Here is a 144179-nt window from a genome sequence, read left to right as displayed (position 1 = left end):
ACGTACGATCGCCGCGGGGCCGGCCGCTAAGGCCTGGATGCAAGCAGAAGAAGATGAAGCCATCGCTCGGTCGGGATGTGGCAACCAACAAAACTCCTTCGAAAGACAAAAAAGGAAACTCCTCCGCTCGTTTACGCAAGTGTAAAAGGAGAAATATCCACTAGCGAGGATCCTCCTCTCCCCGTCACTTTTCTGCCCCTTTCGGAACGCTATGCCCCGGGCACATCACGGAGGAATTGGATGGAGGGATAGATGAAAGAGAGAGAGAGGACTTCAACGACAGGGATGCAAGGGGGACGGCTTTAGGAAGGGGGGAGGGAAGAGGGAGGGAAGGAGGCACCCGTTTCGCAAATCGCCTCTCCGCTTGGGCAGTGGTCTCTGCCGCCACGTCGATCTCTGTTCCCGCACCCACGCAGGTGATGGCGTCCCTCGGGGAGGACCGGGGGAGGGTGTGTCGGTGCTTGTTGGTGAGAAAGAGAGTGGATGAGGGGGGCGGCTTGCGTTGTAGGTGGCGGTGCGGGGCAGTCGTGCGTGGCGCGGGGAAAACTAATGTTGTCGCCGCCGGCTCCCGGAGCAACGCGGTCGGTCGCCAGCACCAAGGCCAAGGGCTCCGGTGACCGTGTGGGAGGGTCAAGAAAGGGAAGAGCAGGGATCGGGAGAAGGGGCGATATGTTGAGGGTTGGGGGACTGGTGTTGGTTGGGGGGGGAGGAAGTTGGGGCAGGGAAAGAGATAATTGTCAAGAATGAGGGGCGGGGAGTTACATACCAAAGAAAACGACTGTACGATCGGGTGTGGCGGGGGTGTTTTGAAGGGATCGACACTTATTTTGCGACGTTATAAGTGCGAGTCGAGGGGTTGGGATATGTATTGAGATTTTTGCAAAGCTTGCGTCACCTCGGTCGTAAATCGGCTCGGGTTGAGTAACGGATGCATAAAATTCTATGCTCGCTCCCATCCAATTCATTAGTTTTGCTGCGTTCATTGTTTCCATTTTAGGTGGACAGTAAATTATCAATTTTATACTTTTAGTACCCTAGCGTTACGCTGACTCTGTGCTGTGATTTTAAACGATTTGATCGTTAATTCAAAGATTCCACAGCCAGAACAAAGGAGAAATCGCTTCGAGACATGAGCATACTGCTGAAAAACCCATTTACAAATGTATGTGCTTGAGACGTACATATCCTAACGCTTCAAATATACACACATCACAGAGGTTGTATCCTGTTGGAATGCTAGGCTTTCCTCGTACAATATACGTGTTTCCCCCCACAGGTGACATTAACTCCCATATTGTATATTCTCTCCCACAGGAATAGAAGCTAGGAATGCAAGAACTGATAGAGGAAGTTTAACCTTGAAATTATACATTCAACTCATCACTACCAACAACATTGTCTGTATCATATTAATTAAAGTAATCAAAGGTGAACGCATTACTTGAGAAAATAAGAATGATTGATTAGAGTAATTTTGAAAAATATTTGTACAACTAGCGTTATTTAGGTCAGTCGATCAAATAATATCATTGATGGAAAAAGTTTCTATATTAATGATGTAATTCGGAGTGAAAATAATAGTCGGAGATAACACCATTCTTTCTAATCAATTGTTTCAAAATGGTTTAAAACAGCCAGTAGAAGAACAAAGAATATCACAACTAAACTTCACTGAAGTCCTCTTGTGTCCATTTTTCATTTTCACACGTAAAACGTGTGAAAATGAAATATTTAACCAATGGGTCAAAACCCATTCTGGGACATATCTGAGGGTATTTAAGTCAGCTGACAAAATGTGACGAACTGGAACGTCTGAAAAAGTAACTGATTAATAAAGTATGGTTTCCTAAGCTTCTAGCTATAAGCAAGAAGCAAAGGAAATGTTCACTGGTGCTAATTTACTATTGGTAAAACAATCATGAAATTGGGAATGATTAAAGAGATGCTAGAGTGATATATATCTTTTTCAGTACCCACACTAAATCAGAATTGAATTTTCAACTTTTAAAAGCCGGACTATACACGGATGCCATTGAAAAGTTGGCTCAGACGTCACATCCCTTTAAGCCCGCCTCGAGTAATTCGAGTTGGCGAGCCTCGTACGATTAAAGATACCAGAAAGATGAAATAAAGTCTATTTTTTCTTGTTTGTATAAGTTGGGTCAGTTAACATCCAGTTAATTCGTCCTTAAGGTCAAATAAGAGCCAATGAATTACTAACAGCAATATTAGAGAAATACAAAATATGGTGGAATTTAATAACGCGCTGAATTTTTAAGGCTACAGGGTACTAAATGGGTTACCTTCAGGGAAAAATTACAATTAAATAAGTAATTATCCACAGAGTTAGCATCCACAGAGTTAAAGAGGAAAATAAGAATAGGCGATCGCCATGTGGAAATAACTGAATGAAAATCAGCTTCCGTGTTGCTAGTCATACAGGGTTCGTTCCGAAAGTAACACGGTTGAATTTCCTGTGCCGCTTCTATTGGTCGGAGTGGAATTCAAATCACTTGGAGTAAGTGGCGGCGAAACGCTAAGCTTTGCCGCGAAATCGGTCTCAGTGCTCTCCAATTTGTGAAAGCGGAAGGACGTCAGTTATTGTAAACCTCAATGCGCCGACCGTGTCACGAAAAAAATGCAATCGACGATCGAGCAACGTTACGCGATTACTAAGTTTTGTGATAAACTGAAATAATCTCTTGGGAAGATTAACAAAATGATTCGTGAGGCATACGGGGACTATGGTCTGTTCTACTCACAAGTTTCGAGGTACTTAAATGACTTTAAAGAGGGCCACGAAGAGGTTCACGACTAACAACGATCTGGGCGGCCGTCAGCCAGCAAAACCGACAATAATGTGGCTCGCGTTGGACAATTGTTGGTCTCTGACTGTCAACTCAGTATCAAGATGGTTGCCAATGAACTGAACTTGTCGTCTAAGGTCGTGTTGCACATTGTTAGTGAAGATTTAGTGATGAGGAAAGTGTACGCCAAGCTCGTACCCAAGGTGTTGTCAGACGACCAAAATAACAACCGAGCGGAAATTTCAAGTGAACTTTTGCAACGAACTGAAAATGAACCTGATTATGTGGGCAACGTCATCACTGGTGATGAAACCTGGGTTTTTGAATACGATTTAGAAGCAAAACGCCAAAGCTCTGAGTGGCACACTGACCCGTCCCCCAAGCCCAAAACGGCAAGAATGAGCAAATGAAAAATGAAAACCTTGCTCATTGTCTTTTCGACAGAAAAGGAATGGTCCATAAGGCGTTTGTTCCTCCAGGACAGACAGTTAACGCTGCCTACTACGTGAATGTGCTGGAAAGACTCCGAAAAAGGGTCATCAGGACGAGAAAAGACATCTCCGCTACCTGGCAACTCCATCACGACAACGCGCCTTGCCACTACGCGCTACGAGTCCACGAGTTCCTTGCCAAACATCAGGGGCCTACGCTGCCCCACCCCCTTAATAGTCCTGAAGTCGCCCCAGCAGACTTCTTTTTGTCCCTCGGATTAAGGCAGCCCCGAAAGGAACCCGTTTTACGTCCATAGAAGAGATCCAATCAGCCGTGACGAAGACCTTGTAAGAGGTCCTCGAAGAGGCATTCCAGGGCGCGTACCGGTCATGGCAGAGTGGTTGGAAAAAATTGTAGAGGCCTAGGGACAGTACTTTGAAGAATTTCTAGTGTTTTTGCAAATCTGTTCAAAAAATTACTTCAGAAAAATGATTGCCACTCTTTCGGAACGCACTCTATACAATGTTAGGGGGCTACTCCAGTTTTCATCGAAGACTTAAACCTGAAGCCTTAAACGACGTTCAGGTAATGATTAGGTACAACTGTGAGTTTACTTCGGAACTCTGTTTCCACCATTACATAGAATACATCAATCATCCTAAGCAATAAATTTATCGAAATTAATGGGGCAACTAGCATTAAAGGTTTTACACAACTTTCAATGGAGCACATTCTGATTATATCCCCCTGAATAAGCTCCTTCAATTCTGGAGCATTGGAGAAAAATCAATTGTTTTAGAAAAATACCATTCTAAATTGTTAAATCCAACGGAAATCGCATACAATCAAAAATACAAATTCTTTCTCGCCTCTTTCCGAGGTACTAAATGAGAGAGATCAGTGAGAAATTTCAAAATTAGTTGTCTTTAAAAATAACCGACGTGCGTGTGTGACGTAATGGGATCATTATTTTCCAAACGATGCAAAATAAAAATAACCCTATTATACTTAGAAGCCCAATTCAATTCCGATCAAAGAATAATGACCAGTAATAAAAATGCATAAAAAATAAATATCAATATAATTTGCATGCCTGATACATTGGGAAATCGCTGAGGCATATGAAATTAATTGGGTGTAAAAATATAATTTTAATTGCTCTGCACCAAACGAATTTTAAGAATTCTACAGAATATAAAAAGTCTTCATCGCCTGCTATTAAAGTTCTTCCTCTATTAAGTAAGGATAAGTTGAGTGTGAGTGGAAACAATATGCAAGTGGAAAGACTGCACTAAATAGTTTTACTTTATAGATGACGTTGTCAAGAAAACATGTTCGCGGGAACTTTTCGCTAGGCATCAATTTCTTGTTGCTAGGAGGATTTATCTCCGGGGTGTTTTCCCCGCTTTGTATCGTTGCCTTTCTCCACGCCGTTTTTTTCCGAAACTCAGAAAATTTTCGGCGGGAAAAACCACGCCTTAAAATACGGTGGGATCTTTTATGTTTCTGCGATTTCCATCATTCGGTCTTTTCTAATTATCCGAACTCGTTACGGTTTAGTACATTTGTGAAACGCTCGCCATCCAATGGTTACGGATGAGTCACTATGGGAGCGGAAGATGGCGTTTTTGTCCCCATCCCCCCTTTCTAAACCCGTGTGCTGCCGTCCACAATCCGATCGAGTCATGCACGAAAAACGGCTCCAGAAAAAATATACATATATATACATATATATATATATATATATATATATATATATATATATATATATATATATATATATATATATTATATACATATATACACACACCTACATTTATACTCCTTCGTTTCACAGAAAGAAACAAAAAAATGATTGATTATCAACTAGACCTTGATTTTCCTCCTCTCACTATCTTCGTGAAAATTATAAAAAAATGGACTTAACATTCAAATATTAAAATAAGAAGAGTTATGCTCACTTCTGGAATTGCTCTGATCCATGACAACGCCCATCCTCACAACGTTGTTGCAACCTAATGGATTTAATGGGACATTTTCGATCAAAGCAATTTTCATGGGACATTTTTGATCATTCGCGTAACAGTCCCGACCTAGCGACGATTTACTTCCATCTTTTCCCTGAATTGAAGAAGCGTATTGGAGGGAAGCGCTTCCAAATCCACGAGGAGCTCCAAGATAATATCATTTAAATTCATTAGTGGCAACATTTTACTAGCATTGAGAGAGTATTGTAAAGCTTGTCCACATGTACGAAAAATGTCTCAATCGTCAAGGTGATTATGTCGAAAAGGTAACCATAATTTTACATAACCCTCGATTATCAAATAATTTTTTCATGTTCACTTGTCTTTTTTATAGCTCATCGGAGGTTGAAAAAAACGTCCTCTTATTTTGGACCATAAACTTCATATAAGATGTTCAACAACGAAAAGGTGCGGGAAATGATTCATAATGACTTGATATACCTCGGTTTTAAAACAATTTTTGCATATTTGGTAAATTGCATACACCCTAATTTGCTAAATCTTCATTACACCTAAGGGCATTTTAAAAAACTAGGTCAGGTGTTTGCCTGAATCGTAAAATACTATGCTACCGATACCCGTGTCTTACATGTATTGAATGTCTCTCTATAAACTCAGCTATTTTTAACTGTTTAATTTTCTCGATACCCGAATTGAACGGTAGGCGGAGAAAGAAATGAAACTGCATGCACCAAGAGCGCATAATTTCACGCGCCATTTGAGTTTGAGGCGATGCTAACCTTCAACTGTCAGATTGAAGCTCAAGTCGACGACTGGGATTAAAAGGTATGTAAATTAAATAAAAATATTATTGCTTTCGCCTTTCAAATATCAAAACCCTAATGAGTCTCGAGTAATTTAAATAAGTACCTCTGGTGATTCTTTACTTCCGTCTGCGCAATGAGACGATGCATTAATTTAAATAGCTTCTTTCAATATTGTGAAAAATGGAAAATTTATTTGTAGTCGAATAAGTAATGCAACGTAATATTGAAAGAAATTATCACTGAAAAATAAATCATTAAGATAGTGAGGGTCTCAAGGTCGTGATCTGGTAAAATTGTAAAATTTAGCAGTTTCCAAAACTCCTAATCTCAATAAAAGTTATTTTAAACAAAGTACTTTTAATTTATCTATTTGGAGAAATTATTTCAAACAAATAAGTTTAAGAAACGAGAATTCCCAGATGAAATTGAAGATTATGCATAAAACTATTGGAATAATTACGCTTATATTTATATAAAATACAAATGTCCCAGGAAGTTAATAATTACCTTATAACTAGCACAATAATTTTGAAAATATTTTACTTGCTTAAATAAATTTTAAAATGAAATTGCATAAGAACATTAGTTCTGGTTCGTGTGATGCAATATAGAGACTTGATGTGATGAATTCATAGGCACTATATAACCGGACTCACCGGTAATAATTTAGAAGATGTCATTATTGAAGTCAACTGAAAACCTTGAGTTTTAAGAAACTGTCGAGTGCGAAGGATTCTGCTTAAATTTGTGATCAAGGCAACTTTTCCAAGGTTTATGCGGGCAACTTTTAATTTACCCTTTTGCAGGAGCAGAAAGAAGGATTGGGCCGTAATTAAGGTAGTAAAAATGTATGGGCTGTCTTCAGTAGATGAACGCAACACTTTCACTATCATCGTCACCATTCACAACTCTAAAGACTGAGGGTGGGGCTTGGAGGACTTCGTCTATTATATGCCTTCATTCCAATCTTCTCTTTACCTTCTCCCTCCATCTTGTAACCCCGACGTAGTGCACCTTTCATGAATTTAAAAAAAGGAGAGATACTTATTTAGGGCAAATTCTTAGCCAGGTATTAAGCAAATTCAGAACTCATAATGAAGCTACCGTCGCATAAAGCGTTCATTTTGATCAATGGGCATTGAAATTGTTCATGAAGTCAAATACATTGTATAAAAACAGTATTTTAAAATCCTAGAATATGTTATCGGATGTAGAATTTTTTAAAGTATTAGATATTTTATAATAATGAATCAAATCATTATAGTAAGTAGAATTACAGGTATGAATAGTGTGTACCAGAACAAAATTTGCCGCACGTTCACCACTAACGTAATAGGTAGTCTAACTATTAATGTTAAATTGTGTACGGTTTCTGAGTGTTGCTAAATTTCTCTTATTGGAAATTTACCTGTTTACACCTTTTTACCTTAATCAACTCTTTGTAAATTCTACTTTCCTTGGTGTTCAAGAGTCTATCCCAATTCTTGCTCCTATAAATGTAACGCCGTACATTCGATAACAGACTTCCAGTGCTTTTCATTATCTCCACCATCGAGTGTTACGGCCTTCTATGATCCTCCATTAGGTTTTATGTTAAGATTTTACCTTCCTTTTTCACCTGTATTTTTATTTTACATGAATTTCTCGGTAATTATTACGTCGTTTCAATAGGGCCCTTTAAGCAGTGTTTGCTAGTGTTTTTGTAGCATATTGAGATTTAAAAATGTAACAAAGTGTCACAGAGAGCTCAAAACGTTTTTATAATTATTTTGACCTCATTATTTAGAAGTTTTTCGGACTTAAATAATCTGCATTTCAATCTTCGTGAATAAGGTTATCTTACGATTCACTAATTAGAATGTCTTAATGACATAAGGAAAGGAAACAGCAGTTCCACATTATTATGGAATCACTCTTGATCTGCCGGGAGTATGGTAAGAATGATGTTTTTTGCCCTCTATGATTACTCTAATAATAAGCATTTTTATAGATGGTATGATCTTTCACTCACTGTTTTACGCTAGCTTGATGAAATAAGATGAAGAAAAGATTCCAACGTACAAGGCTTTTCAGTATCTTCGTTTAGTAAATAGATACTTTACTCGGCAGAATTTCCAGGCAGTCAGAATGAAATTTCAGAACTTTAAGTTTAAATACCAATGCAACAATTTAAAAATTTGATAATCATTTGCCTTGACCGGAATTATGACCAAAATGATTTTTATACTTTGAAATTGTTACGTTTTAATGTGAATTAGTGGATGACGCCTTTAAAAGTTATTGTCGCGGCATATCCCACAGTCCTTTGAAGTAAGTCTCGATATTAATTTCATAATTAAAACTGAATGTGTAGGTTGTTGACTGCAATTCTGTGAGAAAAATTTATGAGAAAAATAAATCATAAACACAGTAATCAACTCGAAGGTCGGTTTATTAGGTGATGGTGGAGTTCACCCAGTGCTAAGCCCTATACGGCGTGTGGATATTCACACATCAGGGTAGGGGGGCCAGTTCCTTTCCCTGTACCAGTTATGGTTTCCTAGGAAGATCTGGTACCAGTAGGTGCCCAGAGTTTCCCGGGAATTGAACCCGGGCCCCTCCGCTCAGCAGTCCAACGCTTTACCCCCTGGAATACCGCGATCCACATGGTAAAAATACTCATGTTATTATTCTTAGGTAATTGTCACAAACGGATATATTTAAAATCCCGAGCATTTTGGCTAAAAAGCACAATAAGCAATCTGATGTGACCAACTGAATTAAATCCACTTTCAACTTTCATCGGGTCCATAATCTCATCAACGTATGACTGCATGGATTAAATATATGGATAAATCAGTGGCCAAAATATTTGCTCTAGTAAGTTTCTAATTCTCCATTCGGTACACTTCTTCATATAAATTAACTCTTGCTCGCAATATATTCAATGCGAGATTTTCCTTTTATTTAAGGATTTATTGGTGGAATTGATATAGGTATATTTAAATTTTTTATAAACCTAATTATTTATGATGGACCATAGCAAAATGTATGCGTCAAAACTCTTATTAGGTAAATAAATATCATTCAGTCAATCTGATTAATTCATTTGTAGGTGATGTCATCATAATGTTTAACAAAGTGAGCAAGAACGATCTTTTGTACAATGATGCTGCTATTTTAAGTTATTGTGAAATAGTGTTATTTTTGCAACATATTATACTGTTACCTTTGCCTGTTGTTGTTTACCCAATAATCACAGCTGGAAGATCTCTCACTTGCGTCGCAACAGAAAGAACATGCGATCATTCCATGGAAAATGAGCAAATCAACATCCAAACTCATTATCACAAGACATGAGAGGACAGGTCATGCATTATGCCATTGTTTCCGAGTTCATTTTTCAAGAATGATTTCCGTGAGGCAACGCATTGCAAAATTGACTGAAAATATACATAGCTGAGAAGCAAATGACAACGTTTCTGCTTCTGTCCAGGGTCACATTTCCCCTTCTTGGGATGGAGGGTAAGATTCTGAATAGACCAGCGGTGCAGCTTTTTTGATGGGGGATATACCTTTCCATTAAAAGTGGGGAAAAATGTTTTCCTTCTATGTTGGATGGACATTTTTATGGAATAAATGGGTTTTCCGTCAAAGAGAAGGAATTGCAATGGATTCACGTTTGCTTGAGAAAAGATCAGAAATAGTCCATTGTGCTTGCTTCTTTACTTCTCTTGCCTGGTTTTTCATTCGCATTACTTCCAACACTTAGCGTGTAGCCATAGAGTGCCATTTATGTATTAACAATCCAAATGAATCGCAAGAACCTTTGACCTCGCCACTCTTTTACAGAGTGCTCAAAAAATGAAAGTGAAAGGTGCCTACTCGGATGACACGTAGCGCGCACGATAAATCTCATCGCTCAGTACCCACGTCTATACTGGGGATCGTAAACGTGTATTGTCTATAGGTACGGTAGGATCAAAAAATATTCAAACAATTTTCTAGCATCTGCTCATATTTGACACTAAAATTCATCAATTTTGCCTTATGATTTCAAAAAAAGGATGAAAATATTTAGAAGAACTACTCAAAGTTGTCGGTCTCCCATTCCCTTTTCAACTCTTCTGGGTTTTATCAGCTGAACTTAAAAAACTATTCAAGTTCATGATTAAATTAGTTTCAATCCCAAATATAGGTCAGCAGTACATTAAAAAAGGAGAAAATACAGCCGCGCGGTTGGTACCAATATTTACCTGGTATTATTTTGAACTTTGAAAAATTACAAAAGGATTAGAGGGAAATTGCAATACTAACCATAATGACTGATATGCATATGTATGTATTTGTATATATATTACTATGAATGTGGTCATAATTGAATAAATAAGAAACATAGTAGTTATCTGACACACTTTATGATTTTATGTTGAAAATAAGGTTTAAATGTATATGATATTCGGTTTTAAACATAGGCTAATAATAACATAAGTAATGCAACAATTTCAGAGTGTAAAAATCATTCGCCTTAACTGGGACTCGAACCCAGATCTCTCAATATCCGGTCGAGTGCTTTAGCCACTTAAGCTACCGAGGCGTCCTCATAAACTGAAATTTTAGGGCTTTTTTAAAGGAACTAGATGTTGTGACGAAATACCGTACATACAATGTCACATGCATTCGTAGTCGTGCGCGAGGCGCCACTGTCCACGAGGTTAAAGCCAACTTAAACACTTATGGTGTTAATACTTTTGACAAATTCCAAAGAAACTCCCGGAGATGCCGCAACAGTAACTTTTAACGGAGTCATCCGCTAATGTGCATTTCAATGCAACAATTTCAGAGTGTAGTGATTTAGGAAAATAATCAGTAATGATTTAGGAAAAGAAGGGAAACATGTGACGTTTCGGAATCAATGACAGCAATAATCTAAAGGACATTTGAGGGTATTCAGGTTGTGTTTGTACGTTTCACGGAATAGAGGAAGGCAATTGGGATAATATAGTCGCCAAAGTTAATTAAGTTAAGAGCTAAAAAGAATATTGTAGAATACGGAATCTGGAGAAATCTTAGGGAGTGGTCGTATCAGAGGCACATACAGGTGACTGGCAAGGGTAGTGGAGGGAAAGTTGGGATGACCACTGACGGGCAAAAGAGTATAGTAGTCCTCTCCCTACCATTGAAATCCTACTTAAGCGCTGTAGAAATGGAAAGACAGGCATAGGAAGAGCAAAATGGATGAAAGGTGGTGAGCGGAGAACTGATAATACCAGATTTTACTGATGATTAATAATTAGGTAGTCATTTAACCAATGGATTGCATTCATTGCTGTGTACATTTAAAGAAAAATGCAGAGAGGTATGGAATGATGATAAGTAATTAGAGAAGGAAAGCAATGAGACTTCTGACAGATAGGAGAGATGCTACACTAATTTCGGTTTTGGGATTATGTGGTCATATCTAGTGAATATGCCGAGATGAGGCTCAAACCTGGTGAATTACGTGGTGACAGTTTGCAAATTACGAACTAAAATTAAGAATATCAAAGACGGAGCCCTTGCACTGCAAACTGAGAGTCACAAACCAAACTTGTTTGTGACTCTCAGTTACTGAACACAACACTCATATACTATACATGACATAAGACTCAGCTATCCTGACCTGCTCTGAACACAAGTACGTCTAATCAGTAGTGCAATGGAGACAAGGATAGCATAAAAACCAATTTTCTCAGCATTAATGAAGTAAAAATAGGATTTACTTGTAACTAGAGGATCTCAACATAGCTCGAAGGAATACAGTATAGGGAACATGATGAAATCTGGATTGCTATACAGAGCAACATTGGGCTATTAAAAAGCGCTACGTGAAAGAATGAATACTGCGAATATGATGACTGTATGGAGTTAAACTAAGTTGTTAACTAAAAAAGTAGGGAAACTAAAATGTTGACAGATTCAAGAGATAATAAAACATCGACATGTCAAATGGCGTTCGGTGCAATGTGTTATAAACAAAGAGGGAATATTGAAACTCTTAGGAAGATGAGGCAAAGTGAAACCCAGAAAAATTAAGATATTGCTTGAGAGTCATCCTTAAGGAGTGCAAAGTAGTCCAAAGGATGTCTTAGAAGCCAAAAGCTCCACATGTGTACCAGTAGTGTGATAATGCTATAGAAAAAGACTAAAAAGAAGAAAAAGTTCTGCATGAAATTTAAAGGGTAGGAAGAAGTGCATTCAGAACTGGTGGAGAACCACGTGTTTAGCAGTATTTTAGCCTGGAGCTAAGAGGAGGCTTGCGTTGGGGAAACTACCATTTTCCTAGAAGTGGAAATTAGGGCAAAGAGAATCTTGAGTAAAAGATTGATAAAATGTTTTATATGGAGCGTAGCGTGGTATGATTCATGAACTTGGTTTACGAAGACAGAGGATTATTGTATATTGGAGATTTTTGAGATACGGTTGTGGAAAAGATGTTGAAAATAAAATGTTGGTAGTTTTAGGAAGAGAGAATACTAATAAGTATTTTTAATGTGATTAATCGGATTAGGGCTTATGATGAGGTGTATCAGGTGAGGTACAAGGCGTAAATAATATAAAAAACGATTATTTAAAACGAAATAAACTTGTATAAGTTTTTTTAAGTGTATCGTTATGTAGGCTATGTTTATTCAAAACTTCGTCGACCGGGAGAATACCAAAGATAATATTATGATTATAAAGAGTCAACACGAAACAAAACCAACTTGTAAATAAACGAAGATAGGTTGAAAACTATCACATAACTCTTTCAGCCTTCCAATTTCCATGCCCCAAAAATGTTTATATCACCAAAAATAGTCCTTAAACGTCATTCAAATCAACAAAAACGATAATACCTTCAAAGTTATTTCTGTCTTATTCGCTCTCAGAAGACTTCACATAGTTTTGTGTTAATAATACGGTACTGACAAATATATTGCTTTATTTTATTAACTTTATAGTAGATAAAATGGATTTTTTTGGGCTGATTTACTTTGAGGTGGATAAAATATACTGATTCGAGGAATATAAACAACCTAATTTCAATCGGCGTGCAGCTAAGAAAGTGTATATGTAGGCCTTCGTGCCTGGGGCTACTTTTCCAAATTAGAATTTCTCTTTGTTATGTCCTATGATTTAGGGAGTCTCCATTGCATAATCGACTTACAACGACAAGGAGTGATTGAGGTGGAATTTAAGATATTGTTTGGTGTTTTAATCAATTCTAAATCAAGATTCGAAATGAAGGTATTAATATTTGAATACCAATATTGTTGAAATCTTCCTTATTGAGTTACTTTCAACACTAATTCAGCTCGCCATTGAGCAGGGAAGGAACCCACTAACTAACGGACATAGGTAGGAAATTTTACTACCAACTAAATATCATTTTTACGCATTTATACATCATGAAAGATAAATACGTAGCATTTCATCATGATTCAAAAGGTAAGTTTACTTACCTTTAAGATAATACTCGTAGTATTTTTCTAAGTATTCTTCAATGATTCCCACAGAAATGAACATCATCATTGGTTTTTAATACTATAAGTTGTGACACAACTGTTTCTGAAGTTTTTAAATTTAAAACTTAGCTAGCCATTAATAATTATAGCGAAACAGTGAGAATCTTATAAAATTTCGCGATCTTCCATTTCCCATTTTTTTATAATACGACCTCTTATCTAATACGATTACAATGCGCCAGTGGAGAAGAGTTAAAGATTTACCCCTCATTGTTTTCACGGAATGCGATATCCATACGTACTGGTAGTGACGCGGATATAACGGAGTCAGATTTATGGGAGATTATTAATCTCACGCTGAGTTAGTCCATGAGATTATAAAAGACACTTTTATTACGGCAACGGTGAAAATTCTATGCAATTATTTACCTCTCCTGCCCTTTAATAAAGCCGGGATTATTGAAGGTCTTAGCATAAAGGAGAGATTGCCGTCCGTGTAGAAACTGTAAAAGCTAATCGTAGAACTAAAAAAAAATACTAGAAAAAAACTTCCAAGTTCATGGAGAGACGGTGCGGAGCCGAGTGATCATTGAAAATTCTAACAAGACTTACTTTTGTTGTGGCTGGCAACCGCTCACGAGTGCCTTATTGATCAAAGTGCCCGATATGGTAGTCCTGCCCCGGAATAATGATTTTTGTAAATAAATTGATTCATTGAATTACGTCATGTTCCAATGAAAGGTTTTCTGCATTTTGAAGCGGCGGGTTTATACATATAATCCTGCATTTTTTTAATCTTAAAGTTCAGACTGTGGAATTTTTAGGATATTTTTAAATGCTCAAAAAATTGTTCTGAAAAACAAAGAAAGTCAATTTAATGCTCGATTTCCATGCTAAAAGACTCACGGTGATAACGAGAAATGCGGGCTCAATTTCTGGCTAGGCGATTGCTTTTTATTACTGTAAATGTCTGGCATGTGTTTCAACAGCGAAGTTTACTGTCCCTTTGTTTTCAGGAGCATGATAAATAGTGTTCTAACGATTTAAATAACTATAATATTTCACATAAATTATTATGTGTAATGAATAGAGATTTAGGTGAATTTTGATTTAAAAATTTTGAACAACTTCCTATAAAGTCAAGCAGGACGTAAAAGTGTGACATTAATTCTGCCCTGTACACATTTGAAGAAAAAATCCTTGATGGGCAAAGCGCGAGAAAGTACATGGAGGCAATTAAACCATAGAAGCTACTATGAACTCAAGAATTACCGCACGTCGAACATAAAAAGGAGGGAGGGAATAATTACCTTAATAAATCATATGTATAGCGATACATCTCGCCATTCACAAGGCGTATCTCCAGGGTGGAGACACCGTTTATAGGGTAGTGTTTTTGAATCCTGCCTTTGATATGTTTTACTGTTGATTTCACGACTGGAATCCATCCACTCACGCCCAATGTTGGCAGTCTTCCACACCTCAGAATTGATCGTGATGCTCATTCAAGGTTTCGCTCATCGTTGGCTCCCGTGCGCCCTTGAATGGTGAACATACTTTCGACTGTGATGATCAGTGTCGAATTTTTTAGCATTATTTCGAAGATATCGATAGAGAAATTCTTTTCATAATCATTTCACCAGCATTATTTGTCTAGTCATTCTAGAGTTATTCGGAAATGTCAGTTATGTCCATTGTCCATAACTGGGGAGTGGGAGTAGGCCGTGAAACAATTCCTTAAGACTGGGGAAGAATGGTTGTGGATACCAATTTCAAACTATTTCTCGACAAAGAAATCAAAAAAACTTTTCAGGAGATGGATCCACCGATTCCTAGACGAATATGTAAGCTCGCAGCGCAAACCTATGATTTTCATTAATTCGCACAGAAAAATTGGATTGAACCATTATTAGAATCACTCTACCGAGCAAATGAAAGAGAGATAAGTTGGAAACGATTAGGTTTGGAGAGGAAAGATAGATTGAGAAAGTTAATGGGTGAATATAGTTGATGAGACTCAAGATGAAGACCATTAGGAGTCTCAGGAATAGATATGATCATGTACGAATGGGATGGAGGCAAAATAATCGTGAAAGAATTGATTAGTGTGTCGAAATGTAGTCAAATGGAGGTCATTCCTGAAATTACCATAAATGAGGATTTACTGGCTGCGCCTACCCAGAATAGGACCCACTTCGAAGTCACGTACGTAAAAACAAATGTTTGTACGCGTAATTTTATTTCTCCATGAAATTATGGCAGTTAATGAATTCCGGCTGGTCGATGGCGAAATATCGGCATTGATTGGTCAAGGATTTCACTGCTAATTCATTAAACGTATGCATGGGGGTATCGTTTTTAATTAATTATTACTAAGAAATAACCGCAATTTGGCCACACATTTCTTACAGACGTGGAGGATTTCATCCTATTAGACTTTCATCAAATTGACCATGAATTAGACTGATCTTAGTTGCAGCAGTGAATGGAAAATTATTCCCAAAGAAGTGCACATGTCAAAAGTGTCAGCACGCTAGATTTAACGATTACTGATTTATTTTCAGAAGTGAACACGGCGCGGCCTGCCAAGTGAGGTGTTTAATACATAAGGAAGAATAGAAATAAATTTGCGTTTTCACAGGATAGAGTTTACGCCGCCAAATAGCTTCGCTACATTGTAGCATCATCTGGACTGTTGGGACTAAATGAGGGAAAACTACTATTTAAATAAATAAGCGCAATCTTCTGATATTTTTATGTCACCCAGGCGTTTTACTATACTGATAGGGCACTAATATCTCAATTATAGGCATAGTGTTAGCAGTGAAAATTCGAGTCTATAATGCCAAGCTAAAATGACCAAATACCTAGTCAAAGTACCTGCTGATCTGGAATTCTTTCTTTGAAACATTAAGGATTCTCGTCCTAGCTTTTTTTAATAATCCCATAAGAGTTATTTTCTTATCGTAAAAGATTTTTGAGGAATGAACCTTTTTTATTGTATCATTCGTCTCCTTGCTCAAATGGCGATGAGTCCTTGTCGCAGCCTAATTAATGCAGAATAATATCTCTCTCACAATTGTTCATCACATTCAACCATATTAATAGTTATTCACACCACTAAATCTATTTTTAAAAACCCACGTCTCCAAATTTCGTCGCTCGGATTCCATTTGGGTTCATATACATGCGTGTGCATCTGGAAACCATAATTAAAACTCCAAGCTGTTATTTCCTTGGTTCTAGATTTGACTGGGAATTTATCTGGGAGATCTGGACGGCACGGAGAAAGGAGCTGACCCCCCAACCATGAATGGGTGATTTCACGCGTCGGCGGGCCCGGTACAAGGTGATCTCAACCCTCGCCTATCGAAAATCAACCTCCCCGCTGGTGGACCTTGGGCCCGGTTGGCCCTTTGGTGCAAGAAAAGTGATTTCAGTTTTCAAATTGATACATTTTTCTCAAAAATGTCATGCAAAAATCAATAGGAATTCCCAATGGAGTGATGAAATAGGATTTTCCGGATATCAGTTTGTTAGATCATAAAATTGATTTTATATTATAGTAAAAAGAAAACGGAAACATCACCTACTTAGACATGAAGTTAATAAACGACCCCTCATATTACCTCGATGCCTATTAAAAATGCAACAGGAAACTAAAAACTTTTATTAAAATGATATTTTTGAACAAAAATATGACTAAAAACCATTAATACTTGTGCTCTAAAAAGTTTAGATTTTTAATGATAGATGATGTTTTTAATAATATTTTGTCATTTCCTTGGAGATCAATACAAATAAATATAAGTACTCAAGGAGACACAAGTTTCTGTATTAATGAAGCACAATATGCATAAAAATTTATCTTCTAAATATCATTTGGAGGTGAGCGAAATACTAGGGCATATCGTCGATATCTAGCCGAAGAGTCACGATAAGGAATTCATCGTTCACAACTATTTGTCAACAACAATTCATCTAGTAGGTGTATCAAGCTTAGACGCTGCTGGATTTTCCTACTGGAAACGTGCCACCCACGTCATTCATGAATTATTGTACTGTTGAACAGAATGCATATGTTTCAAATACCCTTGAAAGGTATACTAGGCTTTGAAAGGTAAATGCTAGTACTTTTTACCATACAAGTATTCATCTAAAATGACGACTGTTTGGCATATGATATAATATACATTGGTTATTGCTGCATAAAAATAGTTGTAGGTGGGTGCATACAAGTGGTGAACAACGCCGTTCTTCTTTGATTTGCTTCTTAATAAAATCTGTTAAATGTTCAATCTCGTTGTAGGTTGTACACCTGTAAACTTTGAATATTGATTTCTATCGTTGGAATGTATCAAAAAGGACCCTATGGTGATTGAAAACTTGTTAATTGCAAGAGCACTGATAATTATTTTACCATTGGGGGTCTATTTGTTGATCATTTCCACTCGTTGCAGCTATTTGAATTTGAAATTTGTTCACTTATCGGCACCCTCTAATAGATGCTGATGAACCGGCTGGATAAAAATAATTTTTTCTATGTCACACAAGAGGAACTTTCAGTCAAACATGCTTGATGATGCAGTTAACTACCGCAAGATCCATCTAACTCTTCGAGGAAATGTGGTTACTAAGAAACAAGGGAAAATTTCAGCGAGGAAGCTATAGGATTGAGGCTGTTTATTCGACGGGGGCATAGACAGTTATTAAATTAACTGCATGGTTTGGAATTGCGTTTATTAGGGTGAAGGAGGGTCGAAAAAGGTATCCAAGATGTGGGCAAGATAGTTGATTTATGCTATCTATAGGGGGGAGGTAGGTGGGAATGTGGTTCGGGAAGTGGATGATGCGATATCAATATTTTCCAAGAATAAGGAATAGAATTTCCGATTTTCCAAAGTGAAACAGTTATCACCAATATATTCGTTTTTTTGTCGATAAACCTTCAAAGAGAAAATCTCCGGCTAATTTTTTTGCTGAATTTATGATTCCCGTCAATTATCGTAAAGCTTATTCCACAATTGTTCGTAAAAATAATCTGACGAGCTCAGGACTTGAAACTCCTTTTAACCTTTCTATTGAAGAAGACAATGATAGAGCATTCTGAAACTGACCATGGAACCAGGGTTTGATTTTTGTTGACTTTAGACCCGCTTCACCAAAGCTGTGAGGTATTTATCGATCAATCTTTTCTGATGAGTGGGTCACAATAGTCCAGGGGTAGAGCGTTTGACTACTGACCTTAGGGTTGGGGCTCGATTCCCGGATAAGCTTTCTTGGACACCTGCAGCTCCACCCAAGCCTTGTAATTTTTCGGGTACCAGGTCTTCCTAGGAAACCGTAACCGGCACAGGGAAAAGGTACTTCCCCCCCTTCCCTTATGTATGAAATTCACAAGCTGTTAGATAGATAGATAGATAGAGGTCTTTATTTGGGCGAAATTGAGACCAAATGGTCCCTTCTTGCTGTTGGGGTTAATACTGAGTGAACTCTACCATCACCTACCAAACCGACCTTCGGGTTGATTACTGTGTTTATGATTTTTATGGTTTATGTGTGCGGGAATTAAAAGGTAACACAGGAAATACCTCCCATACCACGAACGTGTTATCTTTACACGCTGCGCCGTAATACATCTAGTTAAGGAATTTTAAGATCTGTAAACATGAATAAGCTGCTAAAATTAGAGCAAACAAATTGGAGAGTCCAATCTGACGGAAATAAAATTTAATAACTCTTCGTCCAGTTGCGTTGACAATAAAATTTTATTCAGTGAGTTCAGTGCTCCCTGCAAGAAAAGTAACAACAGTTTGCTCTTCAATTAAATTTAGGTCACACAGTAAGACTAACGCTGAGAAAATTCCCGAAAATATTAAATAAAAACCAATGCTGGATATTCGTAGGAAATTTAACTGGCACAACTGTCTTTGGCAAAAGTAGATTCCGAAAATGAGGTGGAGGGTCGTCAATTCGAGCAACAGCTCACCTTTTCACTGTCTAGCAATTCTTACGGACCACAAGATTTTCTTTCAGTAAAGCAATAGCTTGGAAAATTAAATTTGTGCTAGCACTTCCTCAAAATATTATACGTGGAATGCCTTTTGTTTGAGTTTAAAGCCTTGGATTATCACCTCCGGGCTGGCTTAATTTCCATATACGCTCATAATCTCGTCAATGCATATACTGGCAATAATACAATCGCCACTTACTTGATTTATTTGAAAAATTAGGGGATTACAACGGCATATAAGATTTACGTCCTCAGCTAGGCAGTATAATTATTACTAAATAGGTAATCTACCAGTTAAGGTAGTTTTTGGATGGACACAATTACCAAATAAATATTTTGAAACTCCTAACAAAACACATCCAGCAACCTTCTCAACATCAGGTCCCTCTTCATCTCTAAGTACTTTCTTCCTCCCTTCATCCCATCCAAAATCTCTATCCTCTTCCTTCCCTTTCCTCGTTTGCCTAACATTCTCCCCTCAATTACCGTCTTCAACATCCCACTACTGATCAATACGCTCTTCATCCACTTTTCCTGCCTCCATTGGATTTCTCCCAACAGACCCCTCTCTTCGCCCACCATACCAAGTACTTCCTCATTTGTTTTCTTCTCGGTCCATTTCACCTTCTCCATTCTTCTCCACACCAACATTTCAAAAGCCTCCAGTCTACGTCTATCCTCCTGCTACAATGACCACGTTCCCATAGCTACGCTCCATATCAAAGTTTTTACGAGTCTTTTCTTAATATCCTTACTCAACGCCCCTGTCATCAACTCCCTCCTCCTTGTGAAAGCCTCTTTGCCTAGCGCAATTCTTCTCCTTACGTCCCTACTACTTTGACCGTGTTGGTCCAAAACACTACCGAGATACGTAAACTGTTCTACCTGCTCTAGTTTTTGCCCTCCTATTTTAATGTTAAGCTTAGCCTTTTTCTTTCTGGAATATTGCATAACCTTTGTTTTATTAATATTGGTTCTCATCACATACCTGTCGCACTGAGTTTCTAATTCATCCAGCAATGCTTGCTACCCTTTGCCTGGCTGAAAAACTAAAGCTTGGTCATCAGCGAACCTAACTGATTTTACAAATTCCGCCACGACTTTCATTCCTACCTCCAGTTCTTCCAATGCCTCTTTAATCATTTCCTCCACATTCATGGTTGAACAGCAACAGTGATAAGGGGCAACCCTGCCTTACACCTCTTCCTAACACTGCCCATCCGGACTCCCCGTTTCCCACCCGCACCTGAGCAGTCTGAGACATGCACAGGTTACGGATAAGCCTCCTGTCCCTCCAACCTATTCCTATTTTCTGCAATATAATCATTAGTTATACCCAATTCACTTTATCAAACGCTTTTTCGAAATCTACGAAACAGGCAAGTACCTCCTGGTTGTATTCTATATTCCGCTGGATTAATAATGTTATTACTGAAATGGCATCACGCGTACCTATCCCCTTCCTAAATTCAAACTGGTCATCCCCTAAGTAATCATTTGCCCTACTCTCTATCCTTTTGTTGATGATTTCGAGGACAATTTAAGCTGCGTAGGATATCAAACTTATTGTCCTGTAGTTCTCACATGATGTAGCCTTTAACTTTTTCGGAATAGGAACTAAAGCTGATCTCAAAATGTCTTCCGGCCAGATTCCTTTCTCATAGATACTACGAATCAGCCCATACCTGTATAGCTTCTTCCTCCCGCATTAGCCTAAACATTTCAGTAGTTCCGCAAGAATGTTATCCACCCCCACGGCCTTATTTAGTTTCATCTCCCTTAATGCCCTTTCTATCTCATCGTCGAGTATGCCTGGACTAATAAGCTCTTATAAAAAGCCCTCGAAATGGTATAACAGAGCTGCGACAGGCTTAAAGCACGATATTCACAAAACAGCCGGGTCGTGTACGAATGTATGGATTGGCATATACTTTGAGAGCAACCATTTTTATTCATATCCAAGGGGATATATATATATATATATATATATATATATATATATATATATATATATATATATATATATATATAATTTGGACGGCACAATGAAGCACAATAATAAAAATAAAGAACATGTAAAATGATACAGTCGAGAAAGTTTAAGCTTTCGGGGTTCTCTGAGGCCCTCTTCAGGGTAAACTGCTTTGAAGAAGGCCTCCCATACAGGGTGAGATACCTGTAGAATGGACTCTCTAACTTGACGGGTGAATTTTAGAAAAGCGAAATAAGATAATTAAAAGAGGTTTTCATTTCGGAAAACTTTATTTAATGCCATTTCATTAGTTTTTGAAAATTCTTTCATCCAGGTGATGGTCGACTCACCTTGTTGAGTGATGCACATTTGAGTCGTTCAAAAAAGGTTTTAGAAAACTCTTCTCGGCATATCCTGCGTTATTCCAGCAATGACATCTGTAAATACCTCCATAAGAGCTTCCAAGGTCCTTGGTCGAACTTGGTAAACCTCAGCTTTCAGATATTCTCAAAGAAAACATCACATGGGCTCAAATCCGGGGAGCGAGAGGGCCATGGAACATCCCATTGTTTGGAGATCAGGCGGCCTGAAAATTGTTCTTGCAGGATTTGGCGTGGACGACGGGCGGTATGAACCACCCTGGTATGGGCGGTGGCACCATCCTGTTGAGACCAAAAGGCTTCTATGTCATATTCCTCACCATTCTCTTCCATTTTGGGGGGGGGAAAAAGTTCTCACAATCTCAATAGTTTCAGCCTCAACTTTGTGGAAGTTCATTTTAATAAATGAAAAAGAAAAACTTTGTTCCAATCCACCACTTTATTTCAGGTACGACTAGTTTGACGCCGTAGCGTCGAAACTAGTCGTACCTGAAATAAAGTGGTGGATTGGAACAAAGTTTTTCTTTTTCATTAATTAGTTCTCACAATAGCGCGCAGGGGTTACAGTAACAGTTGAACCTCGGGATTTAAAAAAAGGAAGGGCCAATAATGCATATTTAGGACACAGCGCACCAAAATGTCACTTTTGGGCTATGAAGGGTCTTTGATGATACCCACGAGAGCTATCAGTCACCCAGTAACGAAAATGCTGCTTATTTACTGAGCCGGAGAGGTGAAAATGTGCTTTTTCGCAAGACCCTCTGCGTCGCCGCCTCACTAGATTGTTCTTAAAGAACGTTTCCACGACAAAGCCTCGATTCTTACCAGACCATTCCATGGTAACTACTAAAAAAACGTTATTTCTCACAGCTAACGTTACTACTCTTACTCCGCTAACTTAACTACGCGCTCTTTAGTGATTGTTTGAAACTAGGGAATCCATTCTGCTTCACCTTGTATATATATGTCAACGAAAAAGAGAATCGAATACAAGATGTATTAGTAATGTCCTTTTTTTAGTTTGGGAACGTTGATTTTACTCATACAGAGAAGAGTCAGTTTGAGTTGGTGTTAGGATTGAGAAAATGAACCTTCAAATTTAACTGAATAATGTTTAACCAACCCTGTGCAAACATTTCCCCCTTTGTAGCATTTTATTCAAGACAACCCATGTAGGTGATAGGCATGATAGGCATAGATTTCTTTGCAAATTTATATTTAAAGGTAATTTATGTGTGTCATATTAAGCGAATAACTTTTATTTTACATCTGATTTATTCATTTGATTTATTACTAGCAATGCTAGTTATAATTCACACCTTGGGCAATTTTAATCGTTCCATGCCGTATCGTTTGATTACCTCAATATAGCGTTTTCCTTAGTTGAAACTCTTGTACTTTTTCATAAACAACAAGAACTGATACATTACCTTCTATGTTTAAACCACGTTGTGGATTATCAGCCACCCGATTGACGGGTGTGTGTATTCCGAGTGTGTGTAACACGTAGCTATCCAACAGTAAACAGAAAAAAGGTGGGCTAGAGATGAAGCTAAGCGAAGAAGTTTCATGTACGGTGTAAAAAGATAGGCAGTTGCTAGCGGACAAACCAAATAAATAGGAAAAGGGGGTGTTGAGAGAGGTAATGTATTACTGAAGACTGTAATTTAAGGGAGGATGCTAGGCAAGAATGAAGGAAGAAAAATAATAGGCAGTTGGATAGCTTGACTGGGGTCATAGGGTATGATGATGTTGAGAAGGAATTATTGAAGGGCATACGGTTCTTTAGGATGGGAGTTCTTGGAGTTGCGTAACAGTTGCGAAGTCTTCTAAAACCTACCTTCTATCGGTAAAATACGTATATGGACAAATTACACGATAACCGCAAATAAGTGACGTGAATTATTGTTACTATGAATCAAAAGTAACATTTACGTCAATTGTTGTAAATGCTGCAAAGGAGCATGATAAACTAAAGGACTAAAAGTAAAGATTAAGCTGTCAAATATGCAATGAATTGAAATAAATTCTAGAAAATGCGAATTAAATCACCTTGTTATTAATTATAAAATATTTTTCATGAAAAAAGCCAGTTATTTAGAGTATACATATTACCTAAACATGGAGTATATAGAACTAAAACGCCATTATGAATTCACCATCAACTTGAAATCTTGACGTTTTCATCAATCTGAATTTAAATTTAGAGAGCTGGAATGAATTTGGAAAAAATAAGGTCTTGCTCAAGGAAGATGGCCCTCGTTGCTTCTGTGGTGAAATCAAGATGAGCGTATCTGTCGAATCTAACGAATTAATTTATTTTCAAAATGGCGCTTGTAAACAACAAATAATGGCTTGTATAAAGGTTTAAACCTGATGATAAGTCATCGCTGGGAAAATATGGAGTTTCCTTGAAAGACGTCGTATGAGTAAACAGCCGGTATGATTCATCAAGAACGGTGCACCCGACTTAACAATCTAATGCCTACTGCCTTGCTTTGGGAAAAATGCAAGAAAAAAACCCAGATATAAAGCAATGTGAAGATCAATGAAGCAATGAGGTGCAATCCTATTCGATATGCTTCCGTATATTTTTTTACTTTAAATGATGCAATTTCCTGGCTCGTCTATCGATTTTTTAATGATTTAGGACTTCCCCACTCAGGGACAAACCAAAAATTGACATTCTTAAGACGAACCAGCATTCGTCCATCTAACACTAATCAGTTCTATCCGAATATTGAGCCGTATTAAATCAATATTTTGATCACCTGATGTTACCTTAGAATGAGGCATCAAACTTTTTTTAAACTTTACATATTAATTCTTAATCGATGGGCTTAAAATCTATTCACTTTTTAAGCTATTTCCAAATAGTGAAGTTAGGCCTATAAGTCAGCTTCCTATCACTTTAACCTTGTAACTAACGCAGTATTGCTTATATTTTTTAATCATTTGAAATACAATTCTATATTTTTCATTTATTTTTCTTCTGACCTAAAGTTTACACTGCAGTGTTGGCGGATGACAAATGAAAATCGTTGAAAACTCAAATAGCTTTAAGTTTATTACTTTCGTAGCAGTGAGCGCCATTAGTTGAAAGTAACATAATGCATTCTTTGTTGCCATAATTTTTAATAACCTCATAATCCTTGTGTATTATATCAAGATAAAATAGAGTAATTCTTCAGAAAAGAGGATTCTCTCTGACTGCGGGCGTGATCAAGGTTAATTAGCCCTTGAGATTAACCTTTCGAACAGTAATATATTTCCAACTCTCGTATAGAGTTAAAATTAAGTATTTAGGTGCTAAATATCGGTTGTAGCCCTATCGAAAAATGACAATCAGCCAATTAAGACTTAACTATTCCTTATATTAAAAATCCAAAGCGGGAGTCAAGATCCTTGGATAGACAACAAGGAAAATGATTGAAAACATATTTATCTGCCGGCTTAGCTAGGAGTAGGAATAAAAGTAATTTTTTTAATGAAGTTTTCTCGGGTCTTCCACCGAGTCAGGGGATCCATATGGGCTGGCGTTTCGATGCCCGGCTTGTACATCGTCCTCAGGGTAGAGGACGCCGGCCAATATGGATCCCCTGACTCGGTGGAAGACCCGAGAAAACTTCATGAATCAAATACGCTGGGAAAGCACCAGATCTCACTTCAACAGTAATTCTTGGCACGAAACCACTGGTGTCAACATTATTCAAAGCCAGTGGCTTTTGCGACATACAATTCTTATGAAAAGTGAATATTACGGATGCATCAAGTATTTAGGGTTGAATGAGTAATTTTAATTCCAAGTAATTGCTTGGATGGGAATAAAATCCTTTGTTCCGATTAAATCTAAGAAATAACCATCGCAGCTACATTTCTTCGTGAGTCACCAGATAACGTCTTTCTCTTTTTGAAGTTGCTGACACATCCCTAGAGTAAGACTTAATCACTGTAACAGTCTTTATTCCTAGATCATCACCACATAATCAAACCAAAAGCTGGCTTAGATAAGCGAGAGTAGGGCTAACCTCATGCCACGCTCTATGGCGTTTGACATTCACATCAATTTGGAGAATTGTCACTTTCCCTGAGCCACCTGTGGTTTCCCAGTTAACCTGCTGCCCAAAATATTGTATGAAGGTGCTCAATTTTACCAAATATCGAACCTCGGCCCTTCTATTGATATCCAAACGCTCTAATCACTAGGCTACCACGCCCCTGTTCTAAGATATGAAGGAGCGATTCAAATCCAACAGTTGCGTTTCTTTGGATTCCAGTGATGAGGGAATTCCCAACCGACCCACCCTCTTTTCCCTCCGATGAATGTTTTTCCGTCACTCTGCCCACTTAACTCATCAGATTTCTTTTTCTCTTCTCTCTATCTCGATCCCTCCTTTCCCCATGTCTCTTTCCCTCGCCATCCCTTCGTTCTTTCTGCCCTCTCTCTCTCTCTCTCCTCGCCCTATGAAGGTCCCCTCTCCGCCAAGGGGTGTGAAGTCGCCATTAGTGATTCATATTGTAATGCGCATTCGGGTGATAAACATATTTTCTCGGAGAAAGAAAGTGACAAAGCGAATCTTCGGACGGAAATCCATATCAAACCACGACAGACGCCTCCGCTCAAAAAAATAGCGACAATATTCACCTTTCTCCGATGGTCATGAAGGACCAAATTTGAGGTTGGCATTTAAAATCAAAACGTATAATGAAGTTTGATGGAGATATAGTGCAATAACAACGTACTGTATGTAGATGATCAAAATAAGTCATTTTATACGCAACACAAATAACCAATATTGAATCAACAACTTCAAATCAGATCTTTACTATCCGACAATTGTTTGCTCCCGCGATATTTTTTAGAGGAATTTGATTTTTTAACAGGTACCTTTTGAGTTTTATGGAACCATAAAATGTTATCTTAGAGTTCATATTTGACATTTCATTTGGTATGAATGCAAGCACTCGATGTTTTGACTTACAACTGAGTGCTTTGATTTTTCAAAGAGTAAATCACAGAAAAAGATACGAACAATACTCTAAAATAAAGTACTATCTCTTATAATTAAGTATTTACGGCCTCCGAAGGCTGCAGACCAACCGAAGTACACACCGAAAGCCTTCCGCAATGGTTACCTTGACCGACTCCGTTGATCAGCAAATGGCTCCCCTATCCGTTGTTTACCCTTTAGGCACCCGTTCCTAGCTACGACATGCTGTCTGATGGTAGGTTGGTGGGTGCTGCGCGCGTGGATTTTTTGCTAGGCCCTAAAGGGTTTAAGGGAACCAGGCACATCAGCACCCTTTTGTGTACTTTCTGTTTCTTTCGTTCACATTACGATACACGCATGAATGATTTTAAGCTTGATACTGGTACAACATATTGGTGAAGCCTATGAAACATTTTGAGCGTGTGCCTTTCTGTTCATGGCTCAAAAGGTTGTAGCAAAATGGAGACTTCTGGTTGCACAGAATTCACTCGGTAAACATTATCAGTGAAATATTGATTTTCTTAAACTTGATGCGATTGATTCACACTCGTTGAACATTCGTAAGGGACAAGGTCATGCACGGTAACGGATGACTGCACTAATTGCGTCGCGAGCGAGGAATAAAAACATGAAACATGGCCTATAAACTTGTTATATAAAAAAATACTACATTGTCTCGCTAGGAATATAGTATACCCTTGCACTTCGACCATGTTCTTCAAAGACGTCAACCAAGTTCCAAGGCTGGAAAATTTTTATTTCATAACTTTCTTTAGAGTTTATATTTCATAAGAATTGTTCATGCTTGATTCAGTTTCGGATTCTTGTTAAGCGATGCTTTACGTAAAGTCCAGCATTTTTAGTCACTTTCATTTATATCCCTTTCCCTTCCCCCTCTTATTCCCACCTCATTTCCACATTATCATAGCCTCAGAAACTCTATTAATATTATGATGACACTTTTTCAGAAGATAAAATTCCATATTGTTTCTCTTAGCGGAAAATAAATTTGCGGGATCGAGATGGTGCGGGGGCTAACGCACTGGCTTCCCACCCAGAGGGCGCGGGTTCAAATCCCGCATTAGTGTATTTGAAAGGTATGACCTACAGAGGATCTATGGACCAGTGAGAGAGGGGAAAAGATGGAGAATGAGAAAAAGTAGAGAAACATAAATATTTATTTGAGGAGAAGAGATAGACATGTTAAGTTCTGATGACTGACCTGGCTAGGCCACCACCGAGAGAATTAGTAAGGAAAGAATATTCACGAAGTTACTGCACGGGAGCATGGAGGGAAAGAACAAAAGAATGAGCTGATCAAGAAAGCAATTGATATATGACTTAGAAGAGAATTTGAAGATTATGTTAGTGACAAGATTGGTGGAGGATGCTCAGAACAGAGGAGAATGGATATACATCTAGACGAAGACCAAATCCCACACCGGACTGTAGCACCAAGGAAGAAGGAGAAGAAGAATTGGGGGAAAAGAATTTAGAACAGTTTGGGATGACTGCTTTTCCTAATAATTCAAAGAGTATAAGCATTAATACTGGGATCATTAGCATATTTAACCATCAGTCTGATCACCAGAATTCTGAGTGCTATTAAAATGAATATAATGATTCGAGGAATCATAGTCCAGTGGGAGGAGCGTTTGGCTACTGACTGAGTGACCCTAGTTTGATCCTGGTTGATGCCTCTAAATCCCCTCAACTTCAGCCAAGCTATGTGGTTTCTTGGATTTTAGGTATTCCTAGGAAACCACAGGTGGCTCAAGGAAATGCGCTGGCTCCAATACCCTGATGTTTGAATTTCAGATGACATTGGGTCAGGTGATATCAGGTGATCTCCACCCTCAACTATCAGACCAAACTACAAGTTAATTACTGTGGTCTAATAATGATTCAAGTACAGCGAGTGAAACTTGAGTTAAATGTGGCTCACTTGTACATGAATCTCTTTTATTCAGTTTTCCACTGATCACCAATAGAGCATTAGGGAGCTTATTGTACGTGGAATGCACTCATGTACTAAGTTTTAAATGTAATATATCCCTATGATATGTGACTGCAATGAACCCATGTGACTTGCACGTATAGACTGAATGAAGCTTGGATCCAGTATGGAATTATTATTATTATTGGTAATGCACTGGTTTAGGTAGGATTTGAATGGACTAAAGCTACCAAATTGTACAATGCCAGTTTCCTTGCCTCTTCTAACAAAACACAGGAAAACATCATTCTCTACAATAAGCCTATCTTCAACTCTGCATTCTTCCCTTCTCTATTCAATCTGTCCAACATCACTATTCTATTCCTGCCTTTTCTTTGTTTGCCTAACATTCTCCACTCTATTACAGTTTTCAACAACCCATTGCCAGTCAAAATATTTGGCATCCATCTTTCTAGCCTCCTTTGGGTTTTTCCCAAAAATCTCCTCTTCTCCCCCGCCATAGCATTTCCTTGTTTGTTTTTCCATTTTGTCTGCTTCACTTATCTCATCCATCCTTCTTCACACCCATACTTTAAAAGCCTACAATCTGCATCCATCACCCTTCTTCAATGACCAACCATGTTTCTATGCTGTATAAAACTATGCTCTCTACATCAAAGTTTTGATGAGCCTTTTCTTAAGCATCCTTATTCAAAGTTCCCATCATCAATCTCCTCCTAGGGTTAATTACTCTGCTAAATGCAAATCTGATTTCTTATGTATTCACTATTTTGACCATTTTCATCCAAAACACTTTCAAGATTCGTGAACTGTTCTACCTGCTCTAACTTTGGCCCTCGTATTTTAAAGTTTAGCTTAGCCATTTTCTTTCTGGAAAATCGCATTATCTTTGTTTTATTTTTTGCATGTGTTGATTCTCATCCCATATCTATGACACTGAATTTCTGACTCCCTCAGCACTACTTGCAACCCCTTGGCCGACTGACAAATTAGAGCTTAGTCATCAGCAAACATAACTGATTTTACAAATTCCCCTCCGTCTTTCATTCCTATTCTTTAATCATTTCCTCCACACGTTTGTTGAACAGTAAAGGTGTAATGGACATCCTTTTCTTACTCCTCTTCCTAACACTATCCAACTGGACTCTCCATCCTCCACTTGCACCTGAGCAGTCTGAAACATGAACAATTTGTGGATAAGTCTTCTATCCCTTTAATCTACTCTTGTTTTCTGCAATTTATTCATTAGTTTTTTTCCGATACACCCTATCAAACATTCTTGCAAAATCTATGAAACATACAAATACATCCTGATTGGATTCTATGTTCCTTTCTATTAGTGACCTCATTACTGCAACACCAACATGCCTCTCTCCTTCTTGATCCCAAGCTGATCAATGCCTAAATATTAATTTTCCCTCCCCTTCATACTCATGTTGATGATCCTGAGAACCGTTTTAGCTGCATGCAAAACTAAACTCATTGTTCTGTAGCCCAGTAGCCAGTCTGTAGCCCAAAGGCTACAATATTTTAATATTGTAGCCTTTCCCTTTTTTGGAATAGGAACTGGCACTGATCTGATAAAGTCTTCCGGACAATTCCCTCTCTCATAAATGCTACAAAATAGTCCAAAAACACTATTCATTCCACCTTTTTGTAAATATTCAAGTAGTTTTGCAGGAATATTGTCTATCCTGACTGCTTTATTTGATCTTTATTCCCTTGCACTTTTTATGCCACTATTAAGCAAGCCAAGGCTAAACCTATCCTTATCTTTAAAGTCATATTCTCTTTCTTTGCCTAACCTTACTGACCCCATTTCTTTACCATACAGTTCTTTATATTCCATCTCTCTCTTTCAAATGTTTTCTTGTTTAAGCCATATATTTCCTGACTTATCTCTGGTTGTCAATACATATTTTCTCTTCTTGCTTTCTGACAGTATTTTAACCTTCCTGCATAGTACATCAATTTGAACTTCCTCTGTAAAGTTTCCATATCCTTGCCCTGCATCTTCCACCATGCATATTTTGTTCTGTTAGCTTCCCTACCTCAGTTCATTATTTTTCTCTTTGCACCTTCTTTTTTCTAATTCCCTTTAAATTCTCCAATATCTTCTTCTTGTCTATCTTTCTAATCATCTTGTCCAATAATTCATAGTTGTCTAATCATCTTGCTGGTTCCTTATCTATTATTCCTATAATTTGTCTGGTGGCTTTCAATATTCCTTTTTTGATTAGCTCCCATTTTTCCTCTATAATACCCATATCCTTTCCCCACTCATGATTTTCTCCACCATCTGTTGATAATTCTTCTTTGTCAATCCAGTTAATGCTTCTATGTTTCATTTCCTGCTTTATCTTTCTGAATCTGATGCTAAACTTTATATTACTTAATTGTGATTCGAGTCTACCTCTGCTCCCAGGAAATTGTGTGAGCTGATCATGCTACTCCTAAATCTGTACCTAACCATAATATTGTCTAACTAATACCTTTCTGAGTCACCTAGTATTTTCCATCTATGCCTATGCATTTTTTGGTGTCTAAATTAAGTGTTGGTTATGATTAACACATACCTCCTGCTGAACTTCATTGCTTTTACCCTGTGGTCATTCCATGTTCCTAAAGCATAGTCCCCTACTACACCATCATTTCTTCCTTTGCCTCACATCCCAATCCTTACTGTCAGATATGTCACTTCAGGAACACCTGTGATTGTATCCTCTAACTGTTTGTAAACCCTATGATTGCTTGGTAGCATGTATACCTGAGTAATGACCAAGTTCATCAGTTCTAATTTTACTTCTCCCAGTAATATTCTATCTGTTACTTGCTCTACATTAACTAGTCAATATTATTACCATCACTTGCTGATTCTCTTCCACTCCTCTGTATATTTCTCTGTAATTATCACTATACTTCCATCTCACCTCGGAGAGCCCTCAAACATTATTTCTATCTCTTTCTTTACATTTTCTAATTTTCCTACCTTCAACATTATCCTAATACTTCAAGTTTCTATACTAACTCTTCTGGTCCTTTTCTGTTTCTTCTATGCTTCTGCTATCAGTTTTGCTTTGCAAGAATTTCATGAGATTATGACTGCAGAAGCCTTGTTTCTCCCACTGCTGGGCACGACACTTGGCCAATATGGCCAAGTCCTGTTGTTCTCAGGATTCATTTTCTCTATAGTACCCATCATGCAATTCTAGGGACAAGTACTTGAGATGAATTCCCATTACCTTCCTCAATAGTGTTTTTAACGTGACACCATCACTCAACGCCCATCCCATCAAGGTCATATTTCTCTGCAGCCACGTCATTGTGGAATGGGTGCTGCAAGAACCACCTTTCATCTAGCTCCTACCCTTTGATCTATCTGCCATTGGGGGCCCTACCAGGATACAAATATCATTTCTCCTGCCAGCACAGCTCTTGGGGCCATCAGAATGCACAAGCCTTTCACCACATCAAGTTTGTAGTCCATGGGGAGGGTGGTGTGAATGGCTTGGAAAATTTTCTCATGTTCATCTTAACTCTTGCCTATCAGTACAAAAATGAGCTGTAGCTACATGGCCAAGATTTCAATGATAGGAAAAAAATTTAATGCCCCAAAACTTTATGTTACAGTGTCACATTTCACCTATTTGTCCTTGCAATTGAAGTATCTTGAAAAACCAATGTTCTTGTACTTACCTTGGTCTACTAGGTACTAATGATTGCATACAACACTGAGTTACTAATATCTTTTTGTCTACAGCAGAACAAACAGTCAGATTTTGCTTTGAAAGAAAAATCTTATGTACAAATATACTGCAGTTGGTTATCAAGAATTTGATGCAATTTGAAAATTTGTTGAAGACATACCTTGGCCTATTTTGAACAAAATGGTCTCACATCATCCACAGGAAATGACCTTCCACCAACCAAGAGGTAAGAAGAGGAGGGATGCGGTGGGGAGGAACCACCATAGCCATCTTAATATGAAGTAATCTATTATGTTAGTAGAATAAACAATGATCCTGCAAAGCATAACACGGAACATACATGGGCAGTAATTGCAAGCACAACTTGTCACCTAAAATGACAATGAATGAATCATCGATCATTAAGGTAGAAATTTACAGTGACTTTACAAGACATTTGACAGGAATCAGTCACTTTTTTCACCATTAATTTAACTTCTACTATGCATGAATAAATATATACTACAAAAACAAAAGGAATGTGTAAGTAGGTACCTATCTATATTTATATGCCCTTGAGTATGACATTTTTGTTTAAGGAGATTCAAGATCACATTTTTTCTGTCAGTTACTGTCATATTTTGGGACTGTTCAGAAAAAGGAGCTATATTTAACCTATTACAGTCAGTAGTTGCTTAAACAGCAAGATTTGACTTCCTTGGCTGGTGAAACCAGACAATTTCTGTCACACTACTAAAATGAAACTAGCCCACACTGATGATTTGCATTTTTTAGACTCAATTATCTCCTGGCTGATTGTCATAGAAGCCCCTAATGATGGTAAGAAGCCCTTAATGGCTTCTATTTATCCAATTATCTTTACTAAGTGCCATGTTGATTTTGATTTCAGTTTCCCATTAAAATTTCTTTTAAAAAATTTTCCCATTTAGTATGAATTGCAAAAATCTCCTTCCCTTCCTCCAGGCTACAATATAGATAACTTTACATCACTGAGAAGAACAGGACTATAAGCACTAAAGGGAAAAATAAAGTGTCAAACATTGATGGATGGTAGTCTCTCCTTTGTTAACAGTCATTTTATTTGCTTATAATTTTATATTCATCCCATCAGATTCTAAAACATACATTCATATTACAGGGGCATTATGTCTTCTCTATGGAGTCAAAATACATGACTACCTCAAGGTGTTATGTCATATCCATTTATTATAGAAAACGTACAAACATAAATTTACAATATTTACACAGTTAAAACTGACATCCTTGGTATTTTAAGTTTTGGTTTGATATGATAATTTCATCTAAAATCTACCAATTCTACTGATATGCTACCCTATTAATACATTCCTTCATCAGTTAGAATTTATTATTGAAGACATAGTTAAATTGTGTGAATAGCTCCATAGCTCAAGGGCTTCACATGTTATTTTCTACAACTTTTTAATATACACATTAGATTAACAATGAATTTAACCAAAACCTCTAATCAGTTTACAAGGTATTTTGTGGTAGGTGTGTTAGTGAAATAGCATAACATTAAATAACACAAGTAATACCATCAATATAAAGGTGGCCCAAGGATAATAATACAAATAGAAAAACCAGAAAATGAAACTGGTGAAATATTTTATTCAGTCATTGATCATGCCATAATACTGGCACTGGAACGGTGGATAAAAACAATACTTCCCTATTCAAAAGATATTAGGTACTTCCAGGCTGAGACAGAAGATCCATTTCAAAAGAAAATAAATACAGACCCGTCGGAACCTGTGACATTCTAACCCATGGTGGCTCAACTGTAATGCATTATAGAGTGAGAAACATGACAAATATATGCTAATATTTCACAAGTATTTGATATTACCTGTTCCTGTACATTGGTTGTCATTTACATCCAGATTTAGAGGATATGTTTAGAATTCATTGGGGCAAAAGTAACTCTATTAGGATACCACTCTTTTGCAACCATTTTCCCACATTTGTCACATTTTTAGAAGTTTGTACACTTCCTGTTCTGTCTATACTCATATGAATTGACTCTCCCTTAAGTTCTCAATTATGCTTGATGACCATGTATCCATGAATATATGTGTGTGTGTGTGTGGCTTACATTGTTCTGGATGCCAATTAGGTTCTAGTAACCCTGAAATTGACATTAAAATTGGAATGTCATATTATGTAAACATTTTAGTGCATTATTTTTGGCTTCTCAACAAAACAAAAATACTTATAAATAATAAAACTCTAATGATAGAGCATTTCTTTCTGCTGCCACTTCTGAAGAGGATGAGATGTTTTTACAAGTAAAATAATTACAGATCTTCAACAATTATCCTTGCATTGAAAAATTATAATTAGCCTCATTATTACTTTATTGCTTTCCCAAAAATCAATCCTTCAGGAAAAAAGACTGATTTGATCCTACTCTTTCTTGGGTGATATAGTATATATTCTCAATTCTGTATTGCTGCTATCTGATATGGAGTCCCTTCTCTTTAATAGCATCTCTGTTTTACAGTAGGTACTTCTTCTTTCCTGTACTGCAGTATACCTTTTGCACATTTATTAGTGGTGATTAATCTGCTCCATTTTCCGTAGCTCATCATTTATGTCTCACGTCCTGCCCAAACTTCGTTGGGAATTAACCAGCCACAGGAAAAAAGGAGACATACAAGTCACCGCTGCAAACCTTTCCTCGATAGAAAAGATGAGAATTGTAGTTGAGAGCAAAATGAAATTTGCTTGCAATTTCCCATCTTGCTAAAATAATTTACTCCAACCAACTCAAGAACTGACCACGTAAATCAATTGGAAGAGAGTAAAGCATGCCAAGTCTTTCTCAAGAACACCATCTACAAGAGTACATAACAACAACTCCCCCTATCTCCCGTGGTGATCCACCATCGCGATCGACCTATCTCCCTCTTCCCCCGCCACCTCGTCCCCCACTCCGCCGCCATCCCGGTGCGAGACGATCGTCTTGTGGACGACCACCTTGCGCTTCACGTGCTGCCGCCCATCCGCATCGTGCCACGACACCCTCTCCTCCTCCCTCACCTCCTCATCCTCCTCCTCCGCGTCCTCTCCGGCGGCCCCGTCCCGACCCGCCGCCGGCCTCCTCCCCTCCCTTGCTCGGTGCACGTGGCCTCCCTCCAGGTGCCTCCGCGGGTGACGGATCTTTGTCACCTGGATGGCGCTCGGGGAATCTACCATGGGGCCATCCATCCCCGCCGCTGCCTCCCTCCGCTGACTCAGGGTATTGGTGCCCGTCGCGTCGTTGTCTTCGTCCCTCTCCGGGCCTTTCCTCCTGCCGGCGGCTCCCCCTCTGCCCCCTCCGCCCTCCTCCGCTCCCCCCTTGGCCGACTTCTCTTCTGGGCGACGGTGGGGCCGATGCCGGCTCCCACCGATTCCTCCACCCCCCCCTCCTGCTCCCCCCGTCCCGATGGGGTGAATCGCGGTGGGCAGGATCTGCCGCGGGCTCGGGGCCCCACCGCCCGCGCCACTTCCCCCACAGGCCACCATCATGACGGGGGGAGCGGGAGGCGGGGACAGGGGGGCGCGCCTCCCGAATGAGAAGCTGAAGGCACTTGGGGATGAGAGGGAGGGGAGCAGGTGGAGCGGCTCCTCCCCCTCTGGATACTGGATGGTGCAGAGGTCCATTAGTGGGAACAGGTTCGTGTCGAGACCAAGAGCTCGGCCGCCGCTTCCCATCCCGGCACCCACGTTCCCCCCACCACTTCCGCTGCTGGGCTCACTCCCAAGACCATTCCCGGCACCCCCTCGGCTCCCGGCCGCGACGCTGCCTGCCTCCCTTGCAGCATCAAAGAGGAAGCCAGGGAAAGGCCTTGTGGTGGCTGTAGAAGATAAGATATGCCATTAAATAACCTCTCAACGCCAGTACCATATCCAGAAAACCACTGCAGGGAGAGGGAGATGAAAGGGCAATCACTTTCATGTATTATATGAACAATAATAATTTTATAACTTTTTCTCTCACAAAGAGAGTTGAAAATCATGCAAAATGTGAAACTAATAGCACTAAGTTATAGGCCACAACACATATTTTCATGAATAATTTTATGATCCTGGGAGGAGGAGCTCTAAATTAGTTTTAAGTTGATGAGTAATATATTTTAAATTTTATTTAAGCAAAAAATATTCCCAAAAGCAGGGAACATGTACCCTCTCACTTTGATCAACCTGCCTTTCATTTTCATGAAAATGAACCGATCGAGAATTTGAATTCAGAATGAAGGTTGTTTAATCATCTCTCTTTTGAAATGTATCCACCCTGATATGTGTGGTATAAGCCAAAAAGTTTGGTCTATGTTGGAAAACATTTGGAGCATAGATACAATCAGAGAGACTTTCCTCGTCTTAAAGTTCATCACCCACTATTGCTGTCATCTTCTTGCATTTTGAGATTAATATTAATTTCAATGAATATCAATTCTCTTTGTCCCTGATTATTTAGTCCACAATATTTTGTTTTTATTGAGATTTTACTTTAACTATATTATGTATAGCTACAAAAAATTACTACTTATTCATGCCAAAGCTTATAAAAGAATTATGAAAGAACCAATAGACAAAAGGTTTAAATAGAAAATCATAGCAAACCTATTTTCAAATTTTAATAATATCAACTTGAACTATAATACATATTGGATACTAAAATAAATCCGATCTGATATAATGTAACAACTTCTTTATCATTTTAAAATTTGAACTACAATGTAACAAATTGTGTTGCCTTAGTGAAAACCTTAAAAAATTGTAGAAAATTATTAAATTAGTTTAAATAATGAGATTGATTAAATAGTATTTTCAACAAAATGCAGCAAGCATAGCTAACAACTAAAATCATCACCTCAATCTCTACTTCTAAAATAATAATATGTAATATGTATAATATTCTCTCTAATATCTAAAATTAAGTAAAAAATTTCAATTTGGCTTCAGTCTGATTGCTTTTTTTTTAACCTGCAAGCTTTAATTATAAAACCATCATGACAATATGATAAAGTAATTGATGGATTTGAACAGAAAACATTTTTCTAATTGGTATGTTAATGAAAGAGGAAAATAACCAATTAAAATGAAAATATATACATACATGTAAGAGCGGGAAGATTGAGTGCAATATATAACAACCGTTATGTTTAAGTCAATCAAAAAAGCCAATTATAAAAACAAATTAAAAATGTGAACAAATCAATATAGATGAATTCATGTATATCAATTCCATTGTTTTTTGACTCATCTCATGAGGTGAGGCCTAATCCAATGTTGCGGAAGTGGACGCCCTCTTGGGTTGGGACGTTGGATGGGGAAGCAAAAATTGGAAGAAAGAGGAGGGGATAGAAGGGGCCATAGAAGAGATGGAGGACAGTTTCATTGGCAAAACAGATGATTCACACTATTATGGGAAATCAGGAATAAGTAGAGGAAAGGAAACTGTAATGACCTCCTACGTATGCTACACTGCATTTCATGTGTGGAAAACCTTCCTGTTAATTATGAGAAAAAGATAATTATTTAAATGCTTATTGTAACATGAGAAATGTTACTCACACAATGGTCCATATGCAGTCTCACTCAAAAGTCACCATAGTGCTATGAATACTCTGTCAAAGCCTACAACTTAAATAATAGAACTTATTTTAAAGAAATTTTATGAGTTGGAACCAATATTTCCTGTGTCATGTTTGATTAAGTTCTACATAGTTAATGGGTGATAAGAAAGAATAAAACCTATACTAGATCCTGAGAAGTGTGTACAAAAATATAGTTAACAAAAGCCCAATACTGGCCATGAAGTTCCTGAACTTCAAATGAAATTATGGTAAAAATATTAAAAAATAAGATGAATATTAACTACAATTATTTCATTAATTGAATAGTAGTAGACAAATCTACCTAACCTCAGAATGATGGAATGATTTTTATTATTAATTATGTTAGAAAAGTTTAAATATATGTGAATATATCATAAGCTCATTTGCAAGTAATTTCTGCTTGTGTGACAAGGAGGAATAAAATACTGCAGGAGGAAAAAGTTTGAAAATCAACCTATAATATTGGTTGATAGTAACTTTATGAGTATAACTATAAAGTAGTATGTGGCATAAGTAAGAAGGTATGAGATATAAGTATAACTAATACTGCTAAGTACTCAAGTTTTTCTACCTCATTTAATTTTGAATTAGTGTTGTAAATCAAGAGAATGTTGCATATATATATATCTGTATAATACAAATATTAATTAAAGTTTTTCATATATTATTTTCATATTAACCCTTATATGTAGATACATAAGAAATATTCATTGCTAGATACCACAAAGAGAAAATTAAATAAGAAATAATTAGGGAGTGATCAGTTTGGTTTTGGGAAGGAGGTACTTGTAATGCCAATGCAGTAATGAGGTCTCTAATAGGAATATGGAGTACAACCAGAATGTATTTGTTGGTTTTGTAGATATTGAGGTGCTCATAATAGAGTCAATTGTTTAAAATTTATAAATGAAACTTTAGTTAGGTATATACTGGAAGGATAGGTTATTTGCTTACTTATTTGCAACCAGTGCATGTCCCAGACTGCTCAAGTATGTGTGGTCGGTGGAAAGCCAGGATGGGCAGTGTGGGATAGAGGAGTAAGAGATCGGTGTTCACTCCAGCTTTTCAATGTAAACATGGAAGAAATGATTCCGGAAGAATGGGATAAACTGAAGAGAGGAATGAAAGTCGGGGCAGAATTAATACAATCCATGAGGTTTGAGGATAATCAATCTTTAGTTAGTCAGTCAGCCAAGGGGTTAGAATCATTATTGGACACACCAAAAAGTCAAAGCAGTAGGCATGGGATGAGAATTGACATAAGAAGAACAAAGTTATGGGCATTTCGGGAAAAAGGAATGTTTAGTTAAATGTTCAAATATATGGCAAAAACTAGAGCTAATGTAACAGTTAACCTACCTAGGAAGTGTTTTGGACAATGATGGTCAAAGTAATAGGTACATAAAGAGAAATAAGTTTGGCAAAGAAGCTTTTGAAAAAGAAAGGGAAATTAATGGAAGGAACATTGAGTAAGGATGTTTAGAAAAGACTCATCAAAACTTTCACATGGAGTGCAATTTTGTACAGCATGGAAGCATGGTCATTGAAGCAAGACAATAGGTGTAGACTGGAGGTTTTCAGAGTGTTATTGTGTAGAAGGATGGGAAATTTAACATGAATGGAAAGGAAAACAGAGGTGGAATAAGAGGTGCTGGGATAAATCCAAAGGAAGTAGGAAAAGTGGTTGTACAGTTATTTGACTGGTTATGGATGTTGAGGGCTGTGATAGATGGGAGGCTGTTTGGTGGCCTTGGTATGGGGAGGAAAAATATAAACATGTTGAAGAGAATAAAGGTAGGGAAAAATGCTGAATTGAACAACAATTAAAAGTGTAATGTGCCAGAATGTACCTGTTAAATGAAGATATGTAGCAATGTTAAAACTGGGTCCATCCAAAACCTACACTAAATGGCAAACTACCCAAAATTATATCTTGTTTTATTCTTTCTTTGGAAACTTTTTGTAAGGTGTAACAATTGGTTGATCCTTGAGATATTTTCACTTATCAATTTAATGCATTTCATTTGGTGCCTTCTTCTGTAGTCCTTCCACTCACCATTTTTACCACAGTAAATGACCAGGAATTTGGTTTCATAGATAAGGGCAAAGTTAACCAAATACTAAGCCCAAGGGTATGTGAAGTTCACACATCCAGGTAGGTGGTGCAGCTCCTTTCCCTGTGCCATCTATTGTTTTCTAGAATGATCTGATACTCAAAATATCACACCGATTGTGCAAAGGTTAGAGCGCCCAGAAGCATACCCCGGAATTAGACTGGGACACTCCAGTCACTAGACCATCACTCTACCCACTTGATTACCCAACCTGATTAGAAATCCATAATGTCTCAAAATGTTCCTAATGGGCATATATTTCTTATTTGCAGTATTTCCCTATAGTTTACCCAATTTGTTCTGCCATTCTTCCAGAAATTCTTCTGAGCACACTCAATCCATTCAGTTGCACCTCATTGCATTTCTGAAACATCTTGTTTCATTGTGTTGATAAAGTTTCTTCTAATTTATTAAATTTTCAAGTTAAAATTTAGTTAATAAGTACAATTTTCTTCTTTGTAGTGGTAGAAGAAAATTTCATGTTTATGAGATTTGCATGATCATGGTTCAAGGTATCAGGCTCAGATGCAATATCTAACACTATGGGCCTGAAGAAATACTGAGATTGCATCTGGGCTTCAAGCAATGCAATACTGTATTGATTAAAATGAGTAATTAATAGGGCTCGGTGCAATCAATTACCAAAATTTTGACCTGATGGAAGCGACAGGTTTATCCAAAATGTTCTCATAATACAATGAGTGAGTTATCATGGCCCAGTGTGGCTCCCAACAAAATAAAGGCTAACGTGATGAGACTGCTATGGAAAAACCACAGCATATTATTTGATCCTTAATTAATGAAACTTTTTTAGAAATAAATTTAAAAGTTGACTGAAAAATTATCTCATTTTTTTCATTTGGATAGATGAATGCTGGTGAGGTCAGAAACCCAGAGCATCTAATGAGGGATGCCCCTTAATGCAGTGACTATGGACATTCCAAACAGTGAATATAGTAATCTTATTTCACTAAATGCTTTGAGATCTAAATTTTTTATTGTGCATGGAGCATATGAATATAAAATTTAACACTAATTTGAAGTCTCCTGGGAGAAACTTTGCATATTACATCTTTAAATTATAACTTTTATTTCATGTGATTTATTTTGATGTTTAAAATGCTTTTTCTACATCATAAAAAAATTTCAGGTTTAAGGATTGAATAATGAAATTAAAAACTGAAGCGCATGCATAACATTCAAGTATTGTTCTAGCATTTTGGTTGGATGCATTCAGCCTGTAATTATAGAAGCTCATGCAAACAAAATAAACACCATGCCTTAACTCTTGAAAGTGACTTATTATGACAAGTGAGTTATGGATGCGCAATTGGTCAGTTGAATTATGACAATTTTACATTCATCATATAGCCAAATATCACCTTAAAATGAGATATCATGCTCATATCTGCAGTTCCAATAATGAAACTGTCTGTCTGCTCACAATAGCTAACAACACAAAGAAAATTACCTCTATTTACCTCACCATTCTAAAAAATGGAGTAGACAATCAACCATGATAAAAACCAGGTTTGAGGCACTCAAAATTCACTGAAAGTTGTTATTCGGTCTCAGAAAACCATTCCATGAGATTAGAAGGCATAAGATATTAGAATGTGCTAAAAACAGAGTAGCACAGCAACAGGGAGTTCTTGGAAAGGGGCATAACCAACATTCCCACCCTACTCACATGCCTCTTTTGAGCAGTTCATTGCTGCAAAGTACCGCTCTGCTGGGAGGAGGGCGCCATCCTCATCTTCAACCTCAACGACAAGGCCAAAGTTGCGTCCAAGTTCCCTCCAGACTCTTGCAGCAAATCGAACATCGAATGCAACCCACTCTTTGGGACTACTGACAGAAACCATTTGAGAGTCAAGCAGCTTCCTCTTCACAGCTGTAAATATAAAGAGGACACAGCTGGTCTGCTGTCACAGTTTCTATAATGTACTTAATTGCTAAAAATTTAGTCCATAATACATATTCATCTAGAGTGATTTTACAAGGACAGTGTAATATGCATATCTTTCTGATGGACTATTGCTATAAGGATTAGCTAAATAGTGAATATTATAGGTACAAAAATACTCCAAGATTAGGCATGAAATATTAATATTTCACATTCGCATGAGCTCTTTTTTGATGATTCCAGAGGACCTACTACTCTGAGAAGATCTACTGCTTTGACAAATGCTATGGCACCTAAACATATATTACAATGTTTTTGGTTTTGGGCAACTTTCTGAATTTTTTGTTCTTTCTGGAAATATGAAGATAGATACACATCACAGGTGACAAATATCTCATCTTTCTCACATCCTAACTTTAAGCTCATTTTATGCGAAAAGATTTTAGAAATCCTGGGTACACAGTTACTTCAACATTTTTACTTGTATGGAATGACTTTCTAGGAGCTACTGTTTTAATGACATAATAAATGGATAATTCAATGCAATATACCTCAAATCCTCATGATCAGTTTAAATCGCTAAGCATGATTCAGTTTACATCCACATTCAAAATTATGCTGGAAAATTCCTTATAATCAAAATGCTCATTTGGGATTAGTTAGTTTGAGTTAACATTTTAGTACTATGGGGGCTAATATGTACCTATAGGTAAGCAAAAATATGGATAAATGTTAATTCCATGATACATATTTTTATCTTTGGCTATTATAAGTCATTTATGCAATTTCCTTCCTCTTACTTATTTTAAACACATCACATTATTATGGACTGTCACTTATTGCATGCTGCTTGCTGTAAAAAGTTTTACCTATAAAGTCTCACCGAAAATTCTTTGTCCAGTTGTAAGAGTTTGAGTTATGGACTGTATAGGAATTGGATTTGAAACCTATGCTTGCTTTCAAAGGATTTTTTTCAATTTTCAAGTCGCATGGTGCCATGGTGGAAGGCGGACTTCAAAAAAGATTCCATGTCTTGAACGGAAATCTAACAATTTCATTTAATCTCAAAAGTAACATTTTTAACCTTCAGTAGCCATGTTGTGAACTATTAATGATAGATTTATTTGACTCAGTTTGGTGATATGTAGAATTGAAACAGATGGATTACCTCTATGTTTCTTTAGTGCTCGAGTGTACCAATAAACAGATACTCGAATGCGATGGTCATCCTGCTGAAGGGCAGATGTGGGCATATGCAAAAGCCCAGAGACTGGGCTATGGTGACTGAGGAGGGGAGAGGCAGGGGGGCCCACGATTGGCTCATCTGCTGCTGGAAGGACTTCGGCTGCTATGCCATCAGTATGTTCTGGCTCTGGCAATGAAGATGATGGTGTGGAAGACAAAAGAGGGACCACACTTGGAGGGCATCCATCTGCAATACCTCCTGAGGTGCCATTTCCCTGTAAAAGAGTTTTTGTATTAATCTATTATATCTTTTGGATGCTTGGAAATGAAGTTTGGTAAAATGTAGAGTAAAAGTAATGAAACGTGATTTTTGCATACATGCAATCTAAAACTTAGAATTGAAACATGACTTAATTTCTGAAATAATTCAATTAAAGGACTCCAGTCACCTAATTGCTGTCTTCTTGATAAGATTGAATATCTTTCTACAAGTGGTATTCAAGAATCACATTTGATGTCAGAAAAATAAATTAATGAACTTGGGTGGTTGATATTGAGATAATATAAAATTCATGCCTTGGTAGCTTAAATGGCTAAAGCACTCGACCGGATATTGAGGGATCTGGGTTCGAGTCCCAGTCAAGGCGAATGATTTTTACACTCTGAAATTGTTGCATTAAAATTCATGACTTTATTTTTAGGCAAAATTGATTAATAAAATGGGAAAGAGCAATTAGGTATCATTTTGAATTACTTAAATATAATGAGAAATCTTACTTATTAAAAATTTTACTCTTTTTATTTACAATCTTTTAGGGAACAGTATGATCAGATCTACTCACTGGCAAATTACAAAGGGAATATTCATTAAAGATTACTATGGAGCAACCTTGTTATATTTTTTATCCAGCTCATGTAGAAATTGATTACTATTCATAGGAACTTAGATTATGTCACATGGAGTGCTATAAGCTATCAAATGCAACCTATTGTGTATATGTGGGCTTTACGCTGTCTATAACTGCTAATCCACATTATCATGTACATCTGAACACCTACAACTGATCTAAACTCATCTTTCGCCTATGATATTTATTTCACCTCTTCAACTTTCTACCACTTTCTTTCTTGAAAGAAGATGTGTGAGCTATTGGTAGTGAATGAAAAGTTTGGTAAATCCCTATAGCCAATAAAAAGTATTTGGAAGGCTCCCATAACATTATTTGATCGCCTGCTAACTGAAATAACATTAAAGGAGCCTTCCAACTGACTTTAATTGGTTATACCTGTATGAATTTATCTAACTTGGCAGCTTTCTTTATACTTCTAAAAACGCCTAGTCCTTCACCATCCAACAGGCCATCCATGCTCCTTCTAACTACTCATTTTTTCTGCCTTCTCTAAATTTCATCCAACAACTTCCCCTCTTCCCATAAAATAATGACCAAAGCTGGAAATTTGTGCCCAAAAAAGATTTTGCTTGTTCGCTTTGATCACTGACTTTTTCCAAGTTGCTGAATTTTAAATTAAAGGATCATGAATATTGGCTTTTTTTACAGATACCACCATTTGGGTTGTTCATTACTACCGTTACTTTAGTCAGAAAATTGAGTCACACAAACACTGTCCTTTTCATTGGCTAAATATTCCTTAATCTAACTCATGTGAAGTAATCTTTGCCAGGTTCGTTTCATGGTAAATACAATTATAACATGCATTGCAGTCACCTACACTATCTGCACCTGCCAAGTCTGTATGTAGGCTACCTCAGCGATGGAAAACGTATCACTGTCATTGCTTCAATGATATCAATGTAATATTGTATTAGGGTGCTTAAGTCGCTTTCTGCTTCATTTGTATTTACTATTTTTTTCTATCTAGGTGCATTTAAGGGGAATGACAGTTACATAATCCCCCTTTGGCATACCACTAACATTATGCAATATTCATTGATTCTTTATTTTACAATTGTGACTTTAGTCCAATGCCATTTAGGGAACAAAAGTGGAGACGAATATCTATAGAAACCAATAAAATATATCGAAGCAGACGTTTTGGCAGGATTTTAATGCGAGCAAGGCTAAATATTATGGCATGTTAAAAATTAGATGAAATCGTTTTATCTACGATGTTTTCATTGTCACTGACCTCTGATACAAAGGCAAATGAATTGTTTAATCCTTATACCCCAATACAAATAACACACAAATAATGCGTTACTGTTGATAAATAATTAACACATTATAGAAGGCGTCCATTCGATTAGCAGCCTCACGCCTGCAGATAAACTCCTGGCTGCATATTAAAAACAGCGTTGAATGGGAATGTCCTGTTTACTTCTACGGCTGAATGGCATAAATGGATGACAAACCTTACGCAACATATTCCAGGAAAATATTTGGGCAAGTTTAAAACGGAATGAATTGAATTTGGAATTAGCACAAAAACCAGGGTGAAAAATATTAAATATTCGCGTGAACTGAGTCGCTGGTATTACCCGACTTGGCTTGATTAACGCGCTTTTAGGATGTCGGACATGTAGCGACATTTCACGGCCGAATTGTGGACTACATCGGGCACGAGTTACGCCATTTCAAAGTTATTGAAACATTTTTACATCAGGATTGGCTCACATCGCTCCCTAGAAAATGTTTAAAATATTTACCAAAATATCGATGTAGCGATAGTATTCTAATTAATATAGCTCTCAGCCCCCCAAGATGACAAAAGTTGTCATAACTCCAGAGGGCGATTCGATGTTTCAAAGAAGCTCTTATCTAGAGGGTATCACAAAACGAAGACAGTGAAGTTATTAAAGCAGTATGCTATCGCAAATATTTCTGACAGTAATTCATTTACTGATAATATTGTGGAGTACATCTCTATGATTTGGACTGCGAAAACTACTGACAGTCGCAGGAACATATACAAACTAAGAAAATGCCCAAAAAAGCAAAACTTTAGTCAATCTTACGTTGAAAATGGGTGAAATAAAAAATTAAGAATATTATAGCGACCACATACGGAACGTATTACGGCGTGAAAGAATGTGACGCATCTACTGGGTTAGATATCTAACAGTTTTTCTCAAGAGGTTTAAAAAAAATTATAATTATTCATTCAAGGTATTCTTCAAATTTAAAAGTGGTTTTTGGATGGTCCATAACGACAATTTACACGTACTTATAAGTATCACGATGCGTTATAAACGTGTATTATTGAAACATTGTTTATATTTAAGAAATAATGAGGTAGCTGTTCTGAATGAAACTTCTACCTCCTAATACTCCATTACTGTGGATCCCGAGGTTGTATATTCATTTATAATATCAGTCTAAAAGAATTAAAATCGATAATTGTAAATATAGCACTGAATTTTATTTCGACGAAAAAATTGAATTATTATGATCTCTAAAATAAACTCATCCCTTGTATTGATCTTGCGCATTATATTACGAGCAAATCAATGAGCAGCACTCACTGAATTATTAAGCAGATCTTTAGACTTATGATGAGAATGCATTATTCTGCTACATACTAGTTACACTAACTAACGGAATCTCAATATCCGCGTTTGAACACTCGTAACAATTTGATGGAAATTTGTCATCGATGCATTTATTCGCCAATTTCATTTTTATATCATAGTCGAAATGTCGAATTTCACAGTCATTTTACAGCTATACTAAAAATAAACACATCTGGATTCATTTTCACAAAGGCACATTTCCATTGGCTATATTTATCGTCATCATCCCAAATTTAGGGGACGTGGTAGCCCAGGGGTAGAGCGATAGACTACTGACCAGGTTCAATTCCAGGGTATACCTCTTTGGGCACCGTCAGCTTCACCCCAGCAGTTAATTTTTCGGGTGCCAGAATTCATGGGAAACCATATACGGCACAGATTTGGCCAACCTACCCTGATGTGTGAATTATACAAGCCGTTGGGCTCAGTATTAGGTGTACTCTGGCAACACACACCAAAACGAACTTCGAGTTTATTACGGTTTTTGCGGTTTTTATCCTAAACTAATTAAAACTTTTATCGGACTCTTCAATAAAATTCTATTATAGAAATAATAGCGTTATAGAAATGGCCATTTTAATATCAATTTCTCTTCTTAATGGCATGAAGGCCATTTTGTGACGATGTCGTGCGAACTGAACTTTCGAATGTCATTCAGGGGAGGAGGCATTTTCCTCTTCGAATGGTTAAGTGGGTATAAAGAGATATATCGTATGTACTACGCGCAGGACCTAAATCTATTAGCCATCTGGATTTTTGTTGATTTAGTATCTGAGGCTCACAGTACTTCATGCCCATATCCAAAGTGGGATTCGAACTTCTCTCCCTTCGATTTCTGAGACTTTGAACTTGTTCATTACACATTGGCTCTGACGTTAACTCATCATTCAGTTAATAGAACAATAATTTATTCACTCAAGGACGTAGTACTTGAAAATGAAAACATGGAAACGTATATGCACTGTACATCAATAAGGTAGCAGATGCAATGACAGAATATACAAAAAGCGACAATTAGTGAAACCTGAAAATATAAAAATACCGATGCATGATGCTTAAGTCTGCCTCAGCTTTGTCCCTGGAGTGTCTATAATATAAGTAGGTTGCATTTGAAACTGTGAAAGGAATATAAATTTTCAAGTATCATTGTTTTCTGCAAGCAGCAACGTTTTGCTGGGGCGTGCTTAGTGGGTAACAAGTTTGACGACCTAATTTGATATCCTGGGTTTGATTCCAGGTGAGTGTCGGCATCTTCGGACTCAAGATATACGACTATTCGGATACCAGGTCTTTATTGTGACTGCCGGAGTCAGGGTTATATGAATTTCGCCATTACCCTAATTTTTTAATTTCACGCGCCTTAGGGGATTGTGTGATGACATTTAATTTGATGATTGACAACGAACACATTTAATTTTATCAACAAATTTCTGATATGTAACAAAAATATGAATTTACACTTCTTTAAATTGCTGGTGAATATTTGGGATCCAAATACTATCTATGCAAGGTGGAAAACTTAGAATATTGCAATTATTTTGTGGCTTCGACAAGAAGGGGATATCACCTTCGACAAGTTTTACTGTACAAAGATGTGTGCATAATTTTCTACGTGAATATTTTGATAAAAAAAGAAAAATATGAAAAAATAGGTGGGAAAATGTACTGGATTTACTGAAATTGTAAATAGAAGCTTTTACTCAATCTAATTATTTTGTCTTCTTCATCCATGCATTTCTGATTTCCGTATTACCTGACTTTCACTTGTTCACCCATCAGAAATCTCCCCCGACTCAGCTCTGGGCGGTGACTCAGAGCTCGCGGATAATACTCTGGTCAAACACTATGCTCCTGTTCCACGAAAAGTCCCCTGCGAATTCATTCCGTGACGTCGGGAAAAATAATTTGCGAATAAAAAGGCTGCACTAGGCATTGGGATACGGAGAATTCGACATTCTAGCATATCCGATTTTCCTTCCCCTTGCATTCACTTTGAAGGATAAAATCTGTAAGGACCCGTTTCATTTATGCAAGTACTAACCAGCACGTTAGATTTTAGCGCAACGGCCAGCTAAAATATCAATTAAAATTGAATTATCTGGCACAGTGAAATATTTAAACGAAAATGAACGAAATTGTTTACTGGATTGCAGCCTGAAAATTTTCGCGCTTTATTGTGACAATGTGCGCGGTGTGATCAAAATCCTTTTAATGCTCAACAAATCGCGGCATCATAAAAGTAGGGATAAGGGAACCCGCCTTACGCAACGTAATATTGCGAGAGTAGTCTCGTGATACCGGAGTAATGGCGTTAAGAATCACATTTTCAAAGGTTAAGTTCCCACTTGTTCCCGTTGCTCAACTCACCTGCGACAATTTAAAAAGACGTAGTTTGGCCGCGACGATGCTGATTGTTGATCCATCAATGGCAGCAGGTAAAGTGAGATTGAAGAGGAGATTCATCACGTTGGGTCCATGCCACACTTCTTCGTCCGTGTTGCGTGGAACCTCACCTGTAGGAGACAAAGGAACGTCCAATGATGTAATTATTTCATTTAAAAATACAGCAGCCGTCAGCATCAGTTATAAATCGGGATGCGAGTGATTTATAATCTACTCAATTCAAAGACAAAATCCGTTCGTCAATGATCAGGAAAAACAATTCTTTCGAGTGTGTGTTGCTTTGGGCACGAAGCTATCCGGACGGAACATACCATCTGAACGAATTCAATTTCCGAACGCGGTAACTATTTTTGTCATCCGAACCTCTTAAAGGAAACAGAGATCTCTCTAAAGTGAGCATTCTGAAGAATTGGAACACCGTGAGACTTAAAAATATATGTAGTTGCCACCAAGAAATATATATGAAAGGAAGCATTTTACGGTACATAAAATGTTTCCTTTCTTATATTTTTACCACAGAATTGGACTACCGATTCTTTTGGCAATTATAACAATTTGCTCACGTCTTCGGAGGAAATAACTGTGTTGCAGTTAATCTAATTGTTGATATCAGAAGACATGAAAATAAAGCCTTTGGCTGTTCCTCTAATTTCTAAAGAGAGTTCTGTCCTTACGTGTACACTCTGGGCCAGTCCTCCAGAGGTCTATTCATCTTTAACAAACGACAGTATGAAGTGAATTTAGATTCTTATGGAGGTAGAGACAGACATCAGGACAAATAACTTCAGGAAAATCATATCGATCGGAATAAACGTGGAAAGTACATCGTTGGTCCAAAGCGTGATTCAAAGGCCACCAAAGCCACCAATGTACACAACGTCGATTATAACAATGCAGACGTACGTAAAACCTTAATACATGTTTATTTAAATCAAACTATATATTTAGTTCATTAAATATTTTTTAATATTATAAATGACATGTATTTACAATTACTTTCCCTCTATAATGGTCTTTAAATGCCTTAAACAGATTCAAATAAGTTGAGAAAAATGTATTCATATACTGTTGCGGAAGTTTCGCTATTGTGGAAAAACTGCGAAGGTATTTCAAAATCTTGTACGCACAATCAGTGACGTAACTCAAAAGAATAACCTTGCCAAAGTTTTTCAGAGCATGTTTTTGAGCGTTATTGATTTATTCTTATCAATCAGGTACCATATTGTGTTTTATTTTCCGAATGGAAATAGTGATTGGCCTTAAAATATCTTCAGCATAATTTACTCACCGGATTCAGCACAATTCACTCCCTTTTTTGAAGACATTTTTAGACCAAAAGGGTAATTTTTAATGTGATTTTGATAGTTTTTCATGTAATTTCGTAACGAGGCGAATTTTTCAAAAATACATTTTAGAGTGGCGAAACAAAGATTTGCGGAACACCAAAATGCCTGCGGGCGAGTTGGGTTGGGGACGGGGGTCGTTCAATTTATTATTAACCTTGAAATAATCAATAAGGGAGTGTAGTGAGGGGGACAATCCAAAATGATTGCCATGGGTCGTGAATCTAGGGATCCAGGCGGATACAACACGGGGGAGTTTGAGGGGCGCAGGCAGGGAGTCGACTCTCTCGGGTGGGGGGGGGAGGGTTTTTGGACTGCGGGGGAGGGGTGTTGGGAAGGAGGAGGTTGGGAGGAGGGCTTTGAAGGCAGAAACCTCGACGGGCAATTTGGCCTGCTTCCTCAGACGGATCGCCAGACTCACCCCCAAGGAGCCAGCACCTGTGGCTGCACGTGCTTGAGTGAGCGGGGTCGCTGAATAGTTTTGTGTTCTGTGGTTGGGGGACTATTCTCCCCCACGATCACGGCAGGCGTACCACACAGCATCGGTCGCCTATTTCAAGGAAGGAATAACCATACGGCCGTGTTCGCTTAAATGGAAGAATTTCTGTCCCTCTGAGAATTGAATGGAATCGGAATTCACAGGAACTGTTTAAATCGGAAAGTTTCCCAAAACGGAACAAAAACATTTTTTCAAAAAATCCACTAATGCTTATGGATACTCTAATTCTTATATTATAATCATTCTGATATATATTTACGATCGATGGAATAAGGTGAGAAAAACGGATTGTATTATTTCGTAAGGAATATTCTTTATTTATTAATTGTGTTAGTTATATTTACTACCCAAATTATTTCTTATGCATTTTAATTGTTTGTAAAAGAGTTTATATTATTTCACCAACTATGGCGTCAGTGTGTCATTTATATTTTTAGAAATATCCATTAGGATCATCTTCTGGCAAGGAGAATGCATTTTAAAAGAGGCTACAATCACGCTTTGGTACGTGCTCGTAAAGAATTTTTCGACTTTATCGAAACATATGTGGATTCAATGGACATTATTTTTGCCTTCAAAGCGTTTTACGAATTTGGCCGAAAGAAATGGCTTCCAGAGTGACCTTATGACGGGGAATTTTATTCATCATGAAAGGAGATATTACTTAATGCTTCTACACACAAAATTTATTAGTTTTTTACGTACGACGAAAAATATTCTTTATAAAATGCGGAGTGGAATATCATTTGATACAAATTCAACATTACGAACTGAGCAATGGCAATTTGAGATATGTTTTTTAAATACGAGTAATTCCCAGACAAATAACCCGAATTCCAAAGACTGATTTTCCTTATTGTGGTTCTTAGAATTGCGCTCGAAATGTACAACTAAGAATTGCTGCTTCGTCTTCCCCCCCACCCCCAATTTTATTTAATTTTCATCGCGCAAAACATTGTAGAGATCCATTTTTCCTTCGGCGAGAAGTCTAGGGAACCCCTTTGTTCCCCCCCACCACTTCTCTCTCACTCATCCGCGGGTCTGCCGTGCGGTGTTGAGCACTCCCGGTTGAGGAGTTCCAAACAACTTCCGCCGGAGAGTAAAGTGCTGGGGGCAAGAGAGGAAACTCATGAGGGATCGAGAAGTGAACGGGGCGGGGGGCGAGGGGAAATAGGAGAGGGGTTAGAGGAGAACATGGGGGACGGATGAGCCGAGAGGAAAAAGATGAGAGGAGGACGGGGAGGGGGTGAGGAGGAAGAGAGATTGTTACTTTTTCTGAGACGAAGACGGAGAAGAGTATCTTGGGGAAGGACGCGAAGGGAGGGAGGGGAAAGGGGAGGGGGAGAGTAAGGGGAGGGTAGTAGGTTGAGGGGAAGTAATGGGAGGGGAGTAGGGGGAGGGGGAGCGGGGGTGTGAGGATTCGGGGGGAGGAGCTGGAAAGGGACGGGTTAGGCCGACTAACCCCTGAATCACTGGACCCAAAATAAAATGCAGACGCTCCCCAGGGGTGACCTCGTTGGTTGTCCTGGTGAAATGATGCGAAGAGTCCGCTAGTAGGAATGGCTTATCCGACCCGCTCCGTTCTGCCATGCGAATTGGCGAAGACGCTGTGCATTGAAGGGGAGAGCAGACCATTGAGAGTCGGAGGACATGACCGCCGTCTTCCGTCAAACATCCCCCTCTCCCTATTCCTTCGACCCACCCTTACACGAAGTTGAACCCTTGGCAGGGAATGAACCAAAACGCAGCCAACCACGTGAGGAGGCAACACTTGACAGTCACGTCGATTAGAATTATTGGAAGAACTATTTAACTCGAGGTACGGTTAAAATATAAGATTACGACGAAAATGGTGGCCAAAAATTTTAATTAAAATTTTATTTTTTTGTTTAATTTTAGTGAATGAAAATTTGGTTTATGTTCCATTTCCCAGTAAAAGGATTGAAAAAAAAACAATTTTCTGTGCTACGAGTTAAGATAGATACCTAAAGTCGCGCATTTCCACTGCATTAATTAATGTTCTTCATTTAACGTTTTTTGTCATCTATGCACTATTTTCAATTTAGAGTTTACTAGGTTTACATTGTCTCATATCTATGTGCCACATGATGAGCATGAATAAAATTCAAAAACTCAGGTCAATAATTATAATTTGGTGCACATGCAAGTTTAATACAATGAACTCTTGACTTCCAACTCCAAACCATGGGTTGACCTCATGTTTGATTAAAACAGCTCGCCTACATCACTTTTAGGCCTGACGGACGTATTAAAGATTAAGATTCAAAAAGTCGATTGATGCAATATTCGATACTCTACACTGCCATTCGAAGACAAATACAAGGCATAAGTGAACGGGGGTAATATTTATTATGGAACGACGCTGAAAGTCCTATAAAGACATTACTCCATGTGATAGGGAGTAATGATTGATCCCCTTGATAATAGCTCGAGGAGAAGGAAAGAGGAAAGTAAGGAGACCAGATCACTTAGACCAAAAGACGCATGCGAGCGCGAATTAGAGTGAAGAGTTATTTTCTTTACTTTTGTCGATGAACAGTAAAGAATCATTTGATTGGTATTATATTTCTAGCATTCAATTCAAACAATCAAACATGTTAATTGAATCCATTACTATTTTTCACGAGGCATTTGAATCTAATTTATAATGACATACGGGAGTACCCTGTAAACCTAAAACTCAATAGCTTAAATGAGGGAAAGAAATAATTTATCGAGTGCATTTAGTAATTTAAATCAAACACATCAGCGCTCAAAATACTCTAAAATTAAAAAAATCGAACTTCTGGCACTTGGAAATTTTACCCTGAAATTCGATAATTCTATTCATCAACCGCTCATTTTATTGGCAGAATGCATCATCCAAGTGAAATAGATAAATAGTTGGTTGGCATCCCTAAATCTAAATGCTACGAGATGGCTCTGTGATTCCCTGAATTTATAAATACGAACCTTGAAATTTTCGTTTATTTCAAACAATCAAAATAACAATTGAGATAATAAAGGGCAAACTTAATCGTTTAATGGCAAGCAAAACAATTTATTAAAATTAAAGTGAATTACTGGAAATAAATAATTACAATACTGCATATTTAAAAACAGATCCCGAAATTTTCATTCATCGGATTAAAAAAATCAAAAATCTATTGACTTTAGTTGTTAAGGAAGCCTTGACTGAAGCTAAGAGAAAATAATCAGATAAGGGTATGCGAATATCCTCATAGGTTTGATTCATTGATCAAGCACTCAATACGTGCGCGCGCCATTTTTGATGGGAATGCTTTGTTTTTATTTATTTTTATTTTCCTTTCACCGACACTTCATGAGGCAACCTTAAGTTGCGTAAGTAAAAATATGGAGTGTGCCAACAACTCCTGCCACACGCTTCTGTGGCGGCTCGTGGCGCATGACGTGATCGTGGATGACGAATTGGGGGCGGGAGAGGGACACAGGAGTGTAAGGGATGGGGCCAGACACATGGAGGATAGGTAGCGAAAAAATAGTTGACTTGTTCACATGGCGCTCAGAATTTTCACTCTAGAATGTGCTGGTTTATATGCGCCCGCATCGATTTACCGTCCCCCACCTCCCCGCCTCCCACCGTCTGCCTAGGAGAGATAGGGGAAAGGGGTAGGGAGAGTACATATGGACCATTCGGGTGATGATGTAACAACCCTCCGAAAGTGCGCATTATGCCCCGTGTTCATTTAAATGTGATTATTCACTTTGAGAATAGTTAATTGTGTCGTAGTAATTCACTGAGACTTTTACTTCGGCTCTCTTGGGAACGGACCGGGGAATTGTTTGCACATATTCGTTGGATGAAAACGCTCTTCGAAACGGTGTCCATTTTTCCAGATACATTCCCTTTTAAAGCCATAAACTGCGCAGCAAATTTTGAGAGATAGTCGTGGATTTTTTTCGAGCACCCCGTCACTTTGGGCGCCGCAAATTCAGGACGGGCGTGAAATTCTTCAAGCTGTTTTACCACATGGTTAACATAAATGCACGAATTGATTTTATTGCGCTCACTTAAACGTCGAAATTTATTCACTTGTGAGTTAATTAGAGGTTTGGATCCAGTTGTTACATAACACTCACCCATACCCCCGCATTGAGCATACCTAGTTAGCAAAAGCTGTGGTGCGGGGTTAAATTATGAATGCAGACGGTTTTAAAAACCTTAAGCAGAGTGGAAAAGCAAGCTATGTTTGCTTTAAGATGCTAAAAAACAACATGATAGATCAGAAATTATTGCAGCACTCTTTTAGAACTTTAAAAATCGCTATTTATCTTCACACGAGAAAAGTCAAGATTACAGGCAACGACCGCTTGAAGGTAATCTATAAAATATCACAGAACTGTGTAATTCAATAAAATCAAACCCCAATGCCCTGTATTTTAATTACACAATATTCACTCACTTCTGCATCGTGTGTGATTGTGTCTGCGTTGCAGCTGAATTTAGCATATGTCTACAGTGGGTTATGTAATGTTGAAATTCAATTGATTCGGTGAAAATAACATAATTTTTTGGAATAGTAAACCATTATTATGCGTTTGCTACCTCTTTCACGTGGATACAAATCAATATGCCACGTGTCTGATAGAGAACACAAATAAATTGGCTCAAATAAAGACACACACACGCACATAAGCACGCACAGCTGTATCTTTGCCCATCGCTTAATTTAATATACATTGGCACTATTCGCGTCGTAAACGTTCAATCTGAACTATTGTCTTCACTCAAAACAAGAAGTGGGAAATAAGTACGGTCACACGGTGTTTCAAAGACTAATTATTTGTTATCTCCAATGAATTTAACCATTAGGAGAAGTTTGAAAATAAATTAATAGTACCCTTAATGAGCAATTAAAATGATATGACGTGAAATATTATTTTATTTCTTTCCATAATTTATAAATTTATTTTCTCTTGATTAAAATAAATATAAAACCAATGCATTGCGTCTATAACGATGATTAATTAACTACTTTGTCTATGATAAAGATAAAACAGTAACTGTTATCAAGCCGTGGAGACACAACCATATGGTCGAGGAAAATAAATCACAAGGGTAGGAATAAGTCTTATTTTTAAAATTCAAAATCGAAATTTTATATTCAATCCGCCGATCAACATATTTGAGTTGATTCTCTTGTAAGTATCATGGGGAATAGAAGGAGGGGTAGAAGGTTTAGTTCTATTTTGTGAATTTAATCTACGGTTTATTACTCAAAGCTATAGAATAGGTATAGGTTTCCCTCCTAGATTCAGAATCACGTGTAATTTTCAAATCTTAACTAGTGGCTTACCAAAATGATCGGAAGGATTCCGAAAAAGTTCATAATTTCATTAAATTTAACGTACCGCCTAATTTTCACGGACCAGTTATCAAAATGATTTTTATAATGTATACAAGTGGCATTTATTGTAGTTCTCGCGTTTTCACTGACGCACGGCCAGGATGCCACATGAAAAGCTAAAGATGTTGGCATGGGTCCAGAAATATATTTAGGTGAAGCAACACCTCATGTGACCAGTTTGTTTCTGGCAAACTATCACTATCATTACCAAAATTAAGCTATTATTATCGCAATTGATATAAATATTAACGTCACTATTTTATACTTAGGAAATAAAATTTAAGTAAGTATAAAATTTTGCCTAGAAGCGATTCTCAGAATCCAAAAACTCTTAGGAATTACGACGCTGAAAAAGGTTCAAGCTGAAAATTCGTATTTTCTGGTACGCGGAATACTGTTATGCTCTATTTAATGAAACATACGAAGCATTAAATACAACCCACTGACTTAGGCACAAAATATATCTTTACTTGCAATATGTGGTGAAGTAGCAGAAGAAGTCACAGTAGTGTAAGACGTTTTAATAAGAAATTATGTAAAAAGCTGTACACGGTTCACCAAAAGCACTGAATAATGTATAGGAAAAGGAACGAAAAATTAAATAGTAGAATCGAGTTTCGAAACAGGTTTTAATTTTAAAATGAGGTAAGTATGTTCTGCAAACAATGACTACTCTTTCGCTCATCATTTTCTTACAAACATTAATAACTGAAAAAAATTACCCCTTACTACGTTACACGCTGACCTTACCCAACTTCTTCATTCAATAAATCTGCATAATTATTTGTTTTATGAATAATCAAATATATTGTATTTTTGGGATAATTTATTGCCTCTTAAAATTTTTATTGAATCATTTAAAAATTAACAGGAATAATAGTAACAGTTTTCCTACTAATACGAAAAATAATAATTTTTTATATATTAAGTTAATAAAATTCGATCTAGAATATTTCGTAACCAAAATGAGCTAGCATAAATGAATTAACACGTTAATCTTGTATTCTAAATCATGATAAATGGATTCGCTTGAGTCATTGTTTCCTTAAAAAGAGCATCCATCAGCTCTAGTTTTTATTCTTCAATAAAGTATAAGAATAATTCAATATGATAATGAATGCGTATCACCAAAGTTAAAAATAATTATAATAGATTTTTAAAAAGAGATTTTGCCAGAAAAACTCTTAGGCAAGTACAAACTGAAGTATGACACATTCGGCAACATGAAAAAAAGATTGTCTCATATTCGTAAAAATGAAGGCTAACACGTTTGTAGATACTACCTCCACTTATACAGTACATGTCACCTGGAATAACATAATTACAAATTGTGGGAGCGTAAAAACTATCAATTAAATTATTTAATATTTTTATATGCTATTTAACTCATTTAGAGTAAAATCAATAATAATATGATGAGAACAGCTCAACTTTCAATTAGGAAAATAACTTACTCGTATATTTCAAAGACTAGTTATAAGGACAATATGAACGGTCAGCAATGATCGTAGAACATCGAAACCAGTCTTGCTTAAAATAATTTTTATCAAAGGAATGGTGATAGCCTTAATTTATTTGTGTACGCTAAAATCAATTCAAAAAGGTATCAATCGTACGGTTATATATCATATGCAATATGTTATACATCAATTAAATTTAAAATACAGATTAATTAAGTGTTTTCTATTTATCTTAGAGAACTACTGGACAAATATAAATTTCAGGATAGGGATCTAATAACTCCTCCTGATAACTGATAGCAAAACAGCAGTCAGCAAAACATTTATAGTTTGGCAACATTCAAATACTTAAATGCCAACTAAGATACCATTTATTGGGTCTAGATTAATAGAACAAAACTTATAATGTTTTTATTGATTATTTGAACTCCGAATTTTAACGTTCGTCGTAATAGATACAAACAACTTGAATTGAGACACCGATAATTCGCAAAGAGACTCATCGCAAATTAATCAAATTCTAAATACCCACACTCGGCACAGATTCCATTTCAATCCATGGCTTATCTCAATTTTACGAAATGCCCCTGTGTCGATTTCGGCGGCGACGACGTTGGGTCGCGAAACGATTCGCTGCGATGTCCGTTTAGACGCCCATATGCCTGGGTGTTGATGATGGTGTCACTTAATTATCATTATAAAAAAACCATAAACATAAAAATCAACCCGAAGGTCGGTTTGGTAGGCGATGGAAGATTTCACCCACTACTAAGCCCAACGGGTGAAATTCACACACACACATCAGGGTTATGGTTTCCCAGGAAGACCTGGTAACCGAAAAATCACATAGCTTGGGTGAAGCTGCAGGTGCCCAGGGACTTGCCCGGGAATCGAACCCAGGACCCTCCGGTCAGTAGTCCAACGCTCTACGCCCTGGACTACCGCGGCCCACAATTGTCATTATATATTTAGATTAATTACATAATTCAAGATCTGTCAAAAATGGGAAATATAAGACCGCGCTAAGACCTCAAAATCGGCGTAAGATGTTTCGGCAAATCTTTAGGATCAAAAATATTTTCATTGCCAAGCTCATAATATGATTATTTTATTTGTCAGTGTAATAATATTAAAAAACATGAAAAAAAGGGAAAATTTTCTCTCGCTTTGGGACTACTTTCAATTCAATCGTTTTTATTTGGCAACGAAAAATAAAAAAATGCTAATCAAAACCAGATGGTTTAGCGACACGTCACAATAAGTTTATTTCGAGCTTTGCACTTGGATAGTAACAGTGCCAGACGAAAAAAGTCAGGCGGCAAAAATACTGTCTAATCGTAGGTTACAATGTTAGAAGTATGAGATTAACTCTCATAGCGCATAAACGTAAAGATCACTACGGTTGATAATAATAATGTTTTAATGCAACAGATAGTAAAAACCTCTGCGCACTCTTGAAAAGAGTACACTACTCGTATGCATGTAAAGAAATTATATGAATAATTTCGTTTCAGGGAGAAAAAATTCTTCTTCTACAATAATTCTGATGTAATCATACATATGTTCACGTTCATTAAATTCTCGCCCGGGGAGTGTCGAGAACTGTCTTCATCAAACACATTAATTTTTCTTACGATTGAAAAAAAACTGACTATAATTTACATTTCATTGCGTCATCATTTACTTACGAATATAACAGATGGGCGTTCCGAGATGAGGCAAACAACCTCCTCTGTGTCGCAGGTTATGCAATCATTCGCAAATATAAACACGCAGGGCGAGGAAGGGGCAAAGCATTAGAGCCCACACTGCCTACATAGCTTCCAGCTTACACTGTCCGACGACAAAAATTTTATCTTCCGCTCTTCACATCTCCTCGGGAATTCCTTTAAATCTCTCCCCGACCCTTGGCTTATGATTCCATGAAAACATTTTCGCTCGCAGGGTAGAACGAACGCCCTGGGTCGGCCGTAGATTGCTCACCCCCGCACTGAGGTACTTAACCGCTTCATTCCTCCGAATCCTTTCCCCCCTCTCTCTTAAAATTAGCATCATATTTTTACCGGACGTGAAATCTTTCATGACCACCTCCACACCCGTTTACGTAACGGCCCAGTGAGCACGCCGCCCCTCGCGGGAAGGCTCAACAAAAGCGCCGCGGTGAAATTCTTTGATCCGCGGGTTTCTCTTCCCACCCACTCCCTTCCCCATACCCGTCTTATCAACTCATCACATTTCCGCGATTCGCACGTGGGAGCGCTCAACCCCCACCACTCCCTCCTCACGGCAAGACCAGATTTCCCATCGATTTCTCGGAAATCCATCCTCACGTCACCATCCACGCATAACTCTCTCGATTCCTCCTCCTCAATTATCCACCCCTATTTCACTCTTCCCTTTTCTATTCCTCTATCCTCTGCTGTCTCATATTGCCCGAAAACATTGAGCTGCCTCTCGTCTGAATACTTGAATCTGAATAATTATTTTTCTTCACTTCCTAAGTACTAAAAATTACAGGCAAATAAGGGGTCAGTTTTATGTCTTAGTTTACATCTTTAATGCATATGAAAAGGTTAAATTGGTATCAAACCGAAGTGCATAATCACGTTGAATATTTATCACCATGGTATGAAATACGTAAGGGTATAGTATATACTGTTTATTTGAAAGAAATAGACATTACATAGTAATAAATCAACTGTAACATATATTATTTTTCAATGAATAAATATCATATCATTGAAAGTATATTTTGCATTATTTTATTTTAGATTTGATACCTTAAAAACTTCCATATGAAACAAGTACCCATTTTTATCTGCAGGCGAAATATTTTGCCTGGTGTTTCTAGTTTTAGTAGAAAATAGAAACATAAGAGCCCGTCATTTAAGTAACTCAAGGATCCCATTTTTATGTCATTGTAGTCGATAAAAAGTGCTCACATTATATATGAAATATTTAAATTTTTAAAAATATCTGAAATATGGACCCTGAGGTCAGGACCACCTTAACATGTGCTATGATGCCAAGCAAGAGTTGATTAGATGAAGTAGAGGGGGATAGGTTGGAGGCGCACCTGCTTAAGAGACGTCATGGACAGTGACTGATTTCAGCTCGGGCGAGTCCAAGATTGGATTACAGCCCATAGAGGGGGCATATCATTTTCGCATGTAAGCAGATGTAAACAAGCTCGTTTACTTACAGGAGGAAAGAATACTGGGTTCTTCATGCCCCGTTCTTCCCTTCCATTTACATATTTAAAACCTGCGGATTGTTGTTGTGTTTGTCGTATTTTTTGTACCCTGCAAGTCACCGCTAGAGTGTGGGGCATGGGGTGAATAAACAACAGACTAATTTTGCTGATCGAGATATTCGAATTAGCAAAGAGAATTTTTTGGAACGGCCCGATATTAAGGCGCACAAAGAACTGTGTGAAAAGAATTTTAAAATATTCTCAACTTCCATGATTAAAAATCTCAAGAAAACGATTATTTAAATAACTCATTTATTTATTTGTTCATTGTCTTCTCGATGTAATTCTCTCGAGAGCATTAAAGTATTAAACTGTGAGCTATCGAGTTAAAGGAAAGACAATACCTCACCTAAAACAGTTCTTAAATAATTTAATAACTAATATAGTAATTAGCGGTTAAGTAATGGTAACTACGCAATATGAAAAGTAATATTTAAAAGTATTTTACAGTGATTACACCTCATTATTTTATTTATATTATTTATTTATATACACCCAGCAAGCCACCGCCAGGGTTTGTGGCAGATGAATGCACACCAGAATAATTCTCCCGAATATGACCCTACCGCGGTCGAACAAAGTCATTATGACCCCCTATCGTTCGCGGAAAAAATGACAACTTATATCCATCTTTTCTACACTTAATATCTCTAAGTTCAATGACATGATCTCGCCTACTGCAGTATAATGGGGGAATAATACATTTTCAACATCACTGCTGAAGATACGTCCTTCAAATTCATATACAAGATCTGTGTAATTTAACCTTCGCTACATGAGTGATTCCCAGCTTAGATGCCCTAATATTTTGGATAGGCTACTAAGTTTATCATAACAAGGTTTTACAAATCTATCTCCTCTACGCTGCTCGCGATCCGATTCGGATATCAATCCAACATCGTGAGTATCCCATATACTTGCAGCACAATCTAAATGAGGCCTACCCTGCGAAAGATAACATTTCCCTTTGACCTTTACGTCACATTTATCCAGTTATCCTCCTTTTTTGATAGCTTGCCCACACATTTTCAGTGTGTTTCTCCCAGGAGAGGCCGTGAGTGAGGGTAACGTCTAAGTATCTAATGGAGTCTACATGTTCCACATCGGTGTTACAGATGCAGTAGGCGGTCAGGAGGGAATTACTATTTTATTAATTATCCATGGTGGATGGACCCACCTGCCTAGTAGGCTACTGAGTGTCGGTCAGCTTGTTGTGAACGGAATGTAAGTCACAAAACCATTCCGGTAGTCCTTAGAACCAACTGATCGCCCATCCCTTCCATTCCCCTCCTCCCTCAGCTATTCCTGCTCTTCTTCGTTCCTTCCGCCTTCATCCATGTCTCTCTCCCTACGCCCCCCCATCCCTTTCCACACCGATTTTCCTTCTCAACCTCTCCACTACCCCGCTCCCTCATCCACGCTTCCATCATCTCTTCCATAAAAACTCTCCTCACACTCCAATCCATCCACTCCCTATCCTCTCTCTATTCCTGGCCTGGAGCTCGAGACTAAATTCAGTCTGGCGGGATGGTTTTTCTCCGAAGTGAAATGCAAGATAGGGTGGGTGGTAGTGCGGAAATTTGCCACGAAAAGAAAAGAATTAGCCACACCGGACTGTGAGTGCTTATACATATAAATAATTTATATGCATAAATATATTATACATACATATTAATAATTTATAAAGATAAATATATATATATATATATATATAAATATATATATATAAATATATATAAATATATATATATAAATAAAGATATATATATATAAATATATATATATATATAAATAAATAAATATATATATTTCCCTCCCCGGACTACAACCTTGACGTGGTGGAAGGGCTTGTGCGTTCCGATGACCCCTAGAGCTGTGCTGGCGGGAGTAATAATTATTGCTCCTAGTAGGGTCACCCATGCCAGATAGGTCGAAGGTTAGGAGCCAGACGAAAGGTAGTCCACGCAGCGTCTGTTCCTCAGTGAGGCGGCTGCAATGGCGTCTGACCCCAGTGGGGCGGCCAGTAAGTGATGGTGTCACGTTTAAAACACTATTGAGGAAGGCAACGGGAAACCACCTCAATTATCATTCCCCAGAACAATATGATGGACAATAGAGATATTTTGAGTCCTGGCAACCACGGGGCTCGGCCTATGTGTGTCGTGCCCGGCAGCGGGGGAGGCAAGGCTTCCGCGGTCGTCATCCCACGAAACCCTTGCAAGGGAAAACCAGCAGCAGCTGGACAGAAGACGCAGGAGAAGAAGACCAAATTAGTTAGAATAGGAACGTGGAATGTTAGGACAATGATGAGGACAGGGAAATTGGAGATTGTTAAGCGAGAGATGGAAAGGGGAAATATAGATATTTTAGGTCTATGCGAGGTGAGATGGAAAGATAGCGGGGATTACTGGAGTGATAAGTATAGAATAATATACAGCGGTGGGGACGAGAGCCAACGAGGGGTTGCCATTGTATTAAATGAAGGGGTAGGAAGAAGCGTAGTCAACATAGAGCAGGTAACGGATAGAATACTACTAGTGGAGATAAAAGCAGAACCGACGAACTTAGTTATTATTCAGGTATACATGCCACCGAGCAACCATAAGGAAGAAGAGGTCGATAGGATATACGATCAGTTAGAGGACATGATCGCGTGTGTTCCTGCAGGGAAACATTTGATAGTGATGGGGGATTGGAATGCGACGGTAGGCGAAGGAAGAGATGGTGATGAGGTGGGGGACTACGGTTTAGGCACGAGGAATGACCGCGGGGAGAAAGCAGTTGAGTTCTGCAGGAGACAGGGGTTAGTCATCACCAACACTTGGTTTAGACACCACAAAAGACGCAGGTATACATGGAAAATGCCAGGTGACTCAGGAAGGTATCAGCTAGATTATATCCTGGTTAGACACAGGTTTAGGAACAGTGTGTTAAATTCCCAAGGCTTTCCCGGGAGCGGATGCGGACTCAGACCACAATTTAGTTGTTATGAAATGTAGCGTACGTTTCAAAAAGATAAGGCAGGGGCGGCGAGTTAGAAAATGGAATGTAGAAGCATTAAATGGGTTGAAAAGGAAGGAATACAAACAGGCGGTAGAGAAAATCATGGAGGATGGTAAAGGGCTTATAACTATCGAAGAAAAATGGGAAATGATCAAAAAAGGGTTGTCTAAAGCCGCAAAAGACAATATTGGAACCGTTAACGCTAAAAGGTCTAGGAAACCATGGATCACGGATGAGATGATTACAAAGATGGATGAGCGGCGAAAATGGAAGAATATAAATACAGAATTAGGCAAAATGAAGTACAAAGAATTGAACAATAAATTGAGGCGGGTAACAAATAAAGCAAAAGAAGCATGGTGGAAGACGCAGTGCGAGGATATGGAAAGTCTCCAGAGGAAGGGTGAAATCGGTGCGCTGTACAGCAAAGTTAAATCGTTATCGGGAAGTAAGAAAGGAAGAGCTATGCTAACAGTTAGAGATAAGGCGGGTAAGGTAATAGTTGACGCAGGAAAGATCCAAGAGAGATGGAAGGAGTATATAGAAGAACTGTATAGTAAAGAACTCAGACCAACAAAGTTAGACATTGAAAAAGAAAATGACGTAGAGGAAGACAGCTTAGGTCCAGGCATACTAGACAATGAGATAGAAAGGGCATTAAGGGAGATGAAACTAAATAAGGCCGTGGGGGTAGATAACATTCCCGTGGAACTTTTAAAATGCTTAGGAAAATGTGGGAGGAAGAGGCTATATGGGCTGATCCGTAGCATTTATGAGGAGGGAATCTGGCCGGAAGACTTTGTGAGAGCAGTTTTAGTTCTTATTCCGAAAAAGGTAAAGGCTACATCTTGTGAGGACTACAGAACGATAAGTTTGATATCCCACGCAGCGAAAATTGTTCTCCGGATAATAAACAAAAGGATAGAGAGTAGGGCAAATGATTACTTAGGGGATAACCAGTTTGGGTTTAGGAAGGGGATAGGTACGCGTGATGCCATTTCAGTAATAACATTACAGGTGTATTAATCCAGAGGAATATAGAATACAACCAGGAGGTATTTGCCTGTTTCGTAGATTTCGAAAAAGCGTTTGATAAAGTGAATTGGGAAACACTAATGAGTATATTGCAGAAAATAGGAATAGATTGGAGGGAAAGGAGGCTAATCCGCAACCTGTACATGTCTCAGACTGCTCAGGTGCGGGTGGGAAACGGGGAGTCAGGATGGGCAGTGTTAGGAAGGGGTGTAAGGCAGGGTTGCCCAATATCACCGTTGCTGTTCAACCTGTATGCAGAGGAAATGATCAAAGAAGCATGGGAAGAACTGGAGGTAGGAATGAAAGTGGGCGGGGAATTCATAAAATCAGTTAGGTTTCTGATGACCAAGCTTTAGTTTGTCAGTCAGCCAAGGGGTTGCAAGCATTGCTGAGTGAATTGGAAATTCAGTGCGACAGGTATGGGATGAGAATCAATATTAATAAAACAAAGGTTATGCGATTTTCTAGAAAGAAAAAGGCCAAGCTTAACATTATAATAGGAGGGCAAAAACTAGAGCAGGTAGAACAGTTTACGTATCTTGGTAGTGTTTTGGACCAACACGGTTAAAGTAGTAGGGACGTAAGGAGAAGAATTACGCTAGGCAAAGAGGCTTTCACAAGGAGGAGGGAGTTGATGACGGGGACGTTGAGTAAGGATATTAAGAAAAGACTCGTAAAAACTTTGATATGGAGCGTAGCTATGTACGGTGCGGACACGTGGTCATTGAAGCAGGAGGATAGACGTAGATTGGAGGCTTTTGAAATGTGGGTGTGGAGAAGAATGGAGAAGGTGAAATGGACAGAGAAGAAAACAAATGAGGAAGTACTTGGTATGGTGGGCGAAGAGAGGGGTTTGTTGGGAGCAATCCTATGGAGGCAGGAAAAGTGGATGAAGGGGGTGTTGACCGGCAGTGGGATGTTGAAGACTGTGATAGAGGGTAGAATGTTGGGCAAAAGAGGAAAGGGAAGGAACAGGATAGGGATGTTGGACGGGATGAAGGGAGGAAGAAAATACTCAGAGATGAAGACGGACCTGATATAGAGTAGGATGATGGATTTTGTGTTTTGTTAGGAGTAATAAAATATTTGTTTGGTAGTTGTGTCCATCCAAAAAAAAATCTACCTTAACCGGTAGATTACCTTAAAAAAAATATATATTTACATTTGTGTGGGTCGCGGTAGTCCAGGGGCTAGAGCGTTGGACGACTGACCCGAGGGTCCTGGGTTCGATTTCCGGGCAAGTGTCTGGGTACCTGCAGCTCCACCCTAGCTATGTGCTTTTCGGGCACCATATCTTCCCGGGAAACCATAACCGGCACGCGGTAAGGAACTGGCCCCCCTACCCTGATGTGTGAATTTCACACGCCGTCGGGCTTAGTACTGCGTGAACTCTACCATCACGGACCAAACCGACTTTCGGGTTGATTACCGTGTTCATGGTTATATATATATATATATATATATATATATATATATATATATATATATATATATATATATATATATATATATATATATACATGTATATATATATTTATCTATTTATCAATGTACAGGATGTGCTCCAAAATTAATACAATTATATTTTTAGTAATTTATCGAACAGCAGCCTCTACAAATTTTCTCTAGCGACTCTGCCAGGACTGGTACGCGCCCTGGAAGGCGTCTTCGGCGACCTCTCTCCAGGTCTCCGTCACGGTTGATTGCATCTCTTCTATGGACGAAAGTCAGGTTCCTCTCAGGGCTGCCTTAATGCGAGGGAATCAAAAGAAGACAATAATTGCCGAACACGATCCACATCGTTGTCGGTTTTGCTGGTTGGCGGCCGCCCAGAGTGTTGCTCGTCGTGAACCTCTTCGCGTCCTTCCTTAAAGGACTTTAACCAACTCAAAACATGTGGGTAAGACAAAGCAGAGTCCCGTTAAGCCTTATGACTCATTTTAACATGTCCTCAAGATATTTTTTCAGTTTAGCACACTACTCGATTCCATTTTTTCGTGACAGGGTCGGCGCGCAGACGTTTACAATAACTGATATCCTGCCACTTCCACAGCTTGGAGAGCCCTGAGACCAGTTTTGCCGCAAAGATCAGCGTTCTCCCCATCCAATCAAAGAAGTAGCTTGATTCGATTGCAACCAAAAGGAGCGGCGCGGGAAAATCAATTGCCTTACTCTCGGATATATATATACTATATATATATATATATATATATATATATATATATATATATATATATATATATATCTATATATATATATATATATATTATTAGGTAATCTACTGGTTAAGGTAGGTTTTTGGATGGACACAGCAACCAAATAAATATTTTATGACTCCTAATAAAACAAGAAATCCAGCATCTTACTCTATATCTGGTCCCTCTTCATCTCTGAGTACTCTCTTCCTCCCTTCATCCCGTCCAACATCCCTATCCTGTTCCTTCCCTTTCCTCGTTTGCCTTACGTTATCCCCTCTATTTCAGTCTTCAACATCCCACTACCGATCAATACGCCATTCATCCATTTTTTCTGCCTCCGTAGGATTTCTCCCAACAAACCCCTCTCTTCGCCCACCATACCAAGTACTTCCTCATTTGTTTTCTTCTCAGTCCATTTCACCGTCTCCATTCTCTATACCCACATTTCAAAAGCCTCCAGTCTACGTCTATCCTCCTGCTTCAATGACCACGTTTCCGCACCGCACATAGCTACGCTCCATATCAAAGTTTTTACGAGTCTTTTCTTAATATCCTTACTCAACGTCCCCGTCATCAACTCCCTCCTCCTTGTGAAAGCCTCTTTGCCTAGCGCAATTCTTCTCCTTACGTCCCTACTACTTTGACCGTGTTGGTCCAAAACACTTCGGAGACACGTAAACTGTTCTACCTGCTCTAGTTTTTGCTCTCCTATTTTAATGTTTAGCTTAGCCATTTTCTTTCTGGAAAATCGCATAACCTTTGTTTTATTAATATTAATTCTCATCCCATACCTGTCGCACTGAATTTCCAATTCACTAAGCAATTCCTGCAACCCCTTGGCTGACTGACAAACTAAAGCTTGGTCATCAGCCAACCTAACTGATTTTACGTGTTCCCCACCGACTTTCATTCCTACCTCCAATTCTTCCCATGCCTCTTTAATCATTTTCTCTACATAAATGTTGAACTGCAACGGTGATAATGGGCAACCCTGCCTTACACCTCTTCCTAACACTGCCCATCCGGACTCTTTGTTCCCCACTCGCACCTGAGCAGTCTGAAACATGTACAGGTTGCGGATTAGCCTCCTTTCCCTCCAATCTATTCCTATTTTCTGCAATATACTCATTAGTGTTTCCCAATTCACTTTATCAAACGCTTTTTCGAAATCTACGAAACAGGCAAATACCTCGTGGTTGTATTCTATATTCCTCTGGATTAATACACCTGTAATGTTATTACTGAAATGGCATCACGCGTACCTATCCCCTTCCTAAACCCAAACTGGTTATCCCCTAAGTAATCATTTGCCCTACTCTCTATCCTTTTGTTTATGATCCTTAGAACAACTTTAGTTGCGCGGGATATATATATATATATATATATATATATATATATATATATATATATATATATATATATATATATATATATTCGCACTCATTTATGTACCACATCGAAATCCTGCCCTCACACTAATCTACATATGACATTAATTATGAAATATATGAATAATGAGAAACCGACAGGTATCAGATTGTAAAAATAATGTTACTTCGGTAGAATATATTTTCCATTTAATGCCTATACTTTCCTAAAATATCGCCTCTTAAGAAAGTGGACTATGAATGATATCACCATCAAGGCGCACTTTTCGGAAATATTTCAATTACGTCACGGAAATGAAAACTGAAAACTTCAATTTTGCGAGATACATTTAAATTTTTACTAACGAAATTCAGTTTGGTGGCCATGGTATCAAGGTACTGAGAATTTGCGAATCGCTCTTCGGCATTCATGTGTCTTTAAATAATAATATACCTGTTTAATCGGATCAAAAAATATTTTTAACCTATCATATAAATAATGCCATAATAATAAATACGTAATTTCTATCGGCTGATTAAGTAGTGTTTTATGTAGCTTTTATTACTTGAGCGACAAATCGGGATCCGAAGAGTTTATATTTCCTAGACAGACTGTTTTACAGATAATTCCTTGATAATTGAAGGACTGCGCTTTCCTCTTCTACGAACATTGATGTTTTGCTCTCATGCGATGCTCCCTATTTATAAATGGCTCGAAATTAATAGTGCTGATGGTCATGGTTCAAAAGTTTATTAAGAAATGGCAGGAAAATTATTTGGACATTTTTTATAGAGTGGAAATTCTACACTCTCGTGACATTATAGAAGTAATTCATTTTGTGGAAGTTTACTTTGCAATTTCCCTTCTAAAGTTAAAATTTGTTTTTTAATTAACAAAAATTTCGTTAATGTATTTTTTATTGTTATTTATAATATATTTTTATGAATACATTTTTTAGAAATTAAAAAAAAAATTATTTATTTGCTGCAAACTGACGATTGATCAATGAAGCTGGAACGTGTAGTTGAATAAAGTTAATTATTAAAAGTGGAGAAATGTTGAGTTATTTGCACCATACAAGCATCAGTTTTAACTGTCTAAGCAAGTTCAACTAATGACCGATTGTACAGTGGTTAAATTGCACATTCCGCCAAATAGGATTTAATTTCTTCTGAACATAGTATCTTTTTAACACAAATATTGAATTGTATGGGCGATAGTGAGTGAAAGAGTGAGGTCGAATACCAATATTGCTTAGTAAATGAGGAGCTAAATCGTTTCACCGTTATATAGGTTGTGTCCATACAGCCTGTGGATTAAATAAGATGCGACGATAGTTGTCTGGAACAGTCTTCCTCAACTGGACACCTGATACGTGCTGCTCTTGAAATTCGCTGTAGCCCAAACTTTGAATTTTCCTTACACTCGCCAACAAAGTTTCACGAACCGGCAAAAATATTGCAATGAACCAGTACCTGCTGCCGATCGTAATTCGAGAAGCACTGGTCTATTTCACTGAGTCGTGACTGCAATAAATGTATTGAACAAATTCCGCCGACATATAGAGTAAGCAACTAAGAGGGGGATGGGAGGGAAGACACCGTCTGGTTACTCTAATGGATACGCGTCGCCGCCTCATCTTCCCCGGACTATATACAAAGGCAATCCCGCTCTCACTTTCGGTCGCACAAGACAAGTAGGCAGACGGTGGAGTGAGAGGAAGTGAGGGGCGGGAGAATGGGAGGAGGCGGAGGCAGTCGAGCGGTGGGGGTGAGTGGGTAAAAGTATATGGGGGAGTTGGGAGAAGCGATAGAGCGGGTGCGGAGGTGGGGAGGGAAGCGGGGGAGGAGGAGGGGCGTCGGGCGGAATGGAGGGGCGTAGACGGGGAGGGGAGAAGATGCTCAGCGCGGCAAGACCAGACGGTGAGGCGCGACTTCGAAGGTCACCGCCGACAACCTATCACCCTCCCTCTCAACCCCCTTCTCGCCGCCGTCCAACAAAGCAACCTCCTTTGCCCCCCTCCCCAACCTGCGTCCTCCACCCTCATCCCATTCCCCCGCAACACCCGTGTGTCAAACCATTCTCCCCTCCATCGACAATGATACGCGACGTGTACCACCACCACACACTTAAACATCTCCCCCCATCACCCCTTTCCGCCTCCATAAGCCGGGGCCGACACGCACCCCCCTCTCTGCTGCTACCCTTCCTCCCGGCCGAACGGCGGGAGGGGAAGCGGCGCGATGGTGTGTGTTCGTGTGGGGGGGTTTAGCGGCTGCGGCGTTGCGGAAGGAGGCAGGCTGGGGTAGGCAGGATAGGGGAAAGAAGGAGGTTGGGAGAGAGGGAAGAAAGGGTGGGTTATCGTTTTTTCAGTCACTCAAGCTTTTCCCCGTTGCTCCCTCCCTCTCTCTCCTTTGGGACACATTTTATGACCCCGTGGCCGGGAGTTATGAATGAAACGATGCGCCACGAAAGGCCGCCCCCGCCCGGGGATTTGAACCGAAGCACACGGGAGTGCGGACGGGACGCGTCGCGCTTCCACCACCGCCGCTCGCCTCTCCGGGCTAAAGACAATCACGAAAACGGGTAATGGATACAGACTTTTAAACAAAGCCACAAAGAAAGCGAAGCATTATTTCATGGGGAATTGAGATGTCGTTGGACATTCATTCGCTCGAAATCTGGTCGCGCGAAATGCCCGCATGGGCGAACGATGACCGTATCCTGAGCACCGAAATGTCATGAAAAATCATGGTCGATTCCTATCTGACGGAAAATTATGTTCACATAAATTTTTCATATTGTGAGAATAATAGCAATAATGATATAAGGTTATCGTTCGTGGCATAACTGGAATTTTATATTTATCTGTTCTACACTTCATCTGTCTGGTTTTCTTAAATGATCTCTCCCACCGCAGTAAGAAGGGGTGTATAATACTGTTTTAAAATCATCGCTAAAGAGACTTCCTCCCAATTCATGTGAAAAATTTTCTCTGTAATTTAACCTTCGATTCATGAGTGATTCCCAACATAGCTTCTGTAATAATTTTTATACGCTACTCAGTATAGGGTTGGAAAAGCATAAAATAAATCAGACACTTTTTTCCGTCTCCTCCTCCCCCCTGCCATACATCCTAGCGGTGGCTGGCAGGGTATATAAATAAATAAAATTAATATCACCTGCATGATAGATCCGAATGAGCGGAGAGTGGAGAATTCAAATGTCTTGACTTTTCGTTTTGGTCTTCCCTTCAGTTCTGTTCAGAATTACGACGGTGAAATTCTGAATTCTTTGTCATATCGGACATTTCTTTTACATATAGGAACTAGATCCACGATTATTTAAAAAAAATCTTTTCCATTGGTAGTTTCCTTAATATCCTGCCTGAATTTGACAAAACCTCGGGTCCAAGTAAGTTTAAACATTTTTATTTATTCATTTTTATTTACAAAGTACCCTGAAAGCCACCACTAGGGTATATTGCCAGGAGAAAGTATTATTCGATATTGGAAAAAAATATGAACATTTTTTTATATCAATTAGCTGCTTTTGTGCAAACATCGCGAATAGAGTTTGGAAAGAAGCTCTGGCTCGACATCATGAACAACTTTTGGTTTCCGTGCTTATGCATAAATCTATTAACCCACAATTTCAAACCAGTGGATATTTATTCTCCTGATTATTTTCTTTTAAAACAGAAAACATTTTTGACAACAAAGACACAAAATGTAAAACCTACAATAAATCATATTGCCGCTTGATTGATGACCTTTTACTTCGTACAGACTGTTACTTGGGGCTAGGCGAACCTTTTTGTCTCTATGCGCCAACATTGAAAGGACAGAGCGTTGCTTACGTGCCAAAGAATGCCAAAAATTTAGCGCTTCCCTTTCATGCAGCTGGGGATGGGTATGATGACTTGGATCGATCTTAGCTGTGTCTAAATATATATAGAGTATGTACCATCGCCTTTAATTTTAGTGCGAGCTGTAATGTTCTTAGCATATACCTACAAGGGACTCTTTCAGAATATCGTTTCGTTATTTATCGAGTGACCTCTTATGATGCTAAATGCGTACCGAAAATCTCTACCAGTGATATATTTTTTCTCTTTTATAGAAGTCACTACTCAGCCTATTATTTATATTTGATGTCTATTACTACAATTTCAGTATTTAATATGTAAAACTGGTCGTGGATATTTCGTTCAGAATCAACCTGTGTACTTTACCGATGTCTTATCGTGTAGTGTGTCAGTAAAAATTACATTGGAATAGATTCAGGTAGATTTTTTTATAATATGAAGATCAATTTAATATTCTTGTGCTATATGGTTATAAATTTATCAATCCAAAAGATGTGGACTCGATTTAAGTTGAAGGTCATTCCAAATGGACCGCTGGGTTATTCATATTCATAGCAAGGTTGCTTGCTTACTCTGTTTGAAATATTTTCCGTTATAATCGCAAGATTTTCAGCTACAATTAATTTCCCATAGATATTTTCTCCAACGTTATAAACACTGTGCCAAAAAATTAATTACGTATAGTCACATTATATCTGGGCATACAGTTCGGAACGACCTTGTATATTAATTCTTAAGCAGAATTGCAATACAGTTTTTCATTTAATTTGTTCTTCTTGTACTCAAATTTATTCCAACTATTCATTTGCTATTAATTAATTTAAATCGTCCCATTAATCAAATAATAATTGTGAAAAATTTAATAATAAATGTCAGGTATGATGATGATGCGGGGCTTTCTATATTTGGTATTTTTTAATACCCTGCAAGCCACCGGTAGGGTGTATGGCAGAGTACCAGCCTAATTATGGCAGAAATATTTTTACCCCTGCCGCGGTTGGACAGTTTTACTCTGATCCCTTATTGTTCATGGAAAAAATGACATCTGAAATCCATCCGTTCTATACTTAATTTATTTAATTTTATTGGCATTTCTCGCCTCACCGTTGAATTAATTCTTATAGCCAATAACTAGAAAATTATTATTACCTATAGGAATTAACTCAACTTCACATTCACAGCAAATATCTCACAGGCCCTCATGCATAACTACGGTTCACCTCAATTCAAGGCTGCAAATTTGCAATTTTACCGCGAGGGAATTTCTTGAGTCAACAAAGTACCTCTAAGTTAACTACTCAAAAAGCTAGAAGAATATCGTATGGATAAAAGTATCCGGGGTTGGATTAAATACTTTTTGAATGGTCGGGTACAAAGAGTAGTGATAGATAGATTTATCTCAAATGCAGTAGATGTTACTTCAGGTGTGCCCAAGGGAAGTGTCATCGGAACTCTTATATTCCGACTTTACTTTAACGACATTGACTCCGTAGTCAGTAATAAGATACGTTTATTTGTCAACGATGCAGTGGTTTACCGTGTTATTGGTGATCCTAAAGACACAGCAGCAGTATCAAATGACCGCAATACTATACAACGCTGGTGCAACACTTGGTAACTAGAATTGAACTTAAAAAAGTGCGTATTCATAAATATTTGGAAAAAAAGTGATATTCACCCGAACGCCTACTGCATCGGGGACAACGAACTGAAATGTGTAGATTCGATAAAAAACTTAGGCATTACCCTTACTCTTGAACTCTCCTGCGTGAAAGGCTTACTGGGAATATGTGGACAAACTAACAAAGAATTAGGATTTATTAGAAATACTTGATAAATGTGATGAAATAGAAATATGTTAGCTGTCGTAAGCTAGCCCTCATTTAGGATATGCTACAAGAATCATACATGGGATCCTCACGAAGTTGGATTAATTGCCTAATTGGATCGCGCGCAGCACAGAGGAGCTAGATTTGGAAAACCTTGTTATGATAAACTTAGTAGCTTATCCAAAATATGAGAGCAGTTAGGTTGGAATCACTCGCGGAGCGAAGGTTAAATTACAGATTGAAGCTCTGGCATAAATTGGGAGGTCTGTTTAGCAGTGATGTTGAGAATGTATTATTACCCCCATAGGTCTACGTTAGGAGAGATCATGTTAATAAATTAGAGATAGTACGTGTATAACGAATAAATTTAAGATGCCAATTTCCCAAGAACGATATCAGTTTTTTTATTTATATAGTATGTACCTTGCAAGCCACCGCCAGAGTGTGTGGCAGGGGGTGAATACACACCAGAATAATTTTACCCAAACATGTCCCAACCGCGGTCGAACAATTTTATTTTGATCCCTTATCGTTCGTGGAAATAATGGCATCTTAAGTTAATCTGTCTTATACTTAATCTCTCTAATTTTACTAGCATGATCTCCGAACGGTCGGGTACGGGTAAAATTCGTCTGGTGTTTATTCTCTTCCTGCCACATACCGTAGCGGTGGCTATCTGGTGGTTGATTTGCTCGAATTGGTAAGCTATCGGGGGTGTTCTGTGAGATATTAGTGAAGACGCTTTGAAAGAAGGAATTTATTAAGTTAGCCTTTTCTAAATTGCGAGTTGCTCTTTCGCCTTTATCATTTCTGAGTGAATTAGAAGTTGACTTATTTTCCTAAACTTTTCTGACGAATGAACAAAATGCTTGAGCATTCTCTTTCAAATTTTCCGCTAACCTTTTCCTTTTGATTTCCCTTAACACTCTCCGAAATTCCTTCTTAGCATTCACCCTAGATATCTTATAATCATAAGTGATCCCATTGTTTTTGTCGCTTGAGATATCATCCTTAATATTTTTCATCTTGGCGTGGCATAGCCTTTGACGTCGTATTAGCTTTCTAATATTCGCGTTGTACCATCTAGGTTCCGTGTTATCTTTTATAAATTTACTGGGAATGAACTTGTTGACAGCTATGTGCGTGATCTTAAGGAAGTGGTTCAACATATCCTCTGTATTTCGGTTGTAACTATCGTGCTTAAAACTAGCAAATTGACAATGGAACACGCACTTTGGCCCATTTTAGTCCCTTTCTTTAGACAAGCAAATTTTCCTTTTATGCTTCTTATTTCGGACCCCATGAAGCGAAACCTTAGCATTTACTGACTACTGGTCACTAATTCCTTTTGTAGTTTCTATAGCTAGGACTTTTTCGGGAATATTCGCTGCTAACAAATCAAGAATATTATCTTCCTTAGTTAGTGAATTGAAAATTTGATTCAATGAGTTTAGCGTAAAGGAATTCAAAGTGGTTCGAGGATACTTTTTTCTTTATTTGCCATTTTAAAACTAAATATATGTGCTCCAGTCAATAGATGGTACTTTGAAATCTCCACCGATTATTTTTAAGGTCCACAGTATCACCAAATATAATTTTTGTATGATTATGATTATATTTTATGATTTTTTTGATGTGATCCTGTACCCGAAGTTGATTTTAGTCGATCAGCATAATGAGAAATGAAATGCATCCAATCCTAAAAAACGTTTTTATTAAATTCCCATATTTTTGACTTAAAACATCCATTCCATTTGGTGAAAATTGTTATGTCCATCGTAGGAAATATCGTTTTAAAGCTGAGTCCATGTAAAGTAATGAAATAAGTCGTCAGCATTGCGTGTATTCCGGGATGAAAAAATGTCTTCCAATAATAGTCATTACTTAAAATTAATGTCAAGTGGATTCCATGAACATTTCAGTGAAAAAGGATTAAAATCATTTTAATGTCACCAAACTCACATTTCCAAAAACTCTAATTCAAATTTCATTAAAGAGCCACTCTTTTTCATGTGAGTTGAACAGAACTTATGTTCGCAATCACTGAGCAGTCATTCGTATCCAAAGTAATTTATACTGGGCCAGCGTAATTCATGGTTATTTTTGGCCGATTTCGGTAGGCCATACCCATCACGTCCTGCCGCTGTAAAATGGGCCGTAGCCACTATTGATTGCCCTACTTAGTAGTGTGAGGCTAGATAGTAAACAACCTCAAATTTGCAATTTTACAAGGAGAGAGAAAAACACAAGTAAGCGAGACGAAGCCTCTAATCAGAGTCGGAATTTAAAGCTGAGATATTCGAATTAGCGAAGATCATTTTTTGGAACGGCCCGATATTAAGGCGAACAGAGAACTCTATGAAAAGAATTTTAAAATATTCTCAACTTCCATGATTAAAAATCTCAAGAAAACGATTATTTAAATAACTCAATTATTTATTTGTTCATTACTTTCTCGATGTAATTCTCTCGAGAGCATTAAAGTATTAAACTGTGAGCTATCGAGTTAAAGGAAAGACAGTATCTTGCCTAAAACAGTCCTCAAATTAATTAATAACTGACAATAAATAGTGGTTAAATAATGGTAACAAGGCAATATGAAAAGTAATATTTAAAAATATTTTACAGTGAGTGAATTTAATTAGTGGGTCGCGGTGGTCCAGGGAGTAGAGCGTTGGACTGCCAATTGAAGGGGCCCAGGTTCGATTCCCGGGCAAGGCACTCCGGCCACCTGCAGCTCCACCCAAGCTATGGGATTTTTCGGGTACCTGATCTTTCTGGGAAACCATTACCGGCACAGGGAAAGGAACTGGCTCCCCTACCCTGATGTGTGAATTTCACATGCCGTCGGGCTTAGTACTGGGTGAACTCTAACATCAGCTACCAAACCGACCTTCGTATTGATTACTTTCTGTGTGGTTTTTACATTTAATTATTTTATTTATATTATTTATTTATATATACTCTGCAAGCCACCGCCAGGGAGTGTGGCGGAGGGTGAAAACACGCCAGAATAATTCTCCCGAACATGAACCTACCGCGATCGAACAATGTTATTATGATGCCCTATCGTTCGTGGAAAAAATGACATCTTAAATCTATCTGTTCTACTCTTAATCTCTCCAATTTTCCTAGCATGATCTCTCCTATCATAGTACAATGGGGGTAATAATACATTCTCAACATCATTGCTAAAGAGATCTCCATCCAATTTATGCCGGAGCTTCAATCTGTTATTTATCCTTCGTTCCGCGAGTGATACCCAACCTAATTGCTCTAATATTTTGGATAGGTTACTAAGTTTACCATTACAAGGTTTTACAAATCTAGCTCCCCTGTGCTGCACGCGATCCAATTTGGCAATTAATTCAAATTCGCGAGGATCGCATGTATGATTCTTGTAGCTCATTCTAAAGGAGGTCTAACCAACTGCAGATAACATTTCTCTTCGACCTTATAATTACATGTAGTGAATACGTTTCTAATAAATCCTAATGTTTTCTTAGCTTGTCCACATATTCCCCGTAGATATTTCCCCGAGATCATATGGGAGGGCTACTCCTAGGTGTTTAATTGGGTCTACACATTCCATTTCGGACTTCCTAATGGTGCATCCGTTTAGGAGGGAATTGCTCTTTTACCAAAAATTTATGACTAAGCGAATTTTTAAGTTAAGTTCGAATTGTTAAGTGTCGCCCCAGCTTTGCGTAGCATTAGGGTCATGTGGCAAAGCTGCTGTGCCCTCAAGATCAGGAATATCACGGTAAACCATGGCATCATCAGCAAATAAAAGTATCTTAATGGTAGCTACGGAGTCAGTGTCGTTTACGTAAAGTCGGAATAAAAGCGGTTCGATGAAACTTCCTTGGAGAACACAACTTCTACTGCATTTGAGCTAACTCCATCAGTCACTGCTCTTTGAATCTAACGATTCAAAAAGTCTTTAATCCAACCCCGGTTATTTTTATCAATGCCATATGCTTCTAGCTTTGCGAGTAGTTTACCATGAGGTACTTTGTCGAACGCTTTCTTAAAATCTAGAGAAATCATTGCTCTCTATCAAAAGAAGAATGTCATGAGCAAAAGTGCAAGTTGTGTCTCGCAGGGTCTACCTTTTCGGAATCCGTGCTGATTTCTCATTAACTCCTGACTATTTGGTTGTCTTACAATCTAACCACCAACTATATGTTCCATAACCTAGCACGAAATGGATGTGAGGGAAATAGGTCTGTAATTACTCGGTTCCTCCTCGTCTCCGTTTTTAAATATTGGTGTTACGTCAGCCATTTTCTAATCTCTGGGGACCTTGTGATCTACCAGTGTCTTCTTAAATATCATTTATAGATAAGACGCAATTTCCGAAGCTAGATCCTTGAATATACGAGCGGCTATTTTGAGCCTGGAGGATTTATCAGGCTTAGTATTTTTCAGGCAACGTTCTATTCCATTACATGAGATTTCAATTTTGGGTATCGGTTGACCGGCACGATTTGATAAGCTATTGGGAGTATTCGGTAAGATATTAGTGAAGACGCTTTGAAAGAAGGAATTGAATAAGTGAGCCTTTTCCAAACTGCTCGTTATTCTTTCGCCTCTGTAATTTTTGAGTGAATTAACAGTTGACTTATTTCCCTGAACTTCTCTGACGAATGGCCAAAATGCTTTTGCATTGTCATTCAACCTCATCTAACCTTTTCCTTTTGTATTCCCTTATCGCTTACCAAAATTTATTCTTGGCATTCACCCTAGATATCATATAATCATAAGTGATCCCATTGTTTTTGTCGACAGTGATATCATTCATACTATTTTTCATTTTGGCGTGACATAGCCTTTGACGTCATAATGCGCTTCTAACGCCCGCGTTGTACAATCTAGGTTCCTTGCTATCTTTATAAATTTACTGGCAATGGGCTTGTTGACAGCTGAGCGCCTGATCTCAAGAAAGTGATTCCACGTATCCTCAGTATTTTGGTTAATATTATCTTACTTTATACTAGGAAATTGATTCTGGAGCACGTAATTTAGGCCACTGTATTCCCCTTATTTAAACAAGTTATTTTTCCCTTTAGAATCATAATTTCGAACCCGATGTAGCAAAAACTTAGCATTTACTAACCTGTGGTCACTAATTACTTTTAGTTATTTTTATTTATTTATGTACACCGTGCCAGCCAACGCCAGGGTGTGTGGCATAGTTTCTAGAGTCAATAATTTTGTGGAATATTCGTTGCTAACAAATCAAGCCTCTGGTTGGTGAAGTGACGAGTTGATTCAATGAGTTCAGCGTAAAGGAATTCAAAGTGGTTCACAGATATCTCTGTCTTTACCTCCCATTTTAAAACTATATATGCTCTAGTCAATAGATGGAACATTGGAATCAACACCGATTATAACGTCGCGATCATTGTGTCATGATAAAAACCCTTTAATTTGCTTATTTAATTCTATTTTTCAAATGTCTCTGTTAACTGGTGGTCTGTAAAGTGCACATAAATTAATTATTCTAGATTGAGGACCTTTAATTGGGCACTAAACACTTTTCAAAGCATTACCCGGAATTCCTTTAGCCCTGTTGATGCAAATATTTTTGAACTGCAATAAAGACACCACCCTCGATTCTATTTGTTCTGTCATTATCTGTAAGTGAGAAAGGATTTTGGGCAAATTTTTCCGTCGACAATATCAGTGGATAACCAGCTTTCTGTCTTAACAATTGTATCTGCGCCTGTGCTTTGAATAAGGCGATGATATTCTGCGACTTTGTTGTTTTAACTTCATCTATTAACTACTAATGCAGATAATTTTCACTTGGCTTTAAGATTTTTTGAATTTCTAACGAGGATAGTCTTCTTATTTATACTGAATTCCTTTTAAATATTCCGTCCGAACCATCTGGATGGTGTTAAATGAACTATTGCTAGGACTAAACCTCACTTCATCAAAAGCTGAATTATGTGGAATAGAAGACTTTAGAGACCCAGTAATTGAGCTACACTCTGACCTACGCTTTCATCTAAAAAACCTTGCAGTGCTTGACTATCCTATATTAAGTAAATCATATTATTCTATTATAAATTAAACAATTTATTTAGCGAAAGATCCAACTAAGACATTCTTCAAATCTTGGTTGAGAATGAAATTTTGTTACCCGACATATCGATTAGGTCCTACTAATAAACTAATGTCAAACTTGGAACCTTTTACTTCTCCGGGTCAGAAACAATAGTTAAAACTTTTTTCTTGAATTCATAGCTGTACTTTTTTTCAACGATAATGGACCATTTAAAATATATTTACCTTTCGATCGAAATTTCATTTCCAACTGTTGTAATCCCACTTTAAACATAGCTTTTGAGTAACATAGCTGACGGAGAAACTATTTACGGAATAAAATTTGAGTAGTAAGCCACGTAGTCGATTCTGTCTGGGAATCTAGTCTGGGGTCACGAATGCTCTCGCTTCGCCACTCGACCGAGCACAAACTCCCACAACACGACCATCCAAACATTTTGACGCCAACACACTTCATTGTTTACGACCACTAAATGTTGAGACCTCGCCCTGCCCTCGCCTTGGAAAATTCTGAAACCCTGTAAAGAGAACCAATCGACTCTCCGGCCACGTCGACACTTTCGCGGAAGCTGAAAGGGCGGGTTAATGTAATGTTCAAGTAATTTGAGGAAAATAAAAATAAATGCTTGACCGAGACCACCTCTCCTCATATCCGTCTCGAGATATCATCATCATTTTTTTCCCGAGAGAAGTCAGGCGGAGCATTCCGGAGAGTTGGCGGGATTTTTGTTTTTGTTGGTAGGACGCCTCAGCATGGTGTGCCTGGCGAGCCAACGCCCGCCCGCCCTCATCACCCTCGAAACGCTTCGCGGGTTTATTTTTCCCCGACACACTGTGCTTACCGGGGCAAATAGGCAGTTGTGTCATAGCCCACAACGGGAGGGCGTAACGGGCGACTTGCCAGCTCGCCCGCTCCCTGACCCGATGCGAGGACGGAGGTGTAGGGACCAGACGAAACGAATGGAAGATGGAGGGGGAGTTGGGAGGAGGAGAGGAAAAAGTGCTCTGAGATGTAACGAAAAATCGAAACCATTTCGATATTTTTTTTAACAAACATATCGACCCCCTGTCGATATTTTCTTCGACTGAGTCGATATTGTGAAATAACCGGTAAATGAGGGTAAACAATTATCGTCGACATGATAAGATACCACTAACATGCAATATATAGTACTTTGGACATGGTCGATAAGAGTGATGTACTTAATACCACAATGAAATTATTTCAGTGGAGGAAATGATAATATGATCGATTTAGCCGATATCATTAAAATACAGATATTCCTTAATGTACCAAAATTTATTCGATATACCCGAAAATTATAGCCGTGTCGATGTATCGTCGGCCTTCAGTATTTATTTCACTACCGCGGACGATATGGGAAAATGAAAATCGAACAGTCCCGAGAGGGAGGAAAATTTAAGGGTATAAAAGAGTTAACAATTGAGGAGGGAGGAAAAGGACTCGGGTGACACAGAGCCTACCCGACTGCATCCCTCCTTTCTCCTTCACTCTCCCTCCCCTCACTCACCCACACCATCGAGACACTGACCGACATAAATAGGACCCGAGGACAATGACTATACGGCTAAGGCGAAGTTTTCATTCAAGTGCACGGCTAAATGGGAGGATAGGTGAGCAGACGGAGTGGCAGACGCACTCGTTAGCATTGTCGGCAGCGCGCAGTCTGGTGCTTGGAGCGAGCGAGGAGGAGGGGACGCGGCGGCGGCGGAGGAGAAGTAGGGGGCGAGTTGCAATGTTGGAGAGGGCTGGGACGAGAGGGGAGAAAGGGAGCGGTAGGGGAGGGATATCTGGAACGCTTGAAATACATGCTTGAGATACCGATGTGGAGAGCTGGTGGCGTGGAGGGGGAAAGTGCTCACGGGAGACGCGAGAGGGACAAGGAGTGGCGAGATGAATCTAGACTAATGAAGCGCGGGACTCGGATTAACCGAATTCCCGCAAACTTGTGGAATTAAAGTCTTCCCGCTCTTATCCCTTCAACTCACGTCAACCTATTGAATGCATCCGAGAACGCGGCGAACACTCATGGATTACGCAAGTAATATAGTATTCCTATAGCGAAGGAATGGGTCAACTCGGGAGACTTCATCAAAGATATGGGTCAATAAAATTAACTAATGCCAATAAAATTAATTAATAAAAAAAGAGATTAATTATGGAGCGGATAGATATGGAATTTCGTTTTCCCACGAACGATGAGGGATCAGGATAGCATTGTTCCACCGCCTTAGGGGCTACGTTCAGTTCAACATTAGTCTTGTGTGAATTCAGATTTATGATGCCATTCCTCCCACGAACAATAAGGGATCAGAATAACGCCGAACAGTGCTAATTGGGAAAAGTATTTTGTGTCGGAGGAAGTCTGGAGTTTGTAATCACCCCCTGCCACACACCTTGGCCGTGGGTTGCAAGGTACTATGTAATAATAATAAATATACAATAAAAAGTTCTACATCTAGAAGAGGAGAAACAGGAAAAACTGGGTGTACCGAAATACAGGTACGTGCGATAAGGTCGTGACAGATCATAATGTCTAAAAAAAAGAGGAAATTACTCCAAAAGGGAGAAGGCCAGTGCACAAGAAATTGCGAAAATATAAGATTTAAAGTGTCAAAATTGAAATATAACCGAGAAATTAGTGCATTATAACCAATTATTGACACTGCTATTACCTAAGGGTCGGAGAGATTGAAGCAATTTAAACTATTGATGATGGTTTCTTATTATTAATATTACTTATATATTATCAATTGAGAAGTAAATAAATTTTAGTAATCAATTACCCAGAGGCACCAATTATGAATTATGCATGCAGAACAAAATAAAATGTACATTATATGTTATCGTTCATAAAAATACCCATTTTCAGGTGGATTATTTATTTTATTTTTAAAAAGTTTTTTAGTACCTTGCAAACCACCCCTATCGTGTGTGGCAGGGGAGAATACACACCAGACTAATTTTGACCCAAATATTATTACCCCTACCGCGGTCGGGCAATCTTATTCAGATATCTAATCGTTCGTGGAAAAAATTAAATCTTACATCAATCTGTCTACGCTTAATCTTTATAATTTTATTGACGTGATATCTCCTACCGTAGTGCGATGCTTCTAATAACACATTTTCAACATCGTCACTAAAGAGACATCCTTCCGATTCATGCGAGAGATTTAATCTTTAATATTAACCTCCGCTCAGTGAGTGATTCCCAGCCTAGCTCTAATACTTTGGATATACTACTATGTTGATCATAACAACGTTTTACAAATCTAGCCCCTCCACGGTGCACGCGATCCAATTCGGCAATTAATCCAACTTCATGAGGGTCTCTCCTTCAATCAATCCTTCTTTAGAATTGTTTTCCAAGAAAGGCTCTTTTTAGACTTTTGTTTTTTATCCATTAGAAGAGGGCAACCATCCACGAGAAAAAAAAACCAATTTTATTCTCTGCTACCTCGCAGTAAGAGTTTAAAGTTTTTCTCGTCTCAGACTGAAGAATGACGTCAAAAAGCATGAAGCACGCCAGGAACTCAGTGACCGGCGGGTAGTAGTGCAAAATATTTGGTGTTCTTGCCATCAAGTATCAAAAAGAATGTCAAGAGAGAGCAATTATTCACTTTGGTGTCATAAATTAAAGAGATAAACTTTGGTTGGTATATCTAATGTAAGTGGGTTCTGTTTTGGGACTCGGGAGGTACAAAGATTAGTACACATTGAATTAAACTTTCTCTTAATCAATCGCTGCGGAATAGAACCCCTGGTTACGAATATGAATGATCGCTAAATCCAAAAAAAAAAAACACTCGTCATTTTTCAGATTCATGAAATCACGTTAAATGTATTTCTTTAGGACGGTAATGTATTTCATAATGAAAGAAAGGACAATTCATGAGAAACATAATGTAGTGTAGCACACTGCCCCAATTGAACTGTGTAAAATCAAAATACTATGCTGCCATATTTCCTGATGTTTGAGTTTATTTTTAAATACCGACGCCGAAGTCAGAGGAGGATGTGATAGTTTTTAAACCGGTTCGTCTTCTGAGTAGAGTTCAGGTAGTAATAATATCCGTTTTTATTTTAACAAATACATGTTGAAGATCCCGAATCCACATCTTAAAGAGATACTCACTTAGGAAAGATACACAATATTCGGTTTCATTTCAACTAAGGCATTTTACACATTTAAAGGTATGTTTCGAGCGGTCTCTTATGGTTATTCGCTTCTGTACAAGTACATTGCGAGAACTTCTTTTTTTGACCTACATTATTTTCTCTCATTTCTTCGTAACTTCTGTTTACCTTCATGCTGTTTAATAAGCCTTCTATTCTATGTATACTCCTCCTCCCTTACTATCTTTCTATAACGGTCTTTACTACCTCATCCACTTTCTCTGTCCTATTTCTCTCAGTAACTTCCTCTCTTCGCCGAGTCTATTTATATTATCGACGTTTGTCTTTCTTAATTCCAAAATTATATTCTCTATTCTTTACCACAGCCACATCTAAAAAGAGTCCAAGCTCATTCTCCTGCCTCAATACCAAGACTTGCATGCATAAAGTACTACGCTTCATATTAGAGTCTTTACTAATCTTTTCATCACATCTCAACTCGGAGTACCCAGCGTCATTAATTTTATTATTTTTGCAAATGACTCTTCCGTTAACGCTATCGTTAATAGTGGATAGATCACCATCGGCTAGAAGACTCGGGCTCGATTTCTAGATGATTTTGGACCAATCCATCTTTACCAATTTTTTAAAATAACAATTATTATCATATCTGTAAACTCTTCCTGCGTAGAAATAAAAGCATTCTCAAAAATCGATATGCGCGATGTACAAAATGCATTTAAATGAATTATTTGAAAAGCCCTAACCACTGGATCTTCGAAAATTGATTATTTAGTTTTCCTGCTTGGAAAAGAAGATCCGAATCAGCCAGAGGAATGAGCGTTGAATCGTTATGACAGTTGGTACAGAAAGATTGTATGGAATGGGGCATTACATGTAAGAAGAATTTTTTACCGAGTGTGCAGTTTCTTGTTCCCTGTGCAGACGGATATTTCTCCACGGTGTTTCATTCCTCGAAGTCCCGGGCAGGGACGTGGCGTGTACCTGCACCGCAGGCGAGACGGTGAGGATACTCTTATTTGCCTCTTTTACGGCCCCAGACTGTCAGTTCGTGAGACAAAGATGCGAGGTGTGGGGGAGGGGCGTAAAAATGAAGAAAGAAGGCATCCGCTGGAGATTTAAAAAGGGTACAGGGTGGAAGGTAGCCTTGCTGCAGGTCCCGTGTTTGGTTCCCGGAGGAGTCAGGTTTATGAAGAAAGGACAGGTCCAGTCCCCTATTTTTCTTGCCCCGAGGAAGAAGAACACACGTGCAACTGCCGGGCACCGTCTGCTAGAGCAGATGTTACGCAGTGTGACACCTTAGCTCGTCTTTGGGAGAACAGAGTAATTTATTTTGCGCTGAATTTTCGCCCACCGCTCTCTCCCCTACTTCGTATCCCAAGGTGGTCCGACGCGTCTAGCACTTTGCGAGTCGGTTCAGGCGCACTTGCCAGACTCTTGTTTCGGGAAATCGGAAAATAGCAACAAGTTTTTTGTTTAAATTTTGTTTGCTGGGAAAGGGGAATCAATCCACCAGAAACCTAAATAAGAGGACTTCTCCGCAAATAGGCGAATACCCTTGATAAAATGCATACTATAATTGCCGATAACGAATACTTTTCACTATAAATGTACCTACTATATGCGGCAATCATTAGTACATTTAGAATATCTCTCACTATAAACTTTAATGTAGCAATATGGAGGAAAATGATTTCGTATTCTGGAGGTAATCAATGAAAACAGTTAATATACAGTATTAAAAACGACGTGGAATCTGTATCGAATTCCGTTCACAAAATTAATTGCCATGACCCGGGATATAAAAAAGTTAAGCTACATGATCTTTAAGGGTCTAATTTATCTTCGGGAAATGAAGATGGCAAAACTTAGTCTAGCTAATAAATTCTACAGGCATGGTTCACAAGATTTATTTCTTTTTCTCGCTAAATAAAGGGTCGATTGTACGAAGAATAAATGAAATTTTTAAAAATATCGACGAAACTATCAATTTGTGTTAGAAGCTCATATGACGTCAGCGTTTCCGAGAGCTTTAATGGGAAAGTTAACCCTTTAAGTTCGAAGCACATGGCAGGAGTATTAATTTTATTACAGCATCACGCTCGACTCCAAAGGATGGGGGGACAGATTTCGCACCACCCTGTATCAAATCGCAGGACGTAAACTCCTCCTTTATAGTTCCCTCGAGCGATTAAAACGCGCGCACGGCGCGAATCGGGAGAAGGGGAGAAAGACGTAATGGTCATGACCATTCAACGCGCCAACGTCCCGAGAGGAGGGTATTAAAAGAGAAAGTCACGCCGGCGCGCAGTCCCAGTGTCCCTTTCTTAGGGGAAATGGAGAAGAGCCTCGGAGGAGGGAGGCCGGACTTATGGATAGAGGTTACTCTAGAAGTAAGTTTGGCTTTATTTTTAATCACCGTCGGCCCGGCCCCCCTCGTTCTTCCCCGCTCTTCCCAACTCCCCTAACTCTCTCCCCATCCCCATTTCGAGGAAAGCAGGGGGAGTGGCAGAGGGGGAGGGTGAAGGCGGCTGCTAACCCGCGATGCAGATGGTTGGTGCGTCGTGCCGCGTATTTTTACGCTGCCGTCCCAAACGCCCCGCGAGTATTTCTGGACCCGCGACGCGATACGCTCCTCCCTTTTGTTCCCCCCCCTCTCCTTCCACCCGAAAATTTCCTCTCATCGCTCCCCGTCCTCTTCTTCGCTCTCGGGAGGAGGCATTATTTTCTGTATTGCGGCCCAACTTGGCGCGGCTCGGGACATTGGAGGTGCCGCCCGCTGCCGCCGTCGAACCTGCGCACCCCGTCAGAATCCCCCAACACCATCGCCCGTGGACGGAACTCCCGCCACCCGAAGGATGGGTGGAGAGGGAGAGATACAGGCGACTGCCTTCCCTTTCACTCACCAATCAAGAACCACCGTGAGGAGACGGAGTGGATTGAGATGAGTGGACGGACCCCGGTACGAATTGACATCCTCCGCGAAAGCGAATGGAGGGTAATCAACGTGAATGAGAGAAACCGTCAACTTGAAAGTGAAATGAAGCGCGGTAAATTTAGACCTGACTCACGCCGCGTGACAAAGAATACGAATATAGTCGACCCGAGCACGAGATAAACTACAGTTTGATTAACGTCGTTCCGATTTCCACCCGTTTTTTCAATGTAACGCAGGGGACCACCTCAATAAAGGACAGCACATGACCAAATCCGATTGTCTTGCTTCCCATTCATTTTATTTTTTCTATTCCTTACAACCTGAAAATTCTCCCAACACTTCAGTTCTTAAACTACAAGTATTGGAGGAATCCAATGCTACATGACATATCAAAATCTTTACTTCTCTTTTCATTGAGTCTTTACTTAAGGTCTCTGACACCAATTTCCTCACTAAGGTAAATAACTTCTCTAGCAACGCAATTCTCCTCCTGATGACCGTGCTCCTGGGTTCGTGTCTAAAACAGTTCCAATATAACTATGGGGTACTTCATGATCTAATTTGTTTCCTCCTACTTTGATCTTTAAAGTAGCCTTCTTATAATATTAAAAGAATGTTAAAACTTTTTCATGAATCAAATCCATCTCTCTAAGCTGCCTCTATGAAAGATAGTACCTTAATATAACTCACTACCATCTTTAACTATAAAGCATTTGAAACATGGGTAGGTATCTTCCAAACATAGACTGTGGAGGTGAAATTTGAGAAGCGATACCTTTACTTTTACTCCATAGAACCTTGTTTGTATTCGTAACGAGTCCGTCTTCGCACTTGCGATCTATTGCATCTTTCCCTAGTCGGACACTTTACTCATATTTTAGTATCGGTAATCTATTGGTTAAGGTTGATTTTTGATGCATGTAAGCTACCGAATGGTACAGCGACAAATACCTGGTGTCTCTGAACAAAACATAAGCTAACATACAAAGTTGCAACGAGCTCATCTTCAATTCTATATACATCCTTCCTCTTTTCCTTCCGTCCGACATCCCTACCCTACTCCTGCCCCTTCCTCGCTTGCCAAACATTCTCCCCCATATCAAAGTTCTTAGCACCCCTTTGTCAAGCTCTTCGTGAACTGGTAAATCGCCCACTACCATGGAGTAAGACGGAAAAGTACGGTAATTCATACATTTCAAGACACTCTTCGTTTATTCCATGAAATTAAGAACCATACGCCTTCCATTATATATTTAAGATACACGGGCAAATCATGGGAATATATCTCTGGAGAAATTATTATTATAGCAATCAAATTTTCATTCAACAGTGTTTGATGAGATAATTATTTATTAATTTATTGCTATTTCCCCCGAGGAAATAGAAAAAAAATCCATCATTTCAGGCACAAAAAATTTGAGCTTAAACCACTGACGATTGGCAACTTCGGTTTACGAGATGCAGCTGTACCTAAATTAATGATGAATTTATTGGATTTTTCTCTGGGGATCCTGGAATGGGTGAAAATTAATACCTATGTTCCATTGAATGCTCATTGGTTACCTTTTTGTCTAAAATATTCCTTGGAGCTATGTACAATCGAGCCAAATGTTTAGGGATTTTATGAGCCTTAGGAAATTACCTAAGGCCATCTATACTGAATTTCCCGATTCGACGTAAAAAAGTTTAGAATTCGTCATATTTGATTACCTGTGAAACATTTTCGTAAGTATCATGAATTTAATTGAAAGTTTTCGAAAATATTTAGTTTAAAGATTCTGCAACTGGTTTTAAAATTGAAACACTAAAAAAATCTGGATTAAGTGAATCTATCTGTTTGTGTAGTACAGCTTTAGCACATGATATACTAAATTTCCTATCCTGGTACTGTATTTAAATGTAAATGAAAATAATATTGTCCAATTCATGTAATATTTTATTTAATTTAAACGATTTCACAAGAAAATTACATTTAGTCTAAACAACATGTAAATATCTCTCTTTAATCTCTGAACGGATGAAGAATAATCGTGCAAAACATGATGTTTCCTAAATAAAAATTATTATAAGTAAATTAAAATAAACTTTAAAGAAAATTGTCGTCAAATGAATACATAAATGTTGCATAGATATTTCCTACAGCAGCTTTTTTTCGAGGGGTAAATTATTGAACACAAGTGATTTTCACCAATCGCATTAAGAAAATAATGACGTTTTTCTTATAATTAGTGAGGGGTTCCACGTAGGAGAACCTTCAACTTTGATTTGTCGGCTCAGGATGAATATAAAATCTTTGAGACCATTTATAATTTGAAACGGTAAGAATTCGTCCCGGCGAACGATGCAATTTCCAAGTGGGGAATATACCAGGCGACGGATTGAAATTAAATGGACTCGAAGGGTCCTCGCTTGCGAAAGACACCACGAAAATAATCGACACTGGAAATACGATTAGCATCCCTTACGTCACGGAACACGGACGTCATGTCCCCTCGAGGGTAGGTTACATGTGATGCAATTACATGTAAGGATGAAGAGCATCACCTTGAAAACAGGGGCGAGGTTAAGAGGTGGAATATTCTCCCCTTAGGTTCTGTGCCGCACACTCCAAGGGAAGACGGCTGGAGAACGGAGACTTAAAATAGATAGTTAAGGGACTTACATGACGGATAGAAGCTCTGCACCTTCTCAGTGTAAAGATCCGACGGAGGCCACTGTGGGGTGTGTCTCATCCTCTCGTAGACCTCGGCGAAGTGCTGTTGAGTTGTGGCCGTGAGTGGGATGCTTCGGTTGGCTGTCACCAGACCAGGCTCCCTCCCGAGCAGACTTAATATGGTGTTCTTGATCGTGTTCAGACGTATTTCCTTGTTCCTAAGGGAAAAGTAAACAGCAATTCAATTGAATCGAAAAAGAATGGATGCAGTATACTTTGCTCTGCTCTGCACTGGATTTGAGGAAGATAAATCGCGCCAATCATCACTCCAATATGCAAATGCACGTCAATCGGAACAAGAGAATAGGTGAATTAAGATGCAAGCATATGTGCATGATGAGCTCCCAGATACTACATTTCTTTTTAAATTTTCAGCTTAATCTATGGAAATTGATGATTACGGCGAGTTCTCCAAACCATGAAGAGACATTTAAGAAAAAGATATCACTGAAACTGAAGTAACAATGACAGGCTTTCATGTTTCACAAATTGAATACATTGCGGTTATAATAACAGCACTGTAGTATATAGTTAGTACAATGGATGTACATTGTCGTAGTTTTATGAATATGATGAAAAAGATGCATTTTTCATTCAGTATTAGTTTTGCAGAGCTTTCAAATTTTTGCAAATGCTTCCAGTATCGCTTGGGAGGAAAGATTTCCTCTGAACTAAAATGGTTTCCGACACTACGTATGGAAGTAATATTCAAAATTTGACTTACATAAATGCAACTGTATCTCTTTCATGACTTTGGAATGAAAATTTACTAAATCTGAATAAGTAATTTCAAAGAAAATGTTATTTTTAATGCTATAAAGCCATTTATTCGCATTCTGGGATTCAAAAAACTGTATATTATATTGACATAGGAATCCAAAAACGATTACTGGGTTGCCATTAAAATTCCATGGGTTATAATAAAGTTCAATGGTGTCATGGGCGGTTTAGATGGAATTCTAAGTCTTGGTAAAGTAATTAAATTGTTAATTCGACGGAGAATTTGATAAAATCGTTCCGTTCAAAGTATTGTTGAGTCAAAGCGTCACAGACGTTAAGCCATGCACGACTAAGTCAAGCACAACACGCTTATTAGGGATAATAAGTCGGGATAGATGAAGGGCGACGGAATGGAAATGTCGAACGTCAGGATTAGCGACCATTTTTGGCAGTCCAATGGGATCTTCCCTTACTTGAAATAGACTTTTCTAATGCGTGAGATCTCCAGGATTAGAAATGCGCTCACTTGAGGGTCGGGAGAGGGTGGAGACGAGAGCGGGAGCGGTTAAATCACGAGGCATGACGTCCCGCCGAACCGGCTGAGAGAAAGAGAGAGAGGGAAGGGGAGGGAGGGGGAGAGATCGTGGGTGGGCCATCGGGGGATTGGATCCCGGGGGCGGGGAGGGGTAAGCGGAAGGGGCGGAGGGGTAGAGGAGAGGAACAAGGGATCGAAAAGAAGGAGCGAGAGAGGGAAAAAAATGACGTCGATCTGAAGGCGAGATCAGAGACGGAAAATCGCCAACCTTGCTAAACGCCGAATAGTTTTTATTCCTCCCCCGGAGAAAAAAAAACAAAGTGAAAAAATATAGCATGTATGACAAACAGACCGGTGGTGATGAAACGGGTGGGCGGGGACGTATCGAGTAGAATGGAGAGGTGGGATGAGGTAATTTATGCACGTATTCGGCTTGTGAAAAGAAGGGGAGTCGGGAGTTTTGGAAGGGAGCGAAATTTGCATAGCCTAATGGGCCGACGGCGCTTTCAGGTGTGGTACGGCGGGAGGCGGCACAGATGAAAGTCCCCCACCTTATGGGGGATGAGAAGGGGGAGGGCGAGGAGAGAAGGGGGCCAGCCCGACCGTGATTGGATGGCCGGCCGACGAAGGACCGACGGATCAGGCGGGAAGAGGCGGGCCGCACCGGCCACCGCGTATCTTGTTAGGCGATCGCTTATGACGGGGAGAGAAGGCGGGCGGACGGGCGGGGTGGGGACTCGGTGGGAAATCGTTTAGCCGCACGCCCATCTGAATAACTTTGATTTATTGAATCGTTGCGAAATGCACGCCTCGAAATGATTCCACGGGGAGGCTTTCGAGAGTCCGCGTGTCTGTGCCTTAAGGCGAGGAGAAGGACGAGGAAAAGCCCACGTGTGAGACGGCCCAAGGAGATTTCCCGGTGGAATTAACACATCAGGATATGCCCAATGGGGAGACAATCATTCGATGTACAGCTAAAATTATTTTACCTTTAAGGAACATAACGAGTAAATTATGCGCTTTTGCTGGTAACCAAATAACCCAATCCTCGAAATGCTCAATCCTCACGAAGCCACCAGGAAGAACAGTAAGTTTGGAAATGATTTAGACGCACCTAAGGACTTATTTCCCATTAAAATTACATTTTTTTCAAATTCCGTAACATATTTTTGTATTCAAGTAATACATTTACGACAGAAGTCGGCCGTTGTCAATATTTGAAATTTTCTGCGATGATAAAACCAAAATTACCGGCGTATCAAATGATTAGGCTTCAAAAATCGTTAAGTAGGTCAAACCTGCAACATAAATCAAATTCCAGCTTTTAAATGGATCCGAAGTTTTCCCCTACTATGCGGGAGACATGTTCGGGACAGAAGTAGCCATTTGAGTACACAAAAACAATACCTTAACGCTTCGATGACCCCCATTCTCCGCCACTTTTCGAATTACGCAGAAATATTGGCGGTCAAATAATTAACCTTAAAATCCTCCGCATGCAATATAGTATTTCAAGCGAAGGGCATAGCGGCATCTGAGCGGCGGACGTTTTTTGGAGGCCCGTTGAAATGAATCTGGAACGGAGAGAAATGAATAAAAAGCACCATACTCCGGAGGCGGCGGTGGCAGGCACGAATTATGAGCCTTTACGGAAGGAGTCTAGTTAGCCTAGGGTCATAATGTATAAAACGAAATAAAAGAGGCGTAATTAATGGACCACGATGAACGGATGGGGAAGGCGGAGGGTGGGGAGGGAGCACATAACGAGTTGGGAATCGAATACTGCGGGAGAGAGAGAGAGAGAGAGAGAGAGAGAGAGAGAGAGAGAGAGAGAGAGAGAGAGAGAGAGAGAGAGAGAGAGAGAGAGAGAGGAGGGAGGAGTGGCGGGGGGGTGAGGAGGCAGCCGGGGGTGTGATGGTGCGGGGGACACGGGGGGGAGGAAGCGTGGAAGGTGCGTGCGTGGAGGAGGGAGACGTGTGGGTGGCCTTGAACCAGCTCCGCGGCTAGACTCGATGGAAGAATGGGTCTTTGGGTGGGAAACGGTGTAGTAGATGAGTAAAAGAGATGGGGTGGGCTGCGTCGGTGAGAGGGCGGGAAGGGGGGGGGGAGTGGGACGGGATGAGGGAGATGGACGAGTGGGAAGGGCGGGAGGAAAGGGGCGATCCTATGGAGACGTAGGCCTCGACACATTGGCGCTCTCAGATTGCCCCGACGGTCATTCGAGCGAAGGGAACCGAACCAGAGTCTTTCACGGGAACCAAATTAAGTCCGGTTCGGTTGTAATGGAAGAATTTAAACGCTCGAGTTTCAGCTAAGCAGCGCAGCATAATTTGGGAGAACGGGTAAGGCCACCTCATTACTCGTTCAAAACTGTAACTACACCCATCAATGCACCGGTTTGGGATACTCACAGTCCTCCTAAGTCAGTCTGTTAAAATGGGTTGCAGATAAAGAGCGATTTGAAAGATTGCTCGTATTACTTTTCGAGGGAGGAACTAACGAGGATAATTAAACTAAAAATCCAACATGATCAAATTGTGAGTTAGTGCGCCCTTGTTGTGCTTGAACAAGGAAATGTAAAAACTATGAGTCAATGTCGTTTAATTTGCCCCATCACGAGTGGAAACTAGTGCTTCAGTACCTCATTCACGAACGAGCACGACTTGAACTCCAGAACCACGATTGATCAAAAATTAAAATACCTCCATAAAGATTTGCAAATGGAGTTCAAGTGTATGAGGGCTAAGTGATAATAATGAATTCCAAAATCTTTCTCGAGTATCGAAAGGGTACACAATGAGTTCAAATTTCAAAGCATCGATCGAACAATAGACGGGATATTTCTAACGGTTTACTATTGGTTAAACGTGAGTAATTATAGCTCACCCTGAACAATGCAAGAATGTGAACTTACGTTTGAGTTTTTTAAAAGTTCTTACGATTCGAAGTACGAGTAAACCCCCTTTAAGCCTCCTGACCAAGGCTCAATTTGATCGAGAAACACTTTAAACATTCAAAGAACTGGCGAGCAGTGGCGAAGCCAATGTGAGTAGAGGGGGACGACAAGAAATTGAAACATACACGACTCAATTGTTCTAATACTACAGAGGATTTTACTAATTATAGACTACTGGGGAGTTCATTTGGGAATAGCAAATATAGATGAAACTTTCATCTATTTGTTTCGTAAAATATTCGAGAAATTCTTTAAACTGATAGGTAGGATTTCACTCGGTGATGCTTTAGGAAGAACATTTATATTAGCGTTAACTTTTCAACTTTTATGCCTAAAAGGAAAGTTCCAAATGAATCTTTGGCCTTGGTTGTTCATTTTGAATTTCATGCATTCACATATATAGGATAGTCATCTTTAGAATATCTTTGATTGTCTTAGAATGCAATTCATGTTATTCCTGTAATTATAATTCCAAATACTATTGAATTGTCTATATAGTTATCCCAGAAAAGTTATTCTAATATTTGTTTTTGAAATTCAAAGTATTAAATATTGTCAAAAGTATTAAGCATTCAATGCGCTTTACCTCTAAAACTTTTCTAATGAGCCTAATTGGACCCACACGACAAGGGGAAAGTAACATAACATCTGACTAAGCATTCACTTAGGGTGGAAATATATACAATATTTTTAAAATGCTTTTGCAGTTTAAAACATCGTAATTTTTCTAGCAAATGAACTCTCAAAAAAATTCACATCCCTATATCATCTCCACAAGATGAAGATACCTACGACATGCTAAAGAGATATTCTAAGGAAGTATATGGTGATTCCATTGCTATAGAATAAATCCTGTATTAAGATTGCACTAATTACAAATCGCTTTGAGGGGTAACCATGGGAAACGAACGAGAAGAGCGAGTGAGAAGGAAAAAAGAAAGCCGCAAACAACAACGTTTCATTTCCATCCGTGGGAACCGCCACATAAATCCCAACTAATTCTATCGGTTTAGCAGTCAAAAAGCCCCGAATCTGTTACCTCAATCCGTCGCTTAAAGGTTTTGAAGCCCTGCAATTTCATTGAGGGAATTAATGGGTCGGAGACGGGAGTGAGGAGGCAGTGAGAGGCCATAAAGCTCGCCTCGACCCGCCCATCCTCCCCTCCCCACACCCTGCCCTTCCCAACACTTCATGCCTTTTCTCTCTCTCTCTCCTCCATTCTGTATGCTCTCCGCCTCCTCCTCCTCCCGTCCCTCCGCCTACCCACTCCCCTCATTCGCTCACGCTGCCGTTCATTCATCGCAGTCGGCCGGAGCCGCTTCTTGCCACCCCTCCCTTCCTCCCAACCCTGTCAGCTTCACCTTTTTCCGACCTACTCCCTGAGCCAGAGCGCGCCCCTGCTAACTCCTTTTATTATCTCCCAATCAAAATTCTCTCCTCGACAAAACCTTCCTTCTTTGCCCACCTCTTACCAGCTCCTCATCGTTTTGTCCCGCCGCCCTCACCCCCTCAGGGTCCGTCCCATCATCTTCGCCGCCCCAGACTCTCTCCCTCGCTCTATCTTTCTCTATCCTTGGCTCTATATCTTTTCGAGAAGATAACCGCATTCTTGTTCCACTCTTCCTCCTTTCTCCTCCACCGCTCTCATACTACGACCCCCTCCCTCCAATCCCTGTTCAATTTTCGCCGCCGTCTTCCCTCCCCACTCTCCGACCCCGCTTTTGGGAAGGTCCTGAATGTTTTTGGCTCGGCGGTGACCAGTGCAGTGCTGCGGGAATCGCGGCGAATTCGGGTGGGGAACCGGGATTGTCTTAAATGCGGAGTTGTGGAACTGAATTGAAGAATGCCAGAGTGCGATAGCGTTCTATAATTAATTTCGATAAGTAGAAATATCTTCCGTCATCAACCGCCATTACTTGATTCAAAAGGAAACTTGACGGTTTTGTATGATGTAATTTTCTCATTGAAAAACTTATACTCACGGCTTTATTTAAACCGTATTTATTTGGAATTTGGGAAAAGAAATATATTAAATTGTAAATTGTATTTCTCCACAATGAATCAGCTACTATGCGTATGCATTATTTCCTTCAAAATGGTTCAGGGCGAAATTTTTCAACGAGCGATCCTCAGATGATCGTATTTATTTTGATTTCTCTGGGAAATTTGAGCACTTACCTGCCGAATAATGGGATCGAGGACACATGACCAAGTGTCAAGAAGATGGGTCCTAGAAAAACGGGCAATTAATTATGGTTGGGATAGATTTATCATCTTCCTCAACCGTAGCCAAACTCAGAGTAGGTCCAGAAGTTTTATAATCCGGGTTTGCCATAAAACTGAAAGCTTCAAAATCATGAATTGCACAGCAACTTATTAACCGTCCAAACATGAAAAGTTATTGCTAAAAATAATTAATTCTATTATTTGTATTTAAATTAATTACACCAAACTGACTCATCATTGATTCTTCATTAAAGATTTAGGATTCTAATGTGAAAATTAGTTTTGGAAAAAAAGACTGCAAAGAAACTATGTTTTACTAGTAAAGTTACAACTAACGTACACTTTTTTGTTCATCAAATTTCCTTATCTTAGGAATTTAGACAGAAATGTTGAAAAAATTCTTTGTTTGTAGGTCGCCTTTTGCTTTAAACAGCTAAATATATGTTATCCGTATTTAGAACTATGGGAGTATGAAATGCTACTTATAACATTTATAAATGTTATATGTTGAAGAGAGGAGCAGTCATTGGTTACATTGAATTCTTCGACATCCGTCGTTGTTTCGAGGGTGAAGATAATTTTTATCAAAAAATTATTTAATATTAGTCATACAGGGTTCGTCCGGAAAATAAGTGTACTGACTCCTGGGCTGGGCGCGCCGCTCCAGGCGCGCCCAGCACCGCTCTGACGGGCTGCGATTGGAGGGGGGTATGTTGGCAAGCGACGCTGAAAAAGGCAGTCGGCTCTGAGCTGTGGTGTAGTGAGGAGCTCTGTTAACGCGAACCTCCACGCTCGACCCACGTCACGGAACGCGATGCCGAAGTTTTTGGAGCAGCGTTATTCCATCAAATTTGCGGTAAAGCTTGGGAAATCGTCTACCGAAACTGTCGGTATGATTAACCAGGCTTACGGGGAGTCAGCCATGTCCAGAAACATGATCTTTCGGTGGCACAAGATGTTCGTGGAGGGCAGAGAAGAGGTCGACGACGAGTCTTCGAGAGGTTCCCGATGATGCCTTCGCGGGAGCGTTCCAGGAATGGGAACGCCGCTGGAACAAGTGTATCGACTCACAAGGGTCCTATTTTGAGGAATATTAGCTTAAGATATGTAAAAGTGTAATAAATTTTTTTCCTGAGCTCAGTACACTTATTTTCCGGACGAACCCTGTAGATTTCCGTGCAAAAATATTAGAGTGAATAACAATAATACTATACTAACGACTAACAATAATACTATATAACACAAAATTGGCTGGTTGCATATTGCTATCGATTAATTTTAAGTAAAAAGTGGTTTCCGAGTAGTTCCAGTATCAGAATATCCCAGAGTTTCCACTCAGCGGAGATGAATGTACAATGCATCACTTGGATTTGAACCCTCCGATTTGTAAACGAAAGACCTGCTCACAGCCACACCTCCCTAATTTAAATCTCATTTACGCCCACACAATAACTGCCCCACGAACCTCTGTAAGAACGTTTGGTGGGAGCATACATTTTCAGAACCTAAGCCGAAAACATTTGGCAAAAAAAGGAGCATAAAAGAGAAGTTCTCCTCGACTACGTTCACCCATGATTTTCTTGGTCCACTCCAAAATTCCCATTACTCTTCTGTCATTGACATCGTTGCTGATTCGACTATCATTCATTCTCTCAGCAGGACCAAAAAAGCGAAGCATACTCTTTGATTCATGTTCATTACCGTGGAATTCAATCCACATACTAATGTGAACCATTCATTCTTCACCCTGTATCACGTTGATATTAGGTATATCTCTATAATTTTGTGATTTTCGGTCAATATGCCATGTAATGCGGGACTTGGATCATTTTCTTAATGTTACAAGTGAAATCACAGTGTTGACGCTTACGCATTGTTTTCAATCTAGCGTTAAGAATGAAGAGTCTAACAGAGCTCTCATCGCAATTTACGCGGTAACTGTGTGACAATTTTTAGCAATTCAGGGTATTTGGTCACGAACCTAGCACTGCTAGGAAGCTTCATTGCCTACTATCTGCAATATATTTGCCTCTAACATTTCATTCCATAACTCAACGCCTTCTCATTTGTGGTGTCATAAAGGATTTATTTGTTTTTAATTAAATGTGAGACTTTTAATCAAATTCAATATTGGAATGTATATTGGAAATGAGTGTTCCCTCTGCGATAAGCACTTGAAGGTATGATCGGCAATAATTTTGATGGAAATCGACTTTCATGTACATTTGATACTCCAAATTATTAATTAATTCATAAAAAACTCAACGTTATTATAGCCGGGAAAGAAAGTTTGAATTCAGTGCACACGCATTTAGTCAGTCCCAGTAAATGGAAAAATCGTTATAATTTCCTCAAAGTTTGCCCTATTATATATCTCGGCAGAGAATTGTATTGATGTCTTGCTCCATCATTAGTCCGAAAGTTTAAGTGCGTTTGAAATGAATTTGTTCGACGGACCAGCCAGAATATAAAAGAAAAATTGCCAGTGTTACGTCTCAAATCCGCACCGAAGAATGTAAAAGAAGAGTTGATGACGGAAAACACAAATGATCATCAAATATAGGGTTCCCCTTCAGGAAAAATTTATCAATTTATTTTAAATAAAAACTCTCCCAGCCATAGCTCGGAGCAAGATGAGAAATCAGATTTGGTGACGTTTTGTGTCTTTGGCGTGGCCTCATGTGTGTGAGTGCGTCCCTGGGATTTCTCCTTAAACTTCACGGTCGACGGGATACAAATCGCTTCTCCCCTCTCCTTCGCGGTACCCACACCCTTAAAATCCACCGACCTCTCTCTCTCCCCCCCCCTCACTCACCTCCAGTTCCTTCCCCCTCTGCCAACTCTCCTCCCCCCGTCAACCCTTTCTTCTCACTCCTCCGGGTCTCTCTCTCTCTCCCTCCCCCTCTCCCTCTCACTCACTCCGAGTTGCAGGCTTTAATTCTTGCTTTTAATGGGCCAGGGTCACCTTTTCGGATGGGATCGATAAAAGATGCCGGGAAAAAAAGAGTTGAACAGGTCCGAAAGATTTATCGTCCCGAAAGAGTTATGCTCATTCTGCTGCTGCCCTCAACTTCCCTTTCCACCTAATTTCCCGTCCCAAAGGACTTAAATCAGTTATGCGAAAAAAAACTATTTTCTCAGATGAATCACGTCACGCACGATGGAGGAAGTTCAAACCTTTGAAGTAAATTTTTGCAGTTCGTATACAAGAAATTAAATAGGTTTTTGGTGTCCTTTTTGCTATTTATTTTTGCCGACTAGTCTACATGAGCTATGCTGAGAAAATTTTGCAGACTTTTATGGGCTGAAATAGTTGTAGATCCTTGATTAACCTTTGGTCGCTTCATTGAAGTTGCCCAGTCGGCAATAGGCTCGTTTGAGAATTAAAATTGAAATTGCTGAAATGATAACATGAGGTCTCATATAACGCTGTACACATTTTTTATTATTTATTTAAGACTTCCATTTTTTGATCAATTAGTTAAAAGAGTTAAAATTTAAAATATAGTATAGGATACCTTGAAACCTTGATAGGGACGTCTGTGCCTATAATATTGGTACATTACTACCTGTAAGCAGGAGTTAGACTGCACTCAACCTAGTCAAATATAAATCCAAGTGTTGATTAATAATCAGCTAGTAGAGATGATTCTTGTTTCAAAGAAATATTTCATAATTTTACTTCTTCTCATCCACATTCATTCAATTTTGAATTCTTAACCTATGGACGTAGGCCTGGTATCGAAATTTGCCATACATTTCCGTATACAAATAAATTGAGTCAAAATTTTGAGATGAACTGGTTATTAATTTTCGTTTTAAATGTTTAATCCGTGCAATTAAAACAAAAAAATGGCAAAATCACGGTGAGTATCCATATTTTAATTTTTTGGCCTTAATACTACATGTATTTACGAAATGAGTGGCATACGGTAACTACGACTGGATTACACTATTTATGATTCTAAATTTTTTTCTTTCCGGTCGTGCGTAATATGACCATCTTTTCCAAGCCCAAATCCGCGTGATATTTCTACACTTAAAATAGTTTTGCATGTGAAGGAATGGGAGAAGTTGGAATTGAAACTTTGAACCCAGGACTTGAAAGTTGGCTCTCATTGTGGTGCGGATGCATGGCATACATGCCTTAATTCCTTCAATGCTTAGTTTACCTATATATGAGATATTTTGACTTGCAATAAAATTCTCCTACATAATTTCATATAATCGTCACAAACGCTGGTAATAATGCAAAAGATAGTTCGTTAAAATTAGCCATCAAACCGAGACATCCGGAGCTAATGTTGTATTTTATTTCGGGGCTTCTCGACTCGTAGGGTCACACAGTCCCCAAAAAATTCGTTTCGGCCGCGTGAATCCTCCATAGATGGATGCATGTGAACCTCCACTACCCTTCTAATGTTTGTATATCCTCTTTCTAATTTATCGATGCCCATCTCTATCCTTTTCCTCTTCTTCTCTCAAGACTTTCGCTTTGCCCTACCTTTCTGTGCAGCTCTTATTTCAGGCATTCCCACCTCCATGACCATTCCCAACCCAGTTTTTTTTCCGTTTCTGCATGGCATATACCGGTTGTATTTTATTCACTAGCCCTTCTTAAAACCTTGTCTCTAACTTCATACTGCTGTTTGATACCGATATATCCTTAACTTCATATCTCAAAATTTCCTATACCCCTTTATCTCCTCTCCTCAATCCAAACCTCCGTGCAGAAAATGACTCCGAACTTTGCCTTCCTCTTTTCTAGTTACAACCTACTTTCCTATAAAATATTCCTACGATTGAAATTAAATTTAAAATACTTCGCCTTTCCACATAAACCACTTTTATTACTAATAATAAAAGTAATAAAAGTAATATAAGAATAATATATATATAAAAATAATAAGTAATAAAAGTGGTTTATGTGGAAAGGCGGAGGATTTTAAATTTAATTTCAATATGAAGAATTTCCACCAAGTGATGCCAGAAACTGTTTCATTTATTCCTTCGATTTTGAAATTCTCAATCCCCATTTCCGTATACCAAATATTTTGTTACTTCTACATTTTACATATACTTACATTTAAAAAATCTCTGGTTTTAAAATAAGGGGAAGCTCATATCCATTAAAGCTAATCGTTTTCGTCCTATTTGAAGTAATTACTTCAATGATGATGATTAATGGATAGAATTTAATGTCCTTCGAAAGTTCATTCGTGATAATAATTGATAGCGGTAGGAATCTCTCTTAATTAGTCCTTAGGAACCTTTCAGAAAAACATGGTAAACAGCAGTTATGAAGAGATTAATTACATAAAATACACCCAATAGAACTATAGCATTTGTTACCCAAAGTATGGGCATAACTAAAGTGACAATTAAAAAATGCACGGAAGATGACCAAAAGTCAAGTCAAAATTCTACTGATAAAAAGACACCTGCCCCTTTTTGAAATATTTTATCAAAAACAGTTCAAAATATGAACGGCATTGTTCATTAAACGTCATAGAAGAGTTCCCTATGTAAATAATCATAATGATAATTGGTAGCCAGGTTAAACTGTTTTTTAAAAAGAAATGGGGTGATGTGTATGACCACCGCTCGAATACAGTATGAACAAGTACTGCTCAATTCTCCATTTCATGGTTCATTCTCTTGGCGGAAACCTAATTGCGGTGCAAATTGGCGTGGAAAATATGGTGGTAGATGCAACCTGAGCACCACAGTTAACTTTTGGTGATACGCTACACATGAAAAATTGAAATTAGTTCTAAGAATAAAGTCTCTCATTAATACTCTTTCAATTCCTAATAGAGGGAAAATCAATAGTTTTAAAGTTCCATCTCGTAACTCCCTCGTAATTAAATTATTGATTGAGTGATTCCTTAATATAGATGGATATTAATTAAACTTCGGCAGCATTACAATCTTTAAACTCAATTGCGATATAAATAACGTCAATTTATGTAATATTTGATTTACATTACATTGATTTGGACTTAAATGAATATTTATAACCTCACGTATCTGAACGTAATGAGCTTTTGAATAAACTTGATTCTGTAATGGCGTTATTTAATTAATTTATTCCGGAATGAAATACTTAGTAATATATATATTTAAGGTGCCTGATCAATAATGACCTCTAGCCAAATAATTAATAAGAAAAATGAACATATCTTCAATGTACCCGATACCTTTATTAACTGGTACGCAGTAGCCTATGTACTCGTACTAATTAACTTCTTATGAACCCACCGCCGAACAGAGTAATCAACCTGAAGGTTGGTTGGATTTCTGAAGGTATTTGTACTTGTTTGTTAAAAGCCGTTCCTTGTCGGCTTTTCTTTCTTGTTTGGTTAAGATTTCATACTTTATTCCTAGTTTTAAGTTTCTTCTTCTCGCAAGCCACACTTTCACTTCAGCCATGTCTATTTCTTTCAATACCATGCGTTGTTCATGTACAATGACCGGTACAAGTGAGACTTCACTCACCGGTTTATACTTGCCCGTGCGGACAGCCAATGAATATTTAGGTAATGTTTACCTCCTCCTAAGTAAGGCATGCGAAAGTTACTCATCACGATCGTGGGGCCAATTATTTGCCCTGCACCTCCTTCAGCCTTCCATAAAGATTTGGTATTTAGAGATTAGCCGAGTCTGAGTTTTGCTCAAAGAGCTCAAAGATATCACTCGCAAATGAACCTCTACCCTTTGAACCATCTACCCACTCGACTAGTACATTCTACTTAGCTACCATACCATTCCAAGCCCACTTCGCTCATTAATAAAGCTCATAATGGTCTAATACTCCAAATTGCTCTTATGAATTTTCTAGGGTGCTTGATGTACTCTTTAAATGCCTGTGATTCGAAAGAGTTTCGTCATGCTCGCTCAGCAATGATATGTACCTATATCTTAAAGTGATGTCATGAGATCGGGTGACGGAAGTATATTAAAAATGTTACGATTGCTCAGCCGCGGTGGGGGGAGGACCCACAGAAATGTTATGGCAACAATGAAGTTGCGCTTCCAAATAAATAGAAACTGATTCCTTTCTCGCGTAAGCAAAAGCATCCTCTTCCTCCAATACAATTAAAATGCTCTCCTGCCTCCCCATAACCACTCCAAGACTACCCACACCACCACCCATCACACTCCGCCACTTTCCCCCCCCCCCCACTTTTCTCCCCTCCACCACCACCCACCTTTTAGGCCCTGTCTCCCCCTCTCCCCGCGCCCCATCCCACAGCGTCAATGCCTCGGCTACCCGTCCCCTCGCCGTCTGTGCCTCCGCCCCTTCTTCCCCCGTGCCCCTTGCCGGCCCATTACGAGGCCGGGCACCGCCGAGACGTCTGGCCGGGCAGCACCTTTGCTCCCCCTTCTCCCTCATGTGTCTGCCACCCCTCTCCCCTCCCCACTCCCTCCCGTCCTCCAGATCCCACACCCCACTCCACGTCACATCCCCGCCTCTCCCCAACACCCTTTCCCTACACCTTTTTCTCTTACTTCTCGTCCAAGTCTGCCTAGAAAACCGCAAGGCCAGTGTTGCCAACCTGGTGAATTCGCGGCAGGTGGATAATAGGCTCTTAGATGGGCCTCAAGTACTAGCACGGTTTTGGAAAGTTTGGCCCATGGCCATTCCTTGAGTCCGCCCCCAGGTAAATGAAACTCGGCGACGATTGGATTCACCTCTCGGGATACTATATTTGAAAAGTCAGCAGCTTTTAGAGTAGAAAAAACAAGGAAATGGTTGGTATTTAATGAAAACATTATTAGTGTCAGCTGCAGTGAATAGTTAGAAGCAATTCAATAAGAAAAAAAATCAATGGCTATGTATCAACGGAAATAAATACGGTGACACATTACCAATTCTTTGAACTCTCTGTGAATCTCTAGTCCCATAGGTTGATAATCTAATGCAAAAGGTTTAATACCAATAAATATATAACTACCAATATAGCCCCTCTTTCAATACTGTCTGGATCATCCTGCATTGAAAAATTATTCTCACAGAGGCTTAGGGAGTTTTAAATTCGACTGATATCAATGAATATTTTTGAAAGATGTTTAGCGTCAATTGCAGAAAAAGAAGTCGGACCGATGCGCGAAGCTCCTCTACCCAGAGTGAACGGATCCTGATACATTAATTCGTTGTTACTCAACACGAACTTAAAAATGCGTCCATTTACATCAAGACCATATGATGAACTCACCATCCCTCATCTTTTATATCCTTTAGCTAATCACCGCGAGGACAATATTGTGGATTGATGCTCCATTTCTTCATTTCTCATCAAATCTCACTTTTCAGCTCTTCCTTTGACTTGACCTGCCTCAATGAGAAAAACATAGTTTCGTCAAATCTGCACAATGCATGACTAAAAAAGATGGAATTACTCTCGAAGATACCCATTTCGAGACCGTTCACCCCCAAGAGTGCCGTGTCTCACTCAAGGTATTCATTATTGTAAGCCGGGAACACTCGTAAAGCGTAACGTGGTTGCGACTATTTCCCTATCAGATTCCACTTTGATTTATACATATATACCAGGACCAGTGCGAGAGTAGAGAGGTAAGGTCCTCAGCTAACTCCCTCCTCATGTATAATACACATAAAAGAGTAGTCGTTTACCGAAGATTCCGTAAAGCGCTACCTCCGAACTTCTTCTTGAAAGAGAGGACGCATTCATTCAATGTAAAATTCAACTCCAGGGTTTTGAAAAATATAATGCAGTTTTCCAGATATCGTGATAAATCCTCAAATAGCATGCAATGTTGAGAAATACGGATGGAATTACATCCCAAATTGAAGGCCAGAAACAAAAATTGAGGGACAAGATGATCCTAAAAATTCTACAGGCAACAAGGGTGAACTTTTATTACGAGAAATTTTTCAAAGATTCAAATTTCACCACACTTGGAATCAACTTGAGTTTCGAACCACTTAAAGGAACTTTGACACATTGAAGTAATTAGGATGACTTACAATGTTTGATGTTTCTGACGGGGTGTGCATCGAAGAAGACCACAAAAATGCATAAAATACCCTTGGCTATTTTTTGATCTTTTATTCATCCGCAATTAAACTAAATAATCGGGGGCATTAGAAAAATTTTAGGGTAAGAATTTACCGTTTTCAATTGGAATGATACCCGTTCTCTGGCTGTGGAACGATAGCGTTCCATAGTTTTAGCATTAAAGAATTACAGTTAAATTAACCGAAAACAAAAGAGAGGAATTTCACGTTGCAAAAATCATTCGCTTGGGCGGGATACGAATCCAAATCTCAACATTTCCGACTACAGAACGAAGCCCGCAGAGCCACCGTGGAAACGTCGGTAGCCTAACCACGGTTTGACTCTTTTTTAAGGAGAATTATTCACTCGATGAAATTACTGCATTTTGGTACATATCAGCGGACGTCTCCAAAGTAACTGTCGAGGCATTTCCCGTAGAGCTTCACACCAGTCTTCGTGAAGACAATCCTCGTAAAAATAATGACCGAATTATGTCAATAGAACTAGCATCTTTGGCATTTAGACACATTGTTTAGAAAGCGTGAAAACTATTGATTGGATATTTCAATTAGATTTAACTTAATTGCCGGTCATCCGTCCTAATATTGGCTCGACGCAACACTCGCCTAAATTTTACTATCAACAGGCCGCTTCTCGTTCATAATTCTTTTTTACCTTTTACTTCTACCATTATTTGTTTGATTTGAACCAACTTGAATCATCTGAATTATTCTAGCTGTTTCTATGTAAATATTATCGATAAAAAATAAGATACGTTTTCAAGGGAGATGCGCTCGCCAGTAAGTAATAAATTCATAAAAGCGTTCGTGTACGGCAAGGAACTCAACGAATAAGAGGCGACCGAAGATTGGAAAAGCAGGACAAAGGAAAAGAGATGCCCTCGAATCCTGCTGCTGGGGCACGCTGTTAAAATAAAGTGGAAAAACAATGTGAGTATCGAGGAACTTTGCAGAATTGATGTAAACAAAATATAAGTGAAAATAGAAGAGAAGCTCAGTGGGCCAGTCAATGAGAGATCTATCAATCTTACATGGCATTTTGCGATAGAAAGGAAAAGGATCGGAGGCCGCTGTCAACCAATCTACGGTCTGATTTTTATAATAACGATGGATATTATCATTTAGGCGTGAAATTTTCCTATCAGATTGCAAGCCTAATAACCACACTTAAACTTTTATTGTTTTACCAGACAGTATTTGCTTGAATATTTCCTCCGCCATAAACTGTTGCAAGTCACACCCGTGTATGTACAATGAGAATAAAATAACGGCAAAAATGATACCAAATATTACCTTTTAACATAATTAAAGAGTAAAATATTTGGATTAGGGCGAGAAAGAGAGAGAGGAAAGTCCTATTACTAAGTTTCATTTATCTTCTCACGTGAATACAGCGATCGAAAACATCACCTTACATTTTTTTCACTTCAATTAGTTTCTTTGAGAGCATTGTAGGAATTACTATTCGAAGACAGATTTCTTGACCAGTTCTTCACTCTAAAATTTATTTAGGAGAAAAAAAACCAAGTGCGTTAGGGTGTACATTTTAAAGCATTCCACACACTGGTAATTTCAACGTTGAAAAGAAATTCAATGGATGTAGGAATTGTTAATCAGGATGGACGGTTTTTTTTCAGGCAGTCATTTGCGAGCATTGCAACGCGAAAGTCAGACAACGCGGAGAAGCATTCCGGTAGGAAAAGGCAGAATGATGCAAGGTGTAACATGCAAGGTGCTCAGAAAAAAAAGCCAAAACGAGCGTGGTGTGCGGATTGTCTCACACAAGGCGGTCATTCCGTCTTACCTCTCGACGTTTGGCGCTTCTTGGCTGCTTCCGGCGCAGGGTTGAGAGGAAAGAAGAAAGGAGAAGCCCATGAATTGAAATAAAATTGATACGCATATATAGATGGCATAAAACAAAGATGAAAACAACAAAGAACATCATGCTAAATAACGACTTAGTTTAAAATTATCAGAATAAAATAATAATATTTAAAAGTGAAAGTGGGACCGAAGGAAGCAGAAATCATATTTTTTTACTACGTCGAGTGGCTTGCGAGTTAAGTAGGAGAGTTGGGGAACGGTATTTGAAAATGTGAACATATAAGAGAAGAGACATCAAAGATTTAAATAAATATTTACAAATGATAGTGCGATTTAATTAAAGAAAAATATGTTTTTTAGGAATTCTTAAAAACTACAGCATGATAACAAACTACAAGTACTAATACATTATTTCATACATATATAAATGAAATGTAAATACTTCAGTTGAAAAATGCCGAAATTTTTACTTACTACTTACCAAGGAAATGCATAAACTAAAGCTGTGAAATAAAACTGTCAATCTTAACGGAAGAAAAATAATACATTTTTCATAACTTAGATCAGAATTAAAATTTACGATCACACTTGCGTGCATGCATCGGTAGCAAAAATAATAAAATACACTCATCCACTTCAGCCACAGCAACAAAATATCCGAAGGCATGTAGCGCTTGCCAGTGAGAAAAAATATTTAATTCTTCAAAGAACATCATAAGTTACGCTACTACATATGCTCAATAGCTTCTAACGTTGTTTTCAAATTTTACATTGTGTACAATTAAGTACAAGACCCAAATGTATGATAAATATTTCCCTGTAGATTATATATATATATATATATATATATATATATATATATATATATATATATATATATATATATATATATATATATATATATATATATATATGTATATATATGTCTATATATATAATAAATGTATATATATACATATATATATTTATACACAAACATATATATATATATATATAATTACATATATATACGCACACATGCATATAAATACTTGTACCTTCAAAATAGAACGCTTTTCGGCAACGCAAAAATATATAAAAACACAGAAAAGGAGTTTTAAAACATATTGTGGGTATGTATACATATTATTGGATCGCGGTAGCCCAGGGGTAGAGCGTTGGCCGACTTACCGGAGGGTTCGATTCCCTGGCAAGCCTCTCTGGGAACATACATATATATACACACATATGGAACGAGGGGCAACATGAAATTTTTCTCTGTATACTACCTTGATCAAAAAGTTCCCGGAATAACCACCGTGTGGCGCTCCCATCGTTCCGATTTGAGTTCTGTTTTTTTTTGTTAAATTGGTACATCTGTTGTTGATATTCCCTTTAAATCTTAGTGTCATAACTTGACATTTGCAAAAGTTACGTAGCCAAGAGTACATCTATCTCTGTGTGTGTTGGCGATTTTTTACAATTTCAGAAATGGATTTAAATTTGCAACAACGAACTTGTATTAAATTTCGCGTAAAAAACGGATTTAGTGGCGCACGGACGTTGGAAATGTTGGAAAAGTGTTTCGGCAACGATTCTCTAAAAAAAACGGTCGTTTACCAGTGGCACGAGCGGTTCAGAAGTGGTCGTGAGTCAATCGAAGATGATGAACGCAGTGGCAGACCATCGACATCGAAAGTCGGTGAAAAAATTGATAAAGTAAAAGAAATGTTGGTCAATAACCGCAAATTAACCATCAGAGAAATAGCGGAGGACTTGAACATTGCCTATGGATCCGCCCAAGACATTGTGGTTAATGATTTGGGTTTCCGTCGTGTAGCAGCAAAGTTGGTGCCAAAAGACCTCAATTTCATGCAAAAAAGAGACCGTGTTGACGTCGCAAAAGACATGATTTGCGAGGCTGAATCCGATCCCACATTCATCAAAAGGATCATTACTGGAGGCGAGACGTGGGTTTATGTGTACGACACGCAATCCAGACATCAGGCAAGTGAATGGCGTTCACCAAATGAGCCGAGACCAAAAAAACCACGTCGTTTTCAGTCAAAAAAGAAGGCAATGCTGACGGTTTTCATGGATTACAACGGTGTAGTGCATCATGAATTTTTGCCAGACAGTAAACAAAGAGTATTATTTGGGCGTTATGAGACGTTTGCGTGAAGCAATTCGCCGAAAGAGACCAGAAATGTGGGCAGAAAACTCGTGGATTTTGCACCATGATAACGCACCGTCGCACAGTGCTATCATTATTCGTAATTTTTTGACGAAAAATGCAACAAATACCATCCAACAGCCACCGAATTCACCTGATTTGGCTCCCTGTGACTTCTTTCTGTTCAATCGAGTTAATTAATTTTTTGAAATTAGAGGGGAAATAGAAAATGACAGAAATTTTTATTTGCGAAGACAAAATCCATTCACCTACACAGGCGTTGAATACTTTAATGCCGGCACTTAATATATTTCCAAGAGGTAATGACTATAAATTTTTAGGGTTTAAAAGAAAGGAAAGTTATTAAGACTTGCAAACTGGTAGCATTCCATTTACTGAAAAGGCACGTTTACCTGATTTAAACAGAACTTTGAGGAGAGGCTTTTTCAGCTTTCTATTGAAAAGATCTTGAATCGGATTTCTTGAAAATATTAATTTTTTTGCCTCGAGTAAAAAAAATTGAAATCGTCTATTACAAGTGTATAAATGATTCATCAACTAAGCATATAAAAAATAATAGATTCCTGATAGAAAAAACACTCCATGAAAATAGGAATAGCATTATTTAACAGCGTAAAATCGAAAATAATCTGGTTGGTAAATATATATATATATATATATATATATATATATATATATATAATGAACAGCTGCAGCGAAATGAAATACTTCCTACTAGTAAGTTATGAGTAATAGATTTGAAAATATTCAAGTGATCCTCCATATATGAAACATTAATAACACATTACATTATTTGTTTCATGAAGTGATTTACCCGGAGAAAAAACAATAAATATTACTAAGGAAACAAAAATACCGCATTTTCATATGAATAGCAGCTCGATTTTTAATGTTTCCAAAGAGTCAAGGACGTTTAAACTTCTATCAAAATTAGAGTGGAAAATCTTAATAAACATGTACAAATGTGCATTAACTATAGAACTACTGGGCCATAGGGAATCACTTAGATGTTTCCCAAGAAAATTCAAGTTTCTTAAATGTTTTGTACCTATCCTTAAAAGTAGGTCAATACTGACGCTGTTTATCTCCACCCTAACCCTACTCTCTGAATATCGGACAACCTACCAAATTGCCCACCTATTCCTAATAGGGCACATGAGCTAAATTGTCGGTCACCTCCCCTTATAACTTCAACTGCTAACAGTTAACGGAGGAATTTTGCAAACTGATAGCTAGTGAATTATTTAAAATACCATACATTTTAGTGCTAACGGATTTATTTCAATTGAACAAGGAAATTTGAACACATTTCGCTTGGGAGGATTCCCATTTTCGTTACATTTCTCGTAAAAATGAATGTCAGTATGGAACTATGATAAAGCAGATTACCGAAGAAGGTTAATAAAAGTGACACTGTTCTAAGGACGTCGTAAGTTCTGACAAAGGCAGGCATTTCTATTTAAAAGACGGAGAAGCGTTAAAAGAGCTATCAAAGGAAAAAAAGACTCAAATGCGCAGTGAGATAAATATGGTTTACTGCAGCAAAAAATATGAATACTCCAGTGTATCATAAATGCTGACTCAAGATGCGAAATATTATGGTAGCAAGGTATTCGTAAGCATTATAGTGTTCTACTAGGTCGAAAGCGTCCTCACGCAATTTAAGTTTATTATTTTATATAATTTAATGACGGTTTTGAAGATTCTAAAGTGAAATTATTTCTTGAATGTCCTACAGAGAAAACTGAAGTGTCCCATGTGACTTATTTCCTGTCCCCTAATGTGAAGAAATACCTTTGTGAAAAGGGTTTTTCATTATCAGCCGTACGCGCAGCTGAACTGAACATGTATCAACTTGCAACTACCGCCACTGATGTAATAGGAGGGTCAAATCCATGAAACTCGGGAGTATATAAAACGTGATAGGCTAACGGTATAACCTAAATTCAAATTTTTCTGAATTAATTATGCAAACAAAATATTATGAACGCACTTTCAACAGCCTTTGTGCAATGAGATGTAGCGGGTTAATTGACCTGCATGGGTCTGTAAGTGATTCTGATATCAATTTATTTGCTTTTTCTAGATTGTTTTAAACAATTGGAATGTATGTTCATTTCTGATTAGTATTCGCTCTCCATTTAAGTAGATACTTTTATCAACAGAGGGTGTGTAATGTAAAAAGAAAACTAAAATACGAATATAAACGTAATGATTCACAGACTTTTGATATCTAAACATGTAAATATGATTAGGTACTTGACGATAAATGAGAATGAAGGTAGGTTAAAAATGTGACAACAATTATTCAAAAACCTACCCACCTCCACCAAAAAATCGTAAACGAAAAGAAATTAGTCTCCAAATGTCTTTCTCCTACGATCCCTACACTTTCGCTAGCTTTTCCCACATACCTCATTCTTTGCTTAGACTTTCCTTATTTTATTGTTCTCTATCTTCACTGCCATTTACTTTGAGTATGTGGGTATGTGTAGGTGTATCCTTTATTTATATGTGTATGTATGGGTGTATATGTACGTAATTATGTATGTATATATGTATGTGCATATGCATATGTGTATTTATGTGTATATATATGTACATATATTCATGTGTTTGTATATATACTATATATACATACATATAATATATATATATTATATGTATTATATATATATTATATATATGTATATTATATATATAATATACATATATTATTTATATATATATATATATATATATATATATATATATATATATATATATATATGTATATATATACTTTTTCCTTTTAGATGAGCAAATCTGTGCTAAATAAATTTATGTCTATGTACATGTACATATGTATACATATGAATGTAACTATATGTTTAATGCCTAATATAATATGTATACGACGATGGGTTAAATTGAAGCAGAGACCATTAGGTCTCAATTTCGCCCAAATGAAGACCTCTATCTATCTATCTACACTTTGGTTGTAGATATTTGCTCACTTCAATACCAGTAAATCGCATTCTAAATATGAATTTTCAAATAGCCTACTGGCTCAAGGATCAGAGGTATTATTTTACGTAACATGATAACATAATACTTAAACGTTGTTTTCATACTAAATATGTACGCGATGCAACCGTAATTTTTTACAGGCGGCGACTTTTCCATGACTTGGCTCCCTGGCTCCCTGGTAGGCGGATTATAGGTCTTTTAGAGTACGCGTACAAGCTTCTTTGACGGCACTTAGGGTTTCATGGTGGTGTCTTTTGAGGTAGGCATTACACTTTTTAAATAGCAAATTGTCTGCTGGTGTCAAGTCGGGACTGTAAAGGGGTCGGGGAATCGTCGTGATCAAAGTGTCTTAACAAGCAGATACTCGACTCTGCTCTTTATCGTCCGTCAAGACCTTCGGGAGGAGTTTGCCAATACGATCTGATATCATGCGCAAACTTAACCGACGGTATGAATTCACCATTTCTGGCACACGTCAGGAAAACACTGTTTTCGAATCTTTTTACAAAGTTTGCAGCTATATCATTTTTTGTAAGGGTTTTGCGTTTGAAAAAAGGAAGCTAATATTACCGCACCCTGCTCAAACCATGTATGCATGGAAATTGTATATACGTAAATTTACTTGCGAACCAATCCGTCTTCGCCGGACCAATTTATCCGTACAGCTGTGACTGGATTTAATTAGGTCTATTTAAATACGTGGACTGTTTCTTCGTAGTGGTCATGCGATTTTGCACATGCTTTGGACAGAGGCAATTTGATTGCGGAGAGATCTGAATTCCTCTTACCTGCCTCTTTTGGATGTGTTCAAACAATCCTCTTTCCTCCCCAACATTCCTAGTACTTGTTTCCTTTCCTATCGGCCCACTTAACCTTTTCCATCCTTCTGCAAACCCACGATTCAAATTCCTCAAATCCGCGCATATTATCTTGCTTCAATGTTTCCGCGCCGTACAAAAAACAGACATTTTACAGAAATGTATTTTTAACTAAAAAATAGCGAAGACTTAATTTATGAAGTCGCATGTAAATGTGTGTGTATAATCATCCCTACCAATAACCCTAGCGGTGGCGGGTAGTTACCATGTACTCGAAGTTAGATAGAAGCTGAAGCTGTCCAGTGGCGTCACTCGGATCCAAACCTAGGAATTCCGACCAGTAGCTCAGATGTCTATCAAGAGGACTATTGAACCCCGGAATGCAAAAATTATTTCTAAAGTAATCATTGCTTATGAGTCTTAACAAAACTAAAAATTTTATCCAGCAATTTTCTCTCCAGAACATGGAATTGTAGCCACCAACATTGAAAATTTGAACTAAATGGATTAATGCTGTAAATGAGTTATCAGAAATGAAAAACAAACTCGGATACAAGGGGAAAATTTTGACAGTCTTTAAGATAAAAAAGGGAAAAACACCAATGGTATAATTATTCATCAAAGCTTTGGAAATTCTTCAAAACCATTCAGACAATCTTAAACTTAACTATTTGTTCTGGATCTGCTCTTGCATTTGCCTAAATAGTAAAAAAAACGTAGTATATGTTCCTGTAGTCAACAGGATCTCCTTATGATCAACGGTTTTAATTATTCTTGTCGATCATTTCACGCATATGAATTAATTCAATTGCACTTTTGCGAGCGATTTCCAGCAGTTCCTCGACATCTTAGGTCGTATTTTGACACTAAAACTTCTAATTCTAGTTCTCCCTTAGTCTTTCTATCTCTTTCGGAGATAAGCTCTTGTGAAATTCAGACCTTTATCGCGGTTATTAGTGCTTAGTACTGATTCAATATTCTCTCTCGTCTCAAAAAGAATCTCAGCATGAATTTAAATATAAAAATGATTTCATTGAATAAATATTTAAATGGAAATTACAGCCGTGTCGGAATAGTTTTATCATTAGTATAACGCTATTCTCTGACTTAGATCCTGAAATAGAACTTGATAAATTAAAATAAAGGTTTTGCATGAATTATAAAATATGTATCTAGAATCTAGTCTACTGATTATATTGTATTTATTTTCAATTGTACCTAACATTTTTCTTAGAGTTAATCTCACAAAAACACAAAACATGCATAGTAGTTTTCCGAAGGAATAAAGGCGTATTAATTACCATGTATCTCATCAATGAATTTTAAAGGATATTCTGGTACAAGGGTTGGTTGCTATTAATATACTGAGCCTTGACAGTACTGGGTGCTTTAGGCACCATCTGACATTTCCAGTTGAATGTTTGGCCCTTTTAATAGTCTCTTTCTCCAGAAAATTTTGTCGTTTGATCATAAATCGTGACTCGTAAATTTTGTCTCAGCGAAAAAATGAAGTTAACTCGTGAACTCTTCCGTGCGATGATTTTTTACGACTTTCAACGTGGATTATCAAGACAGGAGTGCATCAATCAACTTACTTCCACTTTTGGCGATGAAACCCCATCCTTTGCCACTATGAAACGCTGATCAAACGATTTCCACCATGGCCGCCGTGCACTCAGCGACGAAAGTCGTCCAAAATCAGTTGTTTTGCCAAAAAATATTCATGCTGTGCAAGAACTAGTAAAGGAAGATCGTCATGTGACTTATCGTGAGATTGAGGCATCCTAGGGGATCAGTATGGTGAGCATCAATAAGATATTGCATGAACATTTAGCTGTGAAAGAAATTGGTCCGCGTTATTCGTGCACGAGGTACATCGAAGCAAATGATCGCCTGTTTCTTCGGAATAATAGGACATGAGGCAACCATGAACCGTGAATTCTAAATGGTACACGAGCATTTGTTTGACGCAAGTGCTTGGTGAAATACGGAAAAAGAAGCGGCAACGAAGGATCATTCTTCATCATGACAACGCAAGCTCTCACAGATTAGCTGAAACAACTACCATTTGACTGGCCAAAGCGTTGAATTGATGGGTCATCCTCCGCATAGCCCTGATTTAGCACCAATTGACTTCTTTTCATACCTGTTCGTCAAGAAGAAATTGCGTGGCCAACGTTTTTCGGCGCCTGAAGAAGCCATTGATGCATTCATGTTTTGAGGTATATCACTTGGAGTGAAAAGTGTTACGAAAGTTTGTTCGAGCGCATGCAAAAATATAGTGATTATCATGGAGAAAACCGCAAAAAACGATAAAACTATTTTCAACAATAAATTACTATCCTTGTCATTATTAGGCTGAAAATAAAAATAGCAACCCTCGAAATAGATGGATTGACGGCATTCAAGAAAAAGCGGTCCAAGCAGTGCAGCGAACTGTCCGTAGTTATGTGATCCAACAGAATCCTTAAGATAATCCTAATAATCTGGTACCTCATCAAACTCTCAATCGTATGAAATTCCTCTATTATCTCATCCATAGTGAAGGGAAAACATAAAATGCTTATAGAATCAAGTGTTAAAATGAACTTTTAATCATATTGTATTTATAAGTGTTATTTGATATGAAATTCATGCTTTCCTTATGATAGAAGAAATAAACATATTTTTTTAATATTTAGTATTTTTATTATATTATATAATATTTTTTATTATTTATTTTAATATTTTTATTATATAATATTTAATAATTTTTTAAACGGTTTTTAAATTTAGGAACTGGATCTTAAAATACATACATACTCCAAGTAATGGCCTTTTCAAAGCGTAATTACGGTCCGTGCACCTTCAAGTATGCGGAAACGGGTTGAAAATATACGCTACGAAGTGATGCCTGGAATGTACATTAAGAGCTCATTCCCTGTGTTTTACTGAAAAAAGGAAAATTTAGGAACCTGCTGTTCTGAAGAATTTTCGTGCCTTTTGTGAGGTCTGACAATTCGATTTTAGGGTTTCCGGTCGACCGAAATTCTTCCCAATCCAGAGGAATATCTCAAATTCCCATCCCGTAGCACCAAGCTGAAATTTATTTCAAAAAATGTCTGTATTGAAGAGTTGCGCTCCGGATATTCATGGCTGGAGCATTAAAAATAGTCTTTCGCAAAAGATGTCCTTCCGGATCGCAACAAAAAACACCGTTAAGTAATGAAAATGCTACGAATTTGAACAGGAACATAATGCTTCTTTCCATTAGACATAATTTAAGATTATGCAATACTTGGCTGGCTGTACTTTTGAAATTCTGACTAATGGGAAATTAAATTTCTCCAATTGCAATCAATCATATCCATTTTATTTATTTTTTAATATATTTAATTTAAAAACATACATTTTCGAAGCAAGGTATGTTAAAAAAACGCCTTTATTACTTGTATTATTATCATTTATATTTCATAAAAATTGATTTGAATGGATAAAGAAATAATATGGATAATGGGAGACAGACAATTTGACACTGCTGTTGAACACTTCGAGGATCTATGACAGATATATATTAATTTCACTAGGTTTCTATGAATTTTAGGATACCTTCGCGGAGGTCAAGTGTTCGGGGCCAGACAGCCCTTCCGCATTTACCGTGAACTCAACCCACCTCTATCTCAGACGTGTTCCTCGACAGTGACAAAAGGGAAGAGGACACAATTGTAAGTGGACGCAATGGTTTCCTGCCCCTACTCCTCTCCTAATCGACCACTTAAATCGCATTCCCGCTGGTAAATATAGCCACGCGAACTGTAAACAAAAACACTCGCTCGTGCTCCGAGACCCGAAGGCAGGACTCCCGAGCATCCGAGCCCGGCAAGTCAGCCTCCACCTGGCCCCAGAGGCGGCGGGCCCCCCCACACCTCTCCCCGACCCCGAGAATGTGCGCGCTTCGCGGAGTTTTTTGGTGGAATACTCTTTCCGTAGACAGACTAAGGGGGAGGAGATGAGGTGGAGCGCTTATGTGTGTGTGTGTGTGTGTCGAGTTCGTAGAGAGCGGCAAGGAACACAAGGAAAGAAGGCGAGAGGTTGAATCACGCCGTCTCTCCACTAAATCCTCTTCTTGCACTTAAAAAGACCACCGTGTGGAGTCTTCGGCTAGGATGCCATTCCTGCGTGGAAGGTGTGTGGATGAGAGGAGGAGGAGAAGGAAGAGGTGGGGGAGGGGAAGGGCGCCTACGAAAGCAAAAGGGCCGTCAGTCCGCAGGGCCTCATATTTAGGTGGGAGAGGAGGCCCTTTTATCCCTCCTCGTCCTCCCGACTTCCACCCCGCTCACCCATCCCCGAAACGTGTGGTGGCGGCATCCCATTTCGCGGGTTTTTCTATGGCCCGCCCCGGACATCCATTTTTCATGGGGGCCGCCCGTCCGGGGGCCCCCCCGAATCATCAATAATGCGAGCGCCGTCGCCGCCTCGATAGGCGAAGGTGTGCGCTCCCCACCATCGGCTCCCCCCCGCACACCATTCCGAGAGTGGCATCCGCTCCCGCCCTTCTCCGCCGTTCCATTCCCACCGTCGCCCCATCCCATCCCACTGACGGATATCGGGGTTGTGTGTCGGGGGGCACTTTCTTTCCTTCCTTTCTTTCTTTTTTTCCAGGAAAACACGGATTTCGAACAAAAGCCGACTCGCTCTCCGAATGGGAATGCCAAGATCAAATCGGCCAATGCCGGTTGACGTGTTCCACGCTCGCCTATTTCCTCCTCATACACCTCCTCAGGCGCTCGGCGAAGACACCCAATTTATTAAAAATTTAAATTGGCGGCTTCTGATATCGCCGAATTATATCCACACGAAGGAAGAAAACTTGGGTTGTTTTCACACGCAGGAATTCATAAACACCTGGAGAGTTCGTCCCGTTCGTTCATTCTTCCTCGGGATTCGTAATTTTTGTTCTTAGGATTGTAAAGTCCACTGGCATATATTCAATTTCACCGTTTCCATATATAAGCCACGCGCAGACCATGCTTCTGCAAATAAATATCTCCCCCGACCAACACCCTCGCATTCACACATAACAGCAATAAAACTGAATGTATGTTTTCATGGGTGAGGTTAGAGTGCACCCCTAAACGCCACGGCGCGTGAAATACCCCATTAAGGGTTTCTTTCTATTTGAGGCTGCCAAATCCCTAGAGTCCTGTCATTCAGCCGATCAATTTAATTTCATTTGACGGGGAGTTCCAGGGTTATCACGCGTATTTGAAACCGAAACCTAAGTGGTACATTCGGTCTAACACTCTTGTCTCTCGGGGATATCTCGTCGCCAGATACACGAGAAAGAAGTCAAAGGATCGCTGATTCAGGAAGGCCAGATCATAGTTTTGGATAGGAAAATGCGCTAACTGCAACGAATAGCGTTCTCCACATTGGGCAATGATGCCCTGGCGTTCAACAATTACTCCTGCTCAGGTGTAGGGCGATACGCTAACTCAGGTGTTCCACGAAAATACGTTTACTGCTGCTCACGCATTAGATTTGTATTGCCAATTCGTAGTTAACAGCCATCCGTAGCCAGTGTATTCCAGTAAAGATAAATATTAGGTAATTTAAAAAAAATTCGCATTAAAATAACATGTGTTTTTTCAAATTCACTATAAGCATTGCCTTTTTATTATCGAACCTTAGAAATGAGGTCTCCCTCCAGCACAGCAAATTTTTCAGATTTTCCAGATTAGTGCATCGATTTTAATTCTAGCGCGAGTTTCTGAGTTGTAAAAAATAATTTGCTTTGTACAATCATTAGTATTCTATTCATGGACTCATTCAAAGTATTTGATGCAAAATGGGACTTAACGAGATTTTCGAAGATTCTCAATTATGCATCGGTTATGACACTTACTACTCAGAAATATACAACACACTGACCAAAAAGTTCTCCCTTCGCTTAAATATGGTTTTACACATGGCCATGCGAAATTTAATTCGCGAATGATTCGAGAGGGATCCTGAAAAAATACTTTGTTACATGCATGACGAAATAATTTCCCTTCTTTTCTGCACGAAAAGCAGGCGCAATTTGTATGCTTTTTATGGAAACAGTCAATTTGCTTGATCTCTTCTACTGGTGATTTTCGATCAGATTTGCTATTTTTCCCTGAGGTTAGTGACGTTTATGTGCAAATTTATCACTTCTGCGAGTCTGCTAGCCGAGTTACGGCCATACATATAAATGGATATTCCTTTGAAAAAAACCCTATTCACTTTCCATCAAAACACAATAATCGAAGGTTGATTTGATTGATCATTGTATCAATAGCCCCAAACTTCACTCTTACGTCGTGGGATATTCAACAATTTTAATGTGGATCGAGCAGGTCAATTCATTGTGATGCCAGCGCTTTCGGGAGGAAAATCTGGCAATGGAAGAGTCACACAATATGTGTGAAACTGAAGGTGTTTAGAGACTATCCGTGGATTTGAGCCCTGGCGTTTCGGTCGGTAGCAGAACGCCCTGCTAAATTTCACTGGGCTACCACACTTGTACTCTTAAATAACGAGAAGGAAAATTTGAGTTAAAAAAATAACTGACAAACTAACTACTAAATAAAATTTAATCGCGATTAATTTTCTCTCTGTAAAAATATCCTCTAAAGTTTAAATAAGTCAAGAAATTCCCCAAGTCACTTACTTTTAATTGCGATATTCCGTTTTCGTAGATATTTGAAAATGTAGTAATTAATATTAGAAACTCATCACATCGCCATTCATATCAATGATGAAAATCAAACTGGTGATCAGTAAAAAGGCATCGGCCAATTGAGTGGTTTAAATACATGTATTAACAGATGGAAGGATGAGCTAGTTGATATCAACAGCATTAAATATCAGCTAAAGAAAACCTTGAGAGAAAATTATCAATTAATAAGTGCAAGATAAATCGATAAAATATAATTTTTTTATGTCTAACAGAAAACACGATAAATGCATAATTTATATTTTATACAAATCATTCAATCATATTTCCGGTCTCCTGGACCAATATTTTTTAGGCACATAGAAACCAAAGGATCAAATAAATTTAAAAAGTACGCATTTATTTTAACAGAATGAAACGAGAATATGAAGGCACCCAAAAAAGAAAGAAACTACATATATTGACGATAATTGAGGACGCAAACTTCAATAATATGAAAATGTATTACATATTTTACTATAAATGCACAGAATTATCAATTATCCTTTCAGCAAGTAGAAGGTCGCAAAAAGAAGTCTACATCTCCTGGGGCACCTTTAAAAATTACGGACTAAAACAGAGGGCATTATCTCCGTTGAGATCTGAATGAACGGGGACATATGTTGTATAGGTAACAAATCTTCACAGATCCATTTTCTTACGAGGACGATACATTGCTTTTGGCTTTGCTGAAATATTTTTTCAATATTCTTTCTTTTTTAATTTCCGGTTAAAATGTACTTATATATGTGAACGCTATATTATTGGAAAGGTGTTAGTCGTGGAGGCTCAATAAAAAAAATAATCATTCTATTTACATTAGTTCGGTATCCAACTGATCACATTTACCGATTTCACACCGGGGAACATGACCTGTAAATATTGAAACGAATCGATTCCACAATCTAGGAAGCTAAAACTGCGCATGATCATGCAGAAGATTATGTGAAAATGGCCTTGAGGCCCGGGACACTGAAATGCGAACCTTGGGCAATATAACCTGCCTTAGGCCCGAGAAAAATTAATCTTAATACGATATTCGAAAATCCACGACAGCTACGATAGCGGAGACCGCGGAGACGTGGAGGAAGTTTAGCGACAGACCGCGTGATTGGGGTAACGGGTGTAATAAACCCATGAATAAGCTGATTCATCCGCAAAGAGACGCGGCCATTAATTCTAGGAAGGGATTTTGAGGTGTGGCCTGCAAGGAATGCTGCGGGGTGGCAGAGGAGATTCCCTCGAGAGGAAAAGAGATGAGGGGTGGGTGGGGAGAGGTGGGGGTAGAGAGGAGAGAAAGGCGAAAGGGGAAGAGATGAGAATGAGATGATGGTATGGGAGGAAGTTGAGAGTGAAAGGACGGGTGGAGCGGAGAGGGTGGAGGGTCAGGCGACGACCGACGGGGGGAGAGGAGTGGAGAAGAGGTGGAGGGGAGAGGAGGAGGCGGCGGGGACTCGGGGGGGGGGCGTGAGTTGGGGGGATGGGGAAAGGGATGTTTGCTGGAATGGGCGAAGGGCTGTGGTGTGAATGTCCGACTTGCGGAAGAAGCTTAGACACTGTGTTGAGTCGCATTCCCAAACGATAGAATAATCGAGGCGCGCTGGGATGGAGGGAGGGGGATCGAAGGGGAGAGGGAAAAGGGAGCGGAAGGTAGTTGAAACGCTCGTCACTAATTTTGATGCCACCTGAACTCCCGTGAAATGATGAGAGGCCGTCGGGGGGGTGGGGGGGGGCGAAAACGCGGCCCAATGGTCGTGGAGAATGTGCGAGTAAATACCTGTCGCCTGTCTCTCCGATTCCATTCCCGCGTGGATCGGGCACAGATGTAGGGGCACGTTTCCGAAAAAGACCACGCCCGTTTCAACATGATTTCACTGTTTGATGAACTCTGCTGATTTTTTTGTTTAAGACTTCATTTTGTGTTGGTTTAAAATATTCAATTATTATTTTTCATGGAGAAGTTCACGGACAAGGCGGATTGCAATATTGTCAATTTGCGCGGTTGTCGATTCTGAACTAGCCTTTGCGTGAAATTTTTCAATTTTTCAAATATTCACTTTTGATACAAAAATAACAAATATGAACATTAAAATATTAATATAAATAAACATTAAAAATATTTCATAAAGGGAAGCCTGAAGCAGTCAAAGTTAGATTCTTTGGTGGATATTTTATGACAAATTAAAATTGAAAATAATATACGGAAATGACATAAATATTAATGAAGGAGAGATAACGTGTACAAGACGTTAATTTTAGGCTTGACTACAGCATCTATGAGCTTCAATCTATTCATAGTCTGGTTTGAAAAGAGAGGGTAAACCTTGCATCGTACTAATTCCAAAGATGAGGAATTCACACATTAGGGTAAGGTTGGGAAGGTTCCTTACCCTGTGCCACTTACGTTTTTTCAAGATCTGGTGCCCGAGAAAAAAATCACACTTCATGGGTGAAGCTGATGATGCCCAGAGGAGCTACCGTGAATCGAACCTGAACCCTGCGGTCAGTAGCCAACGCTCAACTCATCGAACTTCGACACCACATAGTATTTGTAGCAAGACTAAATTAAATACATTTGAAAACACTTACAGGTTTTAAATAATTTATTCATATTGCTTTCAGTAGCAATGTTAACTTAAAGAAATAACCTTTTATAGCTATAGGCATACGTAAATATATTTATTCATGAGCTTATGTGCAAATAAATGAATGCATATAATTGTGCGGAGCAGGTTATACCAGAAAAATTGATGGTGCAGATAGATTTATGGTGTCATTTTTTCCACGAACGATATGGGATCATAGCGTTGCCCGACCGCGGTAGGGTCACGTTCTGGTAAAAATTAGTTTGGTGTGTATTCACCACATGTGCGTCCCTGCCACATACCATAGCCGTGTTTTTCAGGGTATATAAAAATAAATAAATTACTATCGGTTCATCAGCCATTCCACATACGTCTACCTTCTCTACAATTGTATATCAGTCCCTGCTTTCGGTTTCAAGAGACAATTTGTCTGAAACAATGGAAAATGTCTCAAAACATATCTTACGTTGTGGGTCAAATAAACTTTAAGATGTCTTTAGACTTTGATGGATTTTCTATGGGCATTATCGTTGATCCCAACGGATAACGCCCTCCGTAAGAAGTCATAAAATTTATCAAGAGAGTAGTTCTTGTAATCTTTGACTTCGTTAACATAATTGTAAGTGAGTTTTAAGATGGTTTCCAATCAAGAAAGAGTGCATCTCCTTAATAAACAAAAATAATGAAATGATGAACCCATTACATCACATAAGTTGCCCAAAAGTTGAGAAAATTAGCGTTATCATTCTTGGCTGCTTCGTGGACGCGGACGGAGACATTTTAATAAAAAATATCAGGGTGATACACCGAAGAAAATTCTGCAAAGAAAGCTTTGCCAGCAATTTAATATCCACGCTCAATTAGTTCTTTGAAAGTGATGGGGTTCGCACCCGGAAGGATTCATTTTATTGTGTTCTTGCCAAACATGTTATGCCTTAATTCACTGGACTTTTTTGGCTTTGACATCAAAGTGAAAGTTGGGCAAAAGTAGTTTGAAATAAACCCGAGGTTTCACTGAGCGCAACGACTAATTCTACACCGGAGAATAAAATGACACAAAATTTAAATAAATCTTAACCAGTACATTAAACATAATTCTTAAGCACAAGACATTAAAAATATATTTATTTGCCTCAAAGTTCTAAAACATTTAGCATGCTTTCGAGATACAAAACGAGCGGTGGTTCATGACTTTCCCAATCCTTTCACTTGTCAGTATTACTTTAGTTACTATGCATTAAAACACCAGACTTGGTTTTAGCATGGGTACTTCGTATGCTCTCAGATTCTTTTTTTTCTGTCATTAGTGTTTTAGCTCGTCAGTCCTGTCTACGGCATGATACAGTTTTCTTCAATAATTGTTAGAAAAGTGACACTTTGCCTATAAAAAGAACCATAAAATACGATTTTTACAAGGGTTTATATCGTTATTGAAGAAAATATCTTTTAAAAACGTTTGCTTCTGGCAGGGAAGGAAACAGAGGGCTCGAAAATTATTTTTTCAAAGAAGTGACATTTTCGACAAAAGCGACAAGAAGCCTCTTTTCTATTTTATTCCAAGCGAAAGGATTTTGTTCCACAAAACGTTATCTTCTAGAACAAAGTATTGACCGCCTAGTTTTTACACAAGATTTACACGCTGTATTTTGAAACGAAGAATATGCCGCGAAAATTTTCTGACTTGAAAATTTCACTGCCTTTAAAGCATCAAATTAGAACCAAAAACATAAAAATAAGGAGATTTGGCAGTGCTTCGTAAATTTTAAAATATAACTACAACGTAAACTACAAAAAATTTCACGATTGAAGGCTTAGTTTAATCAAAATATACTAATACTTTGATGCAAAAATTAACTCGACCGCTGGTGTGAGGAATAAACAGGTGTTTTCCGAGTAAGATTGGAGGGTTTGTTTCGCTGTTTTTCCTGCAATTTCTTTTCTCATGTTTGTACAAGGAACAATAAATCAATACACGCCATTATTTACTGTGCTTTTGGTTTGGTTCAAATTCCAAACTATAATATTTTCTCAGCGGATTTAAGACCAACATTCGAAAATAAACTATATTTAACATTTTTAAAACGATTGCTAATATCATGATGCATTTTGGAGATTTAAAGGTTATAATAATAATATTTCGATTTCGCAAAAATTGCAAATTCTTTTGCTTGGAGAATAGCGTCAATGTAGTTGTTGCTCTTTATTAATATTTCAGTATAGTTAAAAAATAAAATATTTTTCACTAAAGGTGTTACGCCTTAGTTTTCAATTGAAAGTTGCCTCACTAAAGAATAATGGAAGATATTTTCGATATTTAAATCCGACTAAAATATGGTTGCACTATATCGTGACCAGTAATATTATTCTTTATAGCAATATAAGTGGATTTTATGGGATAAATTAAATTCTGAAAACACTGAAATTTCGGCGAACACGGAAAATTTTCTATTGAAACTATCTGCTGGATCATTTGATAAATTTTGTGGACGATAAAATATATAAGAATATATATGTATATATAAATAAATATATATATATATATATATATATATATATATATATATTTATATATATATATATATATTGAACACATTATGGAATAGGTAAACTATCATTACACCATTGACATGAATAACATTTTAACACATATAGTATATCACCAAAAGTGATTTTTTGGTCCCTTCGATAAATTTGGGATTTGTTATTTTATGCCATCTAGAAGGATTACTACCGTTTAATGTTCAGAAACTTATTTTCTTCAATCTCTTCTTCGATCTTACCTTTTTCCTGATTGATATTCTTTTCATCCCTAAGTTCTAATGCTGCAAAGGGGATGGAAACAGAATTTTATTGACTTAACCGATTTAATTCCCTTCCTACCACCCGAAACAGTATTCGTGGAAATAAAATAACACTTTAGCATTTTTTCATTAAAAATTTTGTTTTTGAGTTTTTTCTCAAAAAGAGTTCGTAGTGTTTACATAAAGATATTTATTTCAACCTACTTGTACCATTACTTCGTTACTCTCGTTCCGTTAATGCATTTTTGCTTCCGCTTCGTATACATTATTTCAAACAAAGAGCGTCACAAAAGCTAACCCTGAAATAAATTCGATTTCATTTTACAATCATAATTGATAGAGGAAATTAGGCAGTCAGGTATATGGATGATGGTATTTAGATCCGTATCTCTTATTTGAATTTAAAAAGACCCTCAAGTTTAATTGAGGAATTGAATAGGGTCGATAAAATTTGCGTATGCGCATTTCTCGTGTACTTGAAACGACTTTCAACTTATTAATCTTGATATTATGACGACAGGAACAAACCATATTTTTGTTTGGAATCGAAACAAATATGAGTGCCGGAAACAAAACTACTTAGAAGTATGGCCGTGTCATTCTCATTGCTGTGGAAGGTGGTTGGAAAGCTCATGGAGATATTTTGCATATTCCATACATCCATAGCTGTCAAAGTGTTTTACGCTTTAATCTCCCGTCCCATGACTTCGAACTTCTTTTCCCCCTCTTCCGTGAGGCAGGCAGAGAGCCGGTGACATTCGGTTCTTCCCCACGACGCCGGACTTGATCGATCTCCTTGCACTCCCGCTGCACACGAAGGGCATCAAACATCCACGGAGACCGATGAAAGCGAAAGACGACTCTTTAGCCCTCCCTCCTCGGGGCCCGAATCATTTTGGCGTGGATTTCTCGACCCCGACCATTCCAGTCGGCATGGCTCACCCCTCCTCACACTCTCCCTCCATCTCCGCTTCCCTCCCAGCCCCACACCCCCGACGCACCTCATCCTCCAACTCCCTTCCCGCTTTCCCGCCCAAACTGCAATCGCCACTCGAGTGAGAGAGTGCTTGAGAGGGTGCTGTTGTCCGCCCGTCTTCCTTCCTTCCTTCGCTTGCTAGCTCTGCGTTTGACGACCGCTCACGCGCGCGCCGGCGGGTGGCCGTGGAGGAGAGCAGGCGGAGGGGGTATTCCGCTTACTCGGGGCGTCCGGTCCACTGTACATGGGTACATATTTGTAGCACACCGCGTCTGCGAAGTTTCATGAAACGACTCGTCTCGAGTTTGCGACGAGGGACGGGGGAGGGGAAGTGTAAGGCGGCAGGGAGGGTGGGCGCAGAGGAAGACGGACGCATGAAGAGAGGAGTGCTGCTCCGATGGGGGAGGGTGTGTGGTTATGTCGGAGGTGGGGGTTGGGGCGGAGCGGGGAGAGTTTGGGGGGTGGCAGACGGGAGCAGGGGAATGGAGAAGGGGAGGAGCGGATAAGTGAGAAGCATGGGGTGGGTGCCTATCACCTGATGGAGCGGGATGCGGCGCGGAATTCGAAACCGGAATCAGATAAGAAATACGAAATTATCACTTATTCAGCGGCGTTCTCTGGGCTCACAATGGAAATTCGTCCATCGCAGTTTCTCGAAAATGTAACGACCCAATGGGGAGAATAGTCAATATTCAGCATTGGTAATCATTTAAATTTAATCGATAAATGTCATCGCAATGAAGCACATGGTTGAGTAAAGACCCTCACACAATTGTAAAAGATTAACAATAAAAAGAAAACATTGCATAATCTCTTAGTTTTCATCCATATCAATATGTGTATATATATGTTAATATATGTAAAAAAATAAATAAATATGCACACACACACACACACACACACATATATATATATATATATATATATATATATAGGGGCTCGTTAAACTAATTATCTTTAGAATTTTAAAGATTAAGGAGTAAGAAATCTGGTAAATTTAATTAGGTATCAACTCACTTAAATTTTACAAGGACACAGTGGGATACACGGCGGCAAATGTATGATGAAAAACATAAACATGAAAAACGGAGGAATATTACAAATGATGCATTGCGTAATTATTTGAAATCATTAACAAATATTTGTTGAGAATATGAGCCAGTGCCCGCAGTACATTACCCATAATTCGCCCTAAAATTTCATTTTACATTGAAAACGATTGGACAGTAGAGGATTTTAAACAAAAGACTGTTGATACAAGGAACGTTTGACGACATAGATGCAGCACCGAATTGAATTTTCTTATCAAAAGTCCTCACAATGCATGACAGTAATAGAGCAAGATCAGTTTGTCTACAAAAAAGCGTTTCCCCTGTCGGCTAGGGATGAATGTCTCGATCCAACCAAATGGGACTGTCGGTCGGTAGTCAACTACCAAGCGGTCGGTTGTGAGGACAAAATCACGGAATCAGCCGCTCTTGCTGAGGGGTCTCACCTTTCTCTGGTCTCCAACTGCTGGGCCGGTCCATTTGTCTGATCCCCTTCCTCTCCAGCCACCCCGCCAGCCGCCGCCGAAGACGTCGCCGCCGCCGTACCATTGCTCGAGTCGTCGTCCTCCGAAACCGTCGGCTCCCCCGCCGCCGCCACGATCTCACCGGCTTCGTCCTCGGTGTCATCGGCAGACGGTCCCGACGCCGCGGACACCTTCCGCCGTGCCGCCTCCTCCTCGGCCCTTAGGTGGGCGTCCACCGCCCCAGCCGCCGCCGAAAGGAGGTCCGCGTCGTCGCCGAAGTAATAGTCAGCGTCGTTGATAGCAACTTCATCTTCTTCGTCATCCTGGTCCACGTCTCCCGGATCCTCCCTCGTGGCCTCCCCGGGGGGCGTCGCCCTGGGACTGGGAGTCGGGGTTGGGAGAGGAGGGAACCGCTCTGCCGGCGGCGGCTCTGGCCTTCCCGCGTCCTCAACCGCAGCCTCTACAGACTCTTCCGGCAACTCCTTCCCCAGCACGACCGTTCCTCTAGGTGCCCCCTGAGTAGTCCCTTCGGCGTAGTGGTGCTGCTGCTGGTGGTGAGGCTGGTGGCCGTGGTGGTGGTGCTGGTGGTCATGGTGGTAAGAGTGCTTGGAGGTGTCGGAGGGCGGCCGGGCTGAGGCAGGGCCGCACCCGAGGACGAGAAGGAGCAGGGTCAGGGACAGGGCGAGGGTAGGGGAGCGGCGTAGGGCCGCTCGGAACGCCATATTCCGCCGGTGGGCTGCACCGAGAGAGTTCACCCCGAGAAAAACCGTTCCCTTCGACCTCGATAACCCGTTACCCGAAGTCCCAGTGACAAGTCGCGTGTTTGGGGGAGGGAAGCGGTTTGAGATTGAGTGGGTGGGGGCGTGTTGCCAGATACCCTTAGACCGGATATCAGGGCAGAGAATATACCTCCCGCTCAGGGGATCGGATACCCTAAAACCGTGCGCCTCACCTTTATTGTTCCCTCGTCCTCAATCCTCTTTATTGCCACCAATATCTGGGCACCGATCCCTTGTCCCCGCCCTCTGAGGTAGGGCCCTCGGGGTGGAATACGGAGTTCCCTCGGAAAAAGTCTCCAAAAACAAGTGTTGCCCACACGACGCGATAACTCAGTGTACCAGGGAAAATAAAATTGAAAAAAATAAAGAAGTTTCTCTCATGCGATGCGGGAGATTCCCTGTCTCCCTCTTCCCCTTTTCCCGCACGCCCCGACTGTGAATCTCTCTCTCTCTCTCCGTCCCTGAGACTCCTTGGGTTGCTGCCTCTTCTTCTTTGCTCTGAGACGATCCGCTCCGGAGTCGGTATTGCTTTTAACTGGCGGCGGAGAGGAGACTGGCACTGAGTGTTATAACGGGCGGGGAAGGAGCAGGAGGAGACGGAGTGGGAGGCCGTGGGGTGGGGATAGTTTGGAGGTAGTGGAGAGAGAGAGAGAAAGAGAGAGAGAGAGTGAGAGTAGAAAAGAGAGAGAGATATAGAAAGAGAGGAGTCGGGGTGAGAGAGTGGGAAGGGGAGGAGGCGGGAGGGGAGCGTGGACAGGAGGGAGGGCTTGGGGCGGGGGGAGGGATGTGTGGAGGGAGGCGGGAAGGGGGAGCCGAGAGAGAAGCGCGCGCTGGTGGGAAGGATGAGAGTTGGAAGCGGAGGAAAGGGAGGGGACGGGGAGAGGAGGAGGAGGTGGGGGAGGCGAAGGAGGAGATGGACAACGGGGGGGGAGGGTTTGAGGGTGCCGAGAGATAATGAGATGAGAGAGAGAGAGAGAGTGGGTGGCGGAGGGGGGGGGCGAGATGGACGAAACATCGGGGATGTTGGAGTGGGGGGGTGAGCGGAGGAAGGGTGGGGTTGGAACAAGAGAGGTGGGGGTGTGGGCAGAGGGGGGACAGGGAACACGTGAGGAGATGGGGGGAGCGACAGGAAGCGCGAGCGGGAACGGGGGATATCCAGGTTTGCTAAGCGTTTTAGATTCGCAGCTCCTTGTTCCCACGCATCTGATGAGTATACTATACACACACTGACGCACACAGGCTAACTCCCACCCTCTCGCAAACCACACTACCCTCGGCACGTTTTTAACCCCCTATTTCCCACCTTCCTATGCGCGAGAGAGTAAAAGAGAGAGGAAGAACCGTCGAAATTTCGATCCTGAAGGCGGCGCACCATAAGGATGGAGAGGTGGAGGGAGGGTCGGAGAGTGGAGTACTTTTCGGCAGATTTTTGCACTTCCCTAGACTTGCGCCGAGGCCTCCAAAAAAACTTGACATATCTTCCCCGCCACCCCCTGCCCTAATATTGAGGGTCAGGTCCCTCTCCTGTATCCTCCCCACCCGCCGCCCCTCCCCCCCTTGTCGGACCGCACCTCAACCCACCCGCCCTCTAAAAAACCCGAGGAATGTTTTTGGGAAGGGATGGATACCTGATTGACGCTTTCCTAGTCGCCGTCCGTCAGGGTGGAGAGGGGTGTTAACGTGGATTTCGCCTCGGGGGAAGGGGGCGGGTGTGAAGAGGAGACTTGTGTGCAGTGTGGCAGTTTGCTTCGGTGGAGGGGGGGTTCGAGGAGGTAACTTTTCGAGTGGTGAGGGTGGGACTCTGGCAAGAGGGAGGGAGGGGGATGGCGGAGGTAGTTGAGAGAGAGAGAGAGCTTTTGAGGAGGGCTGGGGGTTACGGCGAGACCACAAGGGCGAAAGGGATGGGCGAGAGGAGGGGAGAACGGGGTGTGGGATAGGGGTGGTTAGGGTTGTGGAAGGTGCGGAAAGTAGACGCGAAAACGTCAACTGAAGACTTATCCAAACTGCCTTTAAAAGTCACGCCCCGAATCACAATATCCACGTTTACCAAATAGCAGTAGCGTCCTTATTGGTTTCGAATTGGCGAGTGTATCAATTAATCGCCGGGAGAATAGTACTGTGCAGGCAAATCAAAATGAAATAAAGGAAGAGTTAGTTTCACTTATACTTGGATCAGGTAAAATTGGTACGGACATACAGATATGAAAGCACTGGAAAGTATTAGTGTATTTATTTACCTATAAATTATTACTTACCTTGTTTAGAATTACTTACCATCGACCTGTAGTCCTTGCAAAATAATATACTATTTCTAGGCTCATAAGGAAATAGGTTTCAATAGGGGTTAAAACAAACATGCAACTTTTATAGATTTTTTTATTTTTGCATTTGGTTGTTCAAATCATCGCCGTTGTCTGGACTGATAACGAAAAATATACAATTGATATAATTAAGTTGAAGCCCAGCACGAGATTCGAGGAGCAGAGGTAACTTTGTTAGAAATCATAGCATCATCGTTTCGCCGGGTCACAATATCATCTTCGTTGACGAATGTCAAACGGAAAGCAAGTTTTAAAGCTAAGCATACAATTGCGGGAGACAAAATATTGACAATTCTTTAAAAATAAAAGAAATATGTCACCGATAGCTTCAATGCTTGCAGAAGATTATTCTGTCAATGGAACGTTTTGTTCTTCAAAGCTATTAGCCTTCCCTCGCCCGCTGCGGGAGTTTGCCTGAAATATGCCGCCGTTGGCAAAACAGCTGGGAGTCATACCATCCCATACCAGCCTCTCTTCCGCTTATAAAAACGTGAATTTAAAAAAAAAAACAAATGAAATGCGAGTAGCGAGTCGACATCTTTTGAAGCCAGAAGGTTAAGGGGTTTGATATTGTAAAATTGAGTGAAGAGAGGGTAAAATAAATAATCCGAGTGCTCAAATTCAAATAATTAAGTAGTATTAACGTTTCAGGCTCTTAAAAGTAGTATCGCTTGATGGTATGAGCTTGACAGAGGTTACATATGGTATATCGCAAGGAAACGTGATAGCTCCCCTTTTTGTGCATCAAAATTGAATTTTATTCAAACATAGCAACTTGACGGTACATACCAATGCCTCAGACAGAAAATTAGCAAGTTTATCAGGGTACAGATTACTTCTGCACGACTCATTTGGGTAAGGTGAAGGCAACTTTGGCGGAAAATAAAGAGAAAACAGGGCGTCTCATTTTAACAGAGTAAAGCGGAGCACTTCGAAATCACTCTTTCCATAAGTATTATAGGGCGAGCTATTGAATTATCTATCGTGTTTATTCCGATATCGATCACCCTATCCTCCGATTACTGTGGATCTCCTGGTCCTCAGAATAATTTTTATCAGAAAAAATATTTTCACCCTGCACGAAGAAAACCATTTTAACTGCCAATTCACCAATTTCACACATTCAAAAATTATTTTTTCATTGTCAAGAAGTAATCATCTTTCAAGCTCAACGATTCCATTTTTTCAGACTGCTTTGGAAAAATCGGAAATGCACTATAAGGGAGAATGACAATTCATTCATTGATAATAAATAATCTGCGTGCATCTGAAAATTAACTGGCCCCGTAAAGCGGAGCCAGCGCAATAAAAATACGTCCAAATATATTGAAAAGTGTGCGACATAACTCTCATCAGGTGTCGTCAAATGGGGCAGCTTGATTTTAAAAGCACGATGACAGCATGCTCCTCGATCATCGGGATACCCGCCGTGATGGTGGAAGCGATCGTAAAAGGACGCATCCCTTCGCGTCCCATCAAACTTGCGGTCCTCCCCTCGGAGAGCGTCTAAAAGATGGAATTAATGCCCTACTTATGCCACCAACCGAAATGAACTAGAAAGAAAAATGAGTTGACACATTACCTGGGTCGGGTAAAAAACGGATGGCAAGAGATTGAACGCCACTTTTCTTCGGCAAACGATTGATGGGGAGGTTGAAAAATATTCTTCAGATCAGGAAAAAGCATCGAAGTTTCTCAGTAAAAAAGGGAACCTTTCCTGACATTTAAATTCAATGCTCTTTCACATTTAATTTTTTTTCATTTTTGTGCTTGCCAAAATTTTGATACCAAAAATCTTCCTTTAGGAACATGGGATATACAGGTCTTGTCTTATCGCGCTGATGGAACTAATGAGAAATAGAGACAGTCCTTGCACTCTCCTGTTAGGCTAGTCATTCAGTTTTATTCACATTCACTGCTATCATTTCTGTGAGCAAGATTTGCTGAAATAAATTTAAAGTTCCTTGGCTGACATCATACCACGAAGAGCAAATAATCAAAATACATTGGTTAGAAAATAAATGACAGGAGACCCTTTATTATTGATTTTTTCATTTTTTATAATAATTGACTTAGAAAAATGTATTTTTACCATTTGAATACATCCTTCTTATGAAGTATTTAGACATTCCTCAAGGGTTGTAAAAAAGACTACCGCGTTTGCGACAAGCTTACCCAAAAATCTTTCAATTCATCTTGAATTAATAACTATAACGCAATGTCTTGAATCTTATTTAACTCAGAAAGATATTCTAAATAACTCAAGGAAAACTTGATCCTAAAAAAGTTTTCTATAAGCAGTCATAACCGAAAACCACCTTAGAAGTCATGCATTTACTATTTTTCTAGACATTATCATTAGACGCCATATTCGAAAACCATCTCAATTTTGTTTGCAGAACCTATTGTTCCAGATCTTTACCCTATAAAAATTTTATACCGCTACTAATGTATGGTTCGTATATATAAAAAGATTCGCAATTACAATATTGACAATTTTGATAAAAAAGCAAACTCCAACGGCAGCCAATATGGCATGTTTTATGAAATATCCTTTCGTGTCGCCAGGCAAAGAAACGCAATTCAAAAAAGCAATTTTTTAGTTTTGGGAAAGTTTTTTTGCATCAAAATAGTGAACACTTCTTTTCCTAATGCAATTCTTCTTATGCCCCTATTAGTTTGACCATTTTGGTCTAAATCACTTCCGAGATAGGTTAATCACGTGCTGTAATATATGACCTCCAATTTTAACCTTTAACACCCTTTTTCTCGAAAACCTCATCTAGTGTTTTGTTTTCATTGATTGTCATCCGAAACATATCGCACTGACATTCTAATTCGCTCAGCTGTGATTGTGATCCATTTTCAAACTAAACTGACGAACTAAAAGTCCGCATTCCCATTTCCAGTTCTTCCCATGCCTCTTTTTTCACTTTCTCCACGTATACAGGTGATAAATGACACCCCTATCCTAGCCCATCTTTCTAATACTGCCTATCCTGACTCCCCATTCACCTGAGCAGTCTGAAATATTTACAGGTTACGGATAGTACAACTATTACTCCCATGTACTCCTATTTTCTGCAATGCATTGATTAATTGTACCCAATTTACTCTATCAAACGACATCTCAAAATCCAGGAAATCAACAAATACATTCTGATGGTATTTAATGCTCCTTTCTAGTAGTGACCTCATCACCTCTATGGCATTACGTGTAGGTTTTCTCTTTCTGAATTCAAACTGATCAACCACTAAAAACGTAATCATATGCTTTCCTGTCAAGTCTCTTATTGATTACTGCAAGTAACATTTTAGTTACATGTGAAATCAAAATCATTGTTCTATAGCCCTCACATATGGCTTCTCCTTTTCTTTGGGGTGGGCACTAAAACTTATCTGACGAAATCTTCCAACCAAGTCACTCCCTCATAAATGCTACGAATTATCCCATAAAAATTCTTCCTCCCACGTTTCTCTGAACTCCGAAGTCCTTCCGCGTAAAAGTTAGTTTCCCCCACGGCCTTATTTGATTTCTGTTCCCTTAATGCCCCTTCTATCTCGACATCAGGTACATCTGGACGTAAACTGCCCTCATCGACGTCATATTTCCTTGAGCTTACTGGCCTAATTTCTATAGCAGGTAGATCCTTTTTTTAATATTCCTAATACTGTTAAAACTTTCCTGGTTCAGGAAATAGTTTTCCTGATGCTCATTTGATAGTGCGGACAAAGTTACCCTTCTTATTTCCGGATAATATTTTCATCTTCCTAGACAGCGCACCCATTTCACCCTTACTTGGTAAGCATTAAATATCCCCACTTCCCTCTATTTGGTTTCCTCCTTAGTTTATTTTTCAACTCTATTACTTCTATCATCACCTCTTGCTGACTGTCTTCTCCTCCGCTAATTCTTCTCTAAGCATCGCTCCAGTAATCCCCGCTATCTTTCCATCTCACATCGTGCAGCTCTACAATATTTATATTTCCTCGCTCCATCTCCCCCATTACATTCTTTAATTTTCTGCCCTCAACATCGTCCTAAGGCGCTACCTCCACCCTAACAGGGGCAGATTTTTTACATGTCTTCTGTGTAACTGCTGTCAACTGCGCTTAACGAGGATTTCTTGAGGTGACGGCCACACAATCCTTGTCTCTCCCGCTGCCGGGCATTGCACATGGTCTAGCGGGTCGAAAGCCGCTGTGACCAGGTCTAATACGCAGGTCTATGCCCATCGTCGTTTCGTGGAATAATTAATAGGTGGTTTCCCATTGCCTTCCTCAATAGTGTTTTAACGTGACCCCATCACTCAATGCCACCCCACTAGGGTCAGTTGTCTTTCAGCCGCCTTACTGAGGAACACACTCCGCGGTACCTTTCATCTGGCCGCTAACCTTCGACCTATCATGGGCTACCCTACCACGAGCAAATATCATTGCTCCGGTGGTACAGCCTCAGGATTCATCAAAACGCACAGCCCTCCCGAAAGAGGGAAATGATCTGAGTACCATCGAGTAAAAATGGGAATATACCATAAAAAATTATATTGAGAACAGCAAAAGAGACCAAGGGAACGTGCTAATAGGAAAAAGACAAGAAAACTTTACAAATGAGATGATTAGAAAGATAGACGAGAGAAACACATGGTAGAATATAAATACAGAGGTGGGTAGAAGGAGGAGAAAAGAGTTTAGTAACAAATTGAGATGGTAACAAATAGAGAAAAAATGTGGTGGAAGACGTATTGGGAGGATATGGAAAGTTTACAGAGGAAGGGTGCAATTAGTGCGCTATTAGGTAAAGACGGCGTTAACCATTAGTGAAAAGTCGGGGAAAATGCTCATTGAATCAAAAAATATCCAAGAAAGACGGAAGACGGACTATGATAAAGAACATAGACCAGCAAGGTTAAATATAGAAAGTGAATATAAAGTAGATGAAGATAGCTAAGGTCCAGGCTTACTCGACGGTGAGATAGAAGAAATATTAAGGGAAACGAAATCAAAAAAGGCCGTTGGGGTAGACAATATTCCTGCGGAACTTCTTGAAGGTTTAGGAAAATGTGGGAGGAAGAGTCTAAATGGACTGATGGACGGATTAATTTATGAGAGAGGAATTTGGCCGGAAGACCATGTCAGATTAGTGCTAGTTCTTATTCCAAAAAAGTTAACGGCTACATCATATGAGGATTTTGTTATAAATAATAAAGTAAGTAATAATTTTGATTTCTCACGAAGCTACGGTGGTCCTCCGGATCATCAACAAGTGGATGGAGGGCAGAGAAAATGATTACTTAGGGGATGATCAGCTTGGGTGTAGGAAGGGGTAAGGTACACGTGCTGCAATTGCAGTAATTAAGGTACTAATGGAGGGGCATAAGGAGAAAAATTACGTTAGGAAAAGAAGCTTTCACAAGGAGGAGAAAATTGATGGTAGGAATGTTGAGCAAGAATCTTAAGAATAGGTTTATTAAAACTTTGGTAAGAACTGTAGTCTTGCACGGCGTGGAAGCACGGCCATTGAAACAGGATGACAGGCGCGGGTGGGAGGCTTTTGAAATTTGGGTGTGGAGAATGATGGAGAAGATGAAGTGGATGGATAGGAAAACAAATAAAATGCTAAGTATGGTGAAGGAGGAGAGGAAATTGTTGGGAGAAATCATAAGAAGACAGGTAATATGGATGCAGAGCGCTTTGATTGGCAATGGGATGATGAAGAATGTGATAGAGGGCAGTATTTTAGGCAAGAGAGGAAGGGGTATAAATAGGAACGGGTTGTTGGACGGAATGAAGGGATGAAGAAGGTACATGGATTTGAAGAGGGGCTGGTTATGGAGTAGGATGCTGGGTTTTGTTTTTTTGGGAGGGAAAAGAGAATCATTGATTCTTTGTGTACATCCAAAACCTACATTAACTGGTAAATTACCTATAATAGTTATGAAAATTTATATATATATATATATATATATATTTATGCATTCACGTAAAATGTTCACAAAAGTCAATATAAAGTCAGTCATAATCGTTGCCACAGGATATAGTACTTTGAAACACGAATGAAAGAGGCACTTTGGGTGTGAGCGCTAAACCAAAACTGTTAATCTCTCTCTACCAGCCAGCCAAGGTCAAATAATGTAAGTAAGATCAGTTTAAAACCTCTATTTTGTGTTTCTAAGTTTTATATATCATCGTTACGCTTGTGACTGACGATGTGTGTGAGTGTGTATATATATATATATAATAATAAATTGGACAGCTTTAATGCTAATAAAAATAACGTGTGAGTGATATTTTTATGTATTTCTATATTGTTTGTTGCTGTCCAATTTATTTTCGGCACTTCCGTGTTACAACGACGAAATCATCATCATATTTATATATATATATATATATGTGTGTGTGTGTGTGTGTGTGTGTGTGTGTGTGTGTGTGTTGTTTTGTATGCTTGTACGTGCATGTGTGTGTAATCGCTCCTTCTCGTCCATCAGTTTATTTTTATTTCTTCCCTTCCCATATCTCTTCTAAAAACTTGAATACAAGTGCTCGTATTCTCAACTATCCCTGTGGCCTTAACAAGTCTTACGAGGAATATGAAAATGTACCATGAAATCATTAACTAAAGTAAAACCAATTAGATTGTAAAAGCTATGACAGTAAAATATATTTGGTCGAACTATTTTAACGGTTAAATGATCCACTATAATGTAATCCCTCAATTTGATATCTGCGTTCTTTCTCAATGCTTATGTAACTTGAAATGTCCTTATTCAATCTGAGGGCATTAGTCCAGAAGTTAAAGAAATAGTAAATTCCAAGTTACAAAATATTTGTATAAAATCACTCCAAAATAGGCAGCGTAATGAATTCCCCTGTTGCGTGCTGTTGTTGACGGACCATCCCATATTTTGTCTTCCATTGGAAAAGAGTTAATTCGTATGATTTACATTGCACATAATTGATAGGTCATCGACGTGTTTACCCTTGATTCCGGCACAATTTTCGGTCGCAAATGTATTCATCTAGGCCACATTCAATGAGCAACTAAGCAAACACCAACATCAGTTGACCATCTTAAATGATCTCTAGGGAAAAGACGACTTTGTGCCCGGATTAAAAGTTCAATAGAAACAGCAATGCGGCTCTCCACACGCATTTACAATTCCTTACACTCGGCTACCTTGGCATTATCATGTTGATATTACTGTCCCCTTCAGGCATTTAATTAAATCGGATTAATACTTTTCGAGGGGTTAAAATTGAGGAGTATTACTATTAAACTATTTTCAATATAGTTATGATCAAAATGAGATTAAGAAAACTTTCAACGCGAGGCCATTAATTAATTTACAAATATATTTTGGAATTATTTCCTGGCGGTTAAATAAACCAAGAATATTAGTTTTTCAAATTATAATTAATGTTTTTAATTGATTAAATAATTCAATCCGATTACAAAGGTTCGCAAAAAAATAAACCTATAAAAAGTCTGTAAAATTAATTTTCACCTAATGGGATGCTATATAGTATATGCTGACCACGAAAAAAACAGATTGAAGGTTTGATGCCTCAAAATATCATGTGGTTTCTTCAGGTGGGTGGAAAGAAAATGACCCTTGCGATAGAAATTAGAATTTCTTAAAGTAAACGAATGGTAAGTTCACCATTTTCCACCCATTTAGAAAGATGGAAATATTTATTTAAAATTCTCGCGAGAGGCAGTTGGATAGTGACTGATACATCATTAAATCAATAGGAGTACGATTTCCTTACGCTTGAGCGGCGAATGTTTCAATAATCAATTACTTTTTCTTCATAAGGGTAAAGTCAATAAAATGCATGAGAGATGACAATAATGATGAAAGAAAATGGTCTTCCATATAGCCTGACATCTGACTGGAACTTGCTGGACTTGCAATTAAAGCTTCTCGAGTTCAGAATCGAGTATCGTAACAATTTATCAATCTGGTAATCAATGAGAATTCATTAGAATCAAAAGTACCTTTTTAGACACTCAAAGAAAATACATAAAGATATAAAACTCTAGCCAAACTAACTGGAAATAAAAATGAGTACATAGGCTTTTTTCTGCGATTTACGCAAGAAAAAATCCTAAAAAGCAAATTATTCTTAGGACTAACCTGTATCCTTTCAGGAGAAATGTGGAAAGAAAAGACTTGCAAGTGTGTGTGTATATATATATATATATATATATATATATATATATATATATATATATATATATATATATATATATATATATATATATATATATACACATTCAAACACGAAATCCCGCCAAACGGCGAATAAATACTCATATATACAGAAACAGATATAAGGAAAAGGGATAGGAACACATATAAAGGACGAACACAATAGAGGTGGGGAAGGCGGAATCGAACGGATCACAAGAGTAAAAATATTTCCTCAACCGGGACTCGAACACCGGATCTTTCCACTTGCCGGGCGGATGCTCTTACCCACTTGAGCTATCGAGGATAGTCAATTTACCCTGAGATCCGTGGGTCTAATATGTCGCCAAGCGCCCCGATTCTTTCAGCCAAGAGATGGCGTCAGGGGGCTGTTTCACCCACCAAAGGAGAAATAGACAATACACAAGGAAAGGAAAGGACAGTGAGTTAGAATTCATACAACATCATACAGGAAAGGAGCAGTGCGTTTCGTGGCACGCATAGCCAGAGGAAAGAGATGAGCCACATTGGCCAAATACACATTCAAACACGAAATCCCGCCAAACGGCGAATAAATACTCATATATACAGAAACAGATATAAGGAAAAGGGATAGGAACACATATAAAGGACGAACACAATAGAGGTGGGGAAGGCGGAATCGAACGGATCACAAGAGTAAAAATATTTCCTCAACCGGGACTCGAACACCGGATCTTTCCACTTGCTTTATATGTGTTCCTATCCCTTTTCCTTATATCTGTTTCTGTATATATGAGTATATATATATATATATATATATATATATATATATATATATATATATATATATATATATATATATATTCATACACTGCAAGCCACTTCCAGAGTGTGTTGTGGCAGGGGGTGAATACACACCAGAATAATATTACACGAACATGACCCTACCGCGTCCGGACAATAAAATTATGATCCCCAATTGTTCGTGGAATAAGTGACATCTAAAATTATTCTGTTACTTCTGTTATTGTTCTAAAATAACATCTTAAATCTATCTATTCTAGACTTAATCTCTTTAATTTTACTAGAATGATCTCTCCTACCGTAGTACGATGGGGGTAATTATATATTTCCAACATCACCGCTAAAGAGACCTCCTTTCAATTTATGCATGAGCTTCAATCTGTTATTTTACCATCGCTCAGTGAGTCAGTCCCAGGCTAGCTGCTCTAATATTTTGGATAGGCTAACATGTTTATCATAACGACGTTTTACAAACCTAGCTCCCCTGCACTACTCGTGATCCAATTAGGCAATTAATCCAACTTAATAAGGGTTCCATATACTTGCAGCATATTCTAAATTTGGCCTAACCAACGAAAGATAACATTTCTCTTTGACATTATCATCACATTTACCCAGTAGTCTTCTAATAAATCCTAAATTTTTGTTAGCTTTTCCACATATTCCCCGCATATGTTTCACCCAGGAGAGATCATGAGTAAGGGTAACCCTTAGGTATTTAATTGGGTATACACATTCCATTTCAGTGTTCCCAATGCATTAGGCGTTAAGGAGGGAATTGCTCTTCTTCCAAAAATTTATGACTACGCGCTTTTTCATGCTTAATTTAAATAGCCAATTATCGCATCAGCATTGTGTAGCATTTAGGACATTTGTCAAAGCTGCTGTGTCGTCAGGATTACGGATACTACGGTAAACCTTTAATTCGTCGACCAATAAACGTATCTTACTAGTGACTACGGAGTCAATGTCGTTGAAGTAAGGTAGAAATGATGGAGTAGGAGATGGCACTTCCCTGAGGAACACCTGAAGTAACTTTTACTGCATTTGAGCTAACTCCATCTGTGACTATTCTTTAAAATCCGAACATTCAAAAAGTCTTTAATTCTACCCCGGATATTTTTATCTATGTCATATGCTTCTAGCTTTCAAATAGTTTACTATGAAGTACTTTGTCGAAGGCTTTCTTAAAATCTAGAAAAATCGCGTCTATTTGAACGTTGCTCTTTTCAAAAATAAGAATATCATGAACAAAAAACGCAAGTTGTGCCTCACAAGATCTATCATTTGGAAAACCGTGCTGATTTCTCATGAATAACTCATAATTATTGAGGTGTCTAACGATTCAACTTACAACTATATGTTCCATAATCTTGCGCGAAATGGATGTGAAGGAAATAGGAGTGTAATTACTCGGTTCCTCCTTGTCTCCGTTTTTTAAATACTGGTGTTACGTTAGCAGTTTTACAAAATCTGGGAACCTTGTTATCTACCAGCGGCTTCTTAAATATTATTTCTAGATACGGACCAATTTCAGACGCGAGGCCGTTAAATATACGAGCGGGTATTTCATTGGAGGATTTATTGAGCTTGATATTTTTCAGCAAACCTTCTATTCCAATATGTGAGATTTCAATTTTGAGCATCGGTTGGCCGGTTCGATTTGGTAAGCTATCGGGGGTATTAGGTGCGATATTAGTGAAGACGCTTTGAAAGAAGGAATTGAATCAGTTAGCCCTTTTCCAAAGTGCTCGTTATTCCTTCGCCTTTATCATTTTTGAATGAATTAACAGTTGATTTTTTTTCTGAACTTCTCTGACATAAGACCAAAATGCATTTGGATTCTTTTTCAAATTTTCCGCTAACTTTTTTTTTTTTAATCCTTTAAAGCTATCCGAAATTAATTCTTGGATTTCACCCTAGATGTCTGATAATTATAAGTAATCCCATTTTTTTTGTCGCCAGAGAATAAATCCCTAATATTTTTCTTCTTGGCGTGACATAGCTTTCAACATTGCAATGCCCCTCTAACATTCTCATCTAGGTTCCATACTATCTTTTACAAAATTACTGGGAATGAACTTGTTGACTGCTTAGCGCGTGATCTCAAGGAAGTGAATACAAACATCTCCAGTATTTCGGTTATTACCATCTTGCGTAAAACAAGCAAATTGATTCTGGAGCATGCAGTTTAGACCAATGTATTCCCCTTCTTTAAACAAGTTAATTTTCCCTTTAGGCTTCTAATTTCGGACCCGAGGTAGCAAAAACTTGGCATTTACTGCCCTGAGATCACTAATTCCTTTTATAGTTTCTATAGTTAACACTTTTTCAGAAATATTCGTTACTAAAAAATTAACGATATATTATCACCCCTAGTTGGTGAAGGGACAAGTTGACTCAATGAGTTCGACGTCAAAAACTTCAATAGCGATTCGCAGATATCTTTGTCTTTATTACCCATTTTAAAACTGTATATACTCCTGTCAATAGATGGGACAGAGAAATCTCCACATTATATGTCGCGATCATTGTGGGGAGATAAATAATGTTTGAGTTGCTGATCTAATTCTAGTATTGGATTATCTCTGTCTCACTGGTAGTCTGTAAAATGGTTATAAATTATTTCTTTTGTATTGAGGACTTTTAATTGAGCACCAAACGCTTTCCAAACCATTTCCCGGAATTATCTCAGCCCTGCTGATGCAAGAATATTTAACTGCAATAAAAACAACACCCCCGATTCTATTTGTTTTGTCCTTTCTGTAAATGGAAAATGATTTGGGGAAAATTTTACCGTCGACAAGATCAGTGGATAACCTACTTCCTGTCCCAATAATTATATCTGCGCCTGTGCTTTGAATAAGGTGATGATATTCTGCGACTTTGTTATTTAAACTTCGGCAACTTACTACCAATACGAGTGTTCCTTTGACGTCTGATGCTATCTGAATGGTTTTGAAGGAACTTTTTCTAGCACTGAAACTCATTTTATTCAAAACTGCATTATTAGGCAAAGACGGCTTTAGAGCCCCACTAATTGAGCCACACATTTTAATTAAAAAAAGCAGTGCTCAAATTCCTACCCCTTTACACACCTACCTACTAAATAAAACACTTTATCAATGCAGTTATATTTGAAAATCGCGTTAGAGATAGAACTAATCTATAACCTATCATTTTCTCGTCAAAACAAAAGCTCTGGAAAAATGAGCATTATGAATCTTAAGCATTAGGCTCATAATAAACTGGAAAAAAATGCAAAGCAGAGAGTATTTTGGAATTTCCTTTTGCCTTTAAGATACAATATGGATTTTTTCTGAATGTTATAGTAATGAATGATTTTATATAATTTTACGTTCAAAAATCGGTGTTAACTCATTTGAGGTACAAATGATAGCATGTAGAGTTGAGAGGGAAACACCTAGTACTACGTTCACCAGCAGTGAAATAAGTTGTATTCCATGGTTTTTAACATTAGGAAACTTGAAAAGTAGATCATAAAAAATTGGGAGAAAGCGAAATAAACTTATTTTGAGGTGCTTTCAAGGTCTAGTCAACGAATTATGTCCCTAGAATAGGTTCCTCACTTTTGTGTCAATTTATGGCCCCTTTCATGACAAAGAGACTGATTTTTCCCATTATTCTATGAATGTAGTAATTTATTGTAAAAAATCTAAAAATATACTAATTTATAAGCTCATGCACATAATTTATAAGTAAATGCCTTATGTTTTTAAAAGTTCATTTATTCGTCAAAAATAACTGCAGTATATTATTCTTGCCCTTGCGT

General features: G+C 38.8%; 2 protein-coding genes across 3 annotated transcripts in view; both read right to left on the bottom strand.

The window, feature by feature from the left end:
• LOC139700100 (sodium-coupled monocarboxylate transporter 1-like) overlaps nt 1–323 on the bottom strand; it is a 105418-nt gene extending 105095 nt beyond the window's left edge. For both annotated transcript variants that reach the window (XM_071598617.1, XM_071598616.1), the window contains exon 1: nt 7–323. In XM_071598617.1, the coding sequence (XP_071454718.1) occupies nt 7–63 (57 nt within the window). In that variant the 5' untranslated portion in view covers nt 64–323. The remainder of the gene's footprint in view (nt 1–6) is intronic.
• A 35079-nt stretch (nt 324–35402) lies between these two features.
• LOC139700322 (uncharacterized) lies at nt 35403–129613 on the bottom strand. Its single transcript, XM_071598961.1, has 7 exons — nt 128291–129613; nt 107696–107719; nt 90361–90569; nt 49242–49387; nt 43329–43620; nt 41945–42148; nt 35403–36376 (listed from the first exon to the last, which is right to left on the bottom strand). Exons 1-7 carry the CDS (start codon nt 129028–129030, stop codon nt 35403–35405), a joined length of 2589 nt encoding a protein of 862 aa, XP_071455062.1. The 5' UTR covers nt 129031–129613.
• Between the last annotated feature and the right edge of the window lie 14566 nt (nt 129614–144179).

Source organism: Hetaerina americana, unplaced genomic scaffold (assembly GCF_022747635.1).
Source record: "Hetaerina americana unplaced genomic scaffold, ioHetAmer1.1.p SCAF_10, whole genome shotgun sequence".
Classification (NCBI taxonomy): domain Eukaryota; kingdom Metazoa; phylum Arthropoda; class Insecta; order Odonata; family Calopterygidae; genus Hetaerina; species Hetaerina americana.
The sequence above is the reverse complement of the archived record's forward strand: the minus strand, read 5'-3'. Positions and strand labels throughout refer to the sequence as shown.

What these genes read in the sequence shown, in the direction of transcription:
- LOC139700322 (XM_071598961.1), bottom strand. Translation starts at nt 129,030, where the DNA reads ATGGCGTTCCGAGCGGCCCTACGCCGCTCCCCTACCCTCGCCCTGTCC. An exon ending in GCAGAGCTTCTATCCGTCAT is followed by an intron (nt 49,388 to 90,360) that starts GTAAGTCCCTTA and finishes TGTCTCCTACAG; the next exon opens with GTGAGGTTCCACGCAACACG. An exon ending in GAACTGCTCAAAAGAGGCAT is followed by an intron (nt 36,377 to 41,944) that starts GTGAGTAGGGTG and finishes TATCTTCTACAG; the next exon opens with CCACCACAAGGCCTTTCCCT.